The sequence below is a fragment of the Trichosurus vulpecula genome, chromosome 3, assembly GCF_011100635.1.
Source record: "Trichosurus vulpecula isolate mTriVul1 chromosome 3, mTriVul1.pri, whole genome shotgun sequence".
NCBI classification, from domain to species: domain Eukaryota; kingdom Metazoa; phylum Chordata; class Mammalia; order Diprotodontia; family Phalangeridae; genus Trichosurus; species Trichosurus vulpecula.
The window spans coordinates 259,909,383-260,053,561 of NC_050575.1; the positions used below are offsets into that span (position 1 = coordinate 259,909,383).

Sequence of the window (144,179 nt, forward strand, 5' to 3'; positions counted from 1 at the left end):
CATTTTAAAATAAGCAGGTGACTTCTCAGTCTTCCCATCCCCCACACCCCCAAAAAATCCAACAAAACTCTTTCCTTTTGCCTTCTGGGTTCTTCTGGAATTCTTTCTAATCACTCTTTCTGGTGTGATCTTTAATATAAGGAGCACTGAATGTGAGGAAAAGATGTGGGAGGCTAAGGAGGCTGAGAGATGAGGAGTCTAAATTTAATGCTAAATGCCCTAGGCTCCTTTCTGAAATCTTATTAAGGGAAACTTTTTGTGAATTTTCAAATTATTCACTTAGTTTAAGGAATTTATTTTATCTTTACATCAGTAAACCTTCAACACATCCACTTTGATCTTTGGAGCTAGATTATCATCCTGTCTCTTCCATGTGATCAGTCATTTAGACTCTCTGATTCTTAGTTTCCTCATCTGTCACATATAAACCACATCTTCTCTGTTAGGTTTATGTATGATAAAATGAATGTGAAAATGCTTTGAAAAGTATGAAATGCTATTCAAATGGCTTTAGATCAAAAGAATCAAGGACTTGCAATTAGAGAAGATCTGTAACTCTCAAACAGGGAAGACAAAGGCAAATTATTAGGATTTTGCCAACACAAATGCCCTGACCTTGAAAAACATTACTTGAGTATTAGCAAGATGTCACAGGATCATGAATGAAACTTGAAAAGGACTTCACTCCTACCCCTCTCTAATTTAAAGTTCAGGAAATTGAGAGACAGGTGACTTTTCCAAAATCCCATAGGGAATTTAGCATCAGAGGCAGAATTGACAGGTCTTCTGACTCGAGATCCAGTGTGCTTTCCAATCTATAAAGACCTCTTTCTTTTGGAATGAATTAAAACATAAGCTATGACCATTCTAATAGATAAGTGGTCAAAGGATGTGAACAAAGAATTCTCAAAAAAAGCATTCACAAACACACGAAAATATGCTCCAAACCACTAATGAAAAAGAGAAATGCAAATCGAAACAACTGTGAGGTTTCACCTCACATCCTGTAAATTGGCAAAAATGACCAAAAAAATGGCAACAGTTAGGGTTGGAGAATTTGCGGGAAGATAGGCACATTAGTACATTGTTGGTGGAGGTATGAAATGGTACAAGCATTTTCAAAAGCAATTTGGTATTATGCAAATAAAGTGATTAAAATGTCCATACCCTTTGAACTGAAGACTCTATTCCTGGGCTTATACCCTAAGGAAGTAACTGATGAGAAAGAAGTCTCTGTATATTCCAAAATATTTATAGCAGCACTTTTTGAGATGGCTAAAAGTTAGAAACAAAGTAGAGGCCCACTGATTGTGGAATAGCTAAACAAATTGTAGTATATTAATGTAATAGAAAACTACTTCACTGTAAGAAATGTGTATGATGAATATAGAGAAGCATGGGAAGATCTATATGAATTGATGCAGAAGTAAACAATATACACAGTACTTAATGTAAATGGAATGAAAAATGACATACCAAAAAATCAAAAGTAAAAAAATTATAAAGATCAAGCAGTACTCGAGTGAAGAGATATGAATCAGCATCCCCAACCTACCCCATGGTGGAGGTAGAAGGGCCACAGGTGTCACACATTACACATTCTCAATGTATCAATCAGTTACGCTGATTTTTTTCCTCTCTCTAAAAAACAAAACAAAGCAAAAACACTATTTATTTGTCACTGTTTTTCCCTCTCTCTTAAAAACAAAACAAAGCAAAAACACTCTTTGTAATAGTGAATGGCTCTCATGGTGAGGGAAGGAGGTAGATACATGGGATGCTATGGCAACATAAGAAACAGAAAACATTGACAAAAATTAGCTTTTAAAAAATAAGCCATGATTTCATGAAATGGAGGTGTTTCTTTTGTTTGTTCATTTTCCTTGGTTAGACCAAGGGAAACTTTCAGACTTATTTTCTCTAACTCCCCTTCACCCATTATAAAGCACTAGTCTTATCTTTTATCTTACAGACAAAATATTGTACTAGCTGTTCCTCAACTTGAGATTATACCTCTGTGCCCTCATACAGGTTTATACCCAAGCCTTGAACTTATTCTAACTTCTATTCTACCTCTTAGAATCCCTAGTTTATTTTAATGATCAGTTTGGATACAACTCTTACATGAAACATTTCCTTATCCTTCCCTCTAGTAATTAATTCTCTCACTCTTTTCAAATTACCTTATGTTTATTTCTCTGTGTAGGTGTCTTTGTTTTATCCCCACAATAGACTATAAGGTCCTTGAGGGCAGGGACTGCTTTCATTTTTAGTCTTTGTATCCCCAGCACATAGTTCAGTGCCCTACATATAACAAGGTCTTGGAAAACGTTTCTTGAATTAACAATAAAAGGTTCAAAGAGATGGAGGTGAGGAAGAAGTATATCCCAGACACGGGGGTTAGCTTATGCCAAGGCAAGGAGATAATAGATGGAATGCCACATATGGGGAACAGCAAGTAGGCTAGTTTGACTGTAACGTAGAATACATAAAGGAGAATAATATATAAGAAACCTGGAAAAGAAGGATGGTGTCAGATTCTAGAACACTTTGAATGCCAAATAGAGGAGTTTTTATTCTAATCTACAGGCAGATCCTTGAGTTCTAAGGCCTGGAGAGAAACATAGCCTGATTTGTGCTTTGAGAATATCACTTTAGCAGCTGTGCAGAGGATGGATTGAAGGAAAGAGAGATTTGATGCAAGGAAACTAATTAGAAAGTAATTGAAATAGTACAGGCAAATATTGATGGGGGCCTGAATAGTGTGTACTAGCTATGTGAATGTAGAGAAGTGAACAGATATTAACAAGATTTGGTAACTGTCAACTAGGTGTTAAGAAAGAGGGAAGAGGGAAAGAGGGTTGTTTCCTAGGGGCATACTTGTGTGACTAGAAGGATGATGGAGTCAGTAATAGAAACAGGGAATTTAGAAACCTGGGAGAATTACAGCAGGGGAAAGATAATGGGTTCTTTTTTTTTAATTTGAGTTTATGACGCCTACCTTAGTCATACAGTTTGAAATGTCATATAAGTTAGTCATATGAGCTGGAGCTTGGGTGAAAGACTAGAAGCTCTGTGATTTGATCACATTCCTCAGATCACTAATATAGAATTTAGAAGGGACCTTATGAATCATCAGGTACAATTCCTTCATTTTGCAGGTGAGGAAACTGTGGCTGAAAGAAGTGACTTGCTCAAGGTCACACAGATATTTAATCAAATTAATTATTACAGTAAGTGGCAGAGCTGGAATTTGAGCGCTTGTCTTCTGACTCCAAAGCTAGTACTCTTTCAACAACTCCACACAACAATGGAATAGAATTTTAAAGGAGAGCAAAATATAAAATTAGCCAAAATAAAAAGTGAGTGAGTATAGTGGGGACTGGAGTACACTGAGCTCCAGGTATAACAAAAATACGTGTAATTTTAGAAAAGATGACATTGTCCCTGGAAGCCAAAATGGTGGAGCACAAGACAGCAACTCAGCTGAACTCTCCCAACATTCCCTGGCAAAAAAACCTTTAAAATAGTGCTATCAATCAAATTTTGGGGTGGCAGAGCCAACACAAGGTCAGATTGAGACATTTTTCCAACCTAAGAAAACTTAAAAGGTCAATAAAAGAGGTCTGTGACACCAGGGGTGAGGGTCAGTCCAGAGCTCAGCATACTCTGCAGTGGACCTTAGAGGCAGCTACAATAGCAGCTGAAGCAGCAGTAGCTTCAGGAGCTCTCAGCCGAGAGACAGTAAGGGAGTTGGACAATTAGTCAGAAAGGGATTACAGGGGACCCTTTGCCACCACTGGGTGCAGCTGGTGCTGGCTGGCAACTCTGTTGCCCTTATGCAGATCTGGGTCACAGTTCCAGGGCGGAGAACAGCACTTGTGGTCAATAACAAAAGAGCAGGACCCCCGGTTGCAGTTCCAAGGTAAAGAGGAGCACTAGCATTTGTGGCTGCAAGGGAACAGGGGACAGGGGTTCAGATCCAGGGTCAAGGGTAGCACTAATGCTGTGGCTGCAGGAGATCAGGGGCCCTTCTTGGGTAAAGAACAGAGTCCAGAGTAGGAGAGCAGTGACCACACTTCTCTCCAGATCATACCACTTTGGAATCCCCAAAAACCTGCAGACCCCTAAAACTAGCTCTAAAAACAGAAGCACAAAAAAAATTCTGAAGCTTGGAATCCCAAGGTGAGCAGAGCCCAATTTTAATATTAAGTTCAAAGACAAGAAATAGGCTAGTAAAATGAGCAAACAACAACAAAAAACTTGACCATAAAAAGCTACTATGATGGCAAAGAAGACCAAGACCAAACTCAGAAGACAATAATGTGAAAAGAGCTACAAGTCAAGTCTCAAAGAAAAATATGTTAATTAGAACCAAGTCCTGCAAAAATTCCTGAAAGTGTTAGAGATAAGAATGACAGAGGAAAATGAGAATGAAGAAAAGAGAATGAACAACTTGGTAAAGGAGGCACAAAATATGCTAAAGAAAACAGAGTATAAACCTTCAGGGGAAAAAATAGGTATCTAATGAAGGAGAGGAATTTCAAGTATTCCTAGAATAAAAAATTTTACATTCAAATACAAGACTCAAGAAAAGCACAAAAATGTAAACATGAAAGAGAAATCACAAGGAACTTGAAAAAGTTAAACTGTTTACATTCCTATATGAGAACATGATATAAATAACTCTTAAGAACTTTGTCATTATTAAGGCAATTTAGAATCTACATAGACAGAGGCCACCAGTGTGAGTCAATTATGTTGGGATGATCTACAAACAAAATGAAGGTGTAAGAAAGGAGGATGTACTGGGAGAAGAGGGAAGGGAGCAGGAGAGTGGGGAAAACTATCTCACAAAAATTTGGTGCACAAGGAAGAGCTTTTAAAGTAGAGGAGGAAATGGGGGAGGTGGCAGGTAATGCTTAAACCTTACTCTCATCTGAATTGGCTCAAAGAGGGAAGAATATATATACACAGTCAGCTGGGCATAGAAATCTATCTTAACCAACAGGAAAGTAGGAGGGAAAAAGCTGAGACAAGTGGGCTGGAGACAAAAAAAGGGAAGGTGAATTAAGGGAGTCAGTAGTCAGAAGCAAAACAGACTTTTGAGGAGGGACAGGGTAAACAAAAGAGAGAGAAGAAGAAAATAGACAGTAAGTAATCCTAACTGTGAATGTGCTTGGGATGAACTCACCCATAAAATAGAAGCAGAATAAATCAGAATCAGAATAAATCAGAAACCGAAATCCAACAATATGTTATTTAGAAGAGACATACTTGAAACAAAAAGGCACACTCAAAGTTAAAATAAGCATCTGAAGTAGAATCTACTGTGCTTCAGCTGAGATAAAAAAAAAAAAGGCAGGGGTAACAATTATGATCTCAGATGAAGCCAAAGTAAAAAGCAGACCTAATTAAAAGAGACAACTGGGGAAACAACATTTTGCTAACAGGTACCAAAGACAATGACGGAACACCATTACTAAACATATATATACCAAATGGCAGAACATTCAAATGCTTAAAGGAAACTTGCCACTTGCTTTAAAAGAAACCCATTCTCTAAGACTTTATAGTCATTAGTAACATACTGATTTGTGCCCAGCATGGCATGCCTGCATCAAAGAAGGTGCTTGTGCTCTCTGAGCAAAGCAGAATCACAGCAGCAAAAAGGAAACTGAAATGTGCAAATCTAAAGAGATCTACATCCCAAATGTTCAAATGGATTATTTGTGCCCAATCTATGGTAGAATCTTCCAAACTCATATTGGACTGATTAGCCACAGTCAAACACACCAAACCTTGACCCCAATATCATGATGTCATCAGTTCACTTTAAGAACAAAAGATGAACAGTGTGCGTGCATGTGGGCATGTGTGTGTGTGTGTGTGTGTGTGTGCACGTGCGCAGGTACACACACGCATGCCTGTGCTTGGGGATTAAATGCCACTGAGAGAAGTAAGTAAATGGGGTGGCTATGTATAGGGAAGAGGAAGATATGATTCAAATATGGCCTCAGACACTAGCTATATGATCATGAAGAATTCACTTAACCTCTTTCCGCTTCCTCACCTGTAAAGTGGAGATGATAATAGCACCTACCTCCAACAGCTGCTGTGCTGACAAACTATTTGTCAAGTGTTTTGCAAACCTGAAAGTACCATATAAAAATACTAGCTACTGAGAAAAGAGGTAGGAGATAAAGAAACAGTCATAACTTCTGAGAACAGCATAGGGATTTGTAGCTAGAAATAATATTTTATTGATTCATACCTTCATAACTGCCAAAAGTAGAAACAGGCCCAGTGAATCAGACCGAAAGTAACCAAGATGCACCTGTACTTGTCTAGCGGTTTGTGGGGCAGAAGATGAAGGGTTATAAGCAGTACAAATGATTACTGCCTCTCGGCTGCCCCCACCTTCATGTGGACAGAAGTCCATTTTCCTAACTCTTCCCTTCAGGAGTGACTTTCTCTCTGACTACCACCCTGACCTTTGCCTCTATAGGGGCATGGGTTTCCTTAAACATGCTGTAAAGAACAATGATTAAAGATGTATGAAGCAATTGGCCTCAGAAGAGCTAACTCCAGCCCTTCTTCCACAGAGACAGCTATAGGCTCAGTTACGCCTAGTTTTCCATTGAAAAATAGCATTTGCCTTTCAGCCAATAAAACCAATATTGCATACCATATATAAAAAAACAAGAAGCATGAGGTCCATCTGCCATAGGTAGTAGGGAAAGGGGGAATCTTCCAGGCTATATTTTGGTTTTTGAGTATTCACTATCCTGGTACTTCAAAAAGTATCCAGTCTCTGACCTCATGGGTCTAATATCCTAAGCTTTTGCTGACAAGGGAGAAGAGTAAATAATACTTTTCTCACAGTCTAAATGGCTCACCTTGTTTACCACGCATGAATAGGAACTTGAATGAACGTTTCTTTCTGTGGACTATGATAGAATCCCTCTTCCTAATGTAGATTTTGTAAATGTTTGTAAGATTTGGTTCATTAATCATCACTTTAGCTCTAAAGTTGTTCATTCAGTGACTACCGATCAGCATTTCCTATGAGATATTTGGCTTATGTTCTCATATTGTTTCCCTGTACAATTGTGATTGATTTTTACAAGTGAAACTACAAAAGGCAAAACAGTGATTTTGAAGGAACTGGGGAATAATCTACTAGTCATTAAGGTCAGTTTGAGCTCTTGAATTCTTTCTTTCTAGTTCTATTTCCAATATTTGGCATTTGGAGAGTACTCACTGGGGCAACTCGGTGGCACCGTGGATAGAGTGCTGGGCCTGAAGTCAGGAAAACTCATCTTCATGGGTTCAAATCTGGTCTTGCATATTTACTAGCTGTGTGACCCTGGGCAAGTCACTTAACCCTGTTTGCCTCAGTTTCTCGTTTGTAAAAATGAACTGGAGAAGGAAATGGCAAATCACTCCAGCATCTTTGCCAAGAAAACCCGAAATGGAGTTATGAAAAGACAGACATGACTGAAACAACTGAACAACAACAAAGGGTACTCAGTGAGGGCAGCTAGATGGCACAGCGGCTGAGCCTGGAGTTAGGAAGATGATTTCAAATCCAGCCTTAGACACTTACTTGCTGTGTGACCCTCGGCAAGTCACTTAATCCTGTTTGCCTAAGTTTCCTAATCTATAAAAATGAGCTGGAGAAGGAAACCATGCCAGTATCTTTGCCAAGAAAACCCCAAAAGGGATCTTAAAGAGTTGGAAATTATTGAAACGACTAAACCAAGGGTACTTTCAAAGGGATCATTTCATCAGTCCACCTGAAAAGGTGGACTAATCAATACAAAATCAAAAAGCATTTATTGAGCACTATGTTCCAGACACTGTTAAGTGCTGGAAATAGAAAAGAAAAAGTAAAAACAGTCTTTCAAGAAGCTTACATGGGGAAGTCCTAGACAATCATTTACTGTCACTTACTTTTTAAATATAAATGCATATATAGGGGTGTGTGTGTCTGTATATATATATATATATATATACATATATATATATATACACACACACATATATATATACACACATCCATATATGCACAAGTGATATTATATATATACATATATACACACATACACACACATATACATACATACATACATCAGTAATACAAGGTAAATACAGAATAGGTAGAAGGTAACCCTCAAAAGTAAGGCACTAGGAGCTAATGGGGTGGAAGTGGAAAGTCCTCCTGCAGGAGCTGCAATAGTAACAGCTAGCACTCATGTGGTGCTTTAAGATTTGTTATGAGCTTTACAATATTGTCTTATTTTATAAGAACAGCTAGGTTGCACAGGGCCTGAAGTCAGAAAGCCCTGGATACAAACCCACTCTCAGCTGTGCGACCCTGGGAGAGTCACTTAACCTCTCTTTACCTTGTTTTCTTCATCTGTAAAGTAAGCTGGGAAAGGAAATGGCAAACCACTCCAGTATCTTTGCCAAGAAATATTTTACACACACACACACACACACACACACACACCTGCACCTACCTCCCAAGGCTGTCGTATCAAATGGGATATTTGTAAAGCATTTAGCACAATGTCTGGCACATAGTAGGTGCTATGTAAATGTTAGCTGTTGTTTTTTGCCTAACAACAACTCTGAGAAGTAGGTGCTATTATTATCCACATTTCATAGATGAAGAAATTGTAATTGTGTCTGAGGCTGGATTTGAACTTGGCTCTTCCAGACTCAAAATCCAAGATTATCTACCTACCTCCCAGAGTTATTGTGAGGACCAAATGAGATCACACATGTAAGACATTTTGCAAATCTTAAATGAAATGTCATATAAGCCAAGTCAATAAACATTTATTAAGCTCATACTATGATCCAGGCCTCATGCAAAATGATGGTGATAAAAGTTTTTAAAAAACAAAAAGAAAGTCTCTACTCTCCAGCTCAGAGTCTAAGGGACATAACATGAAAATAACCACGTGTAAACAAGATACATTAAGAATAAATTGGAGATAAACAGAGAAAAGAAAGTTGCATTAAAGAAGGTTGGGAAATGCTTCTTAACAAAGGTGGGAATTTAGCTGAAACTTGAAGAAAGCCAGAAGCCAGGAGGGACAGAATTCCAGGCAAGGGAACAGCCAGTGAAAACACACAGTTCAAAGACATAGCATCTCGTTTGAGAAACAAGGAGGCTAGTGTTATTAGACTGAAGAGTACATGAAGGTAAGTAAAGTGTAAGAAGACTGGAAAGATAAAGAGGGACAGGGTACAAAGGGCTTTGAATGCCAAACAGAGGGTTTTATGTATTTGGTCCTGAACTTTAGGGAGATCAGTCTGATAGCTGACTGGAGGATGGAGTGGAATGGAGAGGGACCTGAAGCAGGAAGAACAACCAGAAAGCTATCGACGTAATCTAGGCATGAGGTAATAAGGACATGAATTAGGGTGGTGGCACCATAAGAGGAAAGAATGGGACATACACAAAAGATGTTATAAAGGTAAAATCAAGAGGACTTGGTAATTGATGGATATGCAAGAGGTAACAGGGAGTGAGGAGTAGAGTATAACACACAGGTTGTGAACCTTGGTTACTGGGAGGATGATAGTGAGCTCAAGGGAAAAACAATGAGTTTAATTTTGGTCATGTTGACTTAAATATGAGTTAAATAAATATGAGACATCTTGTTCAAAATGTCCAATAAGTAGGAGATGAAAGTCTGAAGATTAGGAGATAGGCTATGGCTGGATAAGTAGATCTGAGAATCATCAACATAGAGATGATAATTTAATCCGTGAGAGTTTATGAGGTCACCAAGTAAACAGAAGGGATAGAATAAAGGGAGAAGAAATTACTGTTACTGCACATGATCTAGAAGAAGGTCCAATAAAGAAGAGTGAGAAGCAGTTAGATAGACAGGAAGAGAACCAGGAGAGAGTAGTATTATGAAAATCTAGAGAGAAAAGAGTATTAAAAAAGCAGTTGTTAAAGGCTGCAGGTAGATCAAGAAGGATAAGGAGTAAGAAAAAGGCCATTGGATTTGGAAATTCAGAGATTACTGGTAACTTTGGAAAGAGCATTACTGTGATATATGATTGCAATGAAATACTATTGTGATATAAGAAATGATGAAGGGAATGGTTTCTGAAAAAAATCTGGGAAGATTTATATGAACTGATGCAAAGAAGAACTAGAAGAATGCAGTAAACAGTAAAAGCAATATTGTAATAATAATCTATGAAACTTAGCTATTGTAAGCAATAGAACAATCCATAACATTTTCCAAAAGACTCATGATGAAAAATGCTCTCTACCTCCAGAGAGAGAACTGATGGATTCTGAGTGCAGATTGAAGTACATTATTTTCTTTATTTTTTGGAAATGTTTTGTATGACTTCGTATGTATAATGGGTATTGCATTTCTTGCCTTCTCAATGGGTGGGGAAGGGGTGGAGGAAGGGAGAAAATATGAAGCTGGAAATATTTTTTTTTAAATAAAACAGATGTTTGGAGTACTGATTTTTAAAAAGAGCATTATTTGTTGAATGTTGGGCTCCAAAGACAGATTGTAGAGAGGTTTAAAAAAAAGTGAGAAAAAAGGTTGTGGAGGCACATATGGTACTTTCACAAGTTTAGCCACAGAAGGGAGGAAAGATATGTTTGTTAGAGGGTCTTTTGAAGATGGGAGAGACATGAGTGTGTTAGTAGGTCACAAGGGAACAAACAGTAGTTAGGAGAGACTGAAGATTATTAGTTAGAGAATAGGAATAATAGAGGGCATAGTTTTCTGAAGAAAATGGGATGGAATAGGTTCCATTGTGTAAGTAAAAAGGTTTGTCTTGTCATGCAAGACATGGATGAAGGAGATAGTGGCCAAACTTAGTGATATACGGTGTGGAGTTGGGGAGAAGAGATAGCTCTTGGCAAATAGCCTCACTTTTTTTTTCAGGGAAATATAATGCAAAGTTCTCAGATAACAGGGTGAGACAAGGATGCTATGGGAGATTGGAGGATGGATGAAAAGGCTTGGAAAAACCTCTATAGCGAGGTGAATAGCAAGTCGATTAGGGCGGTTAAAAGGACTGCTTTGTCACAGTGAGGGCCCATTTGACATTACATAACATAAATTTATAAAGGACCTAATTAGTATGGTTTTGACAATGCAACGTTGAATGGGTTCACCAAGAGGTCAAGATAGAGAAGAGAGGAAAGTATAGCCACTGCACAGGGTGATGACCTAGGAAAGAACTAAGGAGTTGAGTGACTGGAGAGCATGATGAGGACAAACAAGAGCATTTGGGGTTGCAAGGCAGAGAAAGAAGTGCACTGACAACAGACTGTGATCAGGTTAGAGAGCCATCACAAAATGGTCCTCTTACCTCATCTCAGGGCAAGAGTTTTGTCCTTGCTAATCAACAGCTAAAACAACATGCACCTCAATGCCCAAATGGTATCTAACCTCTGAGAAGTCATGTCTGTGGGAAATCATCTCTACTCTAGGAAGGCAATAAGCAATCATTAAAATGTCTACCATATCCAGGTACTGTGCTAGGCACTGGGAATACAAAGAAAAGCAAAAATAGTCCTACCCTCCAGGAGCTCGTAATTTAATGGGGAGACAACACACAAGAAACTGTACAAATAAGACAAACTACTGTACATGAAGGAAAAAATTGGTGATAAGCAGAGGGAATTAGGAAGAGGAAGGACTCTCCTCCAGTCCAGCAGTTTTTGATTGAGATATGATCCTGGTAATAGACTGCTTTTAGACAGAAACCCCAGCTGACCTCTTCCCCTTCTTTATACCTTCCCAGGGAAATACCCCCAAGGTCTTTGCCACCTTTGAGGACTTCATATGCCTGGGACAAATAATAGCTCAGATGTTCAATTGGCAAGCTTGCTTTCTTCTGAGATGGTCTTGGGGTGCTATTCTTGGGAGGCCCCTTGCTTTCTAACAGCACAGGGAAGGTGAAATTGTCACTATATAATTATGGTAACTGTGTATTTACCTAGAAGGGGATACCCCAGCTGACTTCATGGTAATTTTGAGACTGGATTAAGGTGAGGAAGAGTCCTTCTTTAGCCCTTGCGGAAGAAGGCACCAGCCTTTTTGTCAAAGCCTCTAAGGGGGCAAACATTCAGTATTATCCCCATCATGTGTTGCAGGGAGGCGTGAGTTTGGGTGTGTAAGCCAAGGGACACTGGATGGTATGTAGCATTAGAAGTGCCTCAGTATCATCTTAGCTCCTGAAAAAGGTTGTGTGACCTTAGTCATCATACTAGAGATAACCCAGATTTATCACCCAATCAAGATTCTGGTAATAATTACCTATCTCCAGACAGGTTCTGTGCCTATCTCACAGTTTTATCTCTCCTCTCCAACTCCTGCCTCATACTAAGAAACATCAACATAAATTTTTATATTCCTTCAAATACCCTAGCTTCTCAGTTCCTCAACTTACTCATTTCCCATAACCTAGTCTAAGGAATCCTATTCTCTCACCCTCTCAACTAAAAGTCTTACCTCACATTTCACTGGAAAAAAAAATTAGGCTCTTCACCAAGAGCTTCCTTTTCTCCACCATCATCACCTCACATTACTCAGATGTCTTCCCCTACTATATCCTTCACTCCTATCTCATATGAGGTGGCCCTTCTTGCCAGGGTAAACCCTATTCCCTCCCTTTCATGGCTAAACTTGAGGCCAACTAGTCAGTGCTCCTACTTCCATTCGTAACTCTCTAGTCTTACTTCTAACTTCATTATTCAACTGAAATAGCTCTAAAATTAATGATCTCTGACTTGCCAAATCTAATGACCTTTTCCTAATTCTCATCCTTTGTTGACCTCTCTGCAACTTTTTTTTTACACTGGCATCCCCTCACTTATTCCTTATAATCTTTTCTCTCTAGATTTTAGTGACACTTTTCTCCTGGCTCTCCTCCTACTTGTTGGACTACTCATTTTCCTTTCCTGAACTTTCATTCAGGCCACAACTATTAACCATGGGTGTCCCCCAAGGCTCTGTTCCGTGTCCTCTCTTTCACTTGATCTTTTCAGTTCTGGAATAAATTATCATTTCAGTGTTGATGATTCTCAGATGTATTTATCCAGTCCCAACCTAACATCCAGTATCACATCTTCACTGCCAGTTGGATTTCTCAAACTAGCTGTCTCATAGACATCATGCTGTCTAAATCTGATTTTATTATCTTTCCCCCAAAACCTTGCCCTCATTCTAACTTGTGACTACAAAGTATCACCACTTTCCCAGTCACCCAAGTTCACAAACTTAGGTGTTATCCTGGACTCCACTCTTTCACTGCCTCATATCCATCAGTTGCTAAGTCCTATCATTTCTATCTGCGTAACATCATATATGACCCATTTCTTCCTCTTGACACTGCCACTACTCTGAAGCAGGCTTTTAATAACGTTAACACCCAGACTATTTCAAGTCTTCTGGTTGGTCTTCCTACTCCAGTCCATCCCCCCTCAGCTATGAAAAAGCTCTGGTCTATTCAAGTTACCTCACCCTCCTCCACTCCCCCCATTCATAAATGCCAGCGACTCCTTGTATTACCTCCAGGTTAAAACAAAAAAATCCCTATTTGGCTTTTAAAACCCATTACCTGGTTTCTTCCTTTCTTCTTATACCATACTTCTCTACATTTACTCTGTGATCCAGTGACATTGTCCTCCATCTCTTTGTTATTTTCATTGGCTGACCCCCATGCCTGGAATGCTTTTCCTCTTTTCTCTCTGCCTCCTGGCTTCCTACAAGTTTCAGCTAAAATCCTACCTTCTGCAATGAGCTTTTTCTTTTTCCCTTTAGTGCTAGTGTCTAATTTATTGTTTGTATATATATACACACATATTCATCTATCTGTATCTTGTTGGTACCTAGTTTACATGTTGTCACTCATTAGATTATAAGGTCCTTGGGAGCAAGGACTACTTTTTGTGGCATGGTGCCTAGCACATACAAACTTGCTTGTTGACTTGACCTTCACAGAGGATTGTTGACCATGATGGAGGTGTTATCGGTAGTATACCTGATGTTCCTTGTACTGTTCCTCCTCACATCACTGTCTTGCATCTGGAGACAATGTAAACTGCAAAGACCAGGCATTATCCACTACATGGACCGTGTTTCTGAGACTGTGTCCTCTGCAAATAGGAGGAAGTGTGTAGCATTTCTGGATTTTGCTCTCTCATACATATTTTTCTTATCTTTTTACAGTGGCTCCTTCAAGGAACCTTATAAAATTTGTTATTTTTGTTCTGTATTGTTTTTGCTTTAATTTTTTTTATTGTTTTATCTGAGTATTGTTCAGCAAAAGCCCTAAAAGCATGTAAATGGAAATTCCTTTGGAAAATCTTAAGACCTTGCCAACATGGGGCTGATGTGATAGGATCACTCCCTATGAGAGTTCCCCCCCTCCGCCTGGTCCCTCCACAACATGTTATATAAGTTTTTTATTGAAAAGTTGCAAAGTTCTCCCTGAAACTTAGCTGACATTAGGCAAAGGATTAAGCTAGGCCCGATGCAGCTTCCTGGAAGCCTCTTGTCATATTGACATTAATTTTTGCACCTACTTGGGATTTGGGCCCCTTAAGGCTCGGTGGATGTCTCAAGACACTGCTAGTCACCACACCTTGCTCTGCTAAACACACTTTCCCATATGGCGATGAAAGGTGTTGTGCTACCCAAGTGCTGAAATATCCTTGAGGAATATGCTTTCTAAGCTACAGCTAAGTAAACCACTTTTTATTAACAGCAGAATGACACAGGAGTGTCCCTTTTTGTTTGAACATCAAACCTGATCTGTACCAGCCAGTCAGCACTACCCTAACAGTTCCCGTCACCATTTTTCCTGCTCTGGAGTAACTACCAAAAAACATGGCAGACTATTAAAAGCACGGGAAACAAGGTAAGAAGGCACTTGGGAATCTTTTGGAGAAGAATTAGAAAATAAGCATTAAAAAACCAGGTTAGAAAGGTAGGTCGGGTTTTGATTTTGGAATAGGGGTGTGAAGGAAAGATGGTGAGGAAGTATGGATAGGACAGCGGCAATAGGTAAGTAAAATTTCACACAGGTGAAGCAAAATCTTCCTATTATTTTTAAACAATTAAAAATAAGGACGTCAATGTATTAAATCTACTCTCAAAATTACGTTACTTCTTCAGTTCTGGAGCTGGAGAGGCTTGTTATTTCAAATTTTTATCTTTGCCCTCCAAAAAGAAAAATTCCAGTATTTAACTGAAATCTTACCGTATCAAATTAAGGTTTAAGGAAATCGAAAATTCTTCAAAAACCAAACTAATTCAAAAATTAACTTTCTAGGCCAAGTTAAATTTCGGTATTTAAGAGAGCACTTGGTATGGATTTCACCCCTAAAGCCTCATTTTGATGCTTCTTCATGGTATTAATCTCCCACCATTCTTGATGTCTATGCCACTGGAAAACACGCTCTAGCCAGCCCTACAACCTGAAAAGGTTCCTGTATGAACTCAGAGATGACCTTCTCATCTGAGAACCAAGCTGGATAAATTTAGAGAGGGTTCATCACGAAAAAGTTTGGCCCACAAACATGATGAAATTCTTCAACCATATCAATTCATGAAGGCAGGGAAGGGTTACCATCTACATCTACATAGGAAATCACGGAGTTTATCCTCTTTCCCCCCTACCCCCAAGCTTAAATCAACTTCCAAAATTCCCTATTACTATCAAGGAAATCACCATGCTCCTAGTAACTCAGGATCACAGCCTTGGTAGCATCATGTCCTATCACTCCACATATCCATTCAATTAATAAACCTTATTATTTCTACCTCTACATATCTCTCACATACATCTTCTACTTTCCATGTATACAGCCACCCTAGCTCCCTCTCACTTGGGTCATTGCAGTAATCGTCTAATTAGTTTCCCTACCTCAAGTCTCTCCTTATTCCAACCCATTCTCCCTTCAGCCACTAATGATTTTCCTAAAATGCAAGTACAATCATGTAACCCCCTACTCAATAAACTCCAGTGACTCCTTATTGCCTCCAAAAACAAAGCCCTTCGTAATCTAGCCCCCTTCAAGTCCTTACATCTTAATTCCTGACATACACTCTGATCCAGTGACACTGGCCTCCTAGCTGTTCCAAAGACACTATCTCTCAGGTCTAGGTAGCTGTCTTCCATGCCTCTTATGCTCTCCTTCCTCTGCTCCAAATACTGATCTCTCTGGTTTTAAGTCTGAACTAAAATCCCACCTTCTGTATGAAGCCTACCCTAACCTCTCAATTCCTAGACTTTCTCTCTTTTAATATTTCCTATTTATCCTTTGTATAGCTTGCTTTGTATAAATTTGTTTGCATATTGTCTTCCTTGTTAGACTGCAAGCTTCTTGAGGGCAGAGACTATCTTTTGCCTCCTTTGATCTCCCCAGCACCTGGCACATTGTAGGCACTTAATAAATAAAGAGGATAAAATATAACCCCCTGCTTGGCATCCAAAGCTCTTCACAACCTTCTCGTAACTGATCCTGCTAGTCTAATTCAAATTACTCCCCTTTATGAATTCTACAATTCAGGCAAAAAGGTCCTCCTGTTGTTCCTCATAAATGATACTTATCTCTAGAATCTATGCCTATCCTATGGCTGTCTTCATACCTGGAATATTTCACTTCTACTGATTCCCAGCTTCCTTCTAAAGTGAGCTCAAACACCACCTCAGAAGGAGGCTACTCACAATTGCTAGTGCCTTCCTCCTAAAAACTTAAGCTTGTATTATTTCATATATCAATATCAATACACACACACACACACACACACACACACGCATACAAAGGATTATAAAATTTAGAGTTGGAATAGATCTTAGAAGCCACTGAGTCCAACTCCCTCATTTTATAGATAAGGGAAGGATAGATGTACCTAGGGTGACATAGCTAGTAAGTGTCTGAGTTAGGATTTCCTGATATTGTCTCCCCACATAGAACATAAGCTCATTGGAGGCCAAGTATGTAGCACAATACCTGGGACACAGGAGATACTTAATACATGCTTGTTGATAGACTGAGAAATAGAAAGACACAAATAAATATATCCCATAGTACTTCCTGGATATGGCATTAGAAAGGGGTCTTCCTAACATTTAAAAAAAAATTTGATAGCAATGATTTTGATCCTTACCTACCTCTGAATAAATGCAAAACTAGTCTATGGCATCCTTCCAAACTCCCTTCTTTCCCTATTTTCCTTTAAATTTCTTTCCTTTCCACGTAGAGTTTTGGTAGAATCAGAGGATCACGTTACGAACCAAACATAACCAAAACAGAACTCGTATTTCCCCCCAAATCCTCCCTTTTTCCTAACTTTATTACTGTCCCCCACCATTCTCTCAGGTTTGAAATCTGTGAAATCCTTAATTCCTTATTCCCACAACACACATCCAATGTATTGTCAGGTCTTGTTTCTACTGTCACATCTCTCATATACATCATCTTCTCTCCACTCACACAACTGAACCTTGGTCTATCAAGTGAGATAAATTTGTGCTATATAAATACTTATTCTCTTCCTCCACTTACTCTGAGTCAACCACCCTGGCTTTCTTGCTGTTCCTATCAAACACCATTCTATGTCTCCTCAGAGGCTGTCTTACATGCCTAAAATGTTCTCCCTCTTCACCTCTGCCTCCTGGATTCCTTCAGGACTGTCCTCTTTTTTTTTCACCTTTTTAAGTAAGTCTTTGAAGCTGGTCTCCACAGCTGCTAGTGTCTTAAATCATCTGAGATTACTTTTCACTGAAAATACTGTAAATATGTTCTATGTTCATAGTTATTTGTATGTTGTCTTCCCCTATCAGAATGTGAGCTTCTTGAGGACAAAGACCATGCTTTGGAATTTCTTTGCATGCCTGACAGATAGTAAAAGCATCCATCCACCCACAAACCTGAGCTAAATTATGGTATGGTAACTGTATGTTACATTAAAAAAAAAAAAAACATGTAATTTTTTTCCTGACTAAAATTTTTCCTAAGTACAAGTTAACTTTAAAATGCTACCTAGTACCATCCTGTTGCAGAAAATTGAATTGTCTAAACTATTTCCAATTATAAAATGCTAATAAATGAAAATGATAGGATGTTTATGTTTTATAATGAAAACAAGTTCTTTTATGATTTGGTTTTAGGTTTTTTTTTTCTGAATTTTAACTGAATCTTAATTGCAGTCAACATATGCTGATGAACAAATAAAACCTGGACATCAAATAATACAGAGAAAATAACTAGGTGCAAGGTAAGTCATGTCTTTTAGAGATACTCAGATTTTCAACTTGCTTTCATAGAAGTTCCATGAAACAGAATCTATGAAAACAGTATCTTCTTGAAATATTTTATAATGAAATAAAATAAATCTGTCATTTATCATATAGTAACACTTGATTCATAAGTTACAGTTATGTCTTAACAATCTCCTACCAATGAAAAATCCTTAGAAGTATTGATCTAAGAACATGCATATATATTTAGCAAGAGCTTATACATGACATTTATGAATAAATTATACACATGATTTATATTAACCAATTAATACAGAGCGGAGATTTCCAGACATTTATTATTTCGTTTGGAGGCAACTTCACACACACCCACACACCCACACCCCTCTGATGGTATGTAATAGGTACAGCCAGTTCTCGATTTATGTAAGTGGACCATTCTGCAGACCTCCCCTTCCCCTTGGGGGGGGGGGTGCTCCACATGGCCCAGTGCCTGGAACTGAGGACCCCTGGCTAGGCAGCTGCTGCTGTCATCCACCTACTGCTCCTGCTGCTGCCTGGGGCTCCTGAGCCCCACTGGCTGGCAGCTGAATTTGAGTAATGCAAATGCACATAAAACAAGAACTGTTGGTAGTAGTAAGACACACTTTAAATGGTAAGCAAAATTTAAATTGCCTACAAATAGGCTTATGTTTCAGCAACAAAAATTTTTTATTTTAGTCCTTATCACCTCACACTTACCTAGCACCACAGGATGCAAGGACTTATGGTAAACATGTTTAATTTCATGCTTAAAACCTGAAGCATGCATTCGGTAGAATTTATACATCATATGATCTGTTTCACTTAAGATATGTGCAATGTTTTTTAAGGTTGCAGAAATGTCTTCAATAACTCATTCATATTTTAGATATTAAATTATCTGCTGCATTTAAAATTTGACAAGTTGATGCAAAACAACTTTTGGACGTGTTATACAACTTCACTTTTTTACCCCAAGGCTTTTTACACAGGCATATATCTGGCAGAGTGGGAAAACGGCAGCAGCCTCAGGTTCATACTGAACAAAAATAGTTTATGTGCATGACAGTCCACATAAGAAACATACACAGATGGCACAAATATTTGTACAGTTGGAACCACCAGTGCAAATGCATGCATTTGAGGTACTTATTTTAAACATGGTCAGGTATAATTATGCATAGTCATTTTCCTCCAGTGCTAATGAGTTTAGATCTTATCAAATGCAAAATTATAACAAATATGTCAATAGTATGATGTTATCTTTATAGATTCCAAAATACTACTCTTTTAATTTAAAAATGTTTAAAATCTGAATGTTGTTTTCTGAGGCTTACCAGCCACTCAATTTTTTTTTCATATACGTAGAGACTCTTCAGTAATTATACCTGGCCAAGAGTATTTGAAATTCTAGCAAGAACTGTAGTGGAAGAGTAAAATAGTTATTGCTTCATTTGGACTGAGAAAACCAAAAGGCATAAGCAGTGCTGAATGATGAAAACTACATATCCCAAGTAGCAGTATATGACCCTAAAAGGCCTCTGCACAGTAAAGGATTAAGCATTCTTTAAGTTAGCTATACTATTTGGCAGGCTTTTGTGCCCTACATACACACGTATTTGGTGTATGGGCAAAATGGCTAACAGTGGGGCATGTGCAACTCTTGAGCTCTGGTAATTCTCTCTTTAGACGCTCCAGCTGCTCTACCTGGAATATATTTGGCTGTTCAGGCATCGAATCATATATCCTAAGAAGGTAAAAAACAAACACAAATAAAACCATTATGATTTCATAATTTGCATAGAATTTGCAAGATTTAACAACTTTTAGTAAAACTCAAATATAGATAAATTATTTCCAAAAATTTTAAAATTCATTTTCTTGAAGGAAAAGTATGTCTATAGTTCTAAAAATTTAGGACACTTACGGTCCCTTTAATAAATTCAAATTAAAATACACTCAGTAGCAACTAGTCAAAAAATAGGTTAAACTCTATACTGTAACAGAAATTTTAAACTTTATCAATATATATCAATTTCTTATAAACTTCATGATAGTTATGCTAACAAACTTGAAAGTTATATGACCTGAGGGGAGAATTAGTTTCTGAAAATAGAAAGTATACTCTGCAAAAGTTACCAATAACCTTATTCTTCTCAAGTAGCCTTCTTGACATCTCAAATATGACAATGCTGACTTTCCATTAGTTTATTAAACTTTTCCTCTCTTCATTTCCATTATTCTGCATTGACTGAAGTACTGGAAACAGTTCTGGACTTTAAATCAGTAGAATCTAAATTCACAGACACACACACAAACACACTCACATATGTGTGTATACGTATGTATGCCTATATATGTATATAAACATATATGTATGGATGTGTGTGTGTGTGTGTGTGTGTGTGTGTGTGTATAGTAAATATAAAAAGCAAATTAAATAATATTCTCCTCAATTGATACTTAAACTTCATTTGATTAAACAACTCTTTCTCTTCATAGGTAGTATATTTTATTCTAGCTATGGTAGAGTGACCACAAAAGATATTTAATGTATCTTAGAATAAAATATATTTCACTGTACTTTTTAACACACTTTTTATATGTAAAAATATTACTAAAGTTACAGGGAAATTTTTCACAAAACATATAATACCTGTCATAGATTAGGCCATGAACACCTAATTCCCTCAGCTTCCTTCTGTTTTCAGGATCATTGGTATCTTCACCCCAACAAAATATAACTAAACCCTTAGATTTTGCTTCCTCGATATACGATGGATTCTTAAGAAGCTCTTCACTATGTGCATTTATTCCCTAGAAAGAAAATCCCTCGTTAATAATAAAAAATATTAAATATAATCATCCATTATACTTTTAAATCTTTCTGGGTAATTTTCTCTACTTGAATTGTATAATATAAAACCAATCACATTCATTCAACAGTTACTTTCCAGTCAGAGTTAAATTAAACTAGGATTATTTTAACATATTTTTTTCCTCTTTTAGTCCTTTAAAAATGAACCATAACTTACCAGCAAATTTTCAAACTGTGCAAAACTCATTGCAAAGGAAGTTGACCTAGATCTTAGATCCATGAGTTCAGGATAAGCATCAGTTTTTCCTTGAGTCAAAAACAAAACAGGATATTTGTTTTGTTTGTGTCGAATCCTGTAACAAATATTTAATATTTATCAAGTAGTAACACATCTTGATCGGTAAATAAGACAACACAGAAGGTACAAGACATTATCTTCAAGCTACAAGACAACATCTTTTACATTGGTCCCTCTCTCTACTCATACATTAATATACAGCCTTCATCTCCTCTCTCTTGCCTGGACTATTTTAATAGTCTATTAATTTGTTCACTTGCTTTTAATCTCTCCATTCTCCAATTAATCCACTACACCAATATCTCCAAACTTTTGATCATGGTATCCACTTAACATCAAGAACTGAGGAAGTCTTCTCACCTGAGTGGATTCCTTGTGGATATATGGGGAAGGGCATGGACAAGTCAGAGGACAAGAAAGCACATAATCAATCAATAAACAGTTGTTAAGCACCTGGTATATAACAGGCACCATGACACATTCTGGGGACATAAAAAGAGGCAAAAGACAGTGTGCTCTCAAGGAGCTTACAATCTAATGGGGGAAGACAACATGCAAACCAATATATATATATATCTAAACCAAGCTATACACAAAATAGGAAATAACTGACATAGGGAAGATCTTAATTAAGAGGTGTTGAAGGCTTCCTGTATTAGGTGGGATTTTCATTGGAACATAAAGTCAGGCAGTTCAACAGTCATGAACAGAGGAGGGAGAGTGTTCCAGTAATGGGAGACACCCACAGAAAATACCCAGAGCTGAGAGACAGAGTTTCTTGTTTGTGGAACAGAAAAGAGGTCAGTGTCATTGGAATGAAGAGTACATGTTGGGGAATAAAGCTTAAGAAGGCTATAAAAGAAGGAATGGAGAGGTTTACAAGGGCTTTAATAAGCAGAGAATTTTGTACTTGATCTTGGAGACAATAAAGAGTTTACCTGGAGGGATAGGGGGGATGGTGATATGGCCAAACCTACACTTCAGGAAAATAAACTTAGTGGGTGAATGGACTGGAGTGGAAAGAGACTCGAGGCAGGTAGACCCACTAGTAGACTACTGCAATAATCCAAACACGAGAGTATGAGGACCATGTGCTAAAGGGGTAGCAGTATTAGAGGGGTGTAAGAGATGTTGCAAAGGTGAAACCACTGGTCTTGGCAACAGCTTGGATATGGGGAGTAAGAGAGAGGGAGGAATCAAGGATGACTTCGAGGTTGCAAGCCTGAGGAAATGGGAGAATGGTGTTGTCCTCTACAATAATAAGGGAGGTGGGGGGGGGGGGTAGGCAGTGTTATGGTTTGAGTTTAAGATGTATAGTGGACATCCAGTTCAAGATATCTGAAATGGAGATCAGCAAAAGATTGAAGCAGGATAGGTAGACTTGAGAATCATCAGCATAGAGAAGGTAATTAAATCTATGGAAGCTGATGAGATCATTAAGTAATACAGAGGGAGAAGAGGATCCAGGAGAGAACCCTAAGGGACATCACTGGTTAGAGGGTGTGATCTGAATGAGAATCTAGCAAAGGAGACAGAAAGAATGGTCAGTGGTATCTGAGAAGAATCTGGAAATAGTGGTATCTCAAACTTAGAGAAAAGAAAGTATCAAGGAGATGAGCACCATGAGAAGAGTGTCAAGGAGGAGGGAGTCATTAACAGTGTCAAAGGCTACAGAGTGGTCAAGGAGAATGAGGAGTGAGAAAAGACTTGGTTTTAGAAACTAAGACATCACTATTAACTTTAGAGAGAACAGTTTGAGTGAAATTATAAAATTAAAAGTCAGATTATGAAGGGTTAAGAATGAGAAAAGAGTGGAGGCACCTATTGTACATGGTCTTCTTGAGTTTAGCTTCAAAGGGCATAAGAGAAATAGGTTGATAAGTGGGGTTGGACAGATCAGATGAAGGTTTTTTTCAAGATAGGTGTGACATGGGCATATTTGTAGGCTCTTAGAAGTGAGCCAGTGGACAAGCAAAGTCTGAAAATACGTGAAAGAGTGGGGCTAACAGGAGACAGGATGGAATGGGATCACTTGAATAAGTAAAGGGGTCAGCCTTGGTAAAGAGTAAGGTCAATACATCATGTGAGATAGGGGTGAAGGAGAAAGTGGAGGAAGGCACTTGAGTAATAGGAGATGAGGAAGAGGGGAGAAGAGGGTGCTCAAAGAGAATGTCCTCAATTAAAAAGAATATGAGAGAAAGATCTCAGATGAGAAGGTAGGTGAAAGAGGAGTCATGGAAGGTTTGACGAGAGATGAAGAAGTTTAGAAGAGTGGGATAAGTGAGCTGAAAAGCGAGGTATGGTACAATTGCCTACCAACAGTGAGAGCCCAGTTGACATTATATTACATACATCTGTAGTGGACCCAGTCAGAATGGTTGCATGATTTTCTCCACTTTTATTCAGCATCATTTGTGTAGGAGCAAAGTAGTGAATAGTGGGAGTAATTCAAGGCTGGGGCTTGGCTGGGTATAATCAATGATATGATAAAGGGGCTAGAGATTCAAAAGAAGATGATAGTGTTGAATTGGTTCACGAAGGAGTTAAGATGAGGAGAAGAGAAAAGAGTGACTAGTACAAGGAAGATGGTCTAGGAGAGAATTGAGGTGTCAAGGGATTGGAGGTCATGGTGCAGATGAAAAGAAGTAAAAAGCCAACAGATTATGATCAAGTAAGGGGATCTGGGGGCTATCTAGGTGACATAATAGATAGAGCACCAGGCCTGAAGTCAAGAAGACTTATGTTCCTGAGTTCAAAACTGGCCCCAGACACTTATTAGCTGTGTGACCCTGGGTAAGTCACTTAATCCTGTTTGCCTCAGTTTTCCCATCTGTAAAATGAGCTAGAGAAAGAAATGGCAAACCATTTTACCATTTTTGCCAAAAAAACCCCAAATGGAGTCACGAAAAGTCAGACATGACTGAAACAATTGAAAAACAAAAGGGAATTTCAATCTTGAACATGGAGGTGGTACATCCGTAGATGATGGCAAGATCAAGGATATGACCATCTTTGTGTTGTTATGTGTATGGTTAAAGTGGAGTGGAATGTGAATAGGTTGAGAAACTGAGTGGTTAGTTTGAAGGAGAATCAATATGTATAGTATCCTAGAACTTGGGAAGAGCTGAGGAGGAGAGAAAAATTGTGAGCCCTGTACCAAACTCATTGAGGAAGGAAAGGGGGTGAACTGAGGGGTTATAAACAACAGCTACTAAGATTTTGATTGGGAGGTAGATATGAATAACATGAATTCCAAAGGAAGAGGACTACTAAAATGATGGAGGTAGGGGGGAAAACGTGGAAGAAGCAATAGGGAGTAAGTATTTCCTCTTCCCTGCTTTGATTAGTGAACTGAGGAGAATGAGTTAAGGTGCAGTTACCATGGGAAGGGGTGCCAGGGAGGCTGTGTCATCTGAAGGAAGCCAGGTTTCTGTAACAGCCAGTAGATGGAAGAAGTGGTAGAAGAAAAAATTTAAGATGAAGGGAAGTTTGTTGCCTATAAAAGAGGTATTTCAGAGAGCACCTGAAAAACTTGGTGAAATTGCGTTGAAACCTTGAGGTACAAAAATAGAGGGGGATGGGAATGAGGCATTGGGTGGCAAGTGGTATGTAATGGGATTTTGGATATTAATCTTCAGGAGTTCTGAGTCACTGGGATATGAAGGGTATGACCAGGTATAAAAATGTTCATCATTGAGTGGAGGACGCCATTCCTTTATCCTAAAAGGACAGGTACAGCAGGACACAGGAGGTTTGAAGTCAAAGGGAAAGTTGCTCTTTGCACTGGAGGTTCCCCACATCCCAGTTGGGAGATAGGACTGAAAGCAGAACATGGAAGTTGCCTTGTGCTAGCACAGACAGAAGTCATTGCTTTGATAGAAGACTCCAGCTCTCAGAGGATATGCTGTGCCCAGCAGGAGATGGAAGGCTTAAGATGCTAGTACTCAGACTTACATATATAGCTAATGCATACATAAAAAACATCACTAAGACAAGCATCCACATCAACATGTAGAAAGGGAAGTGAAGATTTAAAAGAAGCAACATGAAGAGAAGCCTCTTCTTCATAATTAGCCTCATGTCTTTTTAAGAAAGAATTTCTAGAATCGTATAAAATGCTATAAGTCATAGTTTACCTAAATTTTTTTGAAAAAGTCTTAAGTTAATCCTATTAAAAAGAAAGATGAAATGTTGGCTAAATAATAGCACAATTAATAGTAGGATAGGATTCCCTATTTCTATTGAGGATTTGACCATTCTTCCTTTCACTAAGTCCTCAACACGGGCATCATCTTCAACAATTTAATCTATACCTCACTTCATGTAACAAATCAATTGCCAAACTATTTCTACCTCCACATCTTTCACATATGTCCCTCTCTATCTACTCATACTCATACTCATATCTAGCATAGGCCCTCAATTACCTCTCTCCTGGAATACAGCCTCCTACATGGCCTCCCTACTTCAAGTCTCTAATACAGTTTCTTCTCCATACAATTGTAAAAACAATTTTCCTAAATTATCTTACCATGACACTGCCCTACTCAGTAAGCTCCAAGGCTCCCTGTTGTCTTTAAGATCAAATATAAACTCTTTTTGGCTTTTAAAGTCCTTCACATCTAGATCAAATCTTTCTTTCCAACTTTATACATTATTCCATTTCTTATAAACTACCATCCATTCAGACTGGTCTTGCTGTTCTTCACATAAAATACTCTCTCCCATTTCCATGTCTTTGCATTAGCTATATCCCTCATGCCTAAAATGCATTCTCCCTCATCCTCTACTTCTTAGAATCCCTAGTTTCCTTCAAAGCTCAGCTCAGGTGCTGAAGCCTTTCCCACACACAGCCCTTTCCTAATTCTTCCAATTCCCTAGTACCTGCACCCTCCCAGGAATGTCTTTGTATTTGTACATACTAATATATGTGCATGTTGCTTCCACTAACAGAATGTAAGCTGTTTAAGGTCAGAAATTAGCATTGTTATTAACACATAGCATGTATTTAATGTTTGGTGATCAGTTAATTCTGAACTGGTTGAATGGTCAAACCAAAGGGGAATTATAAATGATGCAACATTAACTTGCAAAGTCTGCAATGGGTGCCTCAGAGATCTGTGCTTGGCTTATTGTTATTTCACATTTTAATTAACAAATTAGATTAAAACATGAATGGAACACTTTTCAAATCTACAGATGATGTTAAGCTGGGAGGGATAGTAAACATCCTGTATAACTGGATTCAAAAAGATTTTGAAAGGCTCAGATACTAGGATTAAGAAACTAAGATGAGAAGATGGTGGCCGGAAAGCAGGGACTAGCGTGAGCTCCCCGCCGAGCCCCTCCAAAAAACTATAAAAAATGGCTCTGAACCAATTCTAGAACTGCAGAACCCACAGAACAGCAGAGGGAAGCAGGGCTCCAGCCCAGGACAGCCTGGATGGTCTCTGGGTGAGGTCTATCCCTCACAGAACTGGGAGCAGAGCAGAGCGGAGCACAGCGTGAGCAACCCAAACCAACCAGACCAGGAGCTGGGCGGAGTGTGCCCTAGCGCCCTGAATCAGTGAGCTGCAGCAGTTACCAGACTTCTCAACCCACAAACACCAAAGACAACAGACAAGGTTAGTGGGAAAAGCTGCGGGAGTGGAAGGAGTTCACGGTTTGCCTACTGCCCCAAGAGCAGCGGAGGTGGGGCAGCTACAGAACTACAGCTGCAGTTACTTCCGGTCCCAGGCCCACCTGGTGGGAGGAATTAAGTGGCGGATCAGGGCAGGAGGGAAGAGCCTGAGTCCAGTCCGGGTTGAGGGTTCTTGAGGAAGGAGGAGTGCTGGTGTGGCACAGCTGGCGCATCCCCCCAAGCGTGGAACATAGAACTCTTTAGTCTACAAGCAGTCATACCCCGCTGAAAAACTCAAGGGTCAAGTTAGTTGGCTGGGAATATGGCCAGGCACCGAAAATGCACTCAGATTCAGTCTCAGACTTTGGATTCTTTCTTTGGTGACAAAGAAGACCAAAACATACAGACAGAAGAAGTTAATAAAGTGCAAGAGCCTACAACAAAAGCCTCCAAGAAAAACATGAACTGGTCTCAGGCCATGAAAGAGCTCAAAAAGGATTTGGAAAAGCAAGTTAGAGAAGTAGAGGAAAACTTGGGAAGAGAAATGAGAAGCATGCAAGAAAACCATGAAAAACAAGTCAATGACTTGCTAAAGGAGACCCAAAAAAATACTGAAAAAAATGAAGAAAACAACACCTTAAAAAACAGACTAACTCAAATGGCAAAAGAGCTCCAAAAAGCCAATGAGGAGAAGAATGCCTTGAAACGGAGAATTAGCCAAATGGAAAAGGAGGTCCAAAAGACCACTGAAGAAAATACTACCTTAAAAATTAGACTGGAGCAAGTGGAAGCTAGTGACTTGATGAGAAATCAAGATATTATAAAACAGAACCAAAGGAACGAAAAAATGGAAGACAATGTGAAATATCTCATTGGAAAAACCACTGACCTGGAAAATAGATCCAGGAGAGATAATTTAAAAATTATTGAACTAACTGAAAGCCATGATCAAAAAAAGAGCCTAGATATCATCTTTCAAGAAATTATCAAGGAGAACTGCCCTGATATTCTAGAGCCACAAGGCAAAATAGAAATTGAAAGAATCCATCAATCACCTCCTCAAATAGATCCCAAAAAGAAATCTCCTAGGAATATTGTCACCAAATTCCAGAGCTCCTAGATCAAGGAGAAAATACTGCAAGCAGCCAGAAAGAAACAATTTGAGTATTGTGGAAACACAATCAGAATAACCCCAGATCTGGCAGCTTCTACATTGAGAGATCGAAGGGCTTGGAATACAATATTCCGGAGGTCAGTGGAGCTAGGATTAAAACCAAGAATCATCTACCCAGCAAAACTGAGTATCACGCTCCAAGGCAAAATATGGACTTTCAATAAAATAGAGGACTTTCAAGCTTTCTCAGTGAAAAGACCAGAGCTGAATAGAAAATTTGACTTTCAAACACAAGAATCAAGAGCAGCATGAAATGGTAATCAAGAAAAAGAACAAGAAAAAGAAATTGCAAGGGACTTACTAAAGTTGAACTGTTTTGTTTATATTCCTACATGGAAAGATGATGTGTATGATACATGAGACCTCAGTATTAGGGTAGCTGAAGGGAATATGCATATATAATATATATTTATTTATGTATATATATATGTATAAGTGAATGTGTATGTATGTATATATGTATGTGTGTGTATATGTATATATGTGTGTATGTGTGTGTGTGTGTGTGTGTATATATATATATATATATATATATATATATATATATATATATATACAGAGAGAGAGAGAGAGAAAGAGAGAGAGAGAGAGAGAGAGAGAGAGAGAGCGGGCACAGGGTGAGTTGAAGATGAAGGGAAGATATCTAAAAGAAATAAAATCAAATTAAGGGATGAGAGAGGAATATATTGAGAGAGGCAGATAGGGAGAGATAGAATGGGGTAAATTATCTAGCATAAAAGTGGCAAGAAAAAGCAGTTCTGTAGGAAGAGAAGAGAAGGCAGGTGAGGTGGGAATGAGTGAATCTTGCTCTCATCAGATGTGGCCTGAGGAGGGAATACCATACATACCCAATTGGGTATCTTACCCCACAGGAAAGAAGAGGGAAGAAGATAAAAAAGAGGGGGAGGATGATGGAGGGGAGGGCAGATGGGGGTGGAGGTAATCAAAAACAAACACTTTGGAAAGGGGACAGGGTCAAGGGAGAAAATTCAGTAAAGGGGGATGGGTTGAGAAAGAGCAAAATATAGTCTTTCACAACGTGAGTGTTGTGGAAGGGTTATACATAATGATACACGTGTGGCCTATGTTGAATTGCTTGACTTCTTAGGGAGGGTGTATGGGAAGGGAAGAGGGGAGAGAATTTGGAACTCAAAGTTTTAAAACAAAAAAAAAGTTTTTGCATGCAACTAGAAAATAAGATACACAGGCAATGGGGCGTAGAAATTTATCTTGCCCTACAAGAAAGGAAGGGAAAAGGGGATGGGAGGGGAGTGGGGTGACAGAAGGGAGGGCTGACTAGGGAACAGGTCAACCAGAATATATGCCACCTTGGAGTGGGGGGGGGGGGAGGGTAGAAATAGAGAGAAAGTTTGTAATTCAAACTCTTGTGAAAATCAATGCTGAAAACAAAACGTATTAAATAAATAAATGAAGGGGAAAAAAATTTTTAAAAAGGAAAAAAAAAAGAAACTAAGATGAAGTTTAACAAGGATAAATGTATGTTTCACATTCCCCTCCCCAGCACCTAAAAAATACCACCTACACTCTGTAACTCAATTTTTTTCTCCATCTCTTCCATTCCAGTTTCTGACTACACTACTTGACTAAAACTCTCCTCTCCAGAGTTACCAGTGATGTTTTCATTGCTAAATATGATGACCTTTTTCATGATATGCTAAATATGATGACCTTTTCCTCCATGGCCTTTATGTAACTTTGACATTATTGATAACCTCCCTCTTACTTGATGCCCTCCCCTCTGGGTTATCTAGATATTGTTCTAGTCCAATTTGTTTATCTGTATTCCATATGTCACTCCTTATGCAGAGGCTCTGTCTTGGATCTTCCTCTTGTTTTTCTCTCCTCTCCACAGAATATTTCTTTCTTCAGTATAGGAAGTTAGGTATTTTTTCATTTCCTATCCCAAATGCTTGTTGAATTGTATTAGGTTCAAAAAATTAACTTCACAATATAAGATAGGAGAAATGTGGTTAAGACACACTTGTCTGAAAATGCTTAAAGGGGAGAGGCACGCACAGCAAATAAGTGGAGTATGCCAGCACATTCATGGCTCATATACTGGCTCTTTTTCCTCCATGCTCTATTCACACCTATGTCAGGAGGTTTCAGTAAACCATAAGCTCAATGAGACAACAGTGTGACATGGCAATTGAGAAAGTCAATGCAATCTTAGGCTGCATTACGAAAGGCAAAGTTTCTAAGACTAGGGAGGCATAGGAACTACTATATTCTCCCCAGGTCAAACCATATGTAAAGTACACTTTCATTTGCACATCAATAAGCCAGAGAGTATCTAGAAAAGCTGCTAAAGTTATATGAGACTTCTTGGGGAGGGAGGGGGGAGGGAGGGGAGAAAAACTGGAACTCAAAACTATGTAGAACCGTGCGTGGTAAACTAAAAATAAATAAAGAAACTTATAAAAAAAAAAAAACTGCTAAAATTTGTGCAGGACCTTGAGATCCACGTATAGATCAGATAAGACAATAGAAATGTAGATGAGATGAAGAAAACAGGAATTGTAGTATGAAGAAGAGAAGACTTAGAACAAACATGATTATCTTCTTTAAGTATTTCAAGCTGGCACAGAGAAAAGGAACAAAGACTTACTCTGTTTGGACTGAAAGAAAAGAATTAGGAGCAATAGGTGAAAGATGCAAAAAGTAGACACTTTAGGCTTGATGGAAGGTAAAACATTTTGACAATTAGATCTATCAAAAAAATGAAATGGTTTGCCACCTCATATAAGGTAGTAAATTCTTCATTGTAGGCCTTTCAAGAAAAGCCTAGATTACCATTTGTCAGGGATACCATATAGATTAAATTTTTGAGGGAATACATTTTTTTTGTGCCTCTATTTGTATCCTCAGCACTTTGCATAGTTCCTGGTACAAAGTAAATACTCAGCAATAGTTGGTTGGTTAGGTATGGTTGCCCTTAATGGCCACTGAGGTCCTATCTAACTCTGAGATTGTCTAAACAGGTATGCGAAGTGTAGGAGAGAGAATTATTAAGAATGACTATGAAAACATGAACTTACGTTGCTTAAGATCTTCACCAAAAGTAGTTTTAGGAGGAGGTGGGATTTGGGGGAAAGGTGATTAGTTTCATTTTGGACATGGCAAATTTGAAATGCCAATGGAATAGTCTGTAACTATCTAGCCAGCTACTGGTAATACAGAGATAGAATTCAAAGGAATTAATAAGGGATAGCTATATTTAGGACTGACTATACAGAAATAACAACTGAACCAATGGAACTTAAGTTAGATCACCTAGAGAAAAGGAATATAAAGAGTACCCAGGGCAGAATCTTAGAAGATACACTTTGTTGGGAATGATGACCTAATGAAGGCTCCTGAAAAAGAGCGATCTAAATCTGCAGTGAGGTAAGGGACAGAAAGGAGAGAAAAAGTCTTTAGAAGTGAAGATATTTCTTGGAAAGAACAATTTCCAGAAATCAGAATGAAAAGAGGTAAAAAATAAGTAGGTGGTAGGCAGCTCAAAGAAGTAAGAAAAGAAGACTCTCTAGCAAGTTAGCTGTGAAAAGACAAGAGACAGACTAATAAAATGACAGGAATAATCAGTAGAGAAAGCTCCAGCAAGAGGATGGAGAAAATGACATTAGGGACACAAATTGAGGGATTGGTCTTTATAGGAAAGGCCACCTTTTTTACAGAGATTGTAACAAAGCAAGAAAAGATAGGTGAAGATATACTGGTATGGAATAGGGACGATAAGGAAATTCACTATGAGTAGTTTTAATTTTCTTAATCAAAATTCAATTGAGACAATGCTTATTAAATCCCCATTATAAGCAGAGTGGACAAGTTATTTGTTGTGAAAGAATGATATGGAGGTAACATAAGGAATTTGAAGAGAAAGGCTGAAACAATCACTACAAAGAATATGAAAGAGAATTAATCAAGTATAACAAAAAGACATACGAAGCAGTAAGAGTCAAGTTGAGACCAGATCATCTGATCATCTGAACTAGTAGTAGACCCAATCAATATGGTTTCATGACTCCCTAAACCAGTAGTCAAAGCATCACAGTGGGAGTATGGAGAGATTATCAAGATTCAGGTATGAGTAGCAACATGAAGAAACGGTATAAAGCTGAATTCATTAATTACAGGATCAAGACTGAAAGGAGAAAACTGAGGAAAGAGTAAAGGTCATGAACTAGAACAGGGAAGGAAACAGAAAATGGAGATTAGAGAACAAAGAACAGCTGTAGGAAGAATGAAGCAGAAAGAAAGAGAAAAAGGCATTACTGATCACTTGAGACAATGCAATGGACTAAATAAAAGGACTAATTAATAGAGCAACCTCCACCAAGAGGCAGGAGAAGATGACATTAGGGATACAAACTGAGGGGTGAGTCTTCATAGGAAGGGCCACCTTTTTCTCAGAGATTGTTAACAAAGCAAGAAAAGACAGGTGAAGATGTACAGGTATGGAATAGGGAAGATAAGGAAATCTTCCTTTCTACCAATACCATTGTCCTCATACTTAAAGTCTTCAATATACATACTAATGTCCCTTTGAACACTCTGACCCCAGGAATATATCTTTACTCAACCTCAGCCACCCCTGAAATTGTCATATCTTAGCTCTCACCATCATCAACTATACAACTTCCATGTTCTTGAATGCTGAAATGCTCTTCTCTGATCATAATATTTTGTCTTATATATCTCCCTCTCCTCACCTCATTCCTCCTAAACCTACTCTTTTCCTCACTGTGATCTTCACAGTCTAATCGACTACTCCCAGTGTAGCCACAATCCCAAAATGAAGTTTCTTTTAAAAGGGAGTATATTTAGGTATATATGAAAAATAGTACTACTAGTAGGCAACACTCAAGTTTTGTTCAAGCCAGGTATTTTTTGGGGGGTGAGTGAAGAAGAGGGGAACACAGGTGGCAAATATGGCTTATATTTGGATTGTTACTGATAAGGGGGCTAAGGAATAAAGAGAAGAACCACATTGTCTTTTTCTGGTGATTTGAATTCCACGTACCTATTCTTCATTCCTCTTCCCTTTCATTTGTTTTTATTTTGTATTTATTTTCCCAAAGCAAAAAGAGTTATGATAATGTGGAGGAACAGAAAAGGAAGACCAAACACAAAAGTATTTAGCTTCCTCCCCACCAAACAAACCGTGGCTAAAATTATGATGTAAGAATTATGTTACTTACATTGTGCAGACATCTGCATCAAATGAAGAAAATATAATTCTTCTATTTCCAGACTTTTCTAAAACAGTCTTTAAAACAATATCCAAGAACAGGTTCATGTCAAAAAATACTGACAAGTTGCCATCCCATATTCCATCCTAGATGAAAAAGGTGTGTTGAATTAGAACAATTCACATTTCCTAACAGTTCAGTCATTTTCACTTAAAAAAATAAAACGTTATAGAAAAATCGTTTTAAACAAAAACCTATAATTATTTTTGTAAATGACAAGCGACATCTTTTAAAGGTTAAGTTAAAAAAAATTAACACGGAATGGCTCTGATCATTTCTGGTAACCCATTTGTACAAAATACCTACTTTAGATATCACTTGATATTTAACTTATTTTACTCTAATATATACCAAGGACTCACATAATGTTATCTAAAATAATTTGAAACACTGAAAACATTTTCAGGTGCACTGAATTGTGCTGAAAATGTATCATCTTTTAAAAGGGTATACCCACACAAAAAAAGCCTGAAACATCATTCACTCTAGAAATATTGAGTTAAGATAACCATTGTCAACTCTACCTGTACAGGTCAAATAAAAAAACTGATGTTTGAGGATTGCCAAGTGGCTACGCTGAGCAAAACATCTCCCTGTTTATCGTTCTCTTTGGCTATCATATCTACTCGCTTAAGGGAATAAAGGCATTTTGTAATATGGGAGTGAATTAATTATCTGTTAGTGATTAATTCATTCCCAACCTCTACAACTTTTAAAAAAGCAAAGCTCCTGTAGAACAGGAGGGGCAAGTTTTGATTAGAAGTAAAGTAGGTTTAACAAATAAGGTGTTATCTGGCTTTGGTCACACTACAGTGAAAGAATTGAACATAAAGCTTGTTTAGGGCCACTCCCTGATATAAACACTATCATATTATGCTACAATGGTAAGTAAATTAGTCATTTTTAAGTATAGTTATTAATATACCAATATATTAATGTGCACACTGATAAAGAGGTTCAATAAGTTTTATGTATGCTAAAATAAAATTTTAACTCTACTTGTATAATTAGTAATTTAAAATTTTGCAAATATAACCAAAAGATAACACAAGGTATGAAATTACTTACCCTTTGCTGGCAAATCCATTTTATTTCAATGTTAAATCCAACATCCTCTGGCAAAGCCTCTAAAACCTAAAAGGATTTTTTTTTTTTTAAAGAGGGAGTGTAGGATAAAGGAAGAAGAGGAAAATAATTATTACCAAAAGCAATCTATAAGAAAGAATAGAAAGAAATATAAAGCATTAGTTTAAGTTTTGTGCTTTAGCAAGTATAATTTTTGCTGGGTTTATATAATTATAGCAAATATTAACATAAGCCTTTAAAGTTTGCAAAGAGCTTTATAAATAACTCATATATCCTCACAGCAGTACTTAGGTGTAGGTGCTATGATTTCCATCATATGGATGATGAAACTGAGGATGACAGTGATTAAGTGACTTTCCTACTATCACACAGTTTGTAGGTGTCTAAGGCTGGTTTTGATCTTCCTGATCTTCCACATCTTCCTGAACACAGGTTTCAGGCTCTACCACTGTGCAAACTAGCTGCCTAATGGACTAACTGATAACAGATCAATTATTCTGGCTAGCATAGACCTATAAACCCTTGCACCCTTCCCCAGTCACGTCTAATCCAATTCAAATCCTTCTAACCCATTCAACCTTCCTTGCTCCCACTGGAAGCTACTAAGTGCTAATGGGGAAAGTCATAACTCTGCTTAGCAGGTAAATTATAAATTCATATTCTAATATCAATTGGGCCCATACTGCTATCTGGCACTCCTTTTAACTCTCCTTAACTGACTCTCCATCATATTATCCACAGCACCTATTCATTCTACTCATACTTTCTATGCTACCTCCTTCCTCTTCTGTCTCAAAAGAGGAACAAGGACTTTATGCAGAACTTTATGTTCTCTACTCACCTCTACCTCTTAGAATCTTAGCTTCCTTAAAAATGCACCTCAAGTACAACCTCTTTTTAATGTGATTCCTTCCTACAATCCCAGATGTTACTTAACTCTCCGTCTTGAAATTATTTTGTATATATTTAACTCACGTATGTTAGGGAAAGAAGAAAGGGGGGTGGGGAGGAGGAATAAACATTTACGTACCTATAGGTCAGGTACTGTGCTAAGCACTTTACAAATATTAACTAACTTGACCCCCACAACAACCCTGGGAGGTATAGGTGCTATTATTATCCTTATTTTATACTTGAAAAACTGAGGCAAACAGAAGTTTAAGTGACTTGCCCAGGATCATATAGCTAGTAAGTATCTGAGGCTGGTCTTGAAATAAGGGCTTCCTGACTCCCGGGCCAGTGTTCTAATGCATTCTATCCACTGTGCTACCCAGCTGCTCTGTTACATCCTCCCATTGATTATAAGCTCTTAGAGGGCAGGGACTAGTTCATACAAGACACTTCAAAAACCTTAAAGCATTATATAAATCCTAGCTATTATTGTTATTATCATGAGCATCCAGCACAATACCTTGCACCTAACAGGTACTTAACAAATATTTGCGGCACTAAATGGAATTAAGCAAAAAGATTTGAAAAGTGGCATCAAGGCCACTTAAGAAAGTCAGCAGCAATCTCCATAAAAAATATTCATTACCATTTTTGTTATCATTTAACTATACTGAGCTCAGTTACCAAAACCCCAAACTATTCATACCTGCCTTGTATTTCCCTCTAATAACTCAAGAACATTGTACCCACTAATCCAATTATACCCCTCTACGCCAACCCCTGAGCCTTACTGCCAATTCATTTTATTTACTCAGCAACTGTCCTTTATTATTACTACAATAAAATAGGGATGTTTACCCTAAGAAGATCTGAGTTGATGTAATAGCTAAATAATTAAAAGGCTGTCATGCTGAAGAGGTTAGAGTTGTTCAAAGCATTTTGCGTGCTATCTCATTTAATCCATATGAAAATGTGTGTGTGTGTGTGTGTGTGTGTGTGTGTGTGTGTGTGTGTGTGTATGTATGTGTGTATAAAGATAACTCAAATCATTTATTAAGCACTTACTATGTTGTGCTATACAGTGTGCTAAGTGCAGGTCTTTACAAAAAAATGCAAAAAAAAAAAGGCTCTACCTTCAAGAAATTCATAATCTAATGAGGGAGATGACATGCAAATAGCAAGATACAAACAATATCTATCCAGAGTAGATGGAAGGAAATTCTTAAATGGAAGACATTAGGTACCTGAAGAGAACTAGGAAAAGCCTCCTGCAAAAATTGGGATTTCAGCTGAACCTTGAAAGAAGCTACGGAAACTAAAAGGCAGAAGTGAGGAATGAAAGCATTACAGATATGGGAGTAAAAAAAGGATGGCAACAGAGGGAGTGTTGTGTGCAAAAAACATCAAGTAAGTCAATGAATTAGGTTGTAGAGTGCATGGAAGGAAGTAAAGTATGAAAAACCGGGAAAGTTAAAAAGGGTGAAGAGCTTTAAATGTTAAAGAGAGGAATTTTTATTTGATCCTAAAGGTCATAGGAACTTTTCAAGTTTACTGACTCCCATCATATTCTCCACAGTTTTCATGTGGTCCAACTTAAGTTTTTGAAAAATCACTTTGGCAGCTAAGTGGAGGATGGATCAAATTGAGGAGGAAAAGGAGTGAAGGAGACCAATCAGAAGCAAGAGGTGACGAGGGCCTGAACTAGGGGAGTGGCTGAGTGGAAAAGGAAACATAGCAGGGATGTTGTGAACGTAGAAAAGACAAGATCTGGCAACAAATTAGTTATATGGATTGAGAGTGAGAAATCGAGGGTGCCACCAAAGTTTGAAGCCTGAGTGACGGGAAGGATGGTGGTGCCCTTGATAGTAATAGAAAGTTGGGAAGAGGGGAGGATTTAGGGGAAAAGTCAAACACTTATTGGTCAGTCAATAAATACTTATTAAGCACTTACTATGTCCTGGTACTGTGCTAAGCACTTGGCATACAAAGAAAAGCAAAAGACAGTTCTTGTCAAGGAGCCCATAGTCTAATGGATAATAATTAATAAATTTTGTTTTGGACATATTGAGTTTGAGATGCCAATAGGATATCTAAAGTTTGAGATATCTAAAGGTTACTAGTTGATGGGGTCATAATGAAAACTAGGTCTGGATAAACAGATCTGCGCATCATGCAGTGAGAATACAGATTTCTGCTAAATATCGAGTCTTCTTTTCTTCAGCTATTAAATGGCACATTTAAAAAATTAAATCAATTTTTAACAATAATTCAACAAATATTTCTAAAGTAGCTACAGTGGGTTGAGTACTACATTTTGGAGATTATAAAATTAAACAAGGTCCCTTACCTCAAGGACTTGCTCAGTACTTAAATATGATTAATATGGAATCAAAAACATATATTTTAAAGTAAAATAATTTTTAAAAATCATATAAAAGTTATTATCTTTACAGAAGAATTATCCAACAAAGAATTATTCAACATGAACATTTTAAGGCTATTCTTTTGATAAATATAGGTTCTGCAAAGTACTTACCATTTGGAGAGAAGGGAATGGTTGATTTTCAGAGATATAATTTTCTTCCGTGACTAAAGATGCTGAAAATTAAATTTATAAATCCATCAATGAATAAGAAACAATAATAAGAATAAGCAATCTCCTATCTGAGTCCTTTTTCTATAAATACTCTAAGATAACACATACATTTCATTCACAAGTATATTTACTCAAGGTTCTTTAAAAACCACATATAGCCACCTAGCCCCAGGCCTTATTTTCTAAAATTTTATGAAAAATAGATTCTAATACCTGACAAATATCCAATTGTATATGAAGACACAGTGCAATGTCATAAAAGAAAAAAGAATACTGGCCTGAGAGTGAGGAAACCTGGATTCTACTTCTATCTCTACCACTAACCATGTAGCTTTGGGCTAGGAATAGAGCTAAGACACTTAAGTCTTAAGTTATCTCACCTATCAAATGAGGAAGTTCATATACAAGATCGTTACACCAGGACTAATACTGTGACTCAATGACTAACTGTATTTTCTGTGGTATAACTTTTATAGCTATTTTTAGAAGAAGTTGAGTACTTTACTATATTAAGTGGAATCAGTCAAACATTTATAAGCACCTACTAAGTGTCAAGCATTGTTGAAATTATTTGGGATATGAAGATAGACCCTGCTGTTGATGAACCCACAAGCTAATGGGGGAGACAAACATGTAAACAGCTATGTACAAACTATATGCAGGATAAATTGGAAACAATTAACAGTGGGAAAGCACTAGAAAAAAGACCTCTTATAGAAGGTTGAATTTTGGCTGGGATTTAGAGGAAGCCAAGGAAGCCAGGAGGTAGGGTTACAGAGGGAGATTATTTCAGGCTTGAGGGATGGCCAGTGAAAATGTCTGGAGTCAGAAGATAAAATGCCTTGTTTAATGAACAGAAAAGAGGCAGTGCCACTGGATCAAAGAGTATGGGACAGGGAAAGGGAAGGTGTAAGAAAATTTAAAAGGTACTTAGGGGAAGCAGGAGAGTTAGGAAGGTTTTGAATGCCAAATAAAGAATTCTATATTTCATCTTTTTTTTAAATTTAATTTATTTAGTTTTCAGCATTGATTTTCACAGGAGTTTGAATTACAAATTTTCTCCCCATTTCTACTCTCCTGCCCACTCCAAGATGGCGTATATTCTGGTTGCGCCATTCCCCAGTCAGTCCTCCCATCTGTCACCCCACTCCCCTCCCATCCCCGTTTCCCTTCTTCTCTTGTAGGGCAAGATAAATTTCTATGCCCCATTTCCTGTGTATCTTATTTCCTAGTTGCATGCAAAAATTTTTTTCTTTGTTGTTGTTTTTGAACGTGTTTTTAAAACTTTGATTTCCAAATTCTCTCCCCTCTTCCCTCCCTGCCCACCCTCCCTAAGAAGGCAAGCAATTCAACATAGGCCACATGCGTATCATTATGTAAAACCCTTCCACTATGCTCATGTTGTGAAAGATTAACTATTGTGCTCCTTCCTAACCTATCCCCCTTTATTGAATTTTCTCCCTTGACCCTGTCTCTTTTCGAAAGTGTTTGTTTTTGATTACCTCCTCCCCCCATCTGCCCTCCCTTCTATCATCCCCCCTTTTTTATCTTCTTCCTCCTTCTTTCCTGTGGGGTAAGATACCCAATTAAGTGTGTATGGTATTCCCTCCTCAGGTCAAATCTGATGTGAGCAAGATTTATTCATTCCTCCTCACCTGCCCCCTCTAGCCTTCCTAGAGAACCACTTTTTCTTGCCACTTTTATGCAAGATAATTTGCCCCATTCTCTCTCTCCCTTTCTCCCTCTCTCAATATATTCCTCTCTTATCCCTTAATTTGATTTTATTTTTTTAGATATCATCCCTTCATATTCAACTCACCCTGTGCCCTCTATGTGTGTGTGTATATAAATACATACATACACACGTATATATATATATATATATATATATATATATATATATATATATATATATATACACACACCTACATATATACATACATAGACACACACATATGTACATATATGTATACACAAATATATATATATATATATATATGCATATTCCTTTCACCTACTATGATACTGAGGTCTCATGAATCATACAGATCATCTTTCCATGTAGGAATGTAAACAAAACAGTTCAACTTTAGTAAGTCCCTTATGGTTTCTCTTTCTTGTTTACCTTTTCATGCTTCTCTTGATTCCTGTGTTTGAAAGTCAAATTTTCTATTCAGCTCTGGTCTTTTCACTGAGAAAGCTTAAAAGTCCTCTATTTTATTGAAAGCCCGTATTTTGCCTTGGAGCATGATACTTAGTTTTGCTAGGCAGATGATTCTTGGTTTTAATCCTAGCTCCACTGACCTCCTGAATATTGTATTCCAAGCCCTTTGGTCCCTTAATGTGGAAGCTGCCAGATCCTGTGTTATCCTGATTATTTTTCCACAATACTCAAATTGTTTCTTTCTGGCTGCTTGTAGTATTTTCTCCTTGACCTGGGAGCTCTGGAATTTGGCGATAATGTTCCTAGGAGTTTTCTTTTTGGGATCTACTTGAGGAGGTGATCGGTGGATCTCTCATTTTCTATTTTACCCTCTGGCTCTAGAATATCAGGGCAGTTCTCCTTGATAATTTCTTGAAAGATGATATCTAGGCTCTTTTTTTGATCATGGCTTTCAGGTAGTTCAATAATTTTTAAATTATCTCTCTTGGATCTATTTTCTAGGTCAGTGGTTTTTCCAGTGAGATATTTCACATTGTCTTTCACTTTTTCATTCCTTTGGTTCTGTTTTATAATATCTTGATTTCTCATAAAGTCACTAGCTTCCACTTGTTCCAATCTCATTTTTAAGGTAGTATTTTCTTCAGTGGCCTTTTGGACCTCCTTTTCCATTTGGCTAATTCTGCCTTTCAAGGCATTCTTCTCCTCATTGGCTTTTTGGAGCTCTTTTGCCATTTGAGTTAGTCTATTTTTTAAAGTGTTGTTTTCTTCAATATTTTTTTCAGTATTTTTTTGGGTCTCTTTTAGTAAGTTATTGACTTGTTTTTCATGGTTTTCTCGCATCCTTCTCATTTCTCTTCCCAATTTTTTCTCTACTTCTCTAACTTGCTTTTTCAAATCCTTTTTGAGCTCTTCCATGGCCTGAGACCAGTTCATGTTTTTCTTGGAGGCTTTTGGTGTAGGCTCTTGCACTTTGTTGACTTCTTTAGGCTGTGTGTTTTGGTCTTCTTTGTCACCAAAGAAAGAATCCAAAGTCTGAGACTGAATCTGAGTGCATTTTTGCTGCCTGGCCATGTTCCCAGCCAACTTACTTGACCCTTGGAGTTTTTCGTCAGGGTATGACTGCTTATAGAGCAAAGAGTACTTTGTTCCAAGCTTAAGGGCATGCACTGTTGATTTCAGAGCTATTTCTATACAGCCAGCTCTGCCACACCAGCACTCCTCCTTCCTCAAGAACCACCAACCCAGACCTGACACAAATCTTCAGCAGGATCTGCACTCCTGCTCTGATCAGCCACTTAATTCCTCCCACCAGGTGGGCCTGGGGCCGGAAGTAACTGCAGCTGTAGTTCTGTAGCTGCACCTCCCCCGCTGCCCCTGGGGCAGTGGCTGAACCGTGAACTCTATCCCCTGCAGCTTTTCCCACTAACCTTCTCTGTTGTCTTTGATGTTTGTGGGTTAAGAAGTCTGGTAACTGCCACAGCTCACTGATTCAAGGAGCTAGGGCCTGTTCCAGCCTGCTGCTGGTCTGGTTGGTCCTGCCACCACCCACGCTGATCTCCACTCCCCTCTGCTCCGAGCGTGATAGGCCTCATCCAGCGACCATCTAGGCTGTCCTGGGCTAGATCCCTGATTCCCTCTGCTATTTTGTGGGTTCTGCAGTTCTAGAATTTTTTCAGTGCCATTTTTTATAGTTTTTTGGAGGGACCTGGTGGGGAGCTCATGCAAGTCCCTGCTTTTCAGCCACCATCTTTCTATATTTCATCTTAAGGTCAGAGGGAGCCACTGAAGTTTACTGAGTAGGGGTGATGTGGTCAGACTGTCATTTTGGGAAGATAATTTTGACAACTGAAAAGAGGTCCAGTCAGGAGAGACTTGTAGCAGGCAGACCAACCAGCAGGCTACAGCAATACTATAAGTGTAAAGTGATAAAGGCCTGCTCCAGGTTGATGGCAGTGTCAGAGGAAAGGAGGCAGCTTTTATGAGAGATGTTACAAATGTAAAACTGACAGGTTGTAGCAACTGATTAGATATCGGGAGGGTAGTAAAAAAGAGTGAGAAGTCAATGGTGACACCAAAGTTCTATGTCTGGGTGACTGGGAAGATGGCAGTACCCTCAACAGTAACAGGAAAGGGGGGCAAGGGGCAAGGAGATAATGAGCTCAGTTTTGTTCATGTTGAATTTAAGATCTCTATGAGATACTCAGGAGCTGATAAGATCTCCAAGGAAAGTAGTAGAGAGGGAGAAGAGAAGAGGGCCTAAGACAGAGGTGGTGAATCTGCAGCCTTGAGGCCACATGTGGCCTTCTAGGTCCCTGGGTACAGCCTTCTGACTGAGTCCAAATTTTACAGGACAAATCCTTTTATTAAGGGGATTTGTTCTGTGAAGTTTAGATTCAATCAAAGGGCTACACTTGAGGACTTAAAGGGCCACTTGTGGCCTGGAGGCCATAGGTTCCCTACCCCTGGCCTGGAACATATTCCTGTGGGATAACCATAGTTAACGGGCATAACCTGGATGAAGATCCAGCAAAGAAGACTGAGAAGAAGCAATCATATAGGTAGAAGGAGAACAAGAAGAGAGCAGTGTTTCAAAATCTAATATTCTATGATTCTGTGAAACGGTTAAGGTTTGTTCCTCATTAAATGTATGCCTGGGCTTGCCAGTAGTATATTGATTGATACATAAAGAATGTAAAATTCTATCTTTAAGAATCAAGTTTAAAATATACTAATTCAAACTGGAAGTAAAGAAATAAAATATAAATGTTAATTTGAAATAAATGATTTTTCAATGCTGCTACATACCATTTAAGCAGTCTTTTGATTTTAGTGCAGTTACATGAGACAGCTGGAAAATACAAAAGAAAAATTAGTTATTTTTAAAAGTCTCAACCTCCATATGATAATGCTATATAATGATATAATTAAGAGATGAAACAGAAATCAGAAAAAGAAGAAAGTCATAGACGCTTGCAAAATTTGGCATAATTCAATGTACAATATTTAAAACAATCAATTTAAGGAAGAGCTCTAATAAATCATACATTCTACAAATAATGTTAACAAATACAATAGCAAAAAAAAAAAAAAACAGAACCAAAGACCCTGTCCCTTGATTATAAATGTTAGTGCAAGATAGCATTGAATGAGCATCAGTCTAATCTGTAAAATGGCTTATAACATTAGGTCTTTCAGAAAAGTAATTTAGAAGGTAAGCATATACTAAAAAATTACATTGCACACTAACATAACACATTTTCATGCCATAAACAAATATGTAAATAGTTAAGCTCTCTGAATGATAGTATGATAAGCTCAGAGAAAGCAAAAGTAATTACTGAAAAAGAAACATTCACGGTTTGGCTCACTTGGTTGGAGCTACATATTTCTCAAACTAAAGTTATGAGGGCAACATTCTATTAAGTGATGTTGGCTTCACTGTGTGACATGTATGGTGCAAGGAATCACAGAATGTTAAAAGTGAAAGGGATCTTAATTCCAGCTAGCCATTTCACAAATGCTAGACATTAGGAGAACTGAACAAGAAATTAAATTGATAAATCAGCAAAAATTCGAAGCAATATTGGCACTAGGATATGCTATACCTGGAGAGAAAAATATAAGCTCAGGAAACATTTCAAAAGTGTGGTTCTAGCAGTAAGAGGAAAATTTGAATTACCCAGATATTTACTGGAATACTTGTGCCAAAAACAGTACAGGTAATAATCTGACTTGCCTAAATAATGATTTCATCATTCAAAAAGTAGTGGAATGAATGACAGGAAATTTTAACCAAATGTAATTCTTACTACTTCAAGGAACTAGTTGTTGAAGTACAAATGTTACAAACACTGAGAGGACATAGTGGCTCCTCCCTCTTAGAGACTGTGATAAAGGAGAAGAAACCCAAGAATTCTAACACATATCCTAGGGAACGGAGGAAGATTTCAAAAAGGTCCAGAAAAGGATAGTTGGGATTTCATGGGCTGAAATGCAGTAAGGGTCAGCCCTGGAGGAATGGGAAGATATTGAGAAGGAAATTCTGAAGACACAGAGAATTAATTCTGATAAGAAAATTGGGAGTAATCTAAAAAGATTGATGTGAATGTACCAGGAGCTCACCAACATTATCTGTAAATACATGTATACATATATATGTTGTTGTTTGTCCACGGTTCTCAAAGAAGATTATGGACTATGACATCAGGAAGGTGATGCCATAACTTGAAAGTGAATTGGATTTAAGTGGGGGAGGGCTGTGCAAAGTCACTTTCTCCTCTGAAGTCATCTGGGTTCAGTGGCAAGATACAGAGCAGGACAACTGGAGATGGCCCATGTGTACATATATGTGTAAATACGTATACCTATATGTTCACACGTATAAATATATGTTTACATATTTATGAACTGACTTATCTTTTATATCATATTCATTTCCATATATCAATATAATAAACACACTTTCTCATTTCACTGACAAAACAGTTTTAAGTGCTTCATCTATTCCAGGAATTCTAGTTGAGTTTGTACCCAAATTGTGTTTTTCTTTAAAATTTTGTGGATGTTTTGGAATGTTCTCTTCTGGGTTTGTGTCTTGAACATCCCAGTAATCATAAGAGATTTTTATGATGGGATTTTCTTTTTGCTTGCTCATCCTTTTAGTCTACTTCCTGACTTTGTACTTAATGCTAGGGCCAAGATCTGTGCACTTCTGTAATGAAGGTCTGTTTTGGTACTGTTGCTGCTTTTTTGGAGGCTTGAGTGTTGTGTTGTTCTAGGATCTCTGGGGCAGCTCAAGCTTAGAACCTGCAATCTTTTAGTGATCCCATAGTGATCTGCAATCTTTCAGTGATTCCATAGGGCAAAATCTAATTGCTGCCCCCTTGGTCTGCCAGTTCTGAACCTGAGTCTGAAATTAAGCAACAGCGACCCGCTGCTCAACTCAGACACTGCCAGCCAGCTGGAAAGGTCTACAGGTTCAGTTACAGAACTACAGGCTCCCCTAAGGTCTCAGATTCCTATTCTGGTTATTCCTCTGCAGGCTTCAGACTGAAATGGAGGCTGGAAATGGTACTTTTCTTTGCTCATGAAAGCTGAGCTACATTGCTGCTGCCTTGAGAACTTGCCCCTTTCTCAGTATACCACCAAGGGCCTGAGACTACAGGTGGGGGGAGGTGGGGCAGTTATAAAAACACACACATGTAGGCATAGTTCTCCTTGTCAATTTGCTCAGGATTTGTGATCTGGAACTGGACAGTGGGCAACAATACTGCCAGTTCACATCTGTCCATCATGGCGCCCTGGCATGAGTGTGGGGGAAACCCATATAAGTTGGGACTCCTTGTCCCAGTTTACAGCCTCTCCTTGCATACTGATGTGCTTTCCAAAATGGAATGCTCTATACTAGTCCCTGCCCCAGTAAACAGTATCTGCAAACCTCTCTGTTGGTCTTGCTATGCATACAAACTGGGCTGGAAAAATGACGCACTCTTTTTCTTGGATTTCCCCATCAAGATTTTGGTCTGATGTGTTTTCTAGATATGTTTAGAGAAGTTTTGGGGAGTAGCTCCTCAATGCACTGTTTCCTGTTATCCCACCATCTTCCACCTATGTACTACATGAATTAAAGTCAATAAGCCCAGACTAACTGACGCATCCTCATGTACGAAAAGAATTGGCAGATATGATCAATGTACTCATCTTTGAAATATGACTTTTATGATATGTTAGCTAATTTTGCTGAACTTTCCTCCTTTTTATTCTTTATTATATGGATGTCTTTTTGCTATTGAAAAGGAGAAGGAATACAATGGGAATTATGTTGTTGTTCAGTTGTGTCCAACTCTTCATGATGGCACAGATCATAATGCATCAGGCCCTTTTATCCTCTACTGTCTGCCGAAGTCTGTCCAAGCTCATGTTCATTGCTTCTATGACACTATTTCTTCATTTCATCTTCTGCTGTCCCCTTCTCCTTTTGCCTTCAATCTTTCCCAATATCAAGGTCTTTTCCAATGAGCTCTGTCTTCTCATTATGGGGCCAAAGTATCTGAGCTTCAGCTTTAGCATTCACTCTTCCAATGAATTAATTTCTTTAAGTATTGACTGATTTGATTTCCTTGTCCATGGGACTCTCAAAAGTCTTCTCAAGCACCACAATTCAAAAGCATCAATTCTGCAGAACTCTTCTGGTAATCCAACTCTCACAGCCATGCATTACTACTGGAAAAGCTATGGCTTTGACTACGTGGACCTGTCAGCAAGGTGATGTCTCTGCTTTTTAGTATGCTGCCAGATTTGCCATAGCTTTCATTCCAAGGAACAAGCTTTTTTAAATTTCATGGCTGCAGTTGCTGTCTGTAATTTTCTTTGAGCCCAAGAATATAAAATCTAACACTGCCTGTTTCTTCTCCTTCTATTTGCCAAGTAGTAATGTGACCAGTTGCCATGACCTTAGTTTTTTTATGTTAAATTTCAAGTACAGTTGCTTCTTTCACCCTCATTAAGAGGCTCCTTAATTCCTCTTCACTTACTGCCATCCGAGTGGCATCATCTGCATATCTGAGATTATTGATATTCCTCCCAGAAATCTTAATTCTGGCTTTTAATTCATCCAGCCTGCTATTTTGCATGATGTACTCTCCACGTAAATTAAATAAATGAAGTGACACTATACAGCCTTGTCATACTTCTTTTCCAATCTTTAACCAATCAGTCATTCCAGGTTTGGTCCTAACTGTTGCTTCTTGAACCACATAAAGGTTCTTAAGGAGACAAGCAAGATGATCTGGTACTCTCATTTTTTTGAGGACTTGCCACATTTTGTTGTGATTCACAAAAAGCACTGTCAATGAAGGAGAATGAAATGTTTTTCTGGAACTTCCTTGATTACTCCACAATCCAGCAAATGTTAGTAATTTGGTCTCTAATTCCTCTGCCTCTCTGAAAACCAGCCTGCACTTCTGGTAATTCTCAGTTCACATATTGCTGAAGACTAGCTTGCAGAATCTTAAGCATAACCTTTTGGGCACGTGAAATGAATACAACTGTTTGCTTATTTGACCATTCCTTGAAATTCGTTCCTTAGGACTAGAATGTGTAAATTGATCTTTTCCAATCATGTGGCCACTGTTAAGTTTTCCAAACTTGCTGGCATACAGCATTTAAACAACATCACCGTTTAGAATTTTGAATAGCTCAGCTGGAATGCCACCACCTCCACTAGCCTCAATGTTAGCAATGCTTCCTAAGGCCCATTTGACTTCATTCTCCAGGATGCCTGGCTCTAGATCAGTAACCACACCATAGTAGTTATCACTGATGCTATGATCTTTGTTGTATAGTTTCTGTATATTCTTGCCACCTCTTCTTAATCTATTCAACTTGTGTTAAGCCCCTACCACTTTTGTATTTTATCATGCCTATTTTTGCATGAAATGTTCTCATTATCTCTACTTTTCTTAAAGAGATCTCTTTGCCTTTCCCATTTTTTTGTTTTCTTCTTTTTCTTTGCATTGCTCATTTAAGAAAACCTTCTCTCTCCTTGCTATTCTCTGAAATTCTGCATTCAGTTAAATCTATCATTCTCTTTCCCTTTCTTCTTTCCTCAGCTATTTGTAAAGAATCATCACACAGCCATTTTGCTCTTGCTCTTCTTATTTAGGATCATTTCTGTTGCTGTTTCCTAAACAATATTCCAAACCTCTAGCCATAGCTCTTCAGGCATTCAATCCAGATCTAATCCCCTAAACCTATTCATCACTTCCACTTCATAAGGGATATTATTTAGGTCATACCTATACAGTGTGATGGTTTTTCCTACTTTTACCAATTCAAGTCTGAATTTTGAAATAAGAAGCTGAGCCATAGTCAGCTCCAGGTCTTGTTTTTAACTGACTGCATAGAGCTTCTCTGTTTGGCTACAAAGTATATCAGCCTGATACTGACATTAACTAGCTCGTGAGGTCCACATGTAGAATCATTTTTTGGTTGTTGAAAAAGTGAGCTATGACCAGCTAATTATCTTGGCAAAACTCTCTTAGTCTCTGCCCAGATTCATTTTGTACTCCAACGCCAAACTTACTTGTTATCCCAATTATCTTCTGATTTCCTACTTTAGTGTACAATCCCCTATGATAAATGTGACTTTGTGTGTGCACGCATACGTGTGATTTCTGAAAGATGATGTAGGTTCTTCATATAACTGATCAGCTTTGGCCTCTTTCAGCATCAGTGGTTGGAGCATAGCTATTATTACTGTAATGCTGAATGGTTTGCCCAGATATCAATGTATCTTTTTTGAGATAATACCCCTGTACTACTTTTCTCACCCTTTTATTGACTATGAGGGCTATTCCATTTTCTTCTGAGGGATTCTTGCCCACAGTACACTATGTCATGAAGTTTAGTCCTAAAAGCATATTAAGTCAACAAGATACAGTGGCCAAGAAAGCTAATGAAATCTTAAGGTGCACTGAGAGACAGAGTGTCCAGAACTAGGAAACTGACAGTCACATTATTTATTACTCTGCTTGGTTAGACCACATACGGAAATTTTGTTCCACTCTCAGTAATGATGTTAGGAGACAGTTATAAACTGGAGAGAATCCTATGGACAACCGGGATGGTGGAGGGCATCAAAACTACCAAATACTGTTTTCAAATATTTCAAGAGGTGTCAATTAGGCTGGCTCTGTTTGAACACTAAAGACACAACCAGGGGCAATAAGTCAAAGTTGTACAAAAGAAAATTAGGCTTATTTTAAGAAAAGATCTATTATCTATTAGAACTAACCACAAGTTGAATAGGCCCCCTTGTAAAGTACTGGATTCCTCTCTTGTTAGGGATATCATTAAAGGGATTCTCATTTCTATTATTTGATTCAGTGGCCTCTGAGGTCTTATTCATTTCAAATTCTTAATACTATGAAATTTCTTCCTAATAATAGAAATATGAAGCACATTTTACTAATATTTGATAGTAGATTAACTGGATTCTTCATATGTATAAAGGAACTTCTAAGATTAAAGAAAAATTAAAATTTTTATTACCTTCAACAGCTGGAGTTGTTCAAAAGTTAATTCTTTCACTGGAATTTCAAACAGTTCTGTTGGCTCGTGATCAAATTTCTTTTAAAAAAAATTAGAAATATTATTAAGCTCCACTGAATGTATTCCAAGTTGTGAACAAATTCTATTATTCCAAGTATATCACATTAAAAAAATTGTGAAAAACAAGGATGTTAGCCCATATGGAAAAGAGGAAATAAATGGTGCAGGCAGCTCTTCCCATTTATCATTTATTTATTACTACAATAATAGTCTTCATCAAAGTTTTCTAAATTTTGCAAGACAGAAAATTCATTACTAGGTCTGTAAACAAAGTTTCTTGCTAAAAAAGGTGCTAATAATTCTCCTCTCAAAAGGTTACTTCCTATTTATTATATATATCTTTAGATATATATCTATATGTCTATAGATATATATCTATACATATATTTTATCTCCTCTCCTCAAGGGCAGGGACTGTTTGATTTTTTTTTCTCTGTAGCCATGATGGGCACATTGTAGGTGTTTAACATTTGATAACTGATTGATAAGCTTTAAGAAGCCAGAATCACTGCCAGAGTACAATAAAACATGCTTTAAAATAAAGCTTTAATGGGGCACATTTTTAAGATTTCTTAAAAAAACAGGTAAACGTAAATTCAGGGAACAGCACTTAGTCTAGAGTTGACCCCTTTACCATTCTGATACTTTGATGGTCCTGTGATCTATTTCATTGCTGTGGGTATTCCTTCCAAGCATTGCAAATTATAATTCCACACCTTCTCATCTTCTCTAACTCTTCTCCATGTCCTCCCATAAAACCTTCACAAGAGATTCACCTAATGTGCTTGGGGCATTCCTTTGGATCACTTTACATTATTGTTAATCTTTTTTCCCCTCCCTCTTACTACACTGACTGACCGATTTTCTTTTCTGGTTACTTATCTCTCTGATCACATCCTTTATGTTACTTTCCCTGCTGTCTATTCATGCCCAGCATGTGTCTTTATACAACTACTTTAATTCTTTGGAGACTGTTATTTCACAACTTATCGCTTTATGAAATAAAAGGCAAGTGAAGGGGAAGGGAGGGGACATTATTAAGTACCTATTATGTACCAGGCATTGTGCTAAGTAAGCACTTTATAAATATTTTACTGATCTTCACAATAATGCTGTGAGGTAAATGTTATAATTATCCTCATTTTACAGTTGAGGAAACTAAGGCAGACAGAGGTTAAATGACTTGCCTAGGGTCACAGAGCTAGTAAGTGTCTGAGCCTGGATATCAATACAGGTTTTCCACAATTCTAGGTCCAACACTGAATCCACTGCACAACCTAACTGCCTTTCTCACTCTTTCCATAACCTTACACCAACACCTAGCTCCTTCCTGACGATCTGGCATTCCTGGTGAGCCTTTCCAGAACTTGTTGCATTTTCACTAATATCCCCTGAATGACTGATCATACTGTTAAGAGTCAATACTCCTTGCTCCCACTGCCACATCCACTCTCCTACAACCATCAATTAATAATCTCTACTCCTTTAAAGTTCATTCAATCTATACTCTCATCTATTCAAGATTTTGGTAGGTATCCACTAACTTCAAAGACATTTTCCTTGCTTCCTCAATGAGTTTAATGCCTAGCTCTCTCCTTCACAACTCTTGCCCTTATACTAGGGGATTTCAACATGTGTTAACAATCCCTCAAACAAACTAACTTCTGTGTTCCTCAACTTACCCATTTCCCATGACCTACTCTTCCAAGACCCTCAGCTACACAAAGGGATTGTCATGTGCTTCCACTTTAAAGTTCACAAACTCTGAAATTCCTTTACATGGCCATAATCTTTTGTCATTTCACCTTATCCTCTGTCTCACAATCCCTAACACTGTTCTTTGTTCTTATTACGAGCTCTAATCCCTCCATCCCTCAGTTCTTTCCCAGGCATCATCCCTGCACTGGCTACACTCTCCCCACTTCCCTTAGTGAAACGGTTCAAATCGGCACTTCTTACCAGCTCCTTGCCCCCTTATTCTATTGCCAATCTGGTTCCACTATGCCTAGCCTTCGATTACTTTCACCATTCCTTACCTTCATTCCTGTTCACACACTGCTGAATTACACTGGAAAAATCACGAAACTATTCTGACTAGGTCCACTACAGATTTGTGTTACATTCTCAAATGGGCCCTGACAGTAGCAAGGCAATCCTTTTATACTTCTCTAACTCACTATACCACTCATCACTGTGGTTTTTCCAAGCCTTCTTATTCTTCTTCAAACTTCTCATGGTAACCCATACTCCACACTCTCACCTGAGAACCTTGACCAATATTTCACTTAAAAAATTGAGGTAATTCACCAAGAGTTTCCTCTTCTGCCCTTCTCATTTCACATCATTCAGATGTCTTTGCTACTATTTCCTCCTTCATTCCTGTTTTACATGAAGCCCTGGTAGCCCTTCTCCCAACTAAGGCAAACATTTCTACCAACATAAGAGATCTTGTTCCATCCCATCTTTTTCAGCAAACTGCCCCTCTATCATCCCCACTCTCTCACTCATCTTCAATGTCTGTGTACCTGGGCTGCTTTTCCAACTGACTAAAAATATTTCCATATCTCCTCCATCATCAAAAAACCTTCATCTGATCTGTCCATACCCATTAACTATTATTCTATTTCTCTCATGGCCAAACTCCTTGGAAAGGCTATCTACAAGCATTGCCTCAACTTTCTTTCCTCTTAAGTCTCTGCAATATGGCTTCTGAGTTCATCATTCAACCAAAAATTCTCTTCAAAGTTACCAATGATCTATGAATTTCCAAATCTAATGGCCTTTTCTTCCCCAATCCTCATCCTTTCTGACCTTTTGACACTGCTGCACTTCTTTACCCTGATACTCTTTTCTAAGTTTCTGTGGCACTATTATCTCCTGGTTCTGCTACCTATCTGACCACACCTTTATCAGTCTCCTTTGCTGGATCTTCATCTAGGTCATATCCAGTAATAGTCAGTATTCTCCAGGGCTCTATCCCATGCCTTCTCTTCTTCCTTTACACAATTTCTCTTGGTAATCTCATAAGGCTCCCATCAATTCAATTATCATCTCTGTAAAAATGATGACTAGTCATATTTATCCATCCCTAACCACTTTTCTGACTTCCAGTCTCCAATTTCCAATTGGGCATCTTGAACTGAATATACCATCAACAATTTATACTCAACATGTTTAAAACTGAACGTATTATCTTTTCCCCCCAAAAGCCTCTGCTTCTTCCTAACTTAACTTCCCTATTACTGTAGAGCAGCACTTCTTAAACTTTGTCCACTTGCAACCCACAATTTAAGAAGTGCTGCTGCAGTACCACATCACCTCAGTCACCCAGAGTTGCAACCTAGGAGTCATTCTTACCCCTCACTTTCACTCTGCCCCCATATCCAATCTTTTGATCTCTTATAGACTTCTTTCTTCTGACACTGCCACAATCCTGGCACAGACTTTTATCACTTCATAGGCCAGCTATTGCTTGCTGGTTGACCTCTCTGCCTCAAGTTTCTCCTCAGTCTAGTCCATCCTTTGATCAGCTATCAAAGTGATCCTGGAGGCAGTTAGGAAGCACATTGGCTAAAGAGTACAGAACCTATATTCAGAAAGACCTCTGCCTCAGTTACCTCAACTGTAAAATGGGGATAATAATAGCAACTACTTCCCAGGGTTGTTATAAGGCTCAAATGAGATAGTATCTGTAAAGTGCTGGGCACAGAATAGGCTCTTAATAAATCTTTTCTTCCTTCACTCCTCCTTTTTTCCTAAAGGGTTAAGTCTGACCATGTCACTGTCCTACTTCAGTAAACTCCAGCAACTCTCTATTGTCTCTAGGTTCACACACAAAATCCTATTTGGCTTTTAAAGCCCTTCACAACCTAGTCCTTTTTACCACTCAGTATTAGTTATACCTTACTCCCTCTCACATGCTTCGAATCTGATTTCCTAGCTGTTTTTTGCACAAAACACTCCACCCTCTGGACTCCTTGCATTTTCACTGGCTGTCCTGAAAGCCTGAAATTCTCTCCTTCCTCATCTCTACCTCCAGGCTTCCTTGATTTCCCTTAAATTTCAGATAAAATTCCTTCTACAAGCAACCTTTCCCAATCCTCTTTAATGTTAATGAATTTCTTATGGGACCACCCCCAATTTATCCTTTATATCTCGTTTGTACTTGGTTGCTTGAATATTATCTCCCCCATTAGAATGTAAGCTCAAAGCACAAAGTAAGCACACATTAAACACAAAGACTGTCTTTTCCCTTTATTTGTATGCTCAGTGCCTAGCACACATGCTTGTTGAATTGAACTGAAATGGGTTCTCTCCCAGGTCAAAAATCAAACATGTTTCTTAGAATGAGAATTTTATTATTCCATGATCCTTATTAATTATTATTCATAAATTACTACCATAAAGTATAAATCAGTGTTATAAGTGCTTGCAATGGTATATTCCACCACTGCGAAAGATGTTCAGAGCAGAGACCAAAAGGAAGACTTCCTATTAATGGTGCTATCTTCTCTATGTTCTTGTTTATAGATGACATTGGATGGAATACATCAAATCCCAGGATACTAAAGTCTTCCATATCAGATTCCTAATCACTAAAGAGTTTGGTTTGCCTAATCAATTGCACAGGAAAAGCAAGTCATTGAATAATTCTTATTGTGTAGCTAGATCAACAGCATTTATATCTGTTCTATCAGCAACAACTTAGAAAAATGCTGCAGATAAAGAATAAAGTGGGACTAGAATGATATAGGTGGAGGAGCTCCTACTTTTCTTTTTGCCTTTCATTGTAGGCCTAATGCTTAGCATAGTGCCTAGCACATCAGGAGTGATTAATAAAGTCTAGCAGACTGACCACCCACTCTTCTCCTGAGACAAATTTATTTTCTTGGGTCTCTCTAACCATAATTGTGTGGGAGTGAGGCATAGGGCTCCGTTCCTTCTCTACAGGAAAAAGGGCTAAAGCAGTACTACATACTACCAACGTAACCAACATCCTAGAAACTATTCTAATCCCTAGTTAATTTCCTTTGTGAAGGCTTTCCAAATTGGTCAGTTTGATTCAGTAATCCTCTTTAATCTCATCAACTTAAGAGCTGGAAGGGAGTTTATAGATCATCTAGTCCAAAGCCCTTAATTTACAAATAAAGAAAATGCAATAGTTAAATGGCTTGCTCATGACCATACATATCTAGTATAAATCAAAGCAAAGACTTCTACTCAAGTCTGCTAGACTCTGAGGTCAGCTCTCTATTATGACAAGTTGCTTCTTTAATACAGTGGTAGGAACTGGATCTATGATTTTATTGCTGCAGGAAACTTTTGGGTGAGGAAACACCCTCTACCAACGTAGATCAGCACCTTCACTGAAACTATAAGCATCTAAGATATTTCCAGAACACTAACAGATTAAGTGACTTGCCTAGGGTCATACAGCCATATGTTAGAAATAGAACTTGAACTCTGAATTTGAACCTGGAGGGAAGGAAGGAGAGTCCATCTTTCTTTCTCCTACACTTTGTCCTCACTGTCTCAGTGTACTGTTTGGTATTAGCATCAATGCTTACCTCCAACATAAAACGTTCAAAGAAGAAAATAAAATGAAAAAGAATTTAAGTTAAGTACCTGGAAAATACTATACAACTGGCATTTGAGAAGAAAATACTTCATTAGGAAATTCACTAAACTCTTCTGAAAAGCTAACTTTTATGAAAGGACGATTCACTGATTCTTAATTACTTTAATAAAACATTCTTAGCATACCTTTTTCATAGTCAAGCAACAAGTGAGATCATGATATACAACAGGTACAAAATCCTTTGAAAGATGAACATCAAATTCTACATAAGCTGCACCCTAAAAAAAAAGAAGTGATTAAGTATTAAGGCAAATATTATGGGGCTCTGAGAAACCTTAAAAATTATGCAATAGGATACATGAAAAATTAGCATATGATTTAGTTAATATTTACAAATTTGTTGCATAATTTTGACATAGGCAACTACCATCCAGAATTACTATTACTGACAAAGCTCTATGAACAACCTTGCTATTATTATTAAAACTTAAGAACTATAACAATCCTTAAAAAAAAAAAAACACTTCATGCCATATAACAACACAAATGTTTTTCCTAACTAGGTAATCAATGATGCATAATATGAAATAGTGAAGCAAAGATCAGGTTTCACATACTGTCTTTGACACACACCATGAATCTCTCTAAGACTATAAATTTTAGACAGGTTGCTAATTTACATCATTGGAGTGAGTTTCTACATAAAGAGTTTCTCCACACTGAAGAAACCACAGGGCTAGACTACACACACACAAAAAGAAAGCTAATGATCAAATTAAAAACATAATACTGAATTTAGTTTCTGCTTAGTAAAACTGATGGTTTTAACTCATGCAAATTATTAATGCCTCTTATTTTAATGGTTTAAAGGAAATGCAGTCGCATTTTAGACTAATGCTAAACTAAAGCAAACACAAATTTAAGTGGAGCAAATAATGACACTATGAATGAGAAAATCTCCTAAAAGTTTTGCTCTATGGTCAGATAAATTTTTTTCTGAGTTCTGTTTTTGTAATTCTAGTAAGTTAAACTTTGTTCAAGTCTAATCTTATCTACCAAGCATCATACTTACTCTCCTGTAGACATTACCTTGCTTAATTTAACAAAGAATGTAATAAACTTAAAACATGCTAATACACAACAAAATTCAGCCAGTCAACACATTCCTACTAATCAAGAGTATTCCTGAATCAAAACATAACTGTCCAAGAATGTTTTAAAATAATTCCCAATGCAATGCCATTTTGACAGAATCATGATTTCAATGTGGATGCTCCCTTCACAGGTACAGATCACAACCCATTTTGTGTAGATCATCACATTTCAGTGCCTATAAAGTGGCACTGGAGGTAGGGAAAGAGGACATAGAAAGAAATGTGGTGCCTTAGTCTAAGTTCAAGTAAGAACAGCACACGGAACTATATCCTAAGTGACAAAAAGAAGAGAGTGCTAGGGTGCTTGTCAGCAGAAGTCGCCAGTAATATTCTTCTAAGTCATTCTCCCCCATCCCTTCCTTCAGTCATTATAAGAATTCCTCTAATCAATGGTGGAGAAACATAATAGATGCTATCCATTATGATGATTATGACTAGAAGAATAAAACTTTTCACTTATGAAAATTATTTTCTCTTTAATGGAAAAGGCTGATGCCAATCACAGGTAAAAGGGTAAGGATATCTTACTAGGAAGATTTCATTATAAGTAAAGCTTTAACCTCTCGAAGTGAAAAGTGAGGGTAGAGACTTATTATTTTCCTCAAAGCATTTCTCCTTTTATTCAAAAATACAAGCTGACTCATATTTGAAAAAGTTTCATCTCTCATCTCTATCAGACTAGTTTACATATTTTAATAGGTAGTAAGTAGGTGCATTCTATAACACAATCATTAAGAACATCAATAAAGAAAAACCATAATACTGACAGGTAAATGTGTGCAAAATATTTGGGCTTTTCCAATATTCTTCAACTTAGCATTAAAGTTCTTCATAATACATTACAAAAAACCAAAATGGAAGATCCAATTTTATATAATCTCCAATCAAAGATTTACCAGTTCCTTCAAAGACTATATTTCATAAAATTATATGTAAAAGAACATTTTCTACAGGAACAAGACAATACACTGGCTTGATTCTACTTAATTTCAAAATATTATGGATGGTATTGGTTTTATTTTTCTTTTGGGAAAAATCAGGCTGCCTCGGTAATGTCTTAGAGCTCCAAGGGATGCTTTTATCAAGAGGTAATAAAAAGAAAAATATTTCTAGGGTTGGCACTAAGGTGAACTTTAGTAAGATGTTTTACTTCGATTTTGTGTTCTTTTAAATCATTTTATCAATATAATGAATACTTTACAAAGATAACTTATTTACACCTAAAACATTAACTTAAGGGTAAAATGCACAAGACTATAACTTGTATTTATAAAAAGCAATAAAATTAGAAAATGTTGATAATACATGCTAAATGCTGCAGAGGATAAAATCAGGAAGACTCATCTTCCTGAGTTCAAACTAGGCCTAGGAAGTCACTTAACCCTCTATGTCTCAGCTTCCTCGTCTATAAAATGAGCTTGAGAAAGAATGTCAAACCACTCCTGTATCTTTGCCAAGAAAACCTCAAATGGGGTCACCAAGAGTCTAGCACAACTGAAATGACTGAACAATAAAAATGTAAAATCGTTTACACATAACTACTGAATTCCTTAGCAAGGAATAAATTCCAACTAAAATTATTGTGGCAAAGCATGTTTTAAAGATATACACCTCAGTAAAACCTGATAAACAACTTCAGGCACAACTAAGATTTCAAATCATTCTTGGCACTCCTGACAAAATGGGGCCATTTAAAAACAATGGAATTCTAGAGATGCTTCATTTGGTTATTAGCAAAAACAAAAAAAACCCGGCAATCCTTTCAGTTGAAAAAAGAAGTTCAATTCTAAATATTCCTCACTTGATGAATAACAATAACTACTCAATTTCCAAAGCATATCTAAAGTTTGGGGCTTTGTTCAAAACAATCCTGCAGGTCAATGATGGAATTATTATAGTAATTTTACAGAAGAAGAAACACTCAAGAGAGATAATTTGCCCAAAATTTTCAGAAGCACACATTCTGATAAACATTTACAAGATAAACTGACTCATAAAGCAATTCCTACAGATTTCTTTTTGACTCAACGATTACTGAAAAATTTATATATCATTTACTCTATCCCAATAGTTACAAGTTATTTAAGGGGAAAAAATTTTACATACATGACTAGCTGCACTTCTTAAAGAAGCAATTGTATTTTCTTGTACTTTAGCAAGCCTGAAATAGAGGAGACAAATCATCAGCAGACTATTTTTTTAAAAAGTAAACACTTTTTAAAAGGTAAAAATTTAAAAGAGGTTTCATATATAGAAATTTTAATAGTATTTTTAGCAATGATGTATTTATTCAAACTGATGCTAATTTTAGCAACCATAAAATAGAAATGTGACCAATTTGACAAATCTTTTTTTCTTTTGCAAAGAGATAAATAATCCTTCATACAGAGAAGATATCCTAGCCAAGATATAACCCTTGTTATAGCAGGAAATTATAAGGGTGGGTTCCATAATGATTGTAGAAGCTGTGGGAAGACAGTTGTTGGTAGATCTGTGAATTGGTATAGCCATCATGGAAAACAATTTGAAACTATACCCCCAAAGGTCATTAAGAAGCATACACCTTTTGTCTAAACAATGCCATCACTAGGCCTATATATAAAGGAGATCAAAGATAAAATGAAAAGATCTATTTGTTTAAAAAAAAAAAAAGGCAGCATTTCATTTTGCAGCAAGAGACTGGGAAGCCAAGGAGGCACCATAAGAAATAAAAAAGGGCATGGATTCAGAAAAACTTAGAAAGACTTTTATGAAATAATACAGTGACATGAGCAGAAACAGATTTATACAATGACCATGGCACTGAAAAGGAAAATAATTTTGCAAAACTTAAGACACTCTGATCAATGCAGTGACCAATCACTACTCCAGAAGAATGATAAAGAAGGATTCCTCTCATCCTTTGGATGGAGAATAAGTTCATACAAGCAATAAAAAAGTTGTTTTTGTTTTACTGTGCTTGTTACAAGCAAGAGCTTTTTACTAGAGGAAAGGCTGGAGAACAGTGATGATACAAAAAAAAAGAACATCAAAACATGCAAAAGAAAGCAAAGGGCAGTTCAGAAGGTGATGGACATGCAGGACAATCTTGGGACTACTATACTAAATGTAACATGTTAAAAAAAACTATGTAAAGATTCAGAGTTTAACAAATAATCTTCTTTTCTGACCTTCTTTGTATATGGAAATGTTCATGTCTGATGTTCTATTCACAGTAAAAAAAAAAAAAATGTTGCAAAGAACATAAAATCACAGAGAACTGACAGTACGAGTGAGACTTGCATGTGGATGACCATTCTCAAACACTTTTGCAAAAGGAGGTGAGGATGGAAAGACAGTAAAAAAGGTGGACAAGTAGGAAGATAATTTAGGAATGGGAAGAAGGAATGATTCCCTGACTGGCTTACTAAGTCCAAAGCTAGTAGTTTTCTTCTGGCTCCAGGTTCCAACCTTCTTGATAGCTGGCTGTGTTTTTTTTAAAGGCATTAAATCTTTGATGCCAATTGATTTAAATTCCATTCCTTCCTTCCTGGATACTCTCTCCTCTCAAGTTTTTGTGACACAGTTTTCTCTGGTTCTCCTACTGCTTTTATCTAACAACTCCTCAGTCTTCTTCGCTGGTCCTTCATCTAGGTCAAACCCACTAATTATAGACATGTTCCCCCAAAACTCTATCCTGGGCCCACTTCTTGTCTCCTTCTATATTACAGAGATCTCACTTAGTGATTAGGTCTCATAGGTTCTAATATAATCTCTATACAGATGATTCTATATATTTATAGATATATAGATATACACGCATATAATAAATACACATACAAACACATATATATATACATACACACACATACATGTGTGGGGTGGGGACAGAGGGGGACTGTGTATACGTGTAGTCTCTCTCCTGAGCTAAGGGAACTAGGGCAGAACATGTCCCCACCCTGGAACAGTTTGCAAAAACCTTCACAAAAATAAGAGGTGTGTGCTAGTTGTCTGTGTCTGAGTAAGAGTCCCCAGATCTACATCAAATTAGTGTCTGTTCAATACTCCTCCATCCATTTCCTATATGCAAAAGATTTTGGAGATAAAAAGGGCCTCATCGGTCTAACTCTTTAATTTTAGAGATAAGAGAGCCAAAAAGAGGTTCAACGAAATTTGTTCTAAGATCACACAATTCTTTAGTTGCAGAGTCAGGATGAAAACCCAGGCTTTCTTAAGAAATACTCCAATATTCTTTTTCACTATACTCTGGAGTCTAAAAAATAAATTACTGGGAGAGGAAGACAAGTACTATAAAAAGATTCTAGACCTGTTGTATGCAATAAAATCAGCCTGATTCACAAGTCAAAGACAAGTATCCATATGCTGCCACATAGAACCAAATGCCAGATACCTATAGATGAAAGTGAAAAAAATTCCACCTGTGTCCTCATATCCAGTTCATTACTACACTACTGGGTCTTGTTTCTATCTCCCCTTTATCAACTCAGGAGCTGACAGAATATTCAAAAAGAGAGAGACTGTAACTTCTAAAATTTTTGCTTAAGCAATATTAAAAATTCTTAGCAGCTAATAATATAAAAAAAGGATATTTAAATGCTTTAGAGTGACACTCACAGTAATAAAAGAACTACTTTACATTTTGAGGAACAATCTTTGTTTTTTAAATCTACTTGCCCCTTCCAAAATAAACCTGTATCCATTATGCAAAGGTAAACATCAAATACAGAAATTTGGTATATATGTAGAGAAATTCAATTCTGCATAAAATACCAAGCTACTTTTTTGCTTCATAACTATAAATTTAAACAAAACTTACGTGGTAGTTGTTGTAGAGTTTCCCGCACCTCGATGTCCAACATCTAGAGCTGCTCTTGGATTCCAGTACTTTGAAAATGAACACTTCATATCACAGTTGTATCCTCGTAATGGCTTAATAATTATATAGTCAACTTTTAGAAAAAAAAGAGAAAAAGCAAAATTATTGTTTTCAAAACATGCCATAAAACTTATTCAGTTAATTTATGTGACAAAATGTCTTATTAAATCAATGAATATGCAAATAAAACTATGACCTCATTAGTTTTGATGTCCTATCCAACAATAAAAAATGCAAGCCACTGGAAGACTTCCTCACTTTCTCCTTACATTGTGAGGATAATAGCTGAGAACTAGGGCTGCTCTTTTATGATCATTCACCTCCTCACATGACCAACTCAACTCTTTTTCTGTTAAGTATTTTTTCTGATATCTTTTACTTTTTTAAAAAACAATTTCTCATTGCTTATATATTGCACCTTACTCACAAATATTATGCACTTCCTCATTGTCTTCAATTCCTGAGAGACTACTATGGGGTTCTACGTCTCACATATATATAACACCAGAGGTGTAAAACTGTTACTAAAAAGATGAAACCTTGTTTCCTAGTATAACTGAGCTCATTAAAGGAACCTCGCAATTTCCTAAAAGCAAAGGACATTTCCCTCTTGTTTAATTCTTGACCTAATTTGTCCATTTGTACTATATATTCCACATATACATTTTGATGAACAAGCCCTACAGGTTGTCTTAAGAGTGTGTCAATCATCTGTGCAATAAGAATTCTTCAGCCACTTGGTCTTTCCTTGTCTATGTAGATAAGGCCAAATTCTTAAATGGTTATGGATCTTTTCCAGAAGGTTCTGAAACATTCTCAAGATTCATATGACCAGCAAACAAAAACTTCTAGAGAATCTCATCACCCACAAGGAGCCTCTCTGTAACTTGGAATATGTTCTGGATCTCCTAGACTAGTGACAAAAATCTTTAGTGAAGGTAAGTATCTATGTTTTAGGCATGGCTTAATGTAAATAATCAATGACAAATAACATTTACATGGTACACAACTAGCCATCATGAAGAAGTCTTCTAGCATATTAGGTGAGGTAGCTTCATTGTACAGATGAGGAAAACTGAGGCACAGAGAAGTTAACTGACTTGCCCAAGATCACATGACAAAGAAGTGCCAGAATGGATACGTGAACTCAGGTCTTCCCAATTCCAAGCTTAGTACATTATCCACCATGCTGCTCCCATTAATTGCATAATTAAGTATAAAGAACTAAGGAGATATGCCCCAAAAACACTGATACTGCACACATAATTCTTATTCCCTTCTTCCTTCCATTCTAATGCTGCAATTTAAAACCAATTAAAATTATAATTTAGGATAGTAACTTTAGCTTATATTGCAAAACTTCACATAACTTCTGATTTGCCATCAGATATACCTCTAACTTTGCCAATTGTTTTTCTTGAACTCCTGCTCATGATGGGAAGTGTGAGAATTCCTGCACTTCTTCCACTTTCAGCAATAGTAGAAGACAATAGACATGCAGTACCAACATGACCTGGAAGTACATCTCCCTGAACAACTGTTTCGCCTAGATCTTCCTGAAAAATTAAGTATTAGAATAAGTAATTAGTTTTTACATAAACTTTTTATAATTTGACAGTATTCAATATCAATTCCCAAGCCCCTGAATATTTTAAGAGGAAGAAAACAGTCATAACGTAAACTGATTATTCGGATGAATTTATTTTTTAAAAAAAGCTTAGATTAAAACTAATCAGGCTAGTTTACTTTTAACTGATTTACAATTATCTCAGATTCTAGCAATCTGTACTTGCAAACATCTAATTCTGTAAGTTATATTCAACTGATAACCATAAACTCCTATTAAAATTCAAAAATAATTTACTGAAAAATTTTCTGATTGTAGTACCCCTCTGCCCAGGTAGTTTTGTGTAGTCTCCCTAAAGACAGCTATGTGATACAGTGTAACTGTACATGCTAAGGGAGATACAACTCCTTATTGGCAGGCAGAGAAGGACCGAGGAAGATAATAGGCAAGGTATATATTAAATAACAACTGAGAGGCCCAACAACTCCGTGCATATAGGTAAAAACCAGCACTCCAACATGTACCTTGGTTCCCTACACCTCAGAGACTGCTAACAGTGAACTACTAGGGTAAGATTATTCTCCTATCAGTTGAGGTAACTTTCATTTCATTTCTGAGTCACAGAACACCTAACTCTTGTGTTTTCTATCTCTTGAAACTAATCTGTTTGACTTCCCTAACTTTTTATTGCAAATATTTGCTTTGAGAACTAGGCCTTCATCACCAAAATCCTTCTCCTAATGTAACGCATAGTCAGTATAATGATTATACATTATAGTCAGTACACTGGTTATACATCATAGTTAGTACAGGGTGTTCCTAAAGTCTGGACACATAGGATTTTCAAGAAATGAAATGAAATTTTCAACAACATTTTAATTGGAATATTAACAAATAACATCTTCAATATGATTTCCATCGTTGTGAATCAAAGGTTGATGCACTTTTGCAAGATTCACATGAACTCGATGCAATAACTCCACACTGGCGTCAATTTTAGCACATTCACTCTTTATGCGTTCAATCAAGTGTGTTCCATCTGTGATTTTCACTTAGTATACCATCTCCTTTAGCATACCCCAGAAAAAAAAAAGTCAAGGGAGCTAAGGCCTGTTAATATTTCAAAACATGCATTTTTCCTATGTGTCCAGACTTTAGGGACAGCCTGTATACTGACTATACAATATAGTCAGTATAGTCTATAACCTGTGTGTTTAATGCATTTATTGTTAGAAAATTTGTAATCCACATATATAATGTATGAAATATATACAAACCACATTTGGATTTTGTTGATATAAAATTTTTCCTAAAAGGTAGATATCCATCTGTCAAAGGCTGGGACCATTTTAATTCACTTCAATTCAACTCAAAAATTAATCATCAACAGGCATTTACTAAGTGTCTACTATGTGCTGTGGTAAGGGATATAAATACAAAGAATAAAACAATACCTGCTCTCAAGAAGCTTACATTCTATGAAAAAAATAGTCATATGTATTTGTAGAAAATATAATATAGTTAAATGTAATACATAATACTTTGTTTCTCAGGACTAATTTACATGATTTTAACCTTTTCAGCTGTATAAAGTTAAGAATTTATTAAAAAAACACATTCTGAAAATTCATATACCTACAAATAACACTATCAGAACTAATGAACTCACTAATGAACTTAAAATTACTTAAAATTACTCACTTCGAAAAAGTCAAAGATTAATTCCAAATTATCTGGTTTCATTGTTTGTATGTGATATTCTGTCCATCGATCAGGTTGCAATCCATAACCACATTCTGGTTGAGAATGACGACATTTGAACTCATTATCACTCACTAAGGATATCTCTAAATTTTTTGCCAGTTTATGATGGATAGTGGGAGATAAGCAGTCTTCATCATCTTCTGGGCCTTCTAATGTCACCTTTACCCTATAAACCATGGAAAAGTAAAAAAAAAAAATTCAAATTTAGCGTAAGAGAAAACCCTATACAAAATTCTATACATAAAGAGTTTAAAATTTAAAGTACTAGAATATCTGATCTCAAAATGGCAGCATATTACATTAACCTATATCTTTTAAGATAAAGAGGAATTACTTTTCTTACGTGAAGGAATATCTCAAATAAGTCTGAGGCACAAACTATAGTTTTACAGCACATTGGCTTGTTTTCCTACATATACATGTGAACAACAATATTTAAATGACAGTTTTGTTCTGCTATTTTTTTTCTAAATCAGTTAAGTTACAGTAACGCTAACTCTGACTCTGCTGTCACACATTCAAGGTCCCTAAACTCTAGTTAACATGTCAAGATATCACTTCATCATGAGAGTTTCATACATTTGACTGTATGTATGTGTGGGTATCAAGTATTTCAAAAGATGACATGGAATCAAGTGACTAAAATATCAAAAATTTTTAACAAATGACATGGGTTTGAAGGACTAATATTCAATGATTTTACTTTTGTGATGGACACTTTTTGGATTTAGTTAACTCAAAAATGATATAATTGGAAAAAAAATCTTGAATCTGTATAAAATAAAAACAGAATCAAGCATACATAATTTGTGGGTTTATTGACACAAAAGGCTAGTTACATGATAAAATCTGCCTTCTAATATACTGTTCTCTATATCAATTTTCTATATAATAGTTTGTGACAACACAAAAGAAGTCAATTATGAATTCTTGTTTTTGAATTTTCATTAGATACACAATTTATATTTAAAATCAGAGTATAATTTACTAAGTTTCAACTAGTTATACAACAATAATCAATCATTTAAGAATCAATGGCTTACAAGCAAAGTAATTTCAATGAATTGATTCATTGTAACTGAATTGGTAACACGAAAATATCCCACATAAAGAAAAGTAACAAAAAAAATTTTAAAAAAAAGTAACAACAGAATTATAACTATATCACCCACTCAATTTTAATAAATGTTAACATCTACCTCTAGAGCTAACAAGCTTTGGAGGAGCCTCTGAAGTATGATACTATGGCTATCACTCAAATTCCTGACTGAAAGTAATGTGGCATTTTTATCTTCACCTCATATACAAAATCAAATTACTCAGAAATTGAATGCTTATAAACGATTGAGAAAATGGTGACACTTGCTGTAGCTCCTAGGGCGCTAGGATGTGTGGAAATTGTTCTATGACAAAAGAAGCCCCTTAAATGGACGATGATTCAAATATGCAACAGGTATAAAGTAAGAGATAAAAAGACTATTTCACAAAGTTATCTTAAAAACAACAAAAAAAAAGCCATAACTCTTGTGGGGGAATAAACAAGTTTAAAAAGAATGTTTTTTTTAAAAAAGTATATTACTATATTTATAGAAAAGTAGCCTAATATAGACTCTATTTGTTTATTTGTGACCAAATACTGTGATACTCTACCATAAATGGAAATTTCCTCCCAAAATAAGGACTTTGGGGTCTAGAATTTTTTATTCAAAATTAAGTTGTTTCCTAAAACTTTAAAGTCCATAACTCACTGAATGTATCATACTGTCTGGAAACCCTATTTTGTCCCCAAATCTGGCTTGTATAAAACTTAAGGGTCAGTATACGACTATGCTCAGTAAAAGAAAATAATGAAGTGCTAGAATGCAATTATGACGAAAACTGTAATAGGTGTTGGAAGTGCAGACCGTTTTGATTCATTGAATTTGGATGTCCCAAGTAGCTAGCATAGTAACCAGCACATTGGAGGTACTTAGTACAATAAATCAATCGATTTATTGACCTGAAATGAAATACAAGCAAACATTTTTACCTTAAATATTCACTTATGCAATATTTTCCAGTATATACCAATCTTCTTCTTTCTAAAGAGATCTCATTATAAGTATAATCCCATAATCAGACCAATAAAGAAAATGGATATGTAAAAATCAAATTTCCTAACTCTTCATGCTCCTATGTAAACTAATCTTTTCCAGAGAATGTCATTAATGCATGGGTAAATAACTAGAATAACAAGAAAATTTTCTAATTCATTTTAGGCCAGATTTATACCTCAATGTATTCGAGTCCTGGCTATATTACTGATTTTAATAGTGAAGTATATATCCCTGCCCTAAAATGAATCAAAAGACCTATGACTTTAATGATGTACAGCCGCCACTAAAGCAGATCACAGATTGTCTTTCCTTTAATAGATAATATTCATAAGTTGCCAAGACAAAAAAAAATCATCTGGTAATTCATCTTTTGGCCTCTCCAAATTTACCTAACCTGGCCCTTGGATGACAATAGTGTCTGTGACCAGTCATGAACTCTAAGCTATTCTAGTTTGGTAGAACATGTCACCACTGGTGTAGCCTTGAAGAACTCAGAAGTTACCTCCAAGACAGCATGAGACAATGGATTGGCCTATAAAATGAGAACAGAAACACTTGTACTATCTTAGATGCTAATTAATGTATACTTTGTACATTTCAGTGTAGGAAAAAATTCTAAGTTAAGGGGTAACTAAGCAACCAAGATCTTCCCTTATTTTCTGTCCTAACTTGGAACCTCACTAGTAAGTCACTACTTTAGAAGCAGATAACTTATTTACTTTGTGCCATAAAATGAATAGACAAAACTGATCTTCAAAAATTCATTCATACATCGTTAAGCATTTTATAGCTGAAAAGGATTTTTTGAGATTATCTGATCAGAAACTCATTTTACAGATGAGGAAAATGAGGCTTATAAAACTCAAGAAACTTACCTTAACAGTTAGTGCCATGACTATGACTAGAACCTAAGTCTCTTGGCTCTATTCCAATTGTCTTCTCATAATACCATGCTGCTTCCCTTTGGGGCAACTTTTTAACCATTTTATTACAATACTTTTAAAAGTCTACCAAGATTTGGAAAGAGAAATATAATATGCAAACTATTTTGACACACCATAACTACAACATCATGGGTATATTTTTGTGATAGAAATTTTACAAGTATACTCTTCATAGTCTTTATCATAAACCAATTATCATTTTGTATCCCAACAAAAGGGTAAGATAACGAAGTGGTTATAATAATCTATTTTTAAAGCAACCACATTAATTTTGATCTTTATACACTTTAGTGACTAAAAGAAACTCATGTTTCCCTTTACTCTCTTTTCATAATCCACTTAGCAGTGGAGTTTTATAGAGCAGTGGAATAACTAAATAATAAAAATGTAAATAGCAATGCCTGTCCATAAATTATTCTTAAAAATTAGGTAAAAGATTACCAATATTGCAGCATAATGTAGATGTAATCTTATTTCAATCTGACATGCCAGCCATTCAAAATTTATGTCAACATAGGACATTCTTTTGAAAGTAGCTGATAGTCAAGAAAGAATAGCATTATAATAATCAAGGTTCCTTAAAGTTATTTTTTTCAGCACTCTATTGTCATATGATCTTCAGTAAAACTCTAAGTTGTACAGAATTTAAAATGTATTAGGGTCATTATTTCTCAGGAAAGAATACCTGAGCATTGGGCATTCACAACATACACCTTAATTCTCTAAAAGCACAAATTCACTTCTTACTTGGTTAGACATGCAGAGTTTCAGTTCTATTTCTCAAAGTCATTAATCAGAATTACAAAATGCTACCAAATAGCTTAATACTGATATTAACTGCAACCTTTTATTCTAATCTTACAATGAGAAAAACCATCCTACAAAGGAATTCAGAACATACAGTGAAGGATTATTATCCTAATACTAATTTTTCCTACTGATTTTGTTATATAAATTATGACAACACACATCATTTATTTAAGCTGGTCTCTTAAAGGAGGTGAAGATAAAGATTAGAGACTCAACATGTATATTCCACATATAAGCACTCACAATATGTAGAGTTCCCACAATTTCTAGTTCAGAGAATCATTTAAGTATGATATGATGGCAACAATGTGTGAGTAAAAGGAAGACCAAACAACAAGTTATCCAGTTATCCTCTTTGATATTAAAGGGATTAGGAAGTTACTTGATAATACAAATAAATACAAGATATTATTTACAAGTGCTATTCTTGGTTTAACAACTACAAACAACAAAAACCATTCTGGTCTGAACACTAAAAAATGAGGGATAAAATGTTAACACACTCTAACGTAACCACAAATTTTAATATCTTATGACAAGATATGGTCATACCTAAACCTAGATTTTTTAAATTTTTTCTTGGATATCGAGACAGGTGGTCTTGAAGAATAATGGAGACGTAATCGTATTTCAGTCTGACACGTCAGCCATCCAGTATCCAGATTTTCAACACCATCTAGCAAAATAAATATTATGGAGAGTAGTAATTGTTACATTAAAACAACAACAACAACCTAAGATAGGCAACAAGCACTCAAAGTTGCCATAAGTATCAAATTAAAATATAGGATGCTGCTTTAAGAATGGCACTTCACCCCAAAAAAAAGACATCAGTAAACATGTAAACCTGCTAGTAAATTAACTATACACAACAAACTAAAAATAACTGAGACTGGGTAAGCATGTAATGGATTACATGGATTACATGTAATTACAATGGATTACATAAGCATGTAATGGATTCATCCCAAAAAAGCGAGAATACTCACATTTTTATAGCTTATTACTATTTTATATTAAGGGTGCTGTCATAAAGCGTAAGATGCAAAAGGGTGGGCTAATTTGTCTCATTCTGTAGTTGAATGATTTTAGCCATTTCAAATGAGTAAAAAAATTTAAATTTAAAACAAAAGCAATTGGATGTCATCTGGTTTTGAAAGAGTAATCTAGAACCTGTCACTAATTCAACTTTAACACTGTATTCAACAAAAGGGAAGAAATGGTATAGCTGCATTAATATATTCATTTAACTGAATCCCTAGATCCTTTTAACCAAAGATTCTCTAATACAATCCAATGAGTTACAGGTGAACTGACTAAGGTTCTGCCAAGTACAAATGACTTCCACAAGGAATGTTATATGGTTATTTAATGGCATTCAAAACTACCTGACTATCCTGACTTCCAATTCAGTCTTCCGTACCCATAATATGTTATCTAACAACTTAAACAGATTAAAACTTGACAGACTTAAGAAAGACTCTGTGTTCCAAGATGGTGGTAGGTAGGTCTGGCAATTCTTCCACAAAATACCTCCTTCTCACACTTTTCAGACCATTCATTTCTTTTTTTTTTAATGATACCTCTCCAGTTATGCATTTTATTTAAGATGCTGGGATTAAAATCCCTTCTGTTGACATTGTTGGGTTTTTTTTCTTTATAAATTTATTTATTTAATTTATTTAATATATATTTAGTTTTCAGTACTGATTTGCATAAGTTCGAATTACAAATTTTCTCCCCATTTCTACTCCCCCCCACTCCAAGATGGCATATATTCTGATTGCCCTGTTCCCCAGTAAGCCCTCCCTTCTGTTACCCCACTCCCCTCCCATCCCCTTTTCCCTTACTTTCTTGCAGGGCAAGATAAGTTTCTATGCCCCATTTCCTGTGTATCTTATTTCCTAGTTGCATGCAAAAACTTTTTTTTGAACATCTGTTTTTAAAACTTTGAGTTCCAAATTCTCTCCCCTCTTCCCTCCCCACTCACCCTCCCTAAGAAGGCAAACAATTCAACATAGGCCACATGCGTATCATTATGTAAAACCCTTCCACAATATTCATGTTGTGAAAGACTAACTATATTTTGCTCCTTCCTAACCTATCCTCCTTTATTCAATTTTCTCCCTTGACCCTGTCCCTTTTCAAAAGTGTTTGTTTTTGATTGCCTCCTCCCCCTCTATGCCCTCCCTTCTATTTCAGACCATTCATTTCAAAGATAAAGTATTACAAATAACAAAATGTAAATTATTATTGAATTGCATAATTTCACATTGCTTCAAATATTAATATGATCATATGGCAGGACTAAAATAAGAAAGCATTGTTTGAGAGTTGTTTATCCTCATAAATTTAATATCTAATAGCATATTAGAGTAAAAAAAAATAAATTCAGCAAGTTCTTTTGATAAAAATGTCAAGTGCTTTAGAACTAAAATTTTTCACTAATGTCTGAAGTTCAAGAAAGTTTTCTTTTCAAAGATTCTTGAGAGACTGCTTGCTCCAAAATACTTGTAATGGAAAAAGCTATCCACATCCAGAGAAAGAATTATGGAGTCTGAATGCAGATTGAAGCAAACTATTTGCTTTCTCCTTTTTTGTTTTGTTTCTTCCTTCTCGTGGTTTATAAAAACAATTAGATGTCATCTGCTAATTCATCTGCTAATTTAAAATGAAAATTAATTCTTTTTAACTTTGTTTCAGAAGTGGAACCAGAGGAGATATATCAATTACTCAAAAGAGGTAATTCAAAGTTATGTTTGGCTCTGGAAAACAAACTGGCACTTCAAACTAGAATATGATATTACAATAAAAATGTGATGTCATATATTACATTTAGTGCAATTAGAAAAATCATATAATCACTTAAACCTCTCCACCAAAAAACCTTCCAAATTATATGTTATGTATAATACTTCAATTGTACATAACTCAAAGGAGGCTAAGCTATAACACAAAAATTTAAACAATTCAAATATTTCAGACCAAAATTTTGATGTAAAACAATTTCTTTTCAACATAGGAGGTAACTAAATTTTTATTTCTTCGAATTGTTCACCAATCAAATGCTATATATTCTACATGTATATGCATATAAATACACACACACACACCCCTAAAGTAAAACCTCAATTAACTTAAATCTTCCATCAGATATTGTCCTGGGTACTAAAAACAAGATCACGCTAAAATGAGAATTAAAAAAAAATATTACTTCTAGGTGATGGCCTAAAGTCTGTATTCATACAACGCAATGTCCTATAGGATCTAGCTTAACAGTATGGTATCATAAACTGATATTCAGCATAACAAACCTCAGGCACTAGAAAATCTTTAATTTTAAAAAGTCAAGTATTTCAGTATAATGCAACTAAGATGGGAAATAGAATAAGATATCTTAGCAAAATATGCAACAGTATCTATAATAAAAAAGCACCATTTCCTTATCTGCCAATTTAAGGGAAAAATTCAATTACTCATTATTCCCCATTATCATAACTTTCACCATAACAAATATGTTGAGTATGTATGCGTACATGCACATAAAAATTCACCTTAACATTTGCAAAATATAATCATCTAAATGTTCAAACATTACTAATAAATGTTATCATAGGATTGTTATGAAATACTATGTGTTCAGAGAAAAATGCAATAATTTATAAATTACCTACTGGTTAACTTCTTGAAACCAACAAGTTACAGAAATACCAAGATTACATAACTTTTTTTAAAAGCAAAATTAGTAATGCAAAATAATGGACATTCCTATGCCACAGTGGAATCATTTTTTGCTTAGATTTATTCAATATTTCCAAAAATAGTAATATTTTTAGCAAATGTATCATCTAAACCATTTATTTATAATGAAACTTAAGCTTTTTCTTAACACTTAAGAACATACTAAATCTAAGTAAGTCTCACTTACTGTGGATTCCAAACTGTCCATCATCAACAGTGCTTTCGTTTTCTAAAAGTAAAGGGAAAATAAGTAGAGAAATATAATTAAAAGTCATAACTTAAACAGAATGAACAACTATGATAACGATCTATCTTATTTCTAATGACCTTATCTAACGAATAAGCATATTTATTGATGCCCTCAATAAATGATTCTTTCTCTCTTGAAATTATTAGCCATCCCACAATTTCATGGTGGCATAAGAAATTACCAAAACAGAAAAAGGAAGCATGGCAGTGTTTCCTACAATAATAAACAGTTCGACCCTCATAATATTAGAGGATCAGAAATTTAAAACTAAAAGGAACCTAGGTCATTGAATCCAACACTTCCTCCTTTTAGAGATAATGAAAAGTAGGCTGAATAGAGTGCTTTTTGTACTACATTGCCTCTCTTTGATTGGATTTTAAACACCAATATATGCAACCAAGGCAATTCTTGATTTTTTTTTAATTTGGTAAAGGAGGAAATAAACTCTATGGATTTTTCTAGATGAAAGATTTGGCATAATTAAAATGCTTATTCTTATTTATGATATCGATCCTATATAAAATTCCATTTTCCAGTGAAATTCTAACTATCCTCTACATCCAATCAGTTTAAAAAAAAATCTTAAAAATAATACAAACTTACCTATACTATACATGCAACTGAACTGTGAGAAAAATTGCATTTAATAAGAAACCCAAAATTTGTCCTAGAAAAAACCCTTTCCTGACAAAAATAGTGATTAGGTAAGAAAGATTGCGAACTTCCAACCTCCAAGTAAAAAGAGTAATTTCCTATTATACTGTGATACCATCAACTAGTTCTTTTCAGTGCTTAGTCTCTAGCCCCAAATGCAGATTTTCTTTTCCCTCTGTAAAAATGTGTATGCTACGTTTGGAAAATACAGAATTAAAAATAAAATATTGTGCTTTCTCCAGAAAGATTCTCTAGAATATTTCACATGGCTCTCAAATTTAACTGTAGTTTACCAGAATTTAAAAGTTAAATCTCTTTAAACATGACTAAAATTAATTTCCATTTACCATATAACTGTTTTGAAACATATAATGTCAGTACTTGAACTCTTGCTTACATTTTTATTTAATGTGCAATGTTAATGTTTTCCACCCTCAATATAGGATTACTATAGTTACATAGGTATATCTATTTATCTTCTCTAAATTATTTCCCAAGGTATTAACATTCAGAAAATAAGAAAATCCAATAAAGAGGATGGAAGGTGACAGACCAAAAATAATAGAAATCTCATCTCTACTGTCAAGCAGAAATATTCACTGCTTCCAAAACTGAAGTAGTAAGCCATTTATTACCTATAAATTCTAATGTCCACAAACTAAAAAGATATAACTTCCCTAGCAATCAAGCAACTACAAGAGAGATAGTAATTTAAGATATGTAAGATAAACTTCAATGTGTTATATGAAGTCAGTATAAAAAAAAGTGTAAATGTTTATTTGAGAATAAAATGTCTTAAGTTTCAAGAGAACTTAATGACACTAAAAGATAAATATTTCAAAGTCTAACACATTCAGCAAAGGTGCTTCTTTTAAGTATTTTAAATTGGGGAAATATGTATCCAAGAAGTGTTGCTTCAATTTATTCAAACAAGATGAATTTTAATATTTATCAATCAAAAATTAATCACCACTAGTTAATTTTATTATCCTTTGGAATATATAACTAAAAAAATAAAGTTACCAAGGTAAATCTTATGGCTTAGATCATATTTTTTCTTCTTTAAATTTCATTTTTTTTAAGCCTGAACTAATTAAAGTAACATGATAAAGCCATGGATGCTCAGTCTCAAAAACAAGGAAATTAGTTCAGAAAAAAAAAAACTTTTATGGTTCCAATTGAGAATATTCAATACATGTTTTATGATAAATGAAATACACCAAAAATATGAGAATATAACTAAGAAAGCATTTTTCCACAGTGTTAACTAAAAGGTTGAGGCAAATTAAGAATTGTTTATTTTTGAGAGTAAGCACCATGATGTGCTAAGTGAAATTTGTGGAACTGGTAACGTATCAAGTTCTCATCTTGCTAATAAAATTTGTCAAATTTCACTAAGCCATTGTGCAGCATATTAGTAACTTTATGCATATGCCTCAAACAGATGCAGTTAATGCCCATACCTAAAGGGGTTATTGATCGTGGTTGTAGATGAGTCTCCCACTTGTGAACTATGACTTGCCATGGACCACCGATAGTCTGCAATTTAAAAGTTAAATGTCTGCAATAATTTCTCATATCTTGTTTTCTACCCATGACTTCACTAGATGTTTGTGGGGAAAAGTTTTAAACTAAATATGAAACCAAGAGATTCGTCTTTCTTACTCTAGCAATGCTGTAAGCTAACAAATAGAAATCCACTAGGTAACAGTAAACTGGCTGCTAAAAGGAAGTGAAGGTAGAAGCAGTAAGAGGAGAGAAATTAACTAAGTGACACATTAAATTGTCTTTTAACTTCTGGATCTTAAATATGGGACTTGCACTACGTTAAACATAGTAAACATGAATGTTTTCCCCAGAAAATTCATGTTGATTAAAAATACACGCTATGAACATATCGGATGAACATTAAATATACTTTGCATTCCAGCTACTGACTTTGAAGCGCTACCTTCTATAACATCTGTATTTTCTACTCTATCCATTAACTAAAGAAGTATTTTGGAGGAAAAATCACCATATTTACTTCATGTACAGAAATAAGTTTAAAAAATAAACAAGAGGACACACTAAATCTGAAAGGAATAACTCCATTATTAGGTAATGAAAAACAATTTTGACAAATAGGAATGAATTGGGATTTCTTTATAGTCTTACTATGAATATTCTTTAGTGCATAGACTAAGTTTAGTTAAAAGGAAAGATTCAAATCGGTGAATTTTAGTAATTTATTTAATAAATCTGTTGTAAGTTGTACTAGTAAAACACACACACATACACACAAACTTTGTTGCTATATAAAGCTTACTGGGTATGAAAATTTTCAATAATCAAAAAAAAATCTATGGAAAATACACTCTAACAAAAAGGAGTTGTCACCTGACTAAAATATATGTACTTTATGGGTGCTTCATAATTTTTGCAGCAATTTATACATTTTAAAAGGCTCTAAAAAAAAAAACCAGAATGAACTACTTTTTCCAAAAAGACCTATCCCTCAATCTGCATCATAGATGTTGCCAACTGTATACAGATAAACAAGTGTTGATTAAAGAATTAAATTACTATATACTTACTTATAATTGTTACACAGCTCATTTGTATAACATTTTGTATGCACTATTTGGCGTATATATATTTTCTCTCAACAGAAACGTTATCTCCTTGAAAGCAAGAACCGTTACTTTTTTGTCTTTTTATCACCAATGCTTAGCACCACGCCAGGCACAAAGTATGTCTTTAAAAATGCCTGTTCCTTAACAGCTGTACTATTTTTTAAATCAAAGCTGCTCAAATACCTGAATTTTCTAACACAAATTAGGAGAAACATAACATTAAATTTTTAAATTCCAGCCAAACGACACAAAATCTAATTAAGATAAGACAGTATGGTTACAATAGACAGAGTACTGCTCTGAGCAGTTAGAGGACTTGAATTCAAATACTTGCTACTGATGGCTACTACTTATCTATCATGGGTGAGACATTTATCCTCTCTGAACCTCAGTTTCTTCATTTGTAAAATGAAGAAATTGGACTGGCTGACTTATATATGTCCCTTCAAGTTCTAAAACCTACAAATGATCTACGATCCCATGAAAGCTAGATTTTATTTCAATATTATTGCCAATATGCTAAGTTCATTTAGAGCAGGAACCCTGTTGAATTATCTTCATGTATGTATCCTAGCCCCTAACACAATGCCACCTTCACAGCAGGATTTGTTGTTAAATGGATAATAGTTTTTCATAACACTTCAAAACTCTTGAGTTTAACTATATAAAATATGTCAAAACAAAACAATTAAATATCAATCTCTAAATTTTCAAGTGTTCTCATAATATTTTGATATTAATTAGAATTATGAACAAAATGTCAAAATGGCAGTGATAAGGAAATACATTCATTATCAATTATGTGCATTTCTGATTAGACTGTCACTTAAATTGACCAGCTGATAAAAAATGCCCAAATTCTGAAGATAAAGATTTAAATGTGAGTGGTTGTTTTTTTCATCCAAAACACCGCCAATCATTTTAAAAAGATAACACTCAAATCAGCCCTACAACTTGGAGCAAATTGTGCTGGAAGACTGAAAGGAATGTTTATTTTATCTATCTGATTACAAAAAGGGGAAAATGATAATCAAAAATTGAAGACTACCAAAAAAAAATTGTTCTTACCAAAATAAGGAAAATTTTATTTAATTTTATAACTTATGAAGGCTTTTTTAACTTCATAAAGAGTCTCAATAACTTTGCTAGTGTTTTCCTCTTTTGCTACAATTTTTCCACCTAAAAAATAACTTTTAAAAAGTCATAATGATGCTCACTGGTAGAAAATTATACAAAAATAAATAAGAGTTCAGGCCTCAATTTTCTGAATAGTCATTATTGCTAAAGTAAACTTAAAAATTCAGCAAATTTCTGAAATACAACACTTTGCCAAAGCAAAATGGTAGTAATTAGGAGTCGAAAAAGAATCAATAATTCCAAAAATATAAAGCAATTTGATCCTTTTATTCTTCAAATATGGGTGGGCTTACATTTTTAGAAATTTAATGAAGTTGCTAAAATCTTGCAATGAAATCAATTTTGAAAGAATCTAGGTGCTCTCAAATTTATACAATAAAAATTCAAACACTTATAAAACACAAAGGTAAATATTTATTAGTGAAATAATAGTTATAAAGAATAAACATTTCCCACGGGAAATAAATACTTTAACTTAAAACTTACGTTATGTTGTAATGAAGTTTTACTACATAAAATGAGACATTAGACAACGCCCATTTACACATGAATCCAGAGTGTTAGGTGGAGAAAATCCCTTACAATCTTTTCCATCTCCAAATCTATTTTATATCATCTACAAAAAGATATGCTATCAAAGTCTAATATTAGAACATGGGCCAAGTTCGAAATATGCTATATTTGGCAGTCCTATATGACATTTGTTACAAGCTCTTGCTGTGAATAATAAGTCTATAACCCATACTTCAAAAAAGCAACAAAAATAAACCTTGGAAATGTCAATGTAACAATAACACATTGACCTTTGAGATAGTTTGCAATATGCTAAATATAATGACCTAAGGGGAATATTTTCTTTTTGTAAAGAAATTGAGAGAGCTTTAAAAAAAAAGCAGCACCATTAACAGCCCTAAACAATACAAAATATATTTGAATAGTGATTTTCTAACCTACCAGAAGTAGAATAAATTATTGAATTTGTTCTTAACTAGTCATACATATTAACTTTGAGATATAAAAAATCAGTTGATTCAAGTGAGAGATAGGACTATGCTGTTTAATCTCTGAACTCCAGCTTTTCAAGAATAGAAAATAAAATTTCTCCAACAGGTCGTATTGGGACATTATAATTATTTAAGCTAACAAAATGAATGATGAGCTCAATACTTTGGAGTCTTTTACTATCTCCATTTGATATAAACAGAAACACATATATCATGACATTTGGACAATTTCTTTTCAAAACTTCCTTTTTACAATTATTCTGAGGAACACTTGCAAATTGATTTGAGGAATTTTATGATGGGCCAAATCAAATATACATTAATTAGCTACTGGAAAAACTGCTTTTTAATAGGTGATGAAAAGACAAGACTACTTAAGACAGTGAACATGGGACTCATTTAAAAGAAAGCAGCTTAATTCTGAGAATTTTTAGTTCCTAAATCAAAGTTATTAGGAATACGGTTATGAAGTGGATTAAGAATATACATCTGCAAATAAAAACAGTATGAAAGGATATGACATGCTATCAGACAATTAAGTACCTATTTCAGATTAATAGTTACTACTGGTCAGAGATTTTGGGGTTGTTTTTGTTTGTAAGATATAAACCTTACTCTTTGCACATTGGAGATGACCTACTTGTCAGCTTCACAATTACTATAAACTATGGCTCAAAATAATTTCTAGCGGCTTGTTGTAGTTATTCAAAGTATAAGGAAATACACTCTACTGTGAAAAATGAAAGGAGAAATCACATTCCATGCCCCTTAATTTCTAAAATATAAAACATCTATACTAAAAAGCCAAATATGGCAGACTAAATATGAAGTATGAAATGTGATTTAAACCCCTATGCACTTATTACTTAGGAGACTACCCTGAAAAAACAGCAAAGAAAATTGCCTCTGATGCCCTTTTAGCTTCCCTTCACTTTATTTTTAAGGAAAAAAAAAATCCTTGTATACCACATCCACAGACAATGAAAAACTGAAACAAAATTTCAGAATGTTTCTAACTAAAAATCTATCCCACTTAAAAAGTGCCACCAAGTATAGAGGAAAAAAGGGTGTCATTTAAGCTGGTATTTGAGGAAAAAAACACTATCCATATGTATGGGATATTTATGTAGCTAGTTACTCTATTCCATGAAAAACATACTTACCATGGCAGCCCCTGCATCACACGGTACATGTATACACGATACAGAGTACCTACTTAAAGAAACACACTCACCAACATATACTGTAAACTTTTGCAAGTATTACAAAAGGGAAAAAAGCTTTTGTTGCTGTTATTTTTCACTATAGGAAAATTTATTGCCAATTCTTCAGAAAAGGCATATTGAACTATTCTTTACATTTTAAAAGAAAAGACTATATATTGGCTTAATTTGAACTGTGTTGACAATAGTCCTACTTTATAAAGCTCTTAGCCAAAAAACGTATACAGCTTTCTTCTTTTTAATAAAAAAAATTTGATTTCTCGAGTACAAACTTAGTTGGTCTTACAGTATTGTGAATTTAAAACAGCACAATGGCTGTCAGTAATGTGAACTCACAACAGTAATGTAGATATGATGTACACATTTAATAATATTTACTTCAAACTAAGTAACTTTCCTGACATTACCCTTTTAACAAAAAGGAAAACTTGGATGCCATTCCAAAGCAAAATAAAAATAGTACTACTGTCAAGGTAAGCCAATACTCAATTCTACCAACCAATATTATCCAAATTCAAATACTGAATATTTAGGATATAATCTTAGAATAATGAACGTAATAGGTGCAAAAGACAGTTGGGGTAGGTTTGTCAATTTTCTTATACCGGTGGCTAAAAGAATGAAGCAAGAGTGTCTACTTGATTTACTTTATAAGTAATTTAAAAAAACTTTCTGAAGGGAAGAAAATGTATTTTTTTTAAATGTCAGTCCCCTTTGTCTGTGTTTAATTTACTTCCACATAGCACTTCTCTTGCCTAAACACTAGGCTAATTACACGCAGCCCCATTATTTTTAAGGAAATCCCCTCAATTCAATGAACTGAATGAAACTCTTCTTTTTTGAAGGAAAAAACGGCTAAACTCTCTAATTCTTTCCACTACAAATAAGAGAAAATTACTGAAATCTCATCTCATTACAAATCACCATGTGTAGGCAAGCTTTAAGTTCTTTTTGTGGCCTTTTAAATGGGATGTGGCCTTAATTATCAGTGCTACTATTGGTTTAAGAATTTTTGAGAAATCAGTCTAATTTAATTAACTGCTAAATACTACCTTCAAGTATTTGAAATACAATCCAAATGCTGCTAGCACATGACAGTTGCTAAGAAAAAAAAGTCTAAAACTAGCTAGATACTCCCATAATATTATTGCAACTAAGAAGAAAAGCATACTCTTTGAGACTCATGGCTATTCCATACTTACAATTAACCTCAATTCCATTGCAGACAAATGGTCCATGCACCAAAGGCCATTTGCTTTAACATTTTAGCACAACAAAGGAAATTACTTTTGGTCACAATAAAAACATTTCTCAAATGGTTTCTAGTTCAATTTAAAAGCATTTTTCATAAATTATATCAGTAATTTTGGGAAGAAATTAAGAATATTGTTATAGAACTGGAAATTAAATAGTACATACCTTTGGTTCTAGAAAGTATCCTTTAAAGTAACGATACTGAACTGGTACTCCTCTATTGAGTGTAACGGTTGTTTTCCATAGAATACTGTGGAGAAAGGTTAGGGGAAAAATATAAAAGAAAAACATCTAAGATTCTTGTCAAGTTTCAACATTTAACAAAATTTTCTTTGAAAACTGGAGTTGGTTAAAGAGCTTTTAAGTTTTAGTCAAAAATGTTTCAAATATAAAAATGGGCAGACCATGTCATGTAGGTTGTTCTGTAACTTTACGGCATAATTTCTGTATTTTTATAGCTCCAAGTAAGGACATTTCCTGACAGATACCTACAAACTTAACTTAGTCAACTTGGATCACTGCCCCTATTCTACTTGCAGGTCCTAGAAAAACTAAATCTTGGGTTCACTCTGTGTCCAGTCAATAAGCATCTAACTTAAGATCATCCCTGAGAAATAAGGTCTCTGCACCAAGTATCTAATAAAGGTTTTTCTTTTTATTTGAGGTCATTTTGGGATTGAGTGGGAGCTGCTTTATGGTTACCTTAAACCAGTTCCTGTCCTCAACTATCTAACTGACCTATTGATCATCTACTTCTACAAGGACAGTTGTGATGTAGTGGCTAGACACAGCACTGGTCCTGGAGTCAGGAAGACCTGAATTCAAATCCAGCCTCTTACTAGATTGTATGACCCTAAGGCAAATCACTTCACCTCTTTGCCTCAGTTACTTCAACTGCAAAATGGGGTAATAATAGCACCTACCTTCCAGGATTGCTGTGAGGATCAAATGATACATTTATAAAAATGTGCACAGTACGCAGTACCTGGCACATAGGGGAATATATATAAATGTTTATTCCTTCTCCCCTTCCCTGCTTTCTCTTGCCACTCAATATAGTTGTCTTCCTGCTACTTGAATGCCTTGTGTCAATCCAATACTTGCTCTGACCTATGACATTTGTGTATTTCCAAACTACAGACTGATAGATAACCCAGACTCCCAGTTCTGATTCTTACCAGAGGTTCCTGGGGTATTTCTTAAAGTCTAGTCATTCCTAGTCCAATTCCAATTTTTAGTAACAACTTCTTATATTTCCAGTCCTGGCTCTGTACTCTTCATCTATGGGTCACTATAATCATTATGTAAATTTAAGTTCGTAGAGAAGAGGGTCTATGTAATAATTACACCTTTAAATTCTCAGTACCTTCCTTATATTATGTACTTAATACAAGGTAATTTGTTGAACTGAATGGCCCCAGCACTGAGCCTACTCATTTGGTATTCATAAGAATAATGGCTTTATAATTAGCCAAGTACAGTAGCAATACCACACTTTATGAAATATGTATTTAAGCAATGTTTTCCTAGTATTTGAGATGGTTTCCCAAATAAAATCCCCAAAAGAAAAAGGTAAAGATTTAAAATGCCACATTACACATTAGAATTTGAACCAAAATATTCTGCTTCCTCATCAGTTACCTACTCAGTTTACATTCCTTTTACAGAACTTACCCAACTTTGAAATTTGCCTTCTTTTACCAGCAGGGCTTCCCTTGGTCATAGAAATTTAACCTGCATGTTAACTCTATATTCACAACTGGAAGGATTTCTTTTGCCTACAAAGGCACCTAATTACTTATTGACATTAATGAGGTGCTGGGTATTTAAATTCCAAATAGAGCTTATTCATAAAAAGGATTTTTGCATAATAATTTAAAGTTTCCAGTTATTTGGAAGACCCATTTTCTGAACTTATATCAAATAATGATAGAAACCTGTTTCCATTCATCATATGACTAACCCTATATAAAGGACTCCAATTAAGGTGGTAACAATGGCCTTATACTAAGAACACTTCTCATTTTTCCTATTTATTTCAGCTGCTCTGCCAGTCAGACTGAACTATTTTTTTCATAAGCTCTTACAACATTTGTTATACAGAATGCTAAAGGAATATTGGGGAATTTAATTTTGGGATAAACTGAAGTTAAGCAGAAATCATTTCTTTCAACTTTGTTGTGTGGAAGGGAGACAATAAAGGTTGTAGTCATGTACTTGGAGACAGGAGACCTGTGCTCATATTCCACAACGATCTCTACTAGAACTTACAGTAAGCTTTACAAGGCACTGAACTCTTTGAAATCTTACTGAAATGCAATAGTGCACATTCCTGCTTAAATATAATAGTACAGTGAAGATAACTTTCTTTGAATATTAGGGATTTTAACAATGTTTTTCAGGGTTATTAATTCTCAAATAAAGGGTATAGGAAACTAGGATGAATGTATAATGATCATCAATGAAATCCTGAGTTTTTTTTTTTTTTTTAGCAAAATGCTAATATTAGCTTATCTGTCTCTTTCTGAATAACAGACTGTAGAAAAATAAATTCCGGCTAAGACAATTCTATACAAAGGACAGCTGTATCAACAATTTCCACTGTATGATTAGTTTTATCAAGAGCATAATTTGGATATCTGATCTTTAAACAGGATTTAGGTTTGTGGTCATGGCCATTATGTGAAATGTGAACCAAAATAATACAGAGTTTGAAAGACTAACCATGGCCTGCCTAAAATCAACAGAAAACCAAGAAGAAGGTGTGAGAGAGAGGGACTTCAAGTACAACTATATCCAGATTCTTGAGTGGTATGTCTAAAGAACAGAAGGAATATAGTGGTTTCAGCATTCCATGGAAATACTCTTAACACATAATAGTATATAGTTCAAAAGAGTTATTTCCCAGGATTGAAGTATGTGGAGGGGGAAGGTTCTTAACATGTTAGTACTATGTAGCAATTACTCAAAGTGATTTAAAAACTACAAGGATTGTCAGTCATTCACCCAGTAAGAGCCAGAAGAGATTGACTAAAATCTGAAGCAGTGACAACTCCACAAACCTCTACTATTGATAAAGGCAGCTTATGATCTCCAAGGAAGGGTTGCTAGAGAAAGATCAAAGAAGAGATATTTGTTTAAGAGCTCAGAGAGAACACAGGAGGAACTTTTAACCCACATAGTTTTACTTCAGAATAAGATTTTTTATGATTCCAGAAACTAGTTACCTATAGTAAACTTATTTGTGTACATACTGTAGCCTCTCACAAGACTTCTGTGTATATACTATATTCCTTTATTAGACAATGCCAGAAGGACATAGAAGATGCTAAAGTCATCCTCGGCATCCTGAGCCATCATCAGTCACCTTGACTTTGTCTTGCCACTGAATTCCAATGACTCCGGGAGTGAGGGTGACAACTTGGCACAACTCTGCCTTACTTAAATCTAATATATACTTGAATCAAAAGACCTCATCCATACCATTTAAACTTTTTTCCCTATCTCAAAGTCCTATGGCAAGAGGAAAGTGACAAAGCAGCAGGTACAGATACACTGGAAGCTGTAGTCACAAACCTGTACACAGGCAGGCGAGGCCACAGGGTTGTCTTCCCAATGGACTGAAGCAGCAGTGAGATTCAGCAGGCTCTGGGTGTATGAGCAGCCTTTTGAAGGACCACATTGCTCACCACCAGACATGAGGAAAGGACTAGAAAAGGTGTCCTAAAACTTTTTTGCTTACCCAACCCTTGCCTGCTTACCATGGCAGGCAGAGATCCCACCCCACAGTTGAAACACAAAAAAATATGTACAAAAACATTTACAAAGATGATTCCATGCAGCATCACTACATAGTGTGTATGCATACTTATGGACAATACAAAATCCAGTAGACCTGAAAGATGAACAGTCCTTGTTGCGAGTAAACTTAATTGCACCCAAATAGCATCCCTGAGTGAAACAAGACTGGCAAATGAAAGCCAGCTCACAGAAGTCAGAGATGGATACATGTTTTTCTGAAGTGGCCACAGTGAAGGGGAGCACCATGAAGTTGGCATAGATTTTGCAATCAAATTTAGTCAACTAGCTTGTTTGCCTCCCAAAAAGAGTAAACAACAGGCTCATGACAATGCGATTGCTACTGGCAGGAAAGTACCACAGTACTATCATCAGTGCATATGCTCTTACCATGATGAAACCTGATGAGGTCAAACAAAAATTTTATGAAGATCTAGAGACCCTCATCATCCATGTGCCAAAAGAGGGTAAGCTTATAATTCTGGGTGACTTTAATGCGAGAGTAGGAACAGACTACCAGACATGGCAAGAAGTTCTTGGGAGAAACAGAGTCAGAAACAGCAACAGCATTAGTCACCAACTCCCAAAGACTTGTGCTTCTCATGACATTCTCATCACCAACACTGTCTTCCATTTATCTAAACACAAAAAAATTCATGGATGCACCCTCACCACAGACATTGGCATTTAACAGATTCTGTCATTATAAAAAGAGGCAGACAGGATATAAGAGGGTGTAGCACAGAGCACTGAACTCATCACAGACATCCTCTCCAAGTTAAATATTCCTATTTAACAAAAGCAGTGGCCCCAAGGCAAGACAACCACCAGAAGACTTAACGTCCACAGATTAGAGTGCTTCTCCTAGTGGGAACAGTTTACTGCTAACTTGGAGGGAAAGCTGAGCCAACACATGACTGGCAATAGTGGAGCAGAAAAGGAGTGGGCAGCTTTCAGAAATTTGGTGTTCAGCACTGCATTTACTCATCTGGGCCATAACATTTGCAAACATCAAAACTGGTTTAATGAAAGTGATGGGAAAATTCAGAAGCTGCTAAATGAATAACAAGAACTCCACAAGGTTTACCAGCAAGATAGTCCATCTGTCTCTAGGAAGGCAGCATCTAACCCTATCAAAAGTAAAGTGCATGCAAAGCTAGGGAGATGCAGGATTCTTGGCTCAGTAAGAAGGCAGATGAAATTCAGTTTTATGCTGATAGTAACAATCCAAAGCACTTTTTATGATGCCCTGAAGGCTATTTATGGGCCAAAGACCTATGAAGCATCTCAATTACCTAGTGCTAATGGAGCCACACTGATTAGTGATACGAACATGGTCCTAGAGAGATGGACTGAACGCTTCCATAGTGTTCTCAACAGACCATCATCAGTCAATGCTGAAGCCAGTGAATGTATACCTCAGGATGAAGTAAATATCTCTTTACCCAAATTTCCAACTGAAGAAGAGGTTTTGAATGCCATTTGGCTCTTCACATGTGGCAAAGCATCTAGTGCTGATTCTATTCCAGCTGATGTATTTACAAAGCAAGAGGTCCACTGTTCATACACAAGCTGACTGAAATTTTCCAGGTTACATGGCAAGAGGTGGTTATCCCCCAGGAGTTCAAGAATGCCTTCATTGTCCATCTCTAAAAAGGTAAAAGAATTTAGATTGTCCTGTGACAATCACAAGGAGGTTTCTCTCTTAGTCACTGCTGGCAGGATTCTGGCCAGTCTTCCTTAAAAGGTTGATCCTTCACCTGGAAGATGGTTATCTACCTGAGAGCCAGTGTGGCTTCAGAAGGAGCCAAGGAACAGTTGATATGGTGCTTACTGCTCAACATGGACAGAATAAATGCCAGGAGCAAAACAGAGGTCCATACACAAAATTCACTGATCTGATCAAGGCCTTTGATACTGTCAGTCATGAGGGCTTGTGGAAAACTATGGCAAAATTTGGTTGCCTGGAGAGGTTCCTCAGTATTGTATACATCAATTTCACGATGGCATGCTTGCCCAGGTTCTGGATATTAGATGATGCGCTCAAGTTTTCCCAGTCACCAGAGGAATAAAACAAGGCTGTGTGTTTGCTCCCATGCTGTTTAGCATGATGTTTTCAGCACTGTTAAAATGGTATCAAGGTCAGCTACCACACTGATGATAAATTATTTAACTTGAAAAGGCTACAAAAACAAGACTAAATGGAGGGAGCGTTGATGCATGATTTTTTATTCACAGATGACTGTGCACTCAATGCAGCCTCTGAGGCCAACATGCAAGAAAGTATGGATCAATTCTCTGCTGCTTGTGCTAATTTTGACCTAACAATTAACACAAAGAAAACACAAGTTCTCTACCAGCCAGCACCTCACCATCTGTACATGGAACCATTGGATACAACAAATGGAGAAATTCTGAATATGGTGGATAAGTTCCCTTACCTTGACAATGTACTTTCCAGGGATATACACATAGATAACGAGGTTGATATAGACATTGCTAGAGCTAGCTCAGTGTTTAGTAGACTCCAAAGGAAAGTGTGTGAGAGAAGAGGCATTAGAGTGACTACCAAACTAAAAGTCTACAGAACCACTGTGGTGACATCATTGTTGTATCCCCATGAAACCTAGACAGTCTACAGCATCATGCAAGGATAACTGAATTGCTTCCATCTGAATTGTCTTAGGAAGATTCTGAAGATCACCTGGCAAGATAGGGTACTGGACACTGAGGTCTTCTAAGGTAAACTGCAAGCAGCCAGAAAGAAACAATTCAAATATCATGGAACTATAGTCAGGATCACGCAGGACCTTGCAGCTTCTACATTAAAAGACTGGAGGGGTTGGAATATGATATTCTGTAAGGCAAAGGAGCTTGGATTACAACCATCGATCAACTACCCAGCAAAACTGAGCATAATCTTTCAGGCAAGGAGATGGACATTCAATGAAATAGGCAACTTCGAGTCCTTCCTGATGAAAAGACCAAAACTCAATGGAAAATTTGATCTTCAAATACAACACTGAAGAGAGGCATAAAAAGGTAAACAGGAAAGAAAAAGAAAAGATGCCAAGTTATTCAGTAAGGGCAAACTGTTTACATCTCTACATGGAAAGATGATACTTGTAAATCTAGAGAACTGTATCTTTATTATGACATTTAAAAGATATATACATAGACAGAGGGTGCGGATATAAATTAACTAATGTGATCATAAAAAATGTAATTAAGGGGTAAAACCAGATTGTAATAGGAGAAGAGGAAAGGAAGAGGTAGAAAAGGGTAAATTACACCACATGAAGAGGCACAAAAACATATAGTAGAGGGAAAGAAAGGAAGGAAATAAGCACTGATTGAACTTTACTCTCATCAGATTTGGTTCAAGGAGGGCATAATACACTCAGTTTAAGTATAGAAATCTAACTTGCTCTATAGGCAATAGGAGAGAAAAGGGGAAAGAAAAGGGAAGGGGTTGTTACAAGGGAGAGAAGAAGTAGTAAGGGAAAAGGGAAAGAAAAGGGAGGGGGGCTGCTAGAAGGGAAGGAAGATTGAGGGGGGCAGTGGTCAAAAGCAAAACTCTTTTGAGGAGGGAAAGGGAGAAGTGAGAAATAAAAGCATAAACAGGGCGGTGGGGAGAGAAACAGGATTCAGAAAAACACAGATAGTAATCATAACTGTGAATGGGATGAACTCTCTCATAAAACGGAGTCAGAAAGCAGAATAGATTAAAAACCATAATCCTACAATATGTTGTTTGCAAGAAACACATATGAAACAAGGGGATACACACAGGGTAAAAGTAAAAAGGCTGGAGTAGAATATATTATGCTTCAGCTGAAGTAAAAAAAAAAAAGCAGGGGTACCAATCCTCATCTCAGACAAAGAAAAAGCAAAAATAGATCTAATCAAAAGAGATAAGGAAACTATACTCTGCTAAAAGGCCCCACAGACAATGAAGTAATATCATTACTAAATACACATGCACCAAGTTGTATAGCATCCAAATTCCTAGAGGTTCAGAAGTTAAGGGAGTTACAGGAAGAAATAGACAGCAAAACTATATTAGTGGGGGACCTCAACCTCCCCTTCTCTGAACTTGATAAATCTAAGCTCAAAACAAGAAAGAAGTTAAGAAGGTGAACAGAAATTTAGAAAACTTAGATATGGTAGATGTCTGGAGAAAATTGAATGGGGATAGAAAGGAATATACCTTTTTCTTAGCGGTACAAGGCACAAACACAAAAAATGACCATGTTCAAGGGCATAAAAACCTCATAATCCAGTGCAGAAAGGCAAAAATATTAAATCCGTCCTTTTCAGATCATGATGCAATAAAAATCATATGCAAAAAAGGGCCATGGAAAGATAAGACCAAAAATTAATTGGAAACTAAATAATCCAATCCTAAAGAATGAGTGGGTCAAACACAAATCATAGACACAATAATGTCATTCAAGGGAATGACAATAATGAGATAATACACCAAAACTGCAGCAAAAGCAGTTCTTAAAGGAAGTTTTATATCTCTGAATGCTTATGTGAATGAACTAGAGAAAGGAAATCAATGAATTGGGCATGCAACTGAAAAAACTTGAAAAAGAACAAATTAAAAATCCTCAAATACCAAATTAGAAATACTGAAAACAAAAGGAGAGATTAATAAAATTAAGAGCTGGTTTTATGAAAAAACCAGTAAATTTGATAAACCTTTAGTTAATTTAATTTAAAAAAAGAAGAAAAACAAATTACCAGCATCAAAAATGAAAAGGGTGAATTTGCCTCCAATGAAGAGGAAATTAAAACAATAATCAGGAATCATTTTGCCCAACGGTATGCCCATAAATTTGACAATCTTAGCGAAATGAATGAATATTTACAAAAATATAAATTGCCCAGATTAACAGAAGAGGAAGTAAAATACTTAAATAACCCCATCTCAGAAAAAGAAATTGAACAAGCCATCAATGAACTCCCTAGGAAAAAAATCTCCAGGGTCAGATGGATTTACATGTGAATCCTATCAAACATTTAAAAAACAATTAATTCCAATACTATATAGACTGTTTGGGAAAATTGGCAGAAGAAGAAGTCCTACCAAATTCTTTTTATGATACAAGTATAGTACTGATACCTAAATGAGGAAGAGTCAAAATAGAGAAAGAAAATTATAGACCAATTTCCCTAATGAATATAGATGCAAAAATTTTAAATAAAACATTAGCAAAATGATTACAGCAACTTATCACGAGAATAATACACTTTGATCAGGTAGGATTTATACCAAGAATGCAGGGCTGGTTCAATATTAGAAAAACTATCAGTATAATTGATTATATCAACAACAAAACTAAAGAAACCACATGATTATCTCAATAGAGGCAGAAAAAGCTTTTGACAAAATACAACACCAATTCCTATTAAAAACACTAGAGAGTATAAGGATAAAGGGAGCCTTCCTTAAAATGATAAGTAGCATCTACCGAAAACCATCAGCAAGCATTAAATGCAATGGGGATAAATTAGATACATTTTCCAGGAAGACTGGGGGTAAAACAAGGATGTCCATTATCGCCACTGTTATTCAATATAGTACTAAAAATGTTAGCTTTAGCAATAAGAGAAGAAAAAGAAATTGAAGGAATTAGAATAGGCAAAGAAGAAACTAAGCTATCACTCTTTGCAGATGATATGATGATTTACTTGAGAATCCTAGAGAATCAAGTAAAAAACTACTTGAAATAATAAACAACTTTGGCAAAGTTGCAAGATATAAAATCAACCCACATGATAAATTATCAGCATTTCTATATATTACTAACAAAGACCAACAGCAAGAGATAAATAAGGGAAATTCCATTTAAAGCTGCTGTAGAAATTATAAAATATTCAGTGCCATACCAATCAAACTACCAAAAACTTATTTTACAAAGCTAGAAAAAATACCAACAAAATTCATCTGGAAGAACAAAAGGTCCAAATTATCAAGGGAATTAATGAAAAGAAATGCTATGGAAGGTGGCCTAGCCATATCATATCTCAAATTGTATTATAAAGCAGCAATCATCAAACTACTGGGTACTGGCTAAGAAACAGAGGGGTAGACAGAATGATACTTAGCTTTTGAACAGGTTAGGTACACAAGACACAGAAGTCAATGATTACAGTAATCTACTGTATGACAAACCCAAAGACCCCAGCTTCTGGGATAAGAATTCACTATTTGACAAAAATTGCTGGGAAAACTGCAAAATAGTGTGGCAGAAAATGGGCACAGAACAACATGTGACACCACATACCAAAATAAAGTCCAAACGGGTACACGATTTAGATATAAAGGCTGATACTATAAACAAATTAGGGAAGTGAGGAATAGTTTATCTGTCAGATTTACAGAGAATGGAGGAATTTATGGCCAAACAAGAAATAGAGAACATTATGAAATGCAAAATGGACAATTTTGATTACATTAAATTGAAAAGATTTTGGACAAACAAAGCCAATGCAAGCAAGATTAGGAGGAAAGCGGAAACTGGGAAAAAAATTTTTACAACTAGAGTCTCTGATAAAAGTCTGATTTCTAAAAGATATAGAGAACTGAGTCAAATTTACAATACAAATCATTCCCCAATTGATAAATGGTCGAAGGATATGAACAGGCAGTTTTCAGAGTAAGAAATAAAAGAAAAGGATATGAACAGGCAGTTTTCAGAGGAAGAAATAAAAGATAGCTACAGTCATAAGAAAAAATGCTCTGAATCACTACTGATTAGAGAAATGCAAATCAAAACACCTCTGAGGTATCACATCACACCTATCAGATTGGCTAACATGACAAAACAAGAAAATGCGAAATGCCGGAGAAGATGTGGGAACACTAATTCATTGTTGGTGGAGTTGTGAACTGCTCCAACCATTCTGGAGAGCAATTTGGAACTATGCCCAAAGGGCTATAAAAGTGTGCATGCCCTTTGACCCAGCAATACCACTTCTAGATCTGTATCCCAAAGAGATCATAAAAATGGGAAAAGGACCCACATGTACAAAAATATTTATAGCAGCTCTTTTTTGTGATGGCCAAGAACAGGAAATTGAGGGAATGTCCATCAATTGGGAAATGGATGAACAAGTTGTGGTATATGAATGTAATGGAATACTACTGTGCTATTAGAAATGATGAACAGGCAGACTTCAAAAAAACCTGGAAAGACCTATATGAACTGATGCTGAGTGAAGTGAGCAGAACCAGGAGAACACTGACCACAGTAACAGCCACGGTGTACGACCATTGACTTTGATAGACTTAGCTCTTCTCAAACAATGCAAGGACCTAAAACAATTCCAAAAGACTCACGATGGTAAATGCCATCCACATGTGGAAAAAGAAATATAGAGACTGGACATAGATCGAAGCAAACTATTTTCTTTTTTTTTTTTGCTTGTTTTATGTTTTTCTTTCTCATGGTTACTCCCATTTCTTCTAGTTCTTCTATATAACATGACTAATGTGAAAATATGTTTAATAGGAATGTACATGTAGAACCTGTATCAGATTGCATGTCTTCTTGGGGAGGGGGAGGCAAAGGAGGGGGAGGAAATTTAAAACTTACAGAAGTGAATGTTGAAAACTAAAAATAAACAAACTTATTAAAAAAAGAAAAGGACAACCAACTATATTGGTAAACAAAATGGGCTCTTAGCACTCAGTTCAACCAAGTGCCCTTGAAGAATTTGGCTTTTGTTTCCTTGATTAGATTGAGAGTCCATGGTGACCTCCTTGCCTCAGGGGAGGGCCTAGTTTACACTTGAGTTTGGGTGACATGTTGGGGACATCAGAGGCTTTTAGACCACGTGGGTTTAAGTCTCCTCTTTGTGACAATTACAGGTCATGTGGGTGAGTTGGCTTTCTCTTTTCTCTTTTTCAGAGCTCTTACCCACAGCCATGGTGGCGTGCATGACTCTGGGCCAGCCCTTGTTATAAACTCCCGGGCTGAACCTAGATGTTGGTAACTATGAATTGTATCTGGTCTGTCTGTCAATGTTTGCAATTTGTTTGTATTTGCTCCGAAGTTCAGGGTGCTGGATTTTTCCCCTGAACTAAGTGAATAGTATTTGTACGCTGAATTAAAGTAAGCTTGTTAACCCCTTAATGTTGCTTTCCTTAGTAAAGCAGATCAAAAGAACCCAGGCTTTTGGAGCATGCTGCTACTGTGCTTGTTGTTGAGCTTGTGTTGGTCTTTCACCCCCACAACAGCTGCTAGCCAGATTGTTGAAACACCAACCAATCAACCAAATCAATTAACATTTGAAAAGAAATTAACTTCTTTATGTCTTATTTTAAATATGTACACATATATACAAAACACTAATATGGTATTTTCCTGGGGAATCTTGGCTTTCCAGCCTAAAGACCAAGCTTAAAACACTATCTTGGTTATGTTTTTATAATAAACAACACTAATTTATCTGGCTGCATTAAATACGTTAGAAGACATAGTTCAGAGGAGGCAATAACAAGCCCCTTCAGAACTTATCCTAACCATCCAAACACCCACAGAAAGGTCTTTCTTCCCTACCCCTATAAAGCATTATAACTCTTCTGCCACACTATTTCATGTTGTACCAATCTCTTTTACAAATGCTTAATTCGTGAGTCTTTTACTTAATTTACCCTGTATTTATTTTGTATATGTATTGTTTTTACTTAGCTGTATACATTGCTGCTTTCCTCCAAGAGAATGCAAGCTCTTTCTGTGTAAGGACTGTTTCATTTTTGTCTTTATATCCCCAGGGCCCAGCACAATGCCCAGCACATTGTAGGTTCTTTCTTTCTGAACAAATGCTTTTTTGCAGTGTGTATCTTTCACCAAAGTGTAGTTCTTCAAAATAATGAGAGGCATAAATCACAATGTGCACTTCCTGTATGAATGCATAAAGTATTTCTTAAATGATTACAGTACTATAAGCAAAGCACCGCTCTTAGCGCTGGGGATACAAATAAAAAAGTAAGGCAATCCCTGCTCCCAAAAAGCTCTTTCTAATGGAAGAGACAACACATAAAGAAGGTTTCAGTTGCAGTCAAATGGAAAAGTACCATGGTCCTTCAGGCACTGTGGGAAAGCAATAGTAGTATCCCTTAAATGTCATTAATGACATTGTGTAGGTGAAGAATGAATGGGAGATAGAAGCACAAAATGGAAATCTGGTAGAAGACATACATTAATATTAGAGCATTTGTAAAAAGAAAATATTTTACCATGGTCTTCATTTAGTCTAATTCTAAAAATTCATTTTATCTAATACTGAAAAATCATGCTACAAATAAGTCAGGTTTTCTTTAAATTTTAAAGAATTAAACACACACTTTGTTATGCAAGATAAGCAAACATAACTACCACAACATGACACTTATATTCCTAAGTTTATATCACACCATCCAATTCTGAGTTTCTTTTAGTTACTATATTCTAGTACCAAAGGAAATACTTCATATTTCACTAACATGCCATCAATGGTCATTAGCTTCACTGATGTAGATGTCAATTACTGTATGACTTGGTTTAAAAAAATAACTTCCAGAGTTACTATGACCAAAAAAATTCATCCCTCTGCAGCTAGCAATAAGCTTTTTCTAACCAACTTATCCATTAATAATAGGTATACAGACAGTAACGAGGCCCATCCTTGGAAGCATTTAGAGCTTGATAGAACCTGCCTTTGAAATCACCAAAAAAAAAAAAAAAAGAAAAAGGTTGTAAAAATTTCTGTTGATTGCCTGTGTTATTTTTTCAGAAATGTAATATGTTACATAGATTTGAGTAACTTAAAAATCTGAATAAAAAGTTACTATATTATCATCAAATGTTCTTATACTTACAAATGTTCTCATACTTACCCATCACTTGGCTTCTCTTCAGGTTGAAGAACCACACCATATTGAGGATTCCAATTTCCCAAAGTGTCACAATCTCCACATATTGCAAAAATTTCTCCTTGAAGAGTGTCATAAATAATGAGTTAGTTTAAATGACAGGTGTGATCTCAGTTTTTAGTTTATGAAAGGAAAAAAAAAAGATTAATTAATTGCAATTAGTTCAACATAATCCTCTCTTCACAGGCCCAGATCAGCAAGATGGTCAACAATCTGACCTTAAATACCTATTATTAGTAATGGGTATTTAATAGTAAAATCTAATAAGAGGCAATACAATAAATAGTAAGTTTTTCAAAAAATAATCTAGTGGCCCAAAGTATTCCCAAATATACCCTCCTGTAATCTAGAAACCTAAATATATTTCTTTAGCTTCAATTTGTTATAGGATTATTATACATTATAATGCATATGAAGCCACTTTATGTGACTGGTTATTGTAGCATCTCATTTGACTTAAATGGACTTTCAAAACTAAATGGTACATGGGATTCATATAGCATTTTGGTTGATTAACTATTTCCCACTTCAAAAACTAATTTCAACAATGTCTATGTGATCATTTCTATCAAAATAAAATGGCTATCAGGTCCTCAAATTTGAAAGCAAGTCCTATTCCCACAGTAGGAAAATATTATTTCAGCTTAAAGCACCATTTCATATAAACTGCAACAAAAGTGAAGAGTTTCTGTACGACAATGATTAGAACTGGGGTTTTTTTCCCCACGCTATTGTCACACAAATTTTTTTTTTAAAGAATGTCAGCAAGAAACAAAGAAGAACAGGAAAAGTGGCCATTTTTCTCCCAGGCTGTACAAGAGCCTCTATTACTCATACATAATCTTAGGTGTCTTGACAACACTCAACAAGATAAGAGAAGGAAAGAGAGGAGACAGTTACGGAATGATGAAAGATTAGAGTTTAAAGAGACCCTTGAGGTCATCTAGTCCAACTGTGTCACTTTACAGAAAAGGAAACAGACTAATAAGGGATCAATCAGCAAGCATTTATGTACCATGTAGCTGGCTGTGCTAGGTTCAGGAGGTACTCAATGGATCTATAATCACATCAATTTGGGAGTTTCCTCAAACAATGTATATCTATAATCAATCCACATGCCCTTCCTCCTGAAAAGTTAGGGAAGTGATTCCACTCAAAGTGCTGGAGGCTTTCCTAACCTTCTCTCAATACAATGAGAGTGGCAGTGGTAAACTCTAGCTGTCCACCTATCATCCCTTGATCCTTGTCACATAACCTGCTCATGTTCTTTTTCTGTCATACAATTCCTTGATGACATCCTTTTCTATTCTCCTTTGGAGCTCCTCATTGGTTATACATTGCCACTTGCACACACCCAACATGAGTCTTTTCATTACCATCTATGTGTTGCTCATCTTTAGCTCTTCTGAAACAGTTTCTTTCTGGGTCTTGCTGCCATACAGTAATACTGGTGAAATATTTGTATTGAAAACATGGTCCTTTGTTTTTATAGACAATTTAAAGTCAAAAAAGTGTTCTGCAATTTGCTGAAAGCAATCCACACCATTCTCTTCCTCCTTTTCACCTCTCATCATTGCCTATCTGTTCCATCCAATCCAGACACACATATTGTTGAGTAAACTGTAACGGATATCTATTCAGATCCATGTTGAAACATGGGCAAAAGATAATCTTCATCCATTTGGTCTCTTCTATATGGGCAGACAGGTCAAACTCTTTTGAATAATTACAAATTATCTTCCAGGAGGCCCTGAAACATTCTGGGACTTAATGCAATCAACACAAGTAACCACAAATAATAAATCTGGAGGACTTCTTCATCCAAGGGAATTCTTCTCCTTGACTTGGACTCTATACCAGATGTCTTACAGTCACAGTAGCAAATACTTTTGGCAAGCATATATCTTTGCATTTTATACCTTTCCTGATGTTATTTATTAGGAAATTTCTAGACACAGTTATTGTTGTTGCTGTATTTTCCAAGGAATCGTGAGTGTTACTCCTGATGGGAGTAACTTTGTTATAAAAGAGCCTGTAAGTTATCATTTTGTTCTGAAAAGTATTTTTTATTTCTTTCTTTATCCCTGGCATTCCTGGCACAAGTAAGTGCTTAATGCTTGCTGATTGATTAGTATCTCCTCCTTCAGACAGACTTGTCTCTCAGTACCATCATAAAAGTATAAGTCTCCTCTGGATAGATTTGATCCGATCTGCCTGCTTTTCCCATTTTTGTTCTCTTTGGCAAAAATTTCTACTTCCTGTATAAACACCTGAAGGATTGTGTGATATTTCCACTATCCCTAATGAAAAAAGTTTGTTAAAATGACTTTGTTTAATTGGACATCTTGCCAAGCATTTTTTAGAGTGATTTATATCCCATTGCTTTTTTCTGCTTTGGGATGTTGCTGCTCATAAACATCTATGATCCTGCTTTAGAAGACTGCACAGAGGAGTTTACATTTTAACTTGCTGTTGCCTTTGATAGCCATCTCTCTGGCAAGAAAGCCAAACTTATATTAACTAAGGTGTTTTCTGGCCTCTTTGGTCTCCTGGTTACAGTAATTAATTTACATTGGTTAAAATTTTTAATGAAATAATTGGTATTAATATGTTTCTGTTGTCTGTTTCCCATTCTTTATTTTCAACAACTTTCTTAGACAAGTCAGCATCAATCTTAGTTTTAGTTTTAACTAAATCTTAGTTTTATACCATCTTTTTCTCATAACTATTCTTTCTTCTTGATTATTATACAGATTTTCACTCTGATGAATTGATGATATAAACCCAGATAACTCATGTATGTGTATTTTCTTATTTGTTAAATCAATTTCAGTCCTTATGATCTTATTGGTACTTGCCATGTCCAGTGCCTAGGAATTTTTTAAAGTGTTCATGATAAATAGGCATAGGGCTTCTGCTTAATCTATGATGTCTGACCTCACTCTTTTCTTCCTAAGTCATAACTTCACATATATTTCTCTTTATACTAAACTTTATCACCCTTCTATTAAAGTCTCCAAGTATGAGAGTCTATGTCAATTTGAAGAGTTTTATCAAGTTACTAACAGAATTTCTTATCCTTTGTACTCAGCAACCAACATTGGCAAATAAGTTGCAACTATTTTCAAGGTGGGTTTTTAGTAACTACTTATAATTAAAAATTACAATTAATTAGTTAATAATAAATTAAATAATAGCTAGCATTTGTAATGCCTACTATATGCTAGGCACTGTCCTAAATCAATTACAAATATGCCATAACTTATTTAACCATCCTCCAATTGATGGGTACCTCTTAAGCCTCCCATTTACCACTACCAAAAGAGCTGCTATATTTTTGAATATATAAGATCTTTTCCTCTTTCACTGATATCTTCCCTATTACTCTTCTCTATTACAGCATCCTCCCAGGCACCCAGGCTTATAACCTAGGTGTCACCTTTGACTCCTCAGTCTCTGTCACCACCCTCCCATGTATCTAGTCAATTGTCAAAGCCCATCAGTTTTGCCTTTGTAATATCTCAGCCTCTTTCTGTCCTCTGACATTGCCACCAACTCAGGCCAGGCCCTTATTTCCTTACTTCCAGGGTGTTGCAACAACCTTCTCGTTGGTCTTCCTGCCTCATCTTTTCCTACTCAAGCCTATTCTCTGCTCAGCTATCAAATTAATCTGACAATGTCCCTCCCCCACCATTAAATAAATTCTAATGAGATTTCACCTCCAAGATCAAATATAAAATCTTCTGTTCAACATTTGAAGCTTTTCACAACATGACTCTCTCTTTCCTTTCCAATTTTCTTACATCTTCCCATCTGCATTTCAGTGACACATGCCTTGCTGTTGTTCCACACGAGACACTCTATTTCCAGACTCCAGGCATTTTTTTCACTGGCTTTTCCCCCTGCTTGCAATATTCTCTCTTCTAGCTTCCTGCAAGTCTCAGCTAAATTCCATCTTCTCCAAGCTTCTCCTGATCCTCATTAATGCTAGTGCCTTCCCTCTGCTGATTATCTCCAGTATCCTATAAAATTCAGATAAGAACAGCATCTATCTTGCAGGGTTATTGCTAGGTAGCATTAGTGGATAGAGTACTGGGACCGGAGTCAGTCAGTAAGATCTACCCACAGACATTTACTAGCTGTGTAATCCTGGGCAAGTTGCTTGACCTCTGTTTGCCTCAGTTTCCTCATCTGCAAAATGGGCACCTATCTCTTAGGATTACTGTGAGGACCAAACAGGATAATAATTGCAAAGCATTTAGCACAGTGCCTGACATATAGTAAGCACTATATAAATGTTAGCTAGTATTATTACAATTACTACTAATAATAATATTTGTAAAAAGTGCTTAGCACAGTGCCTAACACATAAAGGGCTCCATATAAATACTTACTTTCCCTTCCCCATCCTTTTCCTCTTTCGGTGAGAAAAAACCTTTTCAAAGAACATATGCAAACATATTTTGCAAAACATTTAAAATATGTACCCTTAATTTCTTCCTTTTATTAGCAGTTCTATAGTTTAAAATATTCTAGAATGAAGATGTTAATGCTATGTAAAAATTTAAAAAGTAAAATTTTTCAATACCTGGTAATGGAGTTCCTCTTAATTCAAAGGTAACTTGAGAAGGTGTCATCTTGGCAGATTTATTTAGGATGTTAATCTAGAAAAAAATATATAACACAGGAAAACATTAACTACAAATACTGTCTTACCTAAAATGCATTCAGTATTTGTAATCAACTTTAAAAATTCATTAGAGAGATGAACTATTATTGAACCCCAACTTTTGCTCTAGTGATTCATTTCAGGGCCATTGTATAAAATAAGTATAATTTAATAACAGCACATGCTCACTCCCAGCATTTGTTATGTCTTGGAACTAATCAGAGGGAGGAAATTTATAAAAAAAAATACTAAATAGAAACCTCAGGTTTTACGCTATTAAAGTTCCTAACTTTCCCTTACGGATATATTTATAACTAATGATGAAGGTGTGATGATTCTCTGGTCACATATGCCCTCTTTTGATAAGCAGCCGTTCTGAAGTCTCCACTACTATCTTTCTGAAACAGCTCTGAATGGTAGAGGGAAGCAATTTTACTATAAATGAACTAAGCATGAAAAAAAAAAAGATGTTTCTATTCTAGCAAAATGGCAAGAGCTGAAATAAATTTAATTCACATAGTAGTCATTGTTTAACAAATTGTACTTGGCATCAATGATGGCATTCAATTTCTAAGACATAATATAATTAGTCAGTATTCAACATCTCCATCACAGGTCACCTTTTCCAATTTCCCCTTTACAAACTGTATCAATATCATTCAATTCCCATTGGGCTACAAGTGAAGGAATCATTTTTTTCCATTCTTTCTTCCCTTACTACCCACATCTAATATATTACTAAGTCCTGCTGATACTTCTCTGTGATTTTTCTATGATCCACATCTTCTTTTCCATTTCTACAGCTACCACTCCCACATCTATCTCTCAGAACTTTGGATGACTAGCCTCTTGGTCCCCAACGTCCTCTTTACCATTCTATACACAACTACAATAAAAACCAGTTTTTAATGTAACCCTTGCACTGGGGCAAGCATCCTCTGAGGTGAAGGGTTTTTTTCTTCTTCTGTTTACTGTTGAGACACCTCTCCCCAAATCCTGGGAAGATCTTTATACCAGACAATTAGGAATGTGAATACCAATTCAAACCTTGTAAAAACCCTGGTCACTTGAGTTTCTTGGCAAGTTTTAACACACAGACACAGACACAGACACACACACTTTACTATGACCCCTCTTCCTCCAAACCATACAAGTGCCATATGACTGCCTAAATGCACAGTCTGGTTCTGAGAACCCTCTCTTCATAAATTGAATCCAGCAGCATCACTACGAGATTATGGGATATTCTCAAAATTAACCCCTATCCCTGCCTTCAACTACTCTTGGTATGCTGGCTACTGCTCTTACCATCCAGCCACTACATAAAAGGGTCAACAGATGAGGTTATCTGTTTATCTAACAACTAGAGATCTAAGATCTAATTAACTGATACCCTGACACTCCCTCCTCAATTGCAGAACTCTGACATAGCATTTCTGGAAGGTTATGAGAAAACTAAGGTGGCATCTAGGTGGCACAGTGGATAGAGCACTGACCCTGGAGTCAGGAGGACCTGAGTTCAAATCCAACCTTAGACACTTGACCCTTAATGACTGTGTGACCTTGAGCAAGTTACTTAACCCTGATAGCCTTGCCAAAAAAAAAAAGAGAAAGAAAGAAAACTAAGGCCAGGACATATAATGGTGAACTACAACTTCCATGGGTTATAGTAACAATCTCACCTAGGAGATACATAGTTGGCAACCCACTGCCTAGTCTACCAATTTTTAAAAATCATCACTCTAGTTTTGCACATCATTTACTAATTTACTCTACATTTTTCTAACTTACTTTTGTTTATGTAAACTCTATCTCAGTTATACCAAAATGATTAAGATATTTAGTTGTACTAGATCAGGGCTTTTCTGACATGGGCTCCTTTTGACTATCTGGTGAAACCTTTGGAGGACTTTTTCAAAATAATGTTTTTAAATGCATAAAATAAGTAGAATTACAAAGGAAACCAAATATATTAAGAGTTATAAAAATTTTTTTTAAAGTTCAAAGGTCTCAAGTTAAGAATCCCTGTACCAAATGGTCTAATCTAAGTAAGGTCCCTCCTAGCTCTAATTTTTTTTTTAAATATTATGATCATTGCACTAGGTACTTCTAGAGAAAAAATAAAAAAGGTTTTAAAAAGTGAGTCCTAACTCAAAAGAGCTACAGTATTTCCCCATGTATAAGATGCACCTTAAATTTGGGGCCCGAAATTTGAAAAAAAAAATGTATTACATAAAGTTATTGAACTCAAGTTTTATTCATCATAAAATTCATACAATAATATGATGAAATTCCAAGGACCTGCTGCTCAGAGCTTTCAGGCATCTTTTGGGCAAGTCTGGTGCGTGTACGCATGCTTAGTTCATTCCGTTTCATGAACCTGAAGCACCAATTGTGTCCTCCTTTGAAATCAGTAACTTCTTTTTCATTAGAAATTCTTCTTGCCTCATGCTGAACCATCTTTGTGGACACAGGGATTCCAATTGCCCTTTGCTCTTCAATCCCCTCTCCAAATCAGGCCATTTTGCTGACTTGCCTCTCATGGCCTTCTTCTGCCACGGCGTTTTCAGTAGGGTTTCTTCTTCCCACACATAGCCAGTCTCAGATTGTTTTCTCAGTTGGAGGAGGACCAAACTTATGTTCAGCAGCACAATTTCCATTCACTTTTACAAACTGGATCACTTTTAACTTGAATTCAGCACTGTACAAAAATCTTTTTTGAGCCATTTCTGGGCAGAATGTGGCAAAATGTAACCTAATATACCGTTAACAAATGCAAAACAATGAGCACAAAGACAACAAGCATGAAAAAGCGGGAAATGCAAGTAAAAAAATCTACAACGAGAGCAAAAACAAGCGCAGAAAAATTGAAAAATGCAAGCAAAACAAATCTACAACCACTGTATAAGACGCACCCTGTTTTTAGACCCCAAATTTTCCAGAAAAGGGTGCATCTTATACATGGGGAAATATGGTAATAATTAAAAGAGAGAACATTCTCAACCCAAGAAAGCTTAAAACACTGTAATGGTATATCATTTTCCTCCACCTGAGATATCCCACCTACTCTTCTTTATTAAAGCTGTAAAGCACTTTACAGAATGTTTTTATTAATTCCACTAGAAAAGCCACCTCAACTAGTCTCTAAGTACGACAATCACTTTTCTAACTCTCTTATCTTCTATTGATTTATCAAGGTTGCATAATGCCCTGATTTACATATTGTCTTTTTAGACCATTTATTTTCAATTTCCCAAGTACAGATACTCCTATATCTTGTTTTCCTACACAGAGAACATAGAATTTTGAAATAAGTGCTCAATAAATAGTAACTATATCCAATAACTGTATGGACACAACTCACCTATATAAACTATGAATAGCTATAAAAGCCACATAAACATATATAAACAAGAATATGCCCAAATTAGCCTGGCAACCTCAATGTGGACAAATTCGTTAACATTGTCTCTAATCGTCACTTACCCACCTAAAAGCTTAGATAATAACACTTGCACTAACACACTGGGCTGTTGTGAACAAAGTGTTTTGCAAACCTTACAATTTTACAGGTCCATGAAGCTATTATCACCCTAGCTGCAGAATGACAGACATTTCACTTCCAGCCTTAATTAGAAAAAAAAATTATTTGGAGAAAAAAACTAAACAATACAGGGAAGTTCACTCCAAAATGAATTAAAGGTGTTATTAATATGTTTTATTTCTAAGAATAAATACTATGTACGTAACAAGTTTCTTGGACTGATATAGAAATAACAAGATGACCTTCTGGGTTGCATTTCACCTCTGGATCTACGTTCCTGAGATCCTCTGCCTGAAAAAAAAAGTCTCTTGGGCTAGTTCTACATTTCTTTCCTCCTGTAGCTATGTGATCTATCTAACACTGGCTGGTGGCAGATACAATGCTAGCTACCAAAGAGGCTGTCTGACTGCAGAGGCTGTCATTCCTAGTGGCAGCACCTCAGCAGTCACCTTAAGTGTTGGTGTCAAATCTTAAAACTTGTAGGGTCAAGATTTCTAAATGTCAGTCCACCTAGATACAACTAGCTCTCAGAAAATGATTCATACTAACCAAAAACAAAAATGCCAATTCATTGATTTATAATAAACACCTTCGTTCAAGTCCTTTAATTCCTCAGAATGGCATGAAAGCAATCCTGGGTTCTCAAAAGCTGTGTGCCAGGAGGGCACAATTTCTAAGATACTGTACCAAAGGAAAGGCTTAAAGTGTGCACCCAGTTACTGAAGTGCATCTTCAGCCATCCTAGTTAAGAGAGATTTATTTCCAGAAGGTAGCCACAACAACTTGACAAGTTTATTAAGGTGTGGAGGGATTGTAGAGAGATTACCCTCCCCATCCTACACAATATGAACTATCAAAGTTCATGATAGAACTGCTCGCAACAGTGCAAACTCTTCCCAGTAAAAAACCTACTTAGTAACAGGAGATTGCTGAATGAGGTCAAGAGACAGTTCCTTAAACAAAAATGATTTGAGAAGCTGTGTTACCCACAGGGATATATGGATGATTGGAATAACCTTACATTTCTATAGTGCTGTACATAGATCCAAGTGCTTTCTTTATAGTAACCCTTGGAGATAAGTGATACATTTTACAAAATAAGAAATTAAGTCTCAAAAAGGAAAGTGATTTTTCCACAGTCAACGTGTCAGTATTAAAGTTCTGAGTGACTTGAACCTAAAACCAGTGGTCTTTCCAATACACTTTACTGCCCCTCTAAATATTAATTATAAATATTTACTATATACGGCCCTTATTTCTAGATTCCAGGAAGAAAGTTTTAGTTTATATCTCATCCCAAAACTTGTTACCATATTTCTAAAAGTATAGCAGCTCTCTAATACTGCATTGTACTCATAAACATGGATATGAGCCAAAATTCTGGTGCAGGATTTAACCGCGGTTTTCTCACCCAGAATGACCTGTACTACCAGCAATCTAGTACTGACAACATAAAATTCTGTTCTACTTTTTCATAGTGTTTCACAGAGAAAGTCTCTCTGGTTTTCCTTTCAAGAAAACATCCCAATTATAGGGGAGAGGGGAGGCTGTAAAGTCAGCTAATTTCATATATAGATATAGACATATAGATAGATACAGATATATAGTTATATATATATATATATATACATAGAGAGAGAGAGAGAGAGAGAGAGAGATATCTCCCCAAGTATAAAATACATAAAACAGAACTTAAAAGATTAGAGATGTTTGGTGTCCTCATTTTTACATTAAGTTTAACTTTTATTTTAACCAAATTTCCTATAATCTACAATAAAATGTCATCTTAGACAAAGAGTCATATTTATGTATTCCCACAAATTAATGTTTTTCAAACAGAAAAAATTAAATGAAAGAGAAACACCCTATTTTACTTATTTGAGCTTGCCTATATTATTTGTTATTTTTAAAAAACTCAAGTAAGTTGGCAGTAAAATACATGACAGTAAATTTTAAACTGTCATTACCCTATGAAATCTTTTACCAGGTAAATTTTTTCTGGCTCACATAGTAAACCTACCTCCCTAAATTTGGGAACAAAAAAGAGTTACAAGAACCTTTTCGTAATAAAACTTAATAAAAGAGTTTTAAATTACAAACATTTTTAGCTTCCCAGTAGCATTAGAAGAATGGCCAAAAAGAACCATCATTCACAATTTTCCTTTTTTGAATAAAAGGAAAAACTTTCAATTTCTTCTTGTCCCCTCCTAGAATTAAAGTAGCACTGGATACACATGTCTTTAGTTACTGCAGAAGAGCAAAGAAAACTTCTAGATTTAGGTACTTGGGATTCTCCATTTCATGTTTGTTGGCATGGGTCCATTCAAAATTGCCTCCCTCCTACTTTCTGATGCAGTTTTGCAGCACTACCCACTTCCCAATAGGTTGTTATTTCTCCCTAATCATGCCACTTGACCTTTCTATGACTCAAGACGTACTTGCTTCACAAGATTGTGTAAGGACCAAATGAGAAGCTCTGTGTGTGTATATACATATACACACCACACACACACACACACACACACACACACACTCTCATATTACTTTTCAAACTTTAAAGGACCATATAACTTTAGATATGATTATTACTTCATAAGAATAATAGGGATAGGGACTAGACCTGTGATTGTATTGGTATAGGCAACATAGAGGAAGCTGGCTCTACCAATTCAGGTCATCATCCTTCTCTGCAACTAAGAAACTCATAGAGTTGCCTAGGGTACTTTGATGTGGGACTTGAACCCTGATCTTCCAGACTCAGAAGCCAGTCAACTTTCTCTATCCACTCCACCACTCAGTCTCTTAAAGAGACAGTAAAAAATGTCAAAGAAAGAAAGGTTCTTTCCTCCTAAAACAATCCAAAGGGCTGATAGCATTAAAACTGTATAATTTTAGGAATAAAAAATACAGCGTTCTTAAGCATTCATATTGGAACATTCCCTCCAGTCCCCAAAATCCAGTATTCCTGGGGATAATATGAATGCTCTAGATTTTCATGATATTCCATGATGCTCTCCCCCTGCCCCAAGCCATGACTTCAGAATTCTGCAAGAATTTCTACAAACAATCCTCCACAATTGGAGAAAATGTTATCTCATAATCTTCCTAGGATACATAGATATATAGTTACAGATATGTCTATATATCTATATCTATATATACAACGCATATGAAAAAAGCCTTGGGAACGGAGAGGAGAGAGACTTCTGTTCAAATCTCATCTTGGTCTGGGTGTGTAATCTGGCATGTCACTTCCAGTCTGTGTGGCTCAGTTGCCTCATCAGTAAAATGAGGAGGTTGGTCTCAATAACATCCTAAGGTCACTTCCAGCTCCAGAACTATGACTCTATGGTGTATTTATTTAACATACATTAGAAAATATAGCAAAAAAAAAAAAAAAGTAACAAAATTCTCCAAGTAATGTTGAACATATACAGCAGATTCATGAAACAAAACTTTTAGAAAGAAAAGACTACCTGTCAAATTATCTGAATGACAGGAGTCCTTGATGTTTTCCAGTATCTATGCTGAAGAATCATACAATGCAAAAATGCTCTATACCATTTCCTTTCACTGAGGTAAACTGAAGTTTTAAAAGAAATTTTCTGGATTTCCATGACTAAAAAAGCTGAGGGCTTAAAATGAACATTTAACGTTCCAACAGAATATAAATTCCTTGGGAGAAGGGATTATTTGAATTTGTCTGTATGGGCCCCTAATCCTGTGTATACATTGTATAGGCATCTGATGTCTACAGAACTGACGCATAAACTAAAATTTACAGTTAAAGGGCTTTGCTGATATAATCTTGTATTTTTGTTGAAAAGGACAAACATTACCATAAACAGGAAAGACAAAGAAGAGACTTGCTCAATTAAGCCTAAGGAGAGAACCTTAGGAGTTCATGAATTTTAAAAGCTTTTTGATAGTAGGAATTGTTTCATCCTTGGTACAAGGCGGAGCACTTAATTTCTTGACAGATAGATTAGCCCGCAACTCGGGCTTTATTTAGACAGCTCAAGATGAGGCTGTGCTGCGGTCCGGTACCCGAGAGGGGCAGAGTGATTAAGCAGATTCATCAACCAGGTCTCAGTTTAGTAAGACAAAAAATCAAAACAAAACTCGAATCTATTCATTCTCCCCACACTGGGTGCCAACCCCTTACCTCCCAGCAGATTCCCCAGACTCATCAGACCTCGAGGAGCCGGCGATCCCGCCCAGAGATCGTCCCACACGACCCCCTGATGACCCCCTCCGGCCAGAAGAGAACCTCGCCCCCTCCACCCAGCCTCTGTTGGGGACCTCCCCGCTCCAGGCATCCCTCGGCGGCAGCTCCCCCGCCTCAAGACAGTGTGGGGAAAGGGTCCCTTGTCCCCGGCGAGCTCGTCCCCACACGCCCTTCCTCTCCCTCCTCACCTAGACCTCGGGGGTGAGGACACGACCCCATAGGCTAGACAGTCCTCACCGGACACCTGTCCCCAACGCCTCGCAGCTCACCTGCCCACCGGCGGCACATCGCGCGAGTGCCCCTCCCCCATCATCCTCCCCGGCTCCGCGCGCTCACCTGTCAGGGAGGGCGAGGCTGGAGGGGGCGTCGGGAGGGAGAAAAGAAGGGTCCTCCCCACTACGGGCTCCGAGACTCCCCCGGCGCTGCCCCCGCTGCCGCTTCAGGGAGAGCGTCAGGTCCCAGGCCCCCTTCTCGACGGTAGAACCAAGGAGGAGAAAATCCGCTCGGCGCGGCTGCCCCAGGCCCCTCTCCGTCCCGAGGTGGCGGTCGCCGCGGGTGCCGCGAGAGCGCTTCGCGAGGGCTGCCTGGGGCAGTCCGGAGAAGGAGGAAACGGCTTCTCTCAAACCGGTTTCAGCTGCTCCGGACCAACAGCCGAAACCACCCCGGGGGGAGGGGACAGGGAGCGAGGGGCGGGCGAAGAAGAGTGTAACGTCACAAGGCAGCGCCGCGCTAAAGCCAATCAGCGCCCGGGACCGGGCTCCGAAATGAAGACAGCGGTTCTTGGAAAACCTTTTCCTTCCTTCTGATGTTGGGCACCGGCCCCTCTGTGTCCTTGGAGGTCTTCGCTCTCTATCTTTCTCGCTCTTGGCCATCGGACCCCAGGAGTGGGGCTGAGCGATCGGCTAGAAGAGCCCCGCTTCCCCCCCTCCAGCCCCGCGGGTCTTTTTGTTTCGGGGGGAGAGGAGAGGTAGGGTGAGGTGGGGGAAGGAACCCCGCCCTGGACCCCAGCCGTGGACCCCCTAAGTGGCGCGTCGGTGGCTAACGCCCAGCGCGGTTTCTGGGGCTGCAGGTGTACTCGCTGTCGGAACAGGCAAAAATGAGAGGGTTTTTTTTTAAATGTTAAATCCCCGAAATTGTTTTAAAACAGAAGAATGTGTCTTTTTGCACCGTCGCCCACATAACGCGTAGAGTTACTGCAGGACTCCAGTAATCATGGGAAGTTTTGGACAGTAGTCTGAGTAACATTTTTTAAGGAATCTATGCCAGAAACTTGGCATGCGTTGAACTTGTGAAAAGCGGAAGCTGCACCAAAGAAAGTAGTTTGCAAACGTTTTGTCTCCCAGGAAAGACACACATGCATATTTAAATGTTTTCTTGCCTGAGATAGTACATTTTCCAGTATGATTGTAAAGCTATAAAGTTAAATTTTGACATCGCTAGTGTGGCTGAAAATTCATTGAAGAAACTGGATTAACTAAGAGATGGAAAATATTGAAGTTGAGAAAGGCTTCCTCATTAAAGGCCTTTTCATAATACGAAAGTCTCTTCTCTGATGGGTTGTTTTGGATATGATCTTGTCAGCCGGGGTCATTCGGACCAGACTAGATGATCACTCCAACCCTCTCAGCCTTAGGAGAACGTAAATTTTATTACTTTTTACGCTAAATACACTTTGCAGTGTTAAAAAGACAAAAAAAAAAAGTCCCTTACGCTTATATAACACCGAGATGAATTACCTCAATCCTGCAGGAGTATTCCATTTTACAGATGGCAAAACTGAAGCCCTGAGATGTTCAATAACTTGTGCATTTTATGTAACTAGTTGATGGCAAAACAAGGACAAGCGTTCTCCCCTGTAACCTGATGACTAACTAATCCAGAGCTCTTGACTATGGTCGAAAAAAAAAATTTTAATTCTTTTTTCTAAATTTTTTAAATTCTAAAATGTATTTATTTTACAACTTAAATAAAAATTAAATGAGGTAATGTGGATGATAAGTATTTTATAGGTAAAGGACATGTGAATTATTGCTATAATTAATATTTTCGTGGAAGCCTGATACTGTTATTCTGTTTCTAGCCATACCCTAGATGTATCCAATGAATTCTCTTCCTCATTATTGATACCTCTAGATGTTTATAAACACAACTTTATTTCATCACCTAGAATTCCCGGTAGTCATCACTTAGTATTTGCCAAAATTTGCCAAAACATATGTTTTCAAGATACAAACCAAAATGTCCCTGCTCAGAAATTAGGTGTAATACATTTCAGATTAAGAGCTGAGTTTAGTGAGCCGATTTCAACATTTTGGAGGGAGATACTGGATTATGCCCAAAGAGTTATTAAACTGCCTATACCCATTCACCCAGCAATACCATTAGTTGGTCTATTTCCGAAGATGATTAGGGAAAATGGAAAAGAACCTACATGTTCTGAACTATTTATAGCAGCTCTCTTTGTGGTGGCAGAGAACTGGAAATTGTGGGGCTGCCCATTAGCTGGGGAATGGCTAAACAAATTATGGTGTATGTTCATGAATGGTAGCCATCTCAAAATTTGGGGTGGGGGAAGGAGAAAAAAAAGTCACATGATAACTTGTATATTTGAAAGGAATAGCAAGTAATACATAATGTACATAATGGATCTCCAATTTCAGGTATGATCCTCTTTTTCTATCCAGCTTTGTTATGGGAATGCTTGTTTTATTTCTTAAGTTCGGAATAAAATAAATATTTTTTTTTTAAAAAAGAGCTGTTTGGGGGGCGGAGCCAAGATGGCGGCTGGTAAGCACGGACTAGAGTGAGCTCCGTACCCGAGTCCCTCCAAAAACCTATAAAAATGGCTCTGAACCAGTTCTAGAACGGCAGAACCCACAGAACAGCGGAGGGAGGCAGGGTTCCAGCCCAGGACAGCCCGGATGGTCTCTGGGTGGGCTCTATTCCACACGGAGCTGGGAGCTGGGAGCTGGGAGCTGGGAGCTGGGAGCTGGGAGCTGGGAGCTGGGAGCTGGGAACGGAGTGGAGCAGAGCCCAGCCTGAGCGGTGTGGACGATCCAGACCGGAAGCCGGGCGGAGGGGGCCCTAGCGCCCTGAATACGGGAGCAGTTACCAGACCCCTCGACCCACAAACACCAAAGACTGCGGAGAAGGTTAGTGGGAAAAGCTGCGGGAGTGGAAGGAGTTCGCGGTTCGGCTTCCAGCCCCGGGGGCAGCGGAGGTGGGGCAGCTACAGCTGTTGTTACTTCCGGCTCCAGGCCCACCTGGTGGGGGGAAATAAGTGGCGGATCACAGCAGGGGTGCACAGCCTGCCGAAGATCTGAGCCCAGTCTGGACTGGGGGTCCTTGGGGAAGGAGGAGTGCGGCTCTGACAGAGCTGGCACCTCCCCCCCAAACGTAGAACATAGAACTCTGTAATCTACAAGCAGTCATACCCCACTGAAAAACTCAAGGGTCAAGTTAGTTGGTTGGGAATATGGCCAGGACGCGAAAACGCGCCCAGATTCAGTCTCAGACTTTGGATTCTTTCTTTGGTGACAAAGAAGACCAAAACATACAGCCTAAAGAAGACAGCAAAGTCATAGAGCCTACAACCAAAGCCTCCAAGAAAAACATGAACTGGCCCCAGACCATAGAAGAACTCAAAAAGGATTTGGAAAAGCAAGTTAGAGAAGTAGAGGAAAAATTGGGAAGAGAAATAAGAAGGATGCGAGAAAACCATGAAAAACAAGTCAATGACTTGCTAAAGGAGACCCAAAAAAATACTGAAAAATACACTGAAGAAAACAACACCTTACAAAATAGACTAACTCAAATGGCAAAAGAGCTCCAAAAAGCCAATGAGGAGAAGAATTCCTTGAAAGGCAGAATTAGCCAAATGGAAAAGGAGGTCCAAAAGACCACTGAAGAAAATACTACTTTAAAAATTAGATTGGAGCAAGTGGAAGCTAGTGACTTTATGAGAAATCAGGATATTATAAAACAGAACCAGAGGAATGAAAAAATGGAAGACAATGTGAAATATCTCCTTGGAAAAACCACTGACCTGGAAAATAGATCCAGGAGAGATAATTTAAAAATTATTGGACTACCTGAAAGCCATGATCAAAAAAAGAGCCTAGATACCATCTTTCAGGAAATTATCAAGGAGAATTGCCCTGATATTCTAGAGCCACAGGGCAAAATAGAAATTGAAAGAATCCATCGATCGCCTCCGCAAATAGATCCCAAAAAGAAATCGCCTAGGAATATTGTTGCCAAATTCCAGAGCTCCTAGATCAAGGAGAAAATACTGCAAGCAGCCAGAAAGAAACAATTTGAATATTGTGGAAACCCAATCAGAATAATCCAAGACCTGGCAGCTTCTACATTAAGAGATCGAAGGGCTTGGAATGCGATATTCCAGAGGTCAATGGAGCTAGGATTAAAACCTAGAATCACCTACCCAGCAAAACTGAGTATCATGTTCCAAGGCAAAATATGGACTTTCAATAAAATGGAGGACTTTCAAGCTTTCTCAGTGAAAAGACCAGAACTGAATAGAAAATTTGACTTTCAAACACAACAATCAAGAGAAGCATGAAAAGGTAATCAAGAAACGGAAATTGCAAGGGACTCACTAAAGTTGAACTGTTTTGTTTACATTCCTACATGGAAAGATGATGAGTACGATTCATGAGACCTCAGTATTAGGGTAGTTGAAGGGAATATGCATATATATATGTTTATGTACATATATAAGTGAATGTGTATGTATGCATGTATCTATGTGTATATGTATGTATGTGTATGTATGTGTATATATATATATATGTAAAAGAAAGAGAGCAGACACAGGGTGAGTTGAGGATGAAGGGAAGATAGCTAAAAGAAATAAAATGAAATTAAGGGATGAGAGAGTAACTTACTGAGAGAGGGAGACAGGGAGAGATAGAATGGGGTGGATTATCTCCCATAAAGGTGGCAAGAGGAAGCAGTTCTAGGAGAGGAGGGGAGTGGGCAGGTGAGGGGGGAATGAGTGAACCTTGCTCTCATCAGATTTGGCCTGAGGGGGAATACCATACATACTCAGTTGGGTATCTTACCCCACAGGAAAGAAGAGGGAGGAAGATAAAAAAAAAAAATAAAAGGCAGGGGATGATGGAGTGGAGGGCAGATGGGGGTGGAGGTAATCAAAACAAACACTTTGGAAAGGGGACAGGGTCAAGGAAGAAAATTCAATAAAGCGGGATGGGTTGGGAAGGAGCAAAATGTAGTTAGCCTTTCACAACATGAATACTGTGGAAGGGTTATACATAATAATACATGTGTGGCCTAGGTTGAATTGCTCAACTTCTTAGGGAGGGTGGGTGGGAAGGGAAGAGGGAAGGGAATTTGGAACTCAAAGTTTTAAAATCAGATGTTCAAAAACAAAAAAACTTTTTGTATGCAACTAAAAAATAAGATACACAGGCAATGGGGCGTAGAAATTTATCTTGCCCTACAAGAAAGGAAGGGAAAAGGGGATGAGAGGGGAGGGGGGTGATAGAGGGGAGGGCTGACTGGGGAACAGGGCAACCAGAATATACGCCATCTTGGAGTGGGGGGGGGAGGGCAGAAATGGGGAGAAAATTTGTAATTCAAACTGTTGTGAAAATCAATGCTGAAAACCAAATTTGTTAAATAAATAAATTGCATTAAAAAAAAAAAAAGAGCTGTTTATCTTGTTCACATTGTCATTCTGTCTTTAAGGTTTCTATTACCTGTTACTTCTTTGGGCTATTAAACTTTCCACATAATTTGACTTTTTGTTGTTCTGAACCTATGTTGGGGTGCCCCAGTGTGGAAATTTCTTCCCCAATGCAGGTCAACAACTATTAATGTAAATGTGTAGTCTTGCAGAGTAGACTAGGCAACTAAGAAATTAAGTGACTTGGCTATGATCATTCAACTTTGTCAGAGGCAAGACTTGAACTCAAGTCTTACTGACTCTACTACTCCATGTTCCTTCTCTTAGCTTAACTAAATGGCTAATTCAGATCTTAAATTACTTCCCAAACAGTTCAATTCTTTAATATATCCCTAAAAGATAGGTAGATGGTGCAGTGGATAGAGAGCATCAGGGGCTTGAAGTCAGGAAGACCTGAGTTTCTGAAATGTGACCTCAGACTCTTAGTAGCTGTGTGACCCTGGACAAATCAATTTATCTCTGTTTGCCTCAGTTTCCTCATCTATAAAATGAATATAATAACAGTGCCTACATCCCAGTTTACTGAGAAGCAAATAAGATAATAATCGTAAAGTACCTGGCATATTATAAACACTATATAAATACTAGCTATGTTATTATTGCAAACACGAAAAGGCTACATGCCCTATATCTATTACAAATAGATTTACTTATTAATATTGGAAAGTTATATTAAGAAATATCCTTAATGTGGAATATTTCACATTCAGTGAAAGGATAAACTGGAATAATAACCGGGAGCATCACAGATGAAAAAACCTCAAAAAGAACAAAATTAGGCTAAATCCTTTTTTTCCAGGAGTTAGGAAAAATTTCACTCTTAATTCTGGCTAAAATAATCCATTACTCGTTAAGAAATAGGTAAAAACCTACCAGTTGTATTAAAGGTGCAGTTTTGTTGTGTTTTGCTCACACTTTCTTCATCTGTAAAATGAAAGTAATAATATCACCTATCTCCCAGGGTTGGTGTGAGGGTCAAATGAGATAATCATTGTAAAGCAGCTAGCACACTGCCTGGCACGTAACAAGCACAATAACACACGTGCCCACGCACACACCAGAGAGAACTATGTGACCCTGGGCAAGCCACTTCACCCTGTTTGCCTCAGTTTCCTCATCTGTAAAATGACCTGGAGAAGGAAATGGGAAACTACTCTATTATCTTTGCCAGGAAAAGCCCAAATGAAGTCGTGAAGAGTCAGACACGAGCAAAACGACTGAACAGCAACAAATTTTTTTATGGGTGCCTTTACAAGCAGGTAGTTGCCCATCGATATAACCGCAGTTGGGGGAGGCTGCCGTTGAAAATTGAAAGAGTGCGTGACACCCTCACCTTATTAGGGGAACTAGGGAACTAGTAGAAATAAAGTTAAGATAATACTGCATTCAAGAGATCTGTTAGACCATCTTCTAAAATGCTCATCTTTCATTCCGATTATATTCTAGATAGCTAGCCATGACCAGATATGATTTTTAAGTTTTTCCCTGTGGGCTTTACTTATGATTAGCCAGTTGAAGTAAGAAGACAACATGGCATAGTCTCAAGAGAGCTTAGTTCTAGGTAAGGAAAATCTGGGTTCGAATCCTGCCTCTTAACAAATACTGACTGCGACACTGGGCAAGTTACTTAGCCTTTCTAAGTTGGAGAGCACCTTCTTTGCATTCATATATGGAGTCTACACTAAATGAAATTACAGGTTCAGTTCTCCCCTCCCCCCTCCCCCCAAAAAACCCTCCAAATTAAAAATTTATATGATTAAAATTAATTTGAGTTTTGTTCTTTCCAAGAATTACACTATATAAGTTTTATATACAGATGGAATTACAGGAGAAATGAAAAGAATGTTAATGAATTTCAGATTCTTTTCATGGAGAATCCTGTGGAAAAACAGCTAGAGCACTGTGATCTGGACATTTAAATTTGTTCTATTCATTCTTCACCATTAGTGAGCATAGTGTTAGGCAATCAGGACAGTTATGGCAGCAAAGAGAGTTGAAGGTGAGAAAGCACACTTGTCCAAAGGCATCTTTACTTCTAATTTTAGGGAACTCAAGGTTCTCAACACTCATCTTCCTGAGAATAACTGAAGTCACAATATTGACAAGCCAGGGCAATGGCCTACATTCTGCTCCCCCCCCCACCCTTGCCCACCACCCATGCCTCTCCAGCTATATAACTGGGAAATTGGCCCTCCCATCTTGCAATAGCTGATGAAGTGGTAACCATAATCTGCCTGACAGCTTTTAGTGCTGGTTATCAAAACCTGGCTCCACTGTGTATGGGAGAGAGTATTTTACAGAGTCCTTCTTTAAGAGAAAAGAACATTTTCATTAGATCCATGATCCAAAAAAACTCATTTGTCCCATATCTTTTGCTCGGTTTTTCTTCTCCCCTGTGTTTTGTGCTAATGTTCTTCCACCTCTGTAAAAGCCTTGGGTCCAGGAAAGATACTTCATTTCTGAAGAAAGAGGAGAGCTTCTCTACAATGCTTAACTTACCAGGGTAGGTTTAAAAGGATATGAAGTAATTGGTGGATGGTGTTGAAAACCATTCTGAAGGCATATTCTGAAGCCCTAATTCAAGATACTTTTTTTTAAAAAAATGATTTAGTTTTGGAATTTTGGAATATTTTAACTTTTATGCTATGCTGAATTGGGATTCAGGGGTTTTCCTGATCTTCCCCACAACTAAGCAGGACATACAATGTTCTCTTAATAAATGTCTTTTGCGATAAATTGATATTAACACCAAAAAATAATTTTTTCAAACCCACACAAAACTCTTGTAGTTAAAGCTGAATTTATTCAAGTAAAATATGGGGTTATATTTGCATGATCCTTCATCCCAAGTCAGTGGGAGTACAACTGAAGAACAGGCCTCTGAGCTCTTCTAGTTGAGACACATTCCTGGGAGTGGAGGATGGGAAAGGGGAGAGAATAGTGTCTTTTAATTAGGGCCTAATGTTAATCTTTACCATTACAAAAGCTAACGGCTGGGATTCAGATTTGCAGAAGGCTGAAGGTGAGGCTGAGATGTCTCTTCTATAAAAAAAGAAGTCTGGATCCCTCCTGTGAATTATGAGGTTCCTATTAAGCTTACTCCATTTCCCTGCCAAGATTCTTCCCCATGGGACCCATGGAGTCAGTGGCCAAACTTAAAATTTAAACTTTATATCAGTCGTTAGGCTGGATCTACAAAAACACATTATTTTTTTATTTTCCCTCAGCATTTAGGATGAGAAGATGATTGAACGTGAAATAGAAAAGTAAATCATAGCATGACTTTTCCCTGCTATTCACAGCTATTCGTTGCTGTTTTTAAGAAAATGAGTCTGGAATGTTAGGAAAGGGAAACATTTTTAGAGCAGGACTGATGGCCAATCAGCTCCCAAATGTAAATCTCAACTTCTCTCCAGTGTTGAGAATTTAGAATCACATAGAACAAATATTAAAATTGCACAAGGTTGATTTTACTACTTAATATATTAAGATATTGTGTCTAAGAAAAAACTTGGCAAACAATTTTTTAAAGTAGGAAATGGGGAGAGGATTCTGGTAAGATGGAGTAGGTCAGAAAACTTTCAGCTCTCCAAATTTCCTCCACAAAAAAAAAGACAGAATATCACCTCAGAGCAGCAGAGATAAATACCAGAACTCCAAGGATAGAGGTGCAAACACCTATAGGCAGATACTGCAGAATCAAGAAACAACAAACCTTGGAGGCAACTGCGTGGAAAGGCAGCCTCATTCTTAGAAACTTTCATCTGTAAGATGATGTGTGTGGGGGTGGGGTGGGGGGTGGGGAGCTGATGGCTGAGTAGGAGAAGATTGAAGGACCTTCCACTGTGGAGGGACACCAAGCACAGCTGCACTGACCAGATGCATCTGAGGCTGTGGCTGTATGAGAGAAGGAGCTAGCACATACACCTGGTAAGTGCAATAGGGAGGGGCAGGGACCAAGATCATTTGCAGGACAGTGTGGCTGAGGGCCCTGCTGTGACTTATGAGTGGAGAGGAGAGCCCGAGGTTAGGCCCAGAGACAGACCTCAGAAAATAACAATAAAAAGGACTTGAGGCTTGGGGCATCATTTCCCATACCTCAGGACTACAACTTGATCACACTAATAGCTGCTAAAAACAAAATAAAATGTAAATAAATAAATAAATATGAGTAAGCAAAGAAGAAAGATAGTTACCATAGATAGTTACTATGGGGATAAAGAAGATCAGGGGGTCATATTCAGAGGAAGATAATGGAACTTAAGAAGCCACTCCTTTTTCAGTGAGAACTATCAAATGGTCCCCAGCACAAAAAAAGAGTTCTTGGAAGAACTTTAAAAGGACCTTAAAAATCAGAGAGAAATTGAGGAAAAATTAGAAAAGATAATAAGAGCAATCCCAGAAAATCAAGAAAATTATGAAAAGACAACCAACTGGAAATAGAGAATTAAAAACTCAAAGAAAAAATAATTCCTTGAAAACTAGAACTGGGCAAGGGGAAACTAATGACATTCTAAGACACCAAGAAATCACAAAACAAAATCAAAAGAATGAAAGAATAGAAGAGAAAGTGAAATATCATCAGAAAAACAACCACCTGGGGAACAGATGGAGGAGAAATAATATAATAGTTAGACTACCTGAAAGTTACAATTAAAAAAAGGATCTTGATATAATATTACAAGAAATTGTCAAGGAAAATTGCCCCGAAGTTCCAGCACAAGAAGTCAAAGTAGAAATAGAAAAAAATATACCTATCACCACTTGAAAGAGATCCAAGGAGGAAAACTTACAGTAACATCATAGCCAAGTTTCAAAACTTCTAGGATAAGGAGAAAATATTGGAAGCAACAAGGAAAAAAACCAACTTAAATGTCTTGGAGTTACATAAAGGGTTACATGAGACCTAGCAGCTGCTATGCTGAAGGAGCATAAGTCCTGGAGTACTATATTCTATAAAGCAAAAGAGCTGGGGTTATGACCAAGGGGAACTTACCCAGAAAAGTTAAGTAAAATCCTGAATGAAAAAAATGGATATTTAACAAACTCAAAGACTTCCAGATTTTTGTGACAAAAACCCCAGAACTTAAGGGAAAATTCAACATATAACATTCAGGAGAAATATAAGGTAAACATTAAAGACCAGTTATAAGGGACTCAATAAGGTCAAATTGTTTACTTCATATATGGGAAAATTTTAGCGGTACTCTTACGATTGTCATTATTTGGCTAGTTTAAAAGAAAGGTATGGGCTGAGTTGAGTATGATGGGGTGATTCTAAAAAAAATAAATCCACAGGGAGAGATAAAAAGGAATAATTATCTCATACATTTGAGGCATAAAAGGAAAAATTGATACAGAAGAAGCTAGTAGGGGGGAGGGCAGGTAATGCTGGAACCTTACTGTCATCGGGAATGAGTTAAAGAGGGAACAACGTGTGTGTGTGTGTGTGTGTGTGTGTGTGTGTGTGTGTGTGTGTGATAGAGAGAGAGAGAGAGAGAGAGAGAGAGAAAGTTTTCTAACTTCAGAAAGAAATAAGAGGGCAAGGAAATATGGTAAGGGAAGAGGATAGGGGAGGAATTTTTAGAGGAGTGGGTAGGATAAAGAATAATGGGCAAGGAAGTAAGTAGAAGTAAAGCAGAGGAGCCAGGAGAGATAGGGTGAGAAGGATAGTGAGGAAAAATAGGAAGAAGGGAAATACACAAAAAGTATTGTAGCTTAGTATGTGAATGGGAAAAATTTACCCATAAAACAGGAACAGATAGCAGATTAAAAATTTGAATTCAACAATATGTTGCTTTTAGGACACATTATAAAAGTGAGAGATAAACATGAAGATAAAATAAAGAGCAGGAGTAGAATTTAGTAAGTAAAAATAACAGGGATAGTAATTATGGTCTCAGACAAAGTTAAAGTTAAAATAAGTTTAATCAAAAGTGAAAAATAGAGAAACTATACCATGTCAGCAATATTATTCAATATTGTTTTGGATCATTTAAAATATTTAATATAAAATATCTGAGTGTATACCTGCCAAAATAGACACAGGAACTATATAAACATAAATATAAAACATTTTTATACAAGTAAATTCAGATCTAAATAAGTAATATTTATTGTTCATAGGTAGGTAAAACCAACATAATAAAAAATGAGAATTTTACCTAACTAATCTACTTAATCTACCTAATTTTACCTAACTGATGTCATCCCAATTAAATTGCTAAAAAATTATTTTGCTGAGTTAAAAAAATAAAAACAAAGTTTATTTGGAAGAACAAAAGGTCAGGAACTTCAAAAAACAAGAGGAAAAAGATAAAAGCATTGTTAATGTGTAAAAAGGATTCTCTGCTTGATTAAGGGGAAAAAAACATGGAAAGACTTAGATTTATGAAGGAAGATGCTATCCACCTTCAGAGAAACAGATGATAGAAGGAAATAAGCATAATATGGTCTTACTTATGTTTATGAGTATAAATGTGTATGTTTATAGATATCTACGGATATGGATATGTATCCATGCTTAATTGTATCCTTCTTTAGGGTTGTAGAGGGAGGGAAGGAAAAAAAAATAAAATGTGCACAGCAGAGAACAAAAGAAAACCAAGAAGGAAGCAAAGAAAAGCTGGGCAGCTTTGAAAACAATGTGTAGTATTTATTATATAGGTTTTCTTGAAATGGTAATTTATTGTTTTATATTGAATCCTCTTATGGTCTGCTGTGTACATGGCAATTTTTTTTTCTTTTCTCATTTTTGTACTTAAGTTTAAAATTAAAAAATTAAGTAGAATGCATATTACAATTTTTCTGTGAATGGATACAAGCTCATTTAGCCCACTACTTATATGAAATCTAATTAGTATTGCCTCAGTTCCTCATCTGTAAAACGGGAACATACTGGAGAAAGAAATGGCAAACCCCTCCAGTATCTTTGCCAAGAAAACCCCAAGAACAAAGTCCATGGAGTCACATAGAATCAGATATGATTGAACAACTGAACAATAACAATAGCAACCACAAAAGTCTCTTCTCTGCTCATTCCCTGAAAGAATTCAGTTGGCTGTCCTATCAGAGGAGCAGCCGTCTGCAGACAAGCAGATAGCACTTAGCAAAGCAAGTTCATTTCCTTGGTTTTCAGTTTGGTATCTATGTCAGACAGATGCCGAAAGTCTAGATCTCCTAGTATGAGTGTCCCCATGTCTCCTCCTTGGACATACCATGCAGGTATGCTACAATAATGTGCTTGCCTTTTGTTTTTGCCCCACTCTCAGGACTGACATGCAAGATACTAAGACTATAAATGGTAGAAGTCATCTGTATTTATCTGTATAAGGAGTTTTCTTACCAGTAGAGTTCCCTATACCAACGAAATCACAAGTCTCTCCAGTACCAACTACCACTGATGGAGAAAGCAAGCCAGCCTACCAGAAGCAACACAGCACCTGAAGGAGAGACATAGGGTGGCATGAGCAACTGATAGGCAGACAGGCAATCCCAAATGCTCTGGAAACAGCTGCACCCACCACTATCACCACCAGCCCTACTTCCAGCCTGGCCCCTGAAGCCTTCAACCTTGTGGAGGTACCTTAGGCATAGAAAAAGAAAGTTCTGACCACCAAAGTCCTTGGCACTGTCAAATTGTTTCAAATTAGAAACATCAGGTTGAGTTGAGTATCATGGTATGATCATAAAAAATAAAATTGGGTAGAGAAAGGTAAAATGGAGCAATTATATCATAAAAACAAGGCATGAATGGAAGAACTGTTAGAGTGGATTCAAGAGGGGGTGGAGGGCAGATAGTGCTAGAACCTCATCAGAATTGGGTTAAAGAGAGAGTGACATACATTTAGAAGCGCATAAAAGTCTTCTTAACTGAGAGAGAAATAGGAGGGCAAGGGGATAGGATAAGGAAGGGACTCTTGGAAATGTGAGCAGATCAAGAAATAGGGTCAGGGAGAGGATAAGGGGGGATTATTGGAAGGGGGTGGATTAGGGAGACAGTGGTTAGAAGTAAATTAGACAAAATCAAGAGCATTCAGGCTGGTATGGCCATACACAATAAAGCAGCTAGGTAACACTAGATGGAACACCAACTCTGGAGTCAAGAGCATCTAAGATCAAATCCAGCCTCAGATACTAGCTGTGTAACCCTGGGAAAGTCACTTAACCCTGATTGCCTCAAAAAAAGAAGAAGAAAATTACACATCTGAGAATGGAGAGAAGGATAAACAGTGAGGAAAAATAGGATGGAGAGAAATGCACAACTAGTAATTATATGTGAATGGGATAAATTCACCCCAAAAATGGAAACAGATAGCAGAATGGATCAAAATCCAGAACCTGACAACATGTTCATTGCAAGAAACACATTTAAAAATACGAAAAACACATAAAGTTAAAAATAAAGGATTGGAATAGAATTTATTATGTGTCAGCTGATGCAAAAAAAAAAACCACAAGGGTAGCAATCATGATTTCAGACAAAGTTAAAACTAAAATAAGTTTAATTTAAAGAGATAAACTGGGAAACTACATTATGAAAAAAGGCACCATAGATACTTAATGAAGTAATATCAACACTAAACTCATATGCACAGATTGCTACAGCATCCAGATTTTTAAAAGAAAAGGTAAATGAATTACAGGTGGAAATAGCAAAAATATATTAATTGTGGATTCCAACCTTCCTTTCTCAGAACTAGATAAATTAAACAAAAAATAAGAAGTCAAGGAGATTAATAGATCTTAGATAGGCTAGATATCTGGAGATAATTGAATGGGAATAGAAAGGAATATACTCCTTTCTCAGCTGTGGTACCTTTACAAAAATTGGCCATATATTAGGCATAAAAACTCTATAGTTAAAGGCAGAAAAACAGATATATTAAATGCATCCTTTTCAGGTCATAATGTAATAAAAATTATATTTAGTAAGGGGACATGGAAACATAGATTAAAAAGTAATTGGAGACTAAATAACCTAATCTTAAAGAATAGCAGGTTAAAGAACAAGTCATAGTAGAAAGCAGGGAGGTGTAAGATCTCCCCCAAATCCCTCCAAACACCTGTAAAAAATGGCTCTGAACAAATTCTAGAGTGGTGGAACCCACAAAATAGCAGAGGGCAGCAGGTCTCCAGCCCAGGACAGCCTAGATGGTAGCTGGGAAGGGTATATAGCACCATATTGGGAGCAGAGCACAGCCCAGCGTGGAGACAGACCAGACCGGGAGTCAGCCAGAGCAGGTCTTAGGGCCATGAATCATTGAGCTGTAGCAGTTACCAGACTTCTCAAACCACAAACACCAAAGACCACAGCACAGGTTAGTGGGAAAACTGCAGGATCGGGGTGAGAACAGTCTGGCCCCAGCCCTAGGGGTGGCAGAGGTGGCAGCAGCAGCAGCAGTGGGAAACTCCTGCAGCTGCTTCCAGAGTTCCAGCATCAGTTGCTTTCAGAGTCCCTGGCCCACACACTGGGAGGAATCAAGTGACAGATCAGAGGGGGAGTGGAGGGAGCACTTTGCTAGCACAGAGGCAGGATTCTCTTGCTTTGCCCTGCTTGGATCTGGGTCACTGTCCTGGTTGGCTGTTCTTGAGGGAGGAGGACCACTGCTGTGGCAGAGCTTGCTGTGATGGTGGTGTAGAAGTAGCTCTGAAAACAGCAGCACAGCCCCTAAAGCTTGGGACAAAGTGCTCACTACAAGCACTTATACCCTGACAAAAAGCTCAAGGGTCAAGTAGTTGGCTGGGAACATGACCAGGCAGCGCAAAAAGATTCAGACTCAGACTATAGAATCTTTTTTTGGTGACCCAGAAGATCAAAACATATAGCCAGATGAAGTCAACAAAGCCATAGAGCCTACATCAAAAGCCTCCAAGAAAAATATGAATTGGTCTTAGGCCGTGGAAGAGCTCAAAATGGATTTGGAAAAGCAAGTAAGAGAAGTAGAGGAAAAATTGGGAAGAGAAATGAAAATGATGCAAGAGAATCATGGAAAACAAGTGTTGCTACAATTTGGCTAGCAGCTGCTGTGGGGGTAAAAGACCAACACAAGACCAACAACAAAGACGCTGCCAGCACAAGTTCTTTTGATCTGCTTTACTAAGGAAAGTAGCATTAACAATCTTATTTCAATCCAACATACAAATATTGTTCACTTAGTTCAGGGGGAAAAGCCAGCATCCTGAATTTCAGAGCAAATACAGACAAATTACAAACAGACATTATAAACAGACCAAATACAATTCATAGTTACCAAGAAACCAGCATGTGGGTTGATGAGCGCCCTGGGGAGCTCATAACAATGACTGGCCCAGACTCACATGCCACTCCTCATGTGGCTCAAAGTGCCAAGCAAATAGCTCTGTTCTCTCTTTTTATATACTCTTCAGCCATCAGCAACCAGAACTTAGGCTCCTACTATTTGATCTGGTCTTAGCAACTCCCCTTAGGACCTTGAGGGCTTCAAGCCCACATAGGCTTACCACCTAGTAGACAGGGATTTGGGCCTGGGGCTTTGCACCTAGTAAGGCTCAATCAAAGAGACTTAATTAATTTATCATTCTAAAACAGTAAGAAAGTCCCACCTTAGTTACCAATGCAACAAGTCAACAACTTGCTAAAGGAGACCCAAAAAAATACTGAAGAAAATAACACCTTAAAAAATAGACTAACCCAAATGGCAAAAGAACTCCAAAAAGCCAATGAGGAGAAGAATGCCTTGAAAGGCAGAACTAACCAAATGGAAAAGGAGATCCAAAAGACCACTGAAGAAAATACTACCTTAAAAATTAGATTGGAGCAAGTGGAGACTATTGACTTTATGAGAAATCAAGAAATTATAAAACAGAACCAAAAGAATGAAAAAACGGAAGACAATGTGAAATATCTCATTGGAAAAACCACTGACCTGGAGAACAGATCCAGGAGAGATAATTTAAAAATTACTGTACTACCTGAAAGCCATGATCAAAAGAAGAGCTTAGATATCATCTTTCAGGAAATTATCAAGGAGAACTGCCCTGACATTCTAGAGCCACAGGGCAAAATAGAAATTGAAAGAATCCATCGATCGCCTCCTCAAATAGATCCCAAAAGAAATCTCCTAGGAATACTGTCGCCAAATTCCAGAGCTCCCAGATCAAGGAGAAAATACTGCAAGCAGTCAGAAAGAAACAATTTGAGTACTGTGGAAACACAATCAGGATAATACAAGATCCAGCAGCTTCTACATTAAGGGATTGAAGGCTTGGAATAGGATATTCCAGAGGTCAATAGAGCTAGGATTAAAAGCAAGAATCACCTACCCAGCAAAACTGAGTATCATGCTCCAAGGCAAAATATGGATTTTCAATAAAATAGAGGACCTACAAGCTTTCTCAGTGAAAAGACCAGAGCTGAATAGAAAATTTGACTTTAAAACACAAGAATCAAGAGAAGCATGAAAAGGTAAACAAGAAAGAGAAATCATAAGGGACTTACTAAAGTTGAACTGTTTTGTTTACATTCCTACATGAAAAGATGATGTGTATAATTCATGAAACCTCAGTATTAGGGTAGCTGAAGGGAATATACATACATACATACATACATACATACATACATACACACACGGGGGGCACAGGGTGAGTTGAATATGAAGGGATGATATCTAAAAAAAATCAAATTAAGGAATGAGAGAGGAATATATTGAGAGAGGGAGAAAGGGAGAGATAGAATGGGGTAAATTATCTTGCATAAAAGTGGCAAGAAAAAGCAGTTCTGTAGGAAGGGAAGAGGGGGCAGATGAGGGGGAATGAGTGAATCTTGCTCTCATAGGATTTGACCTGAGGAGGGAATACCATACACACTCAATTGGTATCTTACCCCACAGGAAAGAAGGAGGAAGGAGATAAAAAAGGGGGTATGATAGAAGGGAGGGCAGATAGGGGGAGGAGGTAATCAAAAGCAAACACTTTCTAAAAAGGACAGGGTCAAGGGAGAAAATTGAATAAACGGGGATAGGATAGGAATGAGCAAAATATAGTTAGTCTTTCACAACGTAAGTATTGTGGAAGGGTTTTGCATTATGATATACATGTGGCCTATATTGAATTGCTTTCCTTCTTAGGGAGGGTGGTGGGGAGGGAAGAGGGGAGAGAACTCAAAGTTTTAAAAGCAGATGTTCAAAAAAAAAGTTTTTGCGTGCAACTAGGAAATAAGATGGGGCATAGAAATCTATCTTGCGAGCGCTCCGCGGCCTGGGACTGGTATCATTCTCAGCTCGCTGGAGCCGCTGCCCCATAAACCCCCTCCATCATCTCCCCCCGGGCCCCTCTCCTCTCCCTTATATAGTACCCGCATTGTCCGGGACGTTTGGACTAATTTTTCAGGGTGAGGAGAGGACAGGCCCCGGGGGGTAGGCTTGCTACTGAGGAAGAGCCGCTGCGAGGAGCTCAAGATGATAGAGGCACTGGTAACAACTGAAGCTCAGAAACTGCTGCACCAGCTGAATGTCCTGTTGGAACAGGAGTCCAGATGTCAGCCAAAGGTCTGTGGCTTGAGACTAATTGAATCTGCTCATGATAATGGCCTTCGGATGACGGCAAGACTGAGGGACTTCGAAGTGAAAGACCTTCTTAGCCTAACTCAGTTCTTTGGTTTTGACATGGAGACTTTTTCTCTAGCTGTGAATTTACTGGACAGATTTCTATCCAAAATGAAGGTACAGCCCAAACATCTTGGATGTGTGGGATTAAGTTGCTTCTATCTGGCTGTGAAATTGACAGAAGAAGAGAGAAATGTCCCATTAGCCACTGATTTGATACGAATAAGCCAATACAAATTCACAGTTTCTGACCTGATGAGAATGGAAAAGATTGTGTTAGAGAAGGTGTGTTGGAAAGTCAAAGCTACTACTGCCTTTCAGTTTCTACAGCTCTATTATTCACTCATTCATGAAAACTTACCATTTGAAAGGAGAAAGAACCTAAGTTTTGAAAGACTGGAAGCTCAGCTTAAGGCATGCCACTGTAGGATTATGTTTTCTAAAGCAAAGCCTTCTGTATTGGCATTGTCTATAATTGCACTGGAGATTCAAGCACAGAAATTTATAGAATTGACAGAAGGAATAGAATGTCTTCAGAAACATTCCAAGATAAATTGCAGAGATCTGACCTCCTGGCAGGAACTTGTAGCAAAGTGCCTAACTGAATACTCATCAAACAAGTGTTCTAAACCAAATGTTCAGAAGTTGAAATGGATTGTGTCTGGACGTACCGCATGTCAATTGAAGCATAGTTATTACAAAATCGCTCATCTTCCAACAATCCCTGAAACTGGGTCTTAATAGGATTCTTGTGGTGAAGAAATTCCACTATTTTGAAGGCTAATTTCACCTCAGAACTGTGGACTCCAATATTAGAACGGATTTAAGCTGTGAAGCCTGAAACATAGCAACTAGGTTAGCACTGATGTTTTCAGACTTGTGAGGAAAACAGGCTATAGTTGGAAATTGGTTATGTGTGCTGCAGTTGGAAAAGTGTTCAAGACTAAATTATGATCTTTTTTGAAGCATGTTTATAAAAACTAAAACTCAAATGTGAAACCCTAATGTAGAATAAGGATGGGAGACTGTACTGTGAACTGACAGTTAATATTGATCCAATCTTGTAGTGTCCGGATCAGTATACTGATTATAGGTAGTATTGATGGCAAGGTGTGATTGATTTTAATTGATGTTATTTGAATTGTGATGCAAGTTCATATCAAAACAGATCAACTTCAGAAAAATGGTATGATGCACTTTAGTATAGTCAGAGTTACTAGTCTTTGAGGCAGTATAAACAACCTTGTTAGAGCCTTATACAGCTAGATAATCTAATAATTCTAAAGATTTATTTTTGTTTGGCAAATTTTTCATTTAAATTTGATTATAAAATTCTATTAGTTGTAGACAGACATGTTAAATTTAAGTGATCTTCAACATTATCCTAGGGAACAAGTGATACGGTATACAAAGTTTTATACAGAATGATTTTTATCTCAATATCTAGCCCCTTAGAAAACAAATTTCTCTTACTACAAGCAACTGTTATAGTCTTGCAGATCTGAAACCTTAGCTGTGCCCTTCTAAAGCAATATATGCTAATGCTATCACTCTAGAGCTTTTAAATAAGGATTACAGTTGGTATGAAACCGGACCATTAGTATAGAGCTTTGTATTTAAAAGCAGTACATATGGGTATGCTATTGTCACAGTGCTCCTGTAATAATTCAACTTGGAGACTAAAGTGAGTTGTCTATCCAGATTCAAGTAAGCAGCAATTTAATTGACTAATTATGTGGCAGGTGGAGCACTTAAGGCTAGTTGTAGGTTGTAGGTTAATGAATCTAAATTGACATATAGGGTTGGGAAAGCATATAATTAATCAGTGCAATATATAGTTTAATTTCCACAATCGCTATAACTAGTTCAAATTTCCCTTTGACATCATGTTGTGGGGAAAAAAATCTTCCCTTTAAAGATAAACCAAAGAACCACAGTATGTCTCATGTCTTATGCTTCATTTTGTAAAGCCTTTTGCAGATGCACTCTTCAGTTACTCCTAAACACCTGATTCATTGAAGAATTTCCTTTCTAATTCATCAATTCAAACTTAAGTTGGCTGAAGTAACCTAACAAAAGTACCATTATGTTCTGGTACTAAGAAAATGACCTTTCAATAAAACTATTGAAATGCAAAAAAAAAGAAAGAAATCTATCTTGCCCTACAAGAAAGTAAGGGAAAAGGTGATGAGGGGGAGTGGGGTGACAGAAGGGAGGGCTGACTAGGGAACGGGGCAATCAGAACATATGCCATCTTGGAGTTGGGGGAGGGTAGAAATGGGGAGAAAAGTTGTAATTCAAACTCGTGAAAATCAATGCTAAAAACTAAAAATATTAAATAAATAAATAATAATAATTTAGAAAAAAATAAAGTACTCTTTACCAGAGCAACTGTCACATAAGAGGAAAAAAAAAGAAATAAGAGATACCACATTTAAAATAACTGTAGACAGTATAAACTGGGAAATATACCTGCCAGGACAAACCCAGGAACTACATGGACATGTGTGGGATGGATTTTACGAATCCAAAAATTAACAACAGAGGCATCTCAAGGTGAAAGTAGAAAGGAAAATTTATTACGATCCTGCAGGAAAGGGCAACCCGGACATCGAGAGGACTGGGGGTCCTCTCAGTGTCAGAGCGCACTGGACACAGAAAATTGGGGTGTTTATATAGGTCCCTAACCGCAATTCCCCCTCCCAACCTCCTTCCTCTCAGCTTGCAGACGTAAGCTTTGAGGGTACAATCTAGACGCGATAAATCTACCCAGGGACAATGGCAAGGAACAAACAGTATGGTTATTTTTACAAGCAGGAGACAGTCATAAACTTCCCACCATCCTTGTTTCATTCTACTATCAATCTCAAGGTAGTAAATCTGTCTTAAATGACAATGACGATTAAACAAACAGTTCGGTTATCGGTGACAGGCAGGAATTAGTTGTTAGTTACCTAATCTTGCTTTTCGGCTTTCCATCCATTCTTCCCCAAACAGAGGTTCTCTTATCTTGGGGTCAATGTACAGGGGGTGAGTATCCTGTGTCTTATCCTTATCCTCAGAGAATTTTATGGTTGCTGACTTATTCACCTCAACCCTTCTCTCTTTCAGGCCTCTCGCCATTAGGTAAATACACAGGACCTGTTCTTAACCTCGGGGGCCTACGGTCACTAGCTAAGCTTGTGGAGGGGAAAATATCTAAGTAGAGAAATGGGACTCACTATCCTACTTATTTCTATTTATTTAATTTGTTCCCTTTTATGAGAGGTCTTCACTCGTCCCACACAGACATGATCATAAAATACTTTTTATACAAATAAAATCAGATTTAAATAATTGGAGAAATATTAATTGTTCGTGTGTGGGCAGAGGTAATATAATAAAAAAATGACAGTTCTATGTAAACTAATCTTCTTAGTCAATGCCATCCCAATTACATTGCCCAAAAATTATTTTATTGAGCTACAGTCACCCACAGAAAAGTTTCTTTTTTCTATGCATTAGCATTACTAAACAGCGAGTTAGCCAAATTACTCTTGACACTAGTCTAAGTCTGTGCTTGAAGTGAGGAAGTGAATTTTGTGAAAAGTTTCAGTCTAGGGCCAATCCCTATTCTGTTAACAGAGAACTTCTGTGTAAAAAATAAGTACCCAGAAATGTGTTACACAGCAATCAAATATTAAGCATCAGTACTATGTATCAGGAACTGTATTAGGTACTAGAGATACAAATATAATGAATGAAATTCTTACAAGTAGTTTACATTCTAATGGGGAAGGCAACAAGAACAAATAAGCTTATAGAGAATATATCAAAAGAAATACAAAGTAGTTAATACAAGGTAGTTTGAGAGGGAGGGCACTATCAGTTGAGACAAACAGGAAAGGCTTCATGTAGAAAGTGTTGCTTAACCTACATCTCCAAGGAAGACAGGAATTCTATGAGGTAGAGGTGAAAAGAGAATGCATTCTAGACATGGAACATAACCAGTCTGCAAAACAAGGAGATAGGTGTTAGAATATCATGTGTGAGGAACCAAAAGAAATTCAGTTCAGATGAATCACAGCATGTGGAAAGAGAAGTAATGTCCAGTGAGGTTGAAAAGATGATCTGGGACAAAATTGAAAAGGGTTTTGAAAACTAAATAGGAGAGATTTATAATTGGTTCTAAAGGCAATAGGAAGGCACTAGAGTTTATGGAATAGAAGAATGAAATGGTCAGATCTATATGGTGAAGTAACAAACAAGACTAAGAAGAAGAAATTAAGCAAGTAGGAGGAAAATGAGGTGAAAGTAGTGTTGTGAACGGAATGTATGGAAAGAACTTCAAATCATGGTAACCATTGTGGTTCTAGAACTCATCATCTCTCACCCTGACCATTTCAGTAACTTCCTAAATTATCTCCCTGCTTTCAGTTTCTCCCTTTTGCAAATCTTTCTCCACATAAATTACAAATTGATATTCCAAAAGGACTTTGACCATGTCACTTCCCTGCTCAAGAAATTTGAGTAGCTCCATATTGCTTCTAGGATAAAATACAAACTTTTCTGCTTGGATCTTCTTAGGTTCCACCTCCTACTTGAGGCCCTTCCTGATTCCTCAGTTGTTTAGTTCCATCCCTTCATTCCCTGAGATTATTTTGTATTTACCTTGCCATGTAGATATGTCCCCCAGAAGAATGCAGGCTCCTTGAGGTTAGGCACATTTCATTGTTTGTATCCCTATCACCTAACATAGTGCTTGCTTACAGTAGGCACTTGATAAATGCATATTGAATTGAATTTTATGTCTATACTGCATTGAAAAAAATGAAATTGAGTTGTGAAAATGAGGTTAAAGTACGAACAACTTCATATTTCTTTGAGCAGAAAGAGCTGGTGACCTTGCACAGCTCTCCCTCACTCAAATCCAAGTCAGCTGCAAGTCATGTCATCATTTCCCTGATGTCATGGTCCTCTTTGAGAATGAAGGACAAACCCCATTATGATGACTTAAGTAGAAACCTTGGTGAGGGTAGCAATATCATAACCGAAGATTAAGTGTTCTTCTTCTTGTAAAATAGTTCTTTAAATTCAATATAACTTGGATTTCAAGACCCTATGTATGTTGTTTTAGATAAGAATATTTTAGCCAGCAAAAAACTATGATAAGGTAAGGTCTCAGAAAATATTTCCTTTATTTCCATTCCTGCTGATTCAATTTGATTACAGAATCACTTAGTGTACCATAATGTGTTTTGATACCGATAAAGGTGAATGTTTTGTTAGCAATGTAAAAATATAAAGTTAGTAACATCATCTTACATAATAATAATTACAGTTCTTTTTTATTTATGAGATATTTTATAATGATTATATCTAGGTACTCTAAATTATATAGAATGGAAAGAAATATTCATTATTATAAACTGTACCATATCTATTATTGGTTAAATGCTGATCTGTGAGATTATTCATAATTATAATTTTCACACTGCTTAGGATAAGATAAAATTCTTCATGGTGCCACAGTTCTCTTGCTAGGTTTTTATATCCTACTAGCTCTTAGGAATCCAGGTGCCATAGAGCCTTTTCCAAGTGGAAAGGATACTAAGACTTAGAGTTAGCAAGGCCTATGTTCTGATCCTGATTGATATATAATATAGCTTTGTGACTATAGACAAGTCACTAATCCACTCTGAGCCTCAGTTTCTTCATTTGTAAAAAGGAAACAGCATGGTATAGCCAATAGAAACTGGGCCTGGAAGCTTGGAGGACTATTACAGATGCATACTAACAATGTCACCCTACGCAAGTCACACTTTCAGTGTCCTGGTCAACTCTTTTAAGACTAAGTTACAGGGAAGGTGCCTAGTTGCAATGACAGAGAAAGTTTCTTTACCAGTTACCTATTCCAATAAAATCATTGGTTCTCCCCTAATATAGTCTATTTCATAGGATTATTGTAATAATAATGCGAGATAATAGAAATAAATCACTTTGCAAACCAAACATCACTAAATAAATGTCAATGCTATTATTGTGTTCAAGGCCTTCACAATTTCAGCCTGACCTTCCTTTCCAGCACACTGTGTATGTGTGTCATATGTGTTTCATATCTCAAATATTTTCCCACAAGATTAAGAATATCTCCTGATTAGCCTTGTCAGGTCTACATATAAATTATGTTCTAATAAAACTATGTAACACAAGTGAATCTCTCTGTGAATGTCCTGCCTATTCCCTGCTTCTTCTCTTTCCCTGCCCCTTCCCCCCCTGCCACCAGACTCATTTAGCCTCTCTGGATTTCACTCATACACATGAGTCTACCAGAGTAGAATGAAGTCTCAACTCAACTAGAAACTATTAAACCCTGTCAATGTGACCATGTTAGGTTCTGCCTTGAAATCTCTTCAAACTAATGTGGACACATAGACAAGCAGATACCTGTAAGGGGATTCTGCTCTCCTAGGAGCACAAAAGATGAAAGTCATCTTGCTTGGACAAATGCCTAGGATCCGGAGCCCAGAAAGAAACACGTATGCTCATGATACAGAGAAGTAGAAACCAAGTCAGAAAATGCTGAAGAATTTCTTTTTGGAATAGATTTGCATATAATGTCCACATTCAAAAATCTGTAAATAACTCCCAGCCTATTTGGAGATTGTCCAAGTTGGACAGCTAGTACAGAAAAACTAGTTTACATACTGGGCTTTAATGCTATAGCTGCTGAGGCATAGCCGCTTCCAAATTGGAGGGGCATCTCTCCTATGGCCTAGTAGCAAGTATGAGTGGCTACTCACAACTGCACAGCTGCTCCCCAGGCCTATCAGTTTCTTTTGTGATTCTGTGGAAATAGGTCACAGAAGAGACACCTGAATATCACTGTCATTTCATTAGTGCTAGGCTCTATTCAAATGGGTATACTCACTATCTCCCAAACACACCTTGTATACACAAGTTAACTACGATCCAAGCCAACTCAATCCAATCCAATCTACTAGTAATTTGCTAAGTGATTATTCTGTGGAAGAGACTATTCTAGGGGATACAAAGATGAAATAGCTTTCTTCCTTCTGGAGTGCCCTTTCTCCCTTTTAAGACCTATCTAAATACTTACAATTTTTCAAACCCCAGTTTCAAGCCCTTCCTCCACTTTGAAATGTTCCCAGCTAAGGCACAGGGAACTCTCTCCTTCAAATTCATCAATTGATCACTAAGGATTTATTAAACTGCTACTATGAATGTGCCAGGCACTCACTGTGCTAGGATCTGGGAATATAACTGTGATGCATTTGGTTATTAGTCATGTACTTCCTTGACATTGTTTGTATTTCTATTTAATTTTTAAGGCAACTTCTTATGATCAGTCTTAGGAAGGTTTCTATTCTTTCTCAAGTACATGTTCTAAGATAGCTCAGCTCCAAATTAGCCATGCCTGGTCTACCTAAAAACTGTCTTCCAGAAAAACTTTACAACAAATACATATCTCTGTCTAAACAGGGTGGGCTTGGGGTTAGGGTGGAGAGAGCAGCATTGTATGATTCACAGCACAATAGGGATTCATAGGCCCTAAAGGTGCAAGGAATCATATTATTAACTGAAGGAATAATGCTTGGTGTCCATCTGTGGGAGAATACAGAGACAGCTAAATGCAGATCTGACATAACTATCTGGGAAGTAGGCTTTCTCTCTGAAGTGTATATTTGAGAGACACTGTAGTATAACTTGTCAAACTCACCAGCTGTTAGCCACTACTACAGATTTATTTGGGAACAAATGAAAATAGCCAGAAGAAACCTCTAATGTAGCTCCAGGGACTTTGAAGTACTGGATGTAGAAGGTCAGGGAGGAACTTAAGTTGATGTTTTCATCTTTTCTCCCATTTGAAGGTTTTTGACACTAAAAGAGAAAAGGGAGAAAACAGCTATGTACATGGTGTTAAAGAAGAGGATTTAGATTTATGAACCATGGTTTACAATACTGGAAAAATCTACCCACAGAGCTGCTAAAATAATCTTCCCAAGGCAGAGGTCTGACTATGTCAATCTGTTCAGAATCTACCAATAGTTCCCTACTGCCCACATAATAACAGGCAAAATCCTAAGCATAATATTTAAGACCATCTATAATCTGGTTCCTACTTACCTTTCTAGCTTCGTCACATACCCACCAACCAAACTGCTAGCTGTCAATTGTACTTGATGCTTCATCTCTCAACCTCCCTGAATTTTCAGAAGTCATTCCCCATAGCTTAAATGTACTTCTACCCAACTTCTACTTTTCAAGACTTAATTCTTCTTTCAAGACTTAACCCAGGGCCATATCCTCCATGAGTCTTTTTTTTTTGCTCTCCATTTCTACCTGCAGTGGTTAGCAAAATTTTCCTAGTACTATGCTTTTTTCTGTACATGTGTTGCCCCAGTAGTTGATAAACTTCTTGAAGGCAAGGATGGTTTCCCTTTTATCTTCATGCCTTGTATATAGTGGGTACTTATCAAGAATTGAATATTGAATTCCTCTCAAGGAACAGGATCTATGTCATGAAACCTAGGGAGAAGTTGAGAGATTAAGTTTGGTGGGGCTCTTTTGATCAAAGAAGAGAGAAACAAAAATATTGTTGTGGAAGCAAACTGCAAAGTTAGCTTAGGATTTGTATAATTTTTCCCTTTGAACCTCAAATAAGATTTTTAGTAGCTCTCTAATATACTCAGGCAAAATCACATGCTATCATAATCTATGTCTGAACTTTATCCTATTACTAGACTGTGGTCTTCATAAAGATAGGGACCACATCTTACCTAATTAGTAGTTTTATGATGAATGGAATGCTCTTTAAAAAAAATTTCTGAAAATGCAATCACAAGTGATTCCATGAACAGGAGCATCTGAAGAATCTTACCACCTAGAGGGAATCCCTCTTTAAATTGTACTCAGTTCTGGATCTACTGTGTCATTTTAGCAAACTTCTTTGGCAGATATCTATGTATTTTACCTCACCTGATGGTTATGATCAGAGGATCATTGAAGAGAGTTTTTTCTGTTGTTATGCTTTCAAGGAATCTTGAATGATTTTGATGTGCTTAGAGTAAATACCAACACCTCGCTTTATAAGAGTCTATAAGCCAAGATTTTGTTCTACTGAGCCGAATGCTTTTCCACCATCATTATACAATAATCACAGTGGGATCTTATATTCTCTATAATTTTCTGTTAATTGTAAAGTGGTAAAGATGTGCTCCATTGTCGAGTGTTGCTTGCAAAAGGCTGCTTGTTCATCGCTAATCTCCTCATCAAGGATGCCCTGGATTCATGTATAGATGGTTCTCGTAAAAATTTTGTAAAGATGGGAAAGCAGACACATAAACTGTAATTTCACTGATGTACAATTGATCACCTTTGTTTAGTATTAACAAGGTCCAAATGTTCTTCCATTCTTTGATATCTTCCCCTCTTTCAGACCTTCAGTGCCCTTATAATTATATTTCATTATGTGTATAATTCTGGGTTCTACCTTTTTTGACAAAATTCTGTGCATGTGGAGGAGATGCAGAATGATGAGGGATCTAGTTATTCTATAATATGACAAATGGTCGAAGGCATTTGGAAATGGAAAAAAGGGAAACCTAGGTTGGGACATGTATCTAGATCCATGGAATGTTAGAATTGGAAGGCAATTTAGAGGTCACTTAGTTCAACCCCTTCTGTAAAAACAGGTGAGGAAACCAAAGCCTAGGGAGGTCAAGTGAAATAAGCCCATAGAGTACTTCAGTGGCAGTCAGGACTTGAATCTAAGTCTTCTTGACTACTATTCTATTGTTCTTTCCACTATACCATACTGCTGGAAAATAATTGAAGGATTGTCATGGGTAAGAGGGCTTACACTGGTGCTTTGTAGCTCCAGAGAATAGGGTTAGAACCAATTATTAGAGGTAGCAGACTTAAATTTTGTTTAAACAAAGAATAACTTTCTGGCAATAACAGCTGCTATACTGTATTTCCCCATGTATAACATGCACCTTAATTTTGGGGCCCGAAATTTGAAAAAAAGAAATGTATTACATAAAGTTATTGAACTCAAGTTTTATTCATCTGCTCATAGCTTTCAGGCATCTTTTGGGCAAGTCTAGTGTGTGTACACATGCTTAGTCCATTCTGTTTCATGAACCTGAAGCACCAATTGTGTCCTCCTTTGAAATCAGTAACTTCTTTTTCATCAGCAATTCTTCTTGCCTCATGCTGAGCCATCTTTGTGGACACAGGAATTCCAATTGCCCCTTGTTCTTCAATCCATATCTTCAATTCCCTCTCTAAATCAGGCCATTTTGCTGACTTGCCTCTCATGGCCTTCTTCTGCTGCATTTCCTAAACCAATGAAATAGAAGTCCATTCTCTGTTCTCATTGTTGCTAAACAGAGTAGACATAGCCAGCATAGCCTAGGAAGCGGAGTACAATCACAGACAAATTGACCACAAATGTTATATTTGCAGTCAGTTCCACCAGAGCTCAAATAAGCAACCAGGAAAATCACCACAAACCAAATTCAGGGCAAGCCTGTAAGGCAATTGATAGTGAGTTAGACTCAGAGATAATAGCTCGCCAAGTACCAAGGTCCTTGAGAAGTAAGGATACGATCTGTAAAGTTCCTTTTTCAGTCATTCTCACTAATCATATGATTGCTTTTGTTTCTATTCAGATGAAAGGGTGAAAGTGTTATTTGCACTCTAAATTCGGCATCTTGGGACAAAATCCCAAGTCACCCCAGCCTGGTTATAATTCAGAATTTTACTCTGAGAGGGTGGTGATTGTTTGAAGGGTTTATAACAGGAACCCAATAGCAGGGGTCTCAAGGTTATTTTGGAAATTAGCCGCTGTTATTCTGCAGTGGCAAAGCATAGGTCTGATTATGTAACTAATAGTCACTGTAGGATTGGTGAGTCCTAGTTTCCTCCCACCATCTCGTGTGAGTGTTTCTGTGACTCTCTCAAGGGTGCAGTTGGCTTGGCTGAATGCCTGGAGAGCTTGTATTTCCCTTGAAATAGTGGTATCTGGAAAGTGCTAATGCTCATATCTGTCCAGAGCTATGGAGGTGCTGCTTTAGATGTGAAGATGAATAACCATCTCCAGGGAAATGTATCAGTTAAAAAATCTTGCCCTCAAGCTTCACTTTGGCTCTTTTTCTGATATATCCTTACTGGAGCATTTCTCTTTCCCTAGAGCTAAACCTGAGTCAGAAGACCTGAAAAAGGGCTGGGGGTAGGGGGGAGGGAGAAGGAATAGATGCTTTGCAAGTCAATTCAATTAATGTTTATTAAACCACCATGTATAAGACAAACATTTATTAAGTCTCTGTGTACAAGTTACCAAGCCAGGTGATTGGAATCCAAAAATGAAAAGCAATGCAGTCCTTTCCTTCAAGGAATAGTTTATTATCCTTAGAGAACAGGACAGGCTGGTCTCCCTCCTACAAAAGAAGGTAAGAAAACTCAAAGGATTAGGTTATCTGGGAGGCTGAAGTGACTTTAAGAAAAATGAAGAACAGATTTATTGTTAAAACAAAGAAAGATCTGGGCTTGGTACAGGTCTATATCCTAGTCTGTAGTCCCTTCTCCTACAGGAGTTTGAGGCTGGTGGATCACTTGAGTTTAGATATATCTTGAGCTGCAGTAGGGCTAAAGCTGGGGACCTGTACTAAGTTTGGCACCAATATGGTAAGAGTTTGGGCAGAGATTGGGGAAGCAGCTTCCTAAGGAAGCTGGTATAGGTCATAAAATGGAGTAGGTCAAATCTGCCATGCCAATCAGCAGCAGGATCAGGCCATGAAGGTCAATTCTACTTCCAGCCTGAGGAGAGAATTACTGTCAAAAAACAAATAAATAAACAAACAAATCTGTAACAGATTAAAAGCAAAGAAAGGGGATCCAAAGAGATAGGATCCAGAGGGAATCCAGACCTATGTTGGGAGATTGGAGGGGGTAAGAATGTGACACAGAGAACAAAGTGGGAAAATGAATATAACACTTGGAGTTCAGGAACAGATATGAGGCTCTTTTCAAAAAGGAGAGAGCTGGACCCTTTGAGAAGCCAGCTAGGTGGCTCAGTAGATAGAGGGCTGGACCTGGAAGCAGAAAGACCAGAGTTCAAGTCCAGTCTTAGACCCTAGGCAAATCATTTAACCTCTGTTTTTCTTAACTCAGTGGAGAAGGATATAGCAAACCATTCCAATATCTTTGCCAAGAAAACCCCGTAGACCCATAGACAATATTGGAGTGCTATGGTCCATGGGATCACAAAGAATCAGACATAACTGAACAACTGAACAACAACAACCTTTGAGGGTCTGAGTAGAAAGGGAAGCATAACGGAGGACTGAGGCAACCATTTACCAACCTCATAATAATAAAGAAATCTGTTGTCTACCCAGGGCCTGTATCCAAGACGTGGAAGAGAATTTCCCAAGACTTGTCAAACTGGATGAGTCCACCCTCTGCTAGTGATCCATGAAAACACAAATGATACTGCCAGAAGGAATCTAGAAAGCATTGATAAAGAGTCCAAAATATTGGGCAAGAAATTAAAGAACTTAGGGGAACAGGTGGCATTTTCATCACTACTGCGCATTGAAGGCAAAAGACTCCAAAAAGAAAGGTAGATTTGGAAAGTAAACAGCTGGTTAAGAAGATGGCATCTGAGAAGAAGATGTAAATGTTTGCATCACAACCTAAAAATTAAGAAATGACAAACACCTCTCCAGGAATAGGGTACACCTAATAGAGTTTGGCAAGAAAGTATTGCCTTCAGCTTTGCAAATCTAATCAAGTTTTTAAAACTAAAATGTAATGGAAAAGATAAAATTGCCTATGACCTTTTACCAGCCCAGAAGCTCAATGGAGTAGCTATAATCTAAAAGAACAGAAATAGAGATACCTAGAAATTCATAGAAGACAAAGTTCAAGAAAAGAAAAATAAAATCCATGGCTTCTGATGTCTAATCATGAATGCAGAGTCTAGATAATAAGTAAGGTGAACTAGAGATACTAATGCAAAAAGGCAAATTTTACCACATAGTATGGCTAAGACTTGGTGAGATGAGACTTATGACTGGTTATTATGAAATGGTTTACTTTATTCAAGAGACGCAGGACAGGAAGCATAGCATCATCACAATTATATTTTACATTTAAACACCTCTCATCTGATCTTCATATTGACCCTGTGAGAAGGGCATTACAGATATTGTTATCCTCATTTTCTTCATTTTCATGAAGAAACAGAGGCTCAAAAAATTTAGGTGACTTGCCCATAGTAACATAGCTAGATATAATCGTATAAGGAAAGTCAGGAATCAGAGGGAATAGACATGATAGAGATCATTTGGGTGAAGATCAATTGAGGCAGAGACATAATTGTCTTTGTAATATTGTATAGACAACCTGAAGAGGAAGAAGAAATTGATAAGGAATTTGGGAATCATATAAGCCTGATACAAAGTCATGATAAAATTGGGGATGGGGAACTGGAATCATCCAGACATCTGCTGGAGTACTCTTTCTACCTAAAATATGGTGGCTAATAATTTCTTGAATTGTCTTAAGGTGGCCTAAAAGTCAAGAAGGCCTGGATTTAAAACTTGATTTTTGCCTTTTATATATAATATCTCCATGACTGGGAAAGTCACTGTATTTTTCAGTACCCCAGACAACTCCCTAAATCCATAAATTTCAAGGTACTGATCCCCATTGTCAGAAGTTCTTTATCAAGAGACCCCAACATTCATGAAATCACAGGTCAGTTCCAAAAAGATTCATTAGCTTTTGGTTTGTCAAATTCATTTAAAAAAGGAAAATTTGAGAGGAAAAAAAGTTAAAAATAGAGGTTTGGGGGGCCCATTCCCAATACAATGGATGATGCCACAAATATATGAAGGTAAAAGAGGCCAAGAGACCAAGACTGGGGAATAGCCAATATAGAGTCTGGTTTCACTAAGCCATATAATTAAGGAAGTTTATAGGTACAAAATAAGCCTGTAAATGTAGGTTGAAGTCACATTGTAGAAGATCTTGAATGCCAGGATTTTCCATCAGGTAAAAACAGTAGTAGACTTTTGATCAAAAAAGTTATGAAATAAGATCTATTCATTACAATTGCTTTGTTAGCATTGTGAAGGATGAATTGAAGAGAGGAGAGTCTGGAAGACACAGAATCCAGTTATAAGTCCAATACTATCAGCAATGGATGCTGTCCAAAAGAGGAAAGGAAAATCATGGTCCCCTGTGTAGAGTCACAATAAAAACATATAAAAGAGAACCAGAACAAGCACCTTTCACAAATATGGCCAGAGGAAACATCACTAACCAAATGGAAGATATCACAAAAGACAAAATAGATAATTTAAATTTTATGAAATGGAAAAAAGTTTTTTTCAACACAATTAGAATAAAATGGAGGAGGGGAAGGGAATAAGCATGAAAATACATGAACTGAAAAGCAAAGTAATGAAAAATGACTACAATAATTCAAATGAGAAGAACAAAAAATAAAATAGTAGTACAAAGTTAAAATGATGAAGCTTTTACCCAAAGAAGAAATATGAGTGGACGCCCTGCCCTGATTCTTTGAAGAGGCTGGTAACCATGGATGTGAATCACAGTTTATAATATTCCGCATTCTTGATGTGTTAGTTTTATAGGGCTTGCTTTTTTTTTCTTTCTCTTTTAAAATTCTTTATTATAAAAGAAGGCTCACTGGGAGGGGTTAGAGGGAGAGATACAGTAAGAAGTATAGGTGGCATAAAAACAGAGGTATCAATAAAAATTTATTTTTTAAAAAGAAATTTGTTTTGTAATTGACCAAGAATGTGTGCTTCCTTCAGAACTTTAACTACCACAAAGGGTATCAGTAGGTGTATCACATTTTTTTGATTTCTGGAACAAAGCTAAGCATTCTTTAAGCAGTATCAGAGTTTTAAATTGAGGTTTTGAACTTGATGAGCCGAATATTTATTTGGCTGATGTTTCACACAGAGAAAAATATTTTTCTTTCTTTTTGTCAGACACTTTCAAGATGTTTCCTTCATTATACATTAAGATCCTTCATTTATTCCACAAACTGACTTAAAGTTAAAGGGTCTGATGAGGGCACCTAACATCAAAAAGAACAAAAAGCAAAGGTTACATATGAGGGAATTTTTTGTTCTGAACAGCTTTGTATCGAAGGAAGTGGTAGTGTTTTAAAATTACTATTGGGGCTTCATAAAATCTTAATATAAAGGGGACCTTAGGCATAGCTATAGGAGTGAACCTCCATTCCACTCCCTTCAAGCTTTTCCTTGGTTTGTCAAAGCTTCATGGCAGTTTGCATGGCTCTAATTGCCAAAAGTATGATGGGAGTTGAAAGGAGTTTACTAACCTAAGCTAAGGAGCCAGTGATGCAATGGAAAGAGTATTGGATCTAGACCCAGAGAACCCAAGTCAGAATCCCAGTTCTGACACATACTACTTACGTGAACTTGAGGAATAAACTTGAACTTTCAGTGGAAGAGACATTCTGCTCCTGGCTTTCCATACTTAGCAGGCCTCAGCTGCAATCTTACCCTGGAACTTCCCTCAGGGCCAAGGGCCTTCTCACCCCAGAATATTTATCCACTCCCTTATCTCCTTACCCAGGAACAACCCACCACCATACCAGCCCCCTTCTTCCAGAGGTGAGTTTCTCCTGGAATCTCTGTTTTGGGGAAGAACCCAGGCTGGCCAGCCTTCATTCATGAGAAAACATTTCTGGTTGTGACATCAGAGTGCCCACTCTCCCTTTGCCAAGTACTTATAGCCTTGTTCCCACTTTCTTTCTCTGCCATAATGCATAGTTTAGTACACTCACATTGAATGGTGGGCTTTGCTAAGGAACATATTGTGAATTTGTTTACTTCCTCATTCCCATACATTCTCTAGATCCCTAAGGCATTTTTATTTTTCTGCATTACTCTGGAACTTTTTTGACTTTTCCACCATGCCCCAGGAAGCTCATCATCCCCATCAGCCTTAAGATTCCATCTTATCACCACTTTCTGTTCCTTTGATTGGAGGGTAGAACCATGAACTCTAAAATCTCCATTTAAGGAAGGATGTCAGCTCAGAACATCTCATTTCTACTTCGGGAGTTCTCTGGTTTTTCCACTATGCCCTGGTTCTGTCCTGATTCCCGCTTTTCAGCACCTTCTGTGTATTGTCTTTACCTGGTGGATTGTAAACTTATTGAGGGCAGGGACTGTTCTTTTTACCTCAGCACTTAGTACAGTAGAAATATAGTAGGTGCTTAATAAATGTTTATTGATCAACTGATAAATTGGGATACATTTGAGCCTGCACTCACCTAGTATGAATAAAGTATAGTACAAAAAGCATTTGAAGTCAGAAATCCAAGGTTTGAATCCTTAAACATGGGACTAAAATGATATGAGTTTAAATTATAGCCTTAATTACTATATAAAAGCACTTATGTGTTCCAAGATTAGTGGGCATGAAGGTCACCGTAGAGGCTAATACTATAATGATGCCTTGTATTTTAACCATTTTCAAATAAGCATATCAATTGATAAAAATACACCTAACAAACTACAAAGGACATACGAGGGAACACACTATCTGCATCCAGAAAAAGAACTAATAAAAAGAGGTATGTGTAGAATGATTGTACATATATACACATATTTGTGTCTAATGGTAGCCATCTCTAGAGGGGGAAAGGGAAGGGAGGAAGAAAGAAAAAAAGGGAAAAAATTTACTTGATAATTTTATTATATATTTAAAAGGAATAGCAAGTTGAATCTAAAGGATTTGCAGTTTTATATGCAATCATTTTTTTTATTATGCTGTTGTTTTATTCCATAAATTAAAAATAAAATAAATAAAAATAAAAAGTACACCTTCAAATTGGACAATTGCTCTGACATAATAATTTATTTGAATAACGTAATAAATTAAAATATTTGCATAGAAGATTAATATGTTTCCAATGAATTAAAATGTTATAGGTATCAAGGCCCCCACGACTGTTCCCAAATTACATCTTGAGTGAGTTTAGGTTGGCTCCTTTGGGTTGAAAAGGACCTTAGAGGTCTTCTAGTCTAACCCCCTCATTTTACATGTAAGGAAACTGAGATGAGAAGCAGCTTACCCAAGGTCATTTAGGTAATAAGCAGCAGAGCTAGGATGTGAGTTCAGCCCTGCAATTCTAAATCCGACACTCTGGCCTTACCATAACACCTCTCTAAGGTAAACTTTGAATTCTCCTTATGCTATACCTTCACATCTACCAAAGGGAAACAACATGACTTGCCACCTGTCTAGAAGCACCGTTATTTTTATAGTGTCTTACAACGACAAAGCTCTTGATAAGTGGAATACTATTTGATCCCCACAGCAACTGTATGATGTAGGTAATGCAAGTAATCATATTTCCTCTTCACAGATAAAAATGGTAAGGCTCTTGAGTTAAGCAATTTCCCCCAAGGACACTCAGCTGAGAAGCAGTGGACCAGGGACTTGAAAACAGGTGTCCTGTCCCAGAGTTCAGTGCTCTCTGTTAGAAGCACTATGAAAATGTGTAAGGCCACCAACTGGCACAGGACACAGAGAGCTGTATTAGGAGTCAAGAAAATTTGAGTTCAAATCTGACCTCGAACTCCTAGATGTAACCGAGGTCAAGTCATTTAACCTCCCTAAAACTCAGTTTCCTCATCTGTAAAAATGGGAATAATATTAGCTAGCATGTGTGTGTGTGTGTATGTGTGTGTGTGTGTGTGTGTGTGTAGTGTTTTATTATTAGAAAGTACTTTACAAATAATATCACATTTTATTCTCACAGCAATCCTGGAAGATAGATGATATTATTACCTTCATTTTATAAATGAGGAAACCGGGGCAGGAAGAAGTTAAGTGATTTGCCCAGGGTCACATAGCCAATAAGTGTCTGAGGACAAATTTAAACTCAGGTTCAGGTTCTTGACTCTGGATCCAACATTCCAACTACCTAGCTGTCAGGGTTGTTATGAGGACCAAAGAAAACAATATATATAAAGTACTTTGCAAAACTTAAAATGTAATATAAATGCTAGCTATTTTTATAAAGAAAAACTACTCTGGAAATTAAGGTCTCCCAGGAAATCTTTATATTGGCAGCAAGAACAGCAATCACTTCCATCTCCTTTTAATAAACTGCGCTGTCCAGGGAGCAATTAGTATTCTTCAACCTATATCTCCCGCCCCTTCAAAAGGATCAGTTGTTTGATTTTGTTAGACACTACTGAAATATGAAGAAGAAGCATTGTTGTCTCTATCTGAATGATTTCTTTCCTTTGAAGAAATTCAACATTTATAGAACATTTACTCTGTATGAGGGCACTGTACTAGGCACAGTGGGGGATACAAAGATAAATAGGTCTCAGCCAATTCCCTACCCTCAAGGGGATAATAGAGAAGATAAGAAGTGTAAACCAGTAATTATGATAGAAGATAGAATTCAGTGAGTCTCATAGGAGATGCACTGATAAAATGCTATGGGATTTCAGAGGAGGGAATGGATCACCACCAACCAAGGAATCAGGGAAAGCTTCATAGCTACTGTATTTGTCATTACAAGGAAGAAAAAAAGAAAACAATCTATATATCCAACTGTTGGAGGATGGCTAAATAAATTATCATTTATTCATGAATATTGAAATGATATAAAAATAATTTTGAAACATAGAAGGAAATATAGAGCTTATAGGAGGTGATAGTAAGTGGAGAAATAAGAACTAGAAGCATATGCATTCTAATCACCATTACATGATGATAATGAAAGAAGTAGGGAGGAAAAAAGGGAAGAAGGAATGGGATGCCAAGGACATGGAATAAAACAGGGCTAAAGATGAAGAAATTTCAGAAAGGTTTCATAGAAGAAAAACAAAAGCAACTTATTTTCTTTTCTCACTGGGGTTAAGGTAGGATTTAACCTTTGTTTTCTATATTTATTTTATTTTTTGTTGATGGTTATTCATTTTTTATAGTTTTAAAGCAATAGTTAACCATTGATAAATATTGAGAAATACAACAACTTGATTAAAGCTGTGCATTGTGGGAATATTAATTTAGGATGGGTAGGAGGAGGAAGAAACTTGAGTCAGTAAGTTCAGTGAGGAATCTGTTGCAGTCTTCCAAGCGAGAGGTAGTTAAGAACCTGAACTAAGAGGTGTTGTCAGCAGAAGTGAAAATGAGAGGATAGACACAACAGACATTGTGGAAGTACAATAGATAGCACTTGGCAGCACTTGGGGAAAAAACCGTGATGACTCCTAGGTTTCAAGCTTGGGTTACTAGGAAAATGGTGGTAACTTTAATAGAAATCAGGAAGTCAGGAGGAGAAACAAGTTTAGAAACTAAAGATTAGAATTTGATTTTGGACATGTTAAGTTTAGGATACTGAGAATGCTAGTCTGGACTGGGAAGTGGATGAGTCTCTCCTCTTAAGCCTTAGTCGACTTGAATTCTCTATGTCATATCAGCAACACACCAGTAGACTTGTAAATAAGACATGGACGGGGAGAAGCCCCTTAGATTCCTCTTAAAAAAAGAAAAAAGACCCATACCCTGTAACCTCAAATTGATTAGGGAAATCATAGACTTGATCATGGACTCCTCTCAGCAATACACGAATGGAATAATTGTCGGGAAAACTGAGAACCTGAAATCA

The 144,179-nt window shown here is 36.9% G+C and overlaps 2 protein-coding genes across 2 annotated transcripts; one reads left to right on the forward strand and one right to left on the reverse strand.

Annotated features, from left to right (window-relative positions):
* Positions 1 to 18,295: 18,295 nt before the first annotated feature.
* GPCPD1 (glycerophosphocholine phosphodiesterase 1) lies at positions 18,296 to 106,828 on the reverse strand. The gene is made up of 20 exons (XM_036750260.1): positions 106,496 to 106,828; positions 98,307 to 98,382; positions 93,683 to 93,779; positions 80,158 to 80,242; positions 74,223 to 74,298; positions 72,043 to 72,084; positions 68,667 to 68,790; positions 64,202 to 64,430; positions 62,327 to 62,489; positions 60,874 to 61,006; positions 58,164 to 58,218; positions 55,089 to 55,181; positions 49,266 to 49,343; positions 43,020 to 43,062; positions 37,991 to 38,052; positions 34,546 to 34,611; positions 33,427 to 33,563; positions 21,330 to 21,465; positions 20,951 to 21,111; positions 18,296 to 20,041 (listed from the first exon to the last, which is right to left on the reverse strand). The coding sequence occupies exons 2-20, from the start codon at positions 98,353 to 98,355 to the stop codon at positions 19,876 to 19,878; spliced, it is 1,995 nt and encodes a 664-aa protein (XP_036606155.1). The 5' UTR covers positions 98,356 to 98,382; positions 106,496 to 106,828; the 3' UTR covers positions 18,296 to 19,875.
* A 17,413-nt stretch (positions 106,829 to 124,241) lies between these two features.
* Positions 124,242 to 125,280, forward strand: LOC118843528 (cyclin-G1-like). The gene has a single exon (XM_036751199.1). It carries the CDS (start codon positions 124,325 to 124,327, stop codon positions 125,210 to 125,212), a length of 888 nt encoding a protein of 295 aa, XP_036607094.1. The 5' UTR covers positions 124,242 to 124,324; the 3' UTR covers positions 125,213 to 125,280.
* Positions 125,281 to 144,179: the final 18,899 nt, after the last annotated feature.

What these genes read in the sequence shown, in the direction of transcription:
- GPCPD1 (XM_036750260.1), bottom strand. Translation starts at nt 98,355, where the DNA reads ATGACACCTTCTCAAGTTACCTTTGAATTAAGAGGAACTCCATTACCA. An exon ending in GATGCAGATGTCTGCACAAT is followed by an intron (nt 21,466 to 33,426) that starts GTAAGTAACATA and finishes TATTTGTTACAG; the next exon opens with GATTCGACACAAACAAAACA. An exon ending in CATGGCCTAATCTATGACAG is followed by an intron (nt 20,042 to 20,950) that starts GTATTATATGTT and finishes TTACCTTCTTAG; the next exon opens with GATATATGATTCGATGCCTG.
- LOC118843528 (XM_036751199.1), top strand. Translation starts at nt 124,325, where the DNA reads ATGATAGAGGCACTGGTAACAACTGAAGCTCAGAAACTGCTGCACCAG.